Here is a 144,179-nt window from a genome sequence, read left to right on the forward strand (position 1 = left end):
GGTTGTCTGTCCCTGTGTGTTGGCCCTGCGACAGACTGGTGACCTGTCCAGGGTGTACCCCGCCTCTCGCCCTATGACAGCTGGGACAGGCTCCAGCGCCCCCCGTGACCCTGAAAAGGATAAGCGGAAGCGAATGGATGGATGGAACAGGGAAGCAAAACAGAATACATCACCTGAGACACGGACCTTCAAAGTAAAACAGGAAATACAACTGGCTCAAGGACATGGACTTGAAACTACACAGGGGACATGGAGTACGGGGACCAAAACCTAAGAACTAGAAATACAAAATAGAAACCATCACAATAGCAGTCAAACCCCAGATAAAAACAAAGATCAATAATAATACATAAACAAAAACAGTGGGTCACCGACCCAGTACCTCGACAATTAATTCAGACAGTGGTATTATTTCTCTAGTTTTTATTCAGGCTACACCAAACCACCTCTGTATTTAGACCACACTCTGGACTCATGATGAGGACAAATACATTTATTGTACTCCAATAATGTCCAAAATCTTTTGTCTACACAGCTCCAGGCTGAAGAGCTGAAGACAGTACATGTCTGTCCTTATTTAGGGTGTTTAGGACTAATTTGTGTAGCAAGCAGATTTTTACATGGCCCAACACATCATATTAAAATAAAATACAACAGTGTATTTTGTTGTATTGCACTTTTTTTTCTCAATACTGCATTTTGTTTTTCTTTTCTTATGTTTTGGTTGTACTCAGTTATCTTTATGGCTGCTTCTCTTCACGTTTTATAGCTGATGTGACCATAAAATATTAAAAGTACATTTCCCAGCAATCCCTGATCTCACCCACGCTTGATACGTGAAATGAGTCTTATCTAAATACAAGGGAAAAGATAAAGACTTCTGAAGTATGTCAACACACAAACAGCACGTGTTGTGACAGGATGCACACATAAACAGCGACTTCTCATCTCCTTCTTATTAGTTTATGAGATATGACTTTTTTATTGGATGCTGTGTAATAAGTTCCAAACACACGGTTTAGGAGGTTATTTGTTGCTTTTGTATGCATAGTGGCAGCATGCATGCTATATAAAAATATATATTATATAAATGAGCAAAAATGTATTTTATAACTGGAGCCAACTATTTCAAAATAAAATATCTAAAAATGTAATAACATTGGCATCCAGCAGCAAGTCTGAACTAAAATGCTTTGTTATTGTATTTTAAGCATTACAAGTGTATTGAGCTATTTTTGTAACCTCGGCAGTCACATCTTGCAGCCATACCACAAATTAGATTCTTGTTTCACACAGAGAGACTATCCATAGATATCATGTACCATGTACAGACCCGCACACCTTGTGTATGGAGACATCAGTTTTCTCTAAATTATTGTAGGGACTTTACCTTACAGTATTAAGCACTTTGAGGTGATTGTTACTGTGATTTGGTGCTACAATACAATACAATAAAATTGAATTGAATTAAACTAAAATTAACAAAAGTGATTTGAATACATGTGACCTTCTATTTCGGGTGAAAATTATACGTAAGGAAATCTATTGTTTTTACCCTCTATTAGTCTATTAGTCTTATTTATTTACACTCATAGAACAGATGTGTTAAATACAGCACATCTTAAGACATGCTGCATCAGCTCAGGGAAAACGCATTTTGTCTGCATTTTTACAAAATGTGTGTAATTTTTCATCTTTCTTTTTGACATTGTGTCAAAATTCACACAAAATGAGTTTTGTGTAATTTTTTTAAACATCCTTTCTAAGTGTGTACTGGTAAATACAGTAGCTTGTTAGAATTCCAAGACAAGATTTTACTCTGGCACATCCTGTCACCATTGTGGCAGTCAAAGGGTCTGACTGTGTAAATCACATGTGAGCTGATAACAGCACTTTATGACCAAACTGTAACACATAAAGTTTGATGATTTGGACAGAGTCCGTGTTTATTCAGTGGAATTCATTTAGAGTAAAAACCTTGCAAATTAGGGCATGTTATTACAGTTAATGAAAACCCTCATATTCCACAGAGAAATGGGGAGAATGGAGTTGAACAGGAAAAGTGAGTAGGGAGCAGAAAACTTGAGATAAACTCAACTTATATTTTTCAATGACGTGTTATGTTTTTCCTTTTGCTTTGGTGTTTGAATCAATAAATCTTAATGACGGCCATATTTAAGAATTGTGTTTTACAAAAACATCAGAGGCTGCCAGTATCTAACCTTATCTATCTGCGTAAGAGGTAGAGTAATAAAAGTCATGTGTCATGGTAGGATATGAATATAAATAGCGCTCCTTAACAGTGGCTTCTCATCTCATTCTGATTACTTTGCAAGGTATGTGGTTTTCATTGAATGTTGTATAATACAGAGTTAAAGATGTTAGTCATTGTTTTTGTGTCAGCACTTGATTAATGAGTTATTTTGTTTAGATTTCCTTTAGGTTTCTGACTTATGGAACAAAATTTATTTTAAGTTTGGGATGAATTCAACATTCCCTCATGTAATTATGTTACTAATTCTCTTGTCAGCGTGAACAATGAAAAACAGTTCAGGTCTGCTTTTGCTGCTTCTCCTGGGGACGTGCTCAGCACGCACCTATCGTAAGTATGATCTGGATACATAAAACTTTGATATTTTTGTTGTAAAACTTTTTAGTGGAAAATTAGTTAAGCATAAAAGATGGCATATTGACGAGAGCCAACACATTTATCATCAGTTAAAGGTAAAGAAATTAAAGCAGTATAATGGAAACGTAAAGTGTTACCAATATTTCAATAGCTAAAATAATTACATATTACAGTTACATTGGTCTATAATTCCCGGATGAAAAGCTTGCTAACACTAATCTCAAAAGTGGCAAAATGTCATTGTATTCTAAAATTGTTTAAGCTGTTCAAGAAAAAAAGTCCTTTATTTGACATGTGAAATAAGAAATCTGTCTTTATAATGCAAATTTAATTAAATAAAAGCATTTCTCATTATGAATCTTAAATCATATTTCTACTGTCTTATCTGCAGAAAATGTGGCCTTACGTGGAAAAGCTACCCAGTCAAATGAACTGAATCTTGAGCTCGCAGATGCCAGCAATGCCATTGATGGAAACCGTGAGTCTCACTATTGGGCTGGATCATGCATCCACACTGATCGGCAGACCAACCCCTGGTGGAGAGTGGACCTGCTGGATTCCTACATTGTCACCTCTGTGATCATCACTAACAGAGGAGATTGCTGTCCAGAAATGCTTAATGGTGCAGAGATTCATATTGGCAACTCTTTACAAGATAATGGTGCTGGAAATCCAGTGTAAGTAAATGTATTACTCAAAACTCTAAATTAAAATGCTTCAAGACACATAAACAATTCATTGACTTTTTTTGAAGACATAAACTAAACTAAAAGCACTGTTGCCTCACATTAAGAAGTCTGTTGAGCAGGGGCCCTGGTTGTTAACTGGTGGTTCTAAATGTGAATGGTTGTTGTGGTGCTGTTAGTTTGTCGTTAAAGTGATAATTTAGGCTTCAACTAAATTCATGACTATAACTGGATACTTAGGAAAACTGATCAGTGAATGGATGTTAATTTGTTTGTAAGTACTAATATCTAAAATAAATTAAAAAATGAATTCACTTCTTTGTTTTAGGGTTGCAGTAGTTTCTCACATCCCAGCAGGCAGGTCTTTAACAATTACTTTTACCAGACTTGTGGAGGGACGTTATGTAACTGTGGTCTTACCAGGGGCAAACAGGGTCCTCCATCTTTGTGAAGTGGAAGTCTATGGTTATCGAGCCCCAACTGGTGAGTATCATACTGACACTTTCTATGTGCAATCACAGGTCAGAACTGGAATCATAATTGCTGAGACCATTACATCCATTTAACAGAGGAATCTATTTTTGCTCAGTGAATTTGTACAATGAGACTTATTGAAAAACAGTTTCACAATAGAGATTTGTTAGAATTTCAAATTTGTTATAGATACTATCTGTTACTAATATACAAGCGATACAGCCTCCACTGCGCATCACTACAACTGGTTAAAGTTTTGCAGTGGTGAGCCACTGAAACAACAAACATCAGGCACACTTTGTTAAAATGTAACAATGTGAAAATAGTTAGGATTCAAAACATACTCAGACTGGAGTTTCTTTATTCTGCAAAAGCAATAATCATGCATCAGTACTGATCTTTGCAACTGTGTCATTGTACAGGAGAGAACCTAGCAATCCAAGGAAAAGCCACACAGTCTTCACTATATTTACCAGGCATGGCCTACAATGCCATAGATGGCAATCGTGCCAACCTATGGAACCAAGCTTCGTGCACTTGTACAAACAAGGACTTAAATCCCTGGTGGCGACTGGACCTGGGCAAAACCCGTAAAGTGTTTTCTGTTAATGTAACCAACCGCGGAGATGGTTTCCCCGAACGACTCAATGGAGCTGAAATTCGAATCGGAGATTCTCTTGACAACAATGGCAACAACAATCCAAGGTAGTTTACAGTTAATAAATAAATTCTGATGTTTCTGACTCAAGCATTTCTGCTTCAGTATTTGTTCGGTAAAGCACATTTATACTAAGTTTTAAACTCTGCAAATATTACTTTGAGTTAACTTACATCGATTAAGTATTTGGTAATCTAGTATCTTCAATTATCAGTGTTTTTTTATTTTTTATTATTCAACGACAAAACATTTTCTCTTCTGAAAGGTGTGCTGTGATCTCAAGCATCCCTCTGGGCTTCACTGAAAACTTTCAGTGTAACGGGATGGACGGTCGCTATGTCAACATTATCATCCCAGGAAGAAGCGAGCATCTGTCCCTGTGTGAGGTGGAGGTGTATGGCTCCAGGCTGGATTAGATGTGAGAATGTTGAGACTGTTTAGCTGAGGCTGACTTGTGCAGATTGATGTTTAAAATTTTAAATTTAGCAGAGTTTCATTATTCTAAAGACTAGTAACATAGTTTGGGCAACATTAATTCTGCATGATTACATTTTTGACCACTGTGAAGCAGAAGAGTTTTATATCATAGATAGTAATGCTTTAACAAAATTATTTGGAGTCATTTAGTTTGTGACCCCTGATAATGAAGTCGATAAAAGCAATGATGCTGGACAGTACTTTTTTATACAATCACAACAATAAGCAAATCAAAAATAACGACCAAATGAGACTGAAGTTCAGTTATTTTCTTGCTTTAAAACTGGGGTCAACAGAAGTCAAACTGTATTAAAACTGCAATAGATTCTTAAACTTTTTATATACTTTGTATATTTTATTTAACCTATAATGGCTGTAATATTTTAAATACAAGGTTTGTATAACTTGTCTAAACTTTTTTATTTTTAGTACTCTATTTTTTGTTGCTTTTGATTGTTTGTTGCTTTGCTTTGTACAGCTGTTGCTGAGTTGTTGATTTTGACTAAACTGAAACTGTACATTACTAATCCTGAACTTTTTTTTCAACGACTGAATATAAATATTAGCTTTTGAAACTGAATCAAATATAATCTCTCATTACGTGGCTGTTTTTATTTTTATTGTATATTACTGAGTATTAAAGCTTTTAGAGATTGTGCTGTGGTATCACTCTCTTCTTCAGCTTTTGGCTGCTCCCTCAGCCTCCTCTCTCTTTGTCTCCAACTGCCTCTGATATACACGTATTTAATTTTGAACATATAGGAATGCATTTCTAATTTTGATAATAATGAATGACATCAGTCCAGCCTAGAAGTAATAAATGCATAAACTAGTTTTTCAGCATCACTCTGAGACAGGATATTTAATTTTAGAGATATTGCTCAAATAGAAAAAAGCAGTAAAGGTAAGCTGTTTGGCAGGCAGTGGTTGGAGCGAAACACAGGACTCTGAGACGGTGAATTTAACTTAAAGGCGGCAGCTTTTATTTGCTGGCAAAAACAAACTGAGAAATACAATACACACTGCAATAGCACTAAAAATAAAACGGAAACTCAAACTAGGATGAATGACCTAAACTGGGAGTACATGATATGGCATGGCCAAAACATGATGAGAGATAAACAAACAGCTAATGCAGAGGACATGGCAACAAACAGGCGAAGACACAGGGCTTAAATACACAGAGGGAAAACTAGGGAATGAGACACAGGAGGAGAGCACAGCTGGGAGTAATCAAACATGACAAGACCAAGGGGAAGCAAAACTGAAAACATTAACACGGGACACAGACTGTCAAAGTAAAACAGGAAACATGCACAGCAACGCGGACTCGACAAGGGGAAACAGAACAAACCTGGAACACAGAAAAAGAAACCAAGAGACTAAGAACTCTAAATAACACGAAAGCAAACACTATTATTACTGAACAACACAAAACACTGGGTCAGGACTGTGACAAAAGCTGTCCTACGTATTTGATCACACCTCGGCTCATGTGATTGGGTAGAGGATCATCAGAGGATCCTTTGTCCCTCTTTGGGGGGATACTCCCACTGGGTTTAAATCTGGGACTCTCCACCATTTGACCCTTAGAACTGAAGAAGCTTCTTGGATGCGAGGTGAAACGTCTTCAAGCAACTTAAACAAGTCCAGACGCTTTTCTTTCCAAGCTCCTTAGACGAGGTAGAATGAAATATATCTTTCTATAGTGCCTGTCTCTTTCTCTGCCAACAGGACGAGTGCTTCCACGTGAGGTAAAAACAGGTCAAACTACAAAAAAGTCATTTGGTTTCACTTTCTAATGCATATAGAGACCGTTTTGATTCAGGTGAATTCATTCAGTGTGAACTTGGTCATGGCCATGGTAAAGTTAGCATAAAGTTAGTAAAAACCCTCATACTCCACACGAATTGTGTGCACAAAGAACAGGTTGGTTGAAAATTTGAGATAAACTCAATTTTCAGTGATGTTGGTGGCAAGTGTTGTGTTATATTTTTCTTGTTGCTTTTGTTAATCTTATCTCAAATGCGGGTTTTGATTGCTTTTTCTATTTATGTTTCTTTTTGTGTTTGAGGCCATAAATCCAAAAGATAGTAGATATTTACCAATTAATTTTCACAACATCAAAAGCTGAAGTGAGGCTTATCTATCTACAAAGTCCAAATCCTCAGAGATATACTAATAAACAAACATGTGCCATGTTAGGATGTGAATATAAAAAACCCTCCTTAACAGTGGCACTTCATCTCATTCTGATTACTCTTCAAGATACGTCTTTTTCATTCAATGATATATAATGCACAGTTAAGGGGGTTAGTCTTTGTTTTTGTGTCAGTATTTTATTGATTGGTTATTTTGTTTAGATTTGCTATAGATTTCTGACTTATGGAACAAAATTTATCATAAGCTTGGGATGAATGTATTACTTCCGCCATGTAACTCTATCACTAATTTTCTTTTCAGTGTGAACAGTGAAACACAGTTCAGGTCTGCTTTTGCTGCTTCTGTTGGGGACGTGCTCAGCACACACCTATCGTAAGTATGATCTGGGTATATAAAACTTTGTTGCAAAACTTTTTAAAAGAAAATTAGTTATGCGTAAAAGATGATTTACTAATTAGGAAAACATGTTTATCAACAGCTACAGGTAGTGATACTGATGTACTATAACAGAAACTAACAATCTCGACTCGAGTCTCTCTGGAAAATCTTTATGAGAGATTTTGTACTGTAGTGAGTGAAAACCTTTCACTCACTACAGTACAAAAAAAGTGGGTTTATAATGCAGGTTTAATCATGTAAAGACATTTTATATTCAACATCTTAAATTATATTTCAACTGTCTTATCTGCAGAAAATGTGGCCTTACAGGGAAGAGCAACCCAGTCAAAACAATTCAATCATCAGCTGGCAGTTGCCAACAATGCCATTGATGGAAACCGTGAATCTGACTATTATACTGGATCATGTGCCTTCTCTGAAAAACAGACCAACCCCTGGTGGCGAGTGGACCTGCTGGATTCCTACATTGTCACCTCTGTGACCATCACTAACCATCACTAACAGAAGAGATTGCTGTCCAGAAAGGCTCAATGGGGCAGAAATTCACATTGGCAACTCTTTACAAGATAATGGTGCTGGAAATCCGGTGTAAGTAAATGTAATGTATTATTTAAAACTCAAAAATCTAATATAAAACTACTGAAATCACGCCAGACATACACACACACATAAACACACACAAACATATTTTAGTGACTTCTTTGAAGACATCATGAATATAATAATACGTTCATAGGTACAGAAGAGATTTCTGTCTGTCTTTTTATATAACAATATATTTTATTTATCATTGAACTCATTTATACCTTCACCTTGGTTGATCCTGTTAAGTCTGTTGCAACCTTCAAAGATCATCTGGAAGTTCTGATAAAGAAAAGAATGTTTAAATACTTATTTAGATTACTTTCCCATGTTTTCAGAATATGTTGTTAATTTCTGAATTTTGGTAACAAAGCTGTAGAAACTTTAGGCCTGTATATATACCACCTAAAATTATAGGTCCTAAATATAAAGTTTGACATACCTGTGAAATCATTTCTTGCTATTAGCTATATTTAAGTTACATTGACAACATCTTTATGTGGTGGAATAAAAAGCAGAAATACCAAACTAAACAAAAACTATATATTTCATTTATAAATCTGAGTAGAATGTGGAGAGTTTCATGCTGTATAATTAATTTAAATCTTAAATTTGATGTACTGTATGTTAGTTTGTGGTACCATGCAGAAGCAGCGATACGTGCTGTTGCCTCACAGCAGGAAGGATTTAAACCTGTTAATTGATTGGGGATTTTTTAGCATGCTCGTTAACTTGTGATTCTAAATGGGAGATGGGCAAGAATGTGAGTGTGTCATGTTACGACTGTGTGGCAAGCAGAATGTAGGACCCAAACACAAGATACTCGGATTGAGGAAATAAACTTAAAAATGGCTGCTTTATTGCAGTGCAAAAATCCACAAAAGATAAATATGTAAAAAACAAACCTAAACTAGGAACTAATGCTAGACACGAGGAAACATGGAAACTAAAGCCAAGGATCACAGGGAGCACAGAGGGAAACACACACAGCATGAAGAGGGGACGACGCGACACTGACTGAGGGAAACATAGGGCTAAATACATGGAGGGATGGCGAGGGAATGGGACACAGGAGGAGAGCACACCTGGGAGTAATCAAACACAACAAAAACAGGGGAAGCCAAACTAGACACACTGACATGAGACACAGACTTACAAAGTAAAACAGGGAACATAACACATAGACGCGGACTTGACAAGGGGATACAGCTGACAGGGGAGACAGAACAACCATGGAACACAGAGACAAAAACCAGAATACTAAGAATGCTAACAATGAAACCAAAAGACTAGAAATGATAAATACTGACAAAATCAAAGTTCAACATTAATGCAAAACTCGAAACACTGGGTCACTGACCCAGTGCCGTGACAGAGTGTGAGTGGTTTGTGTAGGCTGTTACCTTAGTGTTGGACTGGTAATCTGCCCAAGGTGTGCACTTCTCTTCCAAAAGCCAGCTTAGACTGCCTTCACCTAAATCCATGAATATAACTGGATATGTAATTTAGATAGTTGATCAATGGATAGATCCACACAGTATTAGAGAAAATGAAAAAGTATACATACAGGCTCAAATATCCAAATATCCCTTAGCAGGTTATACCTTAACCAGATGCTTTGGTATCCATTAGCAATGTTCTGGGGCATTATTGGCTGGATATTAGATCACACTTCTTGGCAGTGTTGGTAGAATTAATTTAAATTGACTGGTGGCCATGGACCTAGCTTTCAAGAGTAGTTCTGAAATTTTTGTATTGTTGAGTTTCGGGCTTTTGGATTGCCTTTCCAGAAGCTTAATTTTAGGCTGTTTTGTCCATTCCAAATCAGTTCTGATATGTGTTTGGGATCATATTCCTGCTGGAACACCCAACTGTGTCCAAGTTTCTTGTCATTTTGAGGTGAAGTTGAGAAATTTGGTGGTAGTCTTTCTTTATTATTCCACCCATTTATTTAATGTACCTTTCTCCTCCAAACATAGCTGTTGTCACTGTGGCCAAATAACTCAATCTTTGTTTTGTTTGACCATAAAACTTTTCTCCAGAAGGCTTTTGGCTCGTCTATGTAGGCAACTGCAAATTTCACTTCAGAAAGCCTTCATTAGGTGTCAGTACTGATCTTTGCAACTGTGTCATTCTGTAGGAGAGAACCTAGCAATCTAAGGAAAAGCCACACAGTCTTCACTACATTCAATAGGCGTTGCTTATAATGCCATAGATGGCAGTCGTACCAACAGCTGGAACCAAGCTTCATGTACATATACAAATGCTGACTTCGCCCCCTGGTGGCGACTGGACTTGGGCAAAGCCCATAAGGTGTTTTCTGTTAATATAACCAATCGCAGAGATGGTGTTCCCCAACAAATCAATGTAGCTGAAATTCGAATCGGAGATTCTCTAGACAACAACAGCAACAATAATCCCAGGTAGTTTATACTTAAAAAAATTAACTTAACTTACATCAATGACGTTTTTGGTGAAGTAATATCCTAAAGTGTTGGTTTGCTTGGTTTTTCAATAACAAAATAATTTCTCTTCTGAAAGGTGTACTGTGATCTCAAGCATCCCTGCAGGTTTCACTGAAAACTTTCAGTGTAACGGGTTGGACGGTCGCTATGTCAACATTGTCATCCCTGGAAGAAGTGAACATCTGATTCTGTGTGAGGTGGAGGTGTACAGTTCCAGATTGGATTAGCTATGAAGATGCAGAAACTGTTTAGCTGAGGCTGATGCATTTGTACAGATTCATGTTGCATTCAAAATGTTGGTTCCACATATTAGAGTTTCATTATTATAAAGAATAGTAACATAGTTGGGGTAACATTTATTCTGCATTATTTCATTTTTGACCAATGTGAGGCGGAAGAATTTCAAACCAAGTTGAAAGACATTAATGATTACATTGAATATCAATGTTATAACAGCTAATGTGGTAGTAAAAAGTTGCCTCAAACAACCTGCTGTACCAGTTACAACAGGGGTGGGCAATTCCAGGCCCCGAGGGCCGGTGTCCCTGCAGGTTTTACACGTGTCCTTGAACCAACACAGCTGATTTAAATGGCTAAATTAGCTCCTCAACATGTCCTGATGTTCTCCAGAGGCCTGGTAATGAACTAATCATGTGATTCAGGTGTGTTGACCCAAGGTGAGATCTAAAACCTGCAGGGACACCGGCCCTCGGGGCCTGGAATTGCCCACCCCTGAGTTACAATGATTTGGAGTCATGTTGTTTTAGCCTGCTGATACTGGAGTAATGAGGCAATTTTTTTTAATTTATAAAACATCTAATCAAAATAATGATCAAACATGATCATCATCAACAGAGCATTAGTAGATCTGTGAAAGAGTTTCTTAATGACAGTTACACATTTAATTGTCATTAGAAAGCTAAAAGTACAAGTGAAGTTCAAAATGCACCATTGGAATATCAGCATAATCGTTCCTGAAAGCCTACAAAAATGTGTTTTTTTTTATGACAAATTGATCTATGATGAATGATTCCATTAATCAGTTTTTTGTTTTTTTTTACTTATAGAGCTTTTGATCAATTTGATGTAAAATTATTATTCCACTTATCTTTCAGATACAAGGACATTTCAAAATGGCCCCAAACTTTGGAGCAAAATTATATTTTGTAAATGTCTGACTACATCTTGAGTAATAAGTTGGAGGATATTGCCAAAAAAACAGAAAAAACATCACTGCTGTGGAGAACTGCTTTACTAATTCTTGAAAATGTAATTCACAAGTGAGGAAGTGAAACAATTGTGCATGGGCACAAACAGTAGGAAGTAACTGGACAGTTTTGAGGAGAATATGATTGTGATTTCTGATGATTGGTTAGTTGTTGTTCAGCAGAGGCGGAGCTGCATATACATATAAAACACACGCACACAGAGAAACAACATCAGTAGGAGCACTTCTCTTTCACTGAATCATCAGTTTCCAGGAAGAAGCATCTGCTCAGTCTGGATACTCAAGTAACACATTTCATTTCTTTTCTTGAAACTGATTGTCTTTATTATGTTTCTCTATTTTCAGTTTAAATATAGAATTAGTTTTCTTTTTTGCTTGAAGCTCTTTTTTGTATCTTTAAACTTAGTAGTAGTTTCAGTAATTTATGATTTTTTTTTCAATTCAGGTTCACAACAAAACAACTCTAATGTAAAAAAAAATATACATAAACTAATTCATAACTGAAGATCTGAAGAGTAGTTCCTGTTCCTGTTCAAGGAGCAATCATATTGAAGCTTTAAAGCCACTTTTTTAATTATACAGAATTCCAATGTTTTCAATGTGAGATCAGTGCCTGGCTTGCAGCTTTAAGTGAATGGGTGATGTACAGGCCATTGACATATAGTTTGTAGTGGTTGTGGTCACATTCAAGTGACCAACAAAACACCAGTGCACATTTGTGTTTTTTTCTTTCACAAAGTTTCTTTTCCTACAATAACTTTGATCCTAGCTATTTCACTTTAAAGATGCGGCTTAAATACTTTGACACAGGAACCAGTAATAAATTAAATTTGCAATAAAATATTGTTTACTAATAAAAATACCATCTTTCTCAAATTCAACAGAATGATGAAACTGAATGCTTTCCTTCTGCTACTCCTAGGAATAAGCTCGAGTTCCACTTATCGTAAGTGTGTGAGATGTGAATGTAAACACACCATGTGATTTAGTAAAGAATACAAGGTAGAGTAATTTTTGAGTTTGTGTAATGTCTATACAGTAAAAATAAAACAAAACTTGTTTTACTGAAAGGAGGTGGTTGCAAGTCAGTTGTGTTATCAAGATGATATTTTTTAATTTGCCACAAAATTTACAGATCACAACATGGCAATGCGCATCCGCAGAAATGTCTGCCACAGAAATGATGCAAATATAACAAACAAAACTCTTATATGCCTATAAGGCATTTTTACAAACTGTGCCTGTGTTGTTAGTGGATTATTGGGGACATCAGATACCTGCTCTGAGCCTTCAAGTTTGTAATAGTGATGTACAAGTTGAGAAATGATGTCAGGAGTCTCGGTGGACTATGATATTCGCAGATGAGACTGTGATGTGTATTGAGAGTAGGGAACAGATAGAAGACAACCTGGAAAGGTAGAAGTATGCACTGGAGAGAAGAAAAATGAAAGTCAGCAGAAACAAGACAAAATACATGTGTGTGAATGAGAGGGAGATGTGTAACAGTGAAGCTGTAAACAGTGGAGTTAGTGAAGGTCGATGACTTTAATTACTTGGAACAGCCATCCAAAGCAATAGACAGTTCAGAAGAGAGGTGAAGAGGAGAGTGCAGGCAGGGTAGACAGGGATGAATGTCAGATGTGATTTCTATCTGAAGGATAGCAGCTAGAGTGAAAGGAAAGGTGAAGCAGGAGGTGGCAGACTTGAAGATGTTTATTGGGAGTGTCCAGAATGAACAGAATTAGAAATGAGTAGTAGATATATGAAGTGCAATAAAGTTTAAACAATTTCAAATAGAAACATGAAAAAAAAAAAACACCCAGTACTTTATTTCCTAAAAAAAGCTGCAAAGCCAGCACATCATTACTGTTCATCACTGTAACCATGATGACAAAGAGTTTGCTTCATGAATTTTCTTTTATTTAAATTAAAATAAATTAAAAGAAATATTTTTTTTCGTTTATTTAAGTAACTAGTGATATTTATTTAGACTGCTTGCTTCCTATTGATTTCTCTGAACTAACTTCAGTAACACCTTTATCCACACTATCAATATATCTACTAGTTCACATTCCTACAAAGAACTCTTATCATTAATCAGTGCTTTGATTTTAAATATGATCAGTTAATCTGTATTAAGAGGCTAAAGGCTTTTAAGGTGGAAGTAATTAAATCATTAATTCAGAAGCCTTTACTTGATCCAACTTTCTTGTCCAGCCTAAAAAGAAAAAAAAAGGTTTCATAATTCAGCAAAGCCTAGAAACAGGACTAGCAAAGGTTACTAATGAACTCTTTATTGTCTCTGGGATTGGGTTCATCTCTTTACTTGTGTATTGCTGGACATCACTGCAGCATTTGATAACTGAATAAAACATTTTACAAAAGTAACTTCTCATTTCCTAGAATACAATATGTGTACAATATGTGAATACAGTGTGTTGAAATTTTAAACAGGAAGAAAAGGTGTAGTCTATTGATTACTAGGTAGTGGGAAGGGGGGAGGGATTAAATAAGTTTAGGCTTTTCTACTCCGTTTTGAACATGAAAGTTTATTATAGTTGTGGTTGGTTTGTTTTGCTTTTGTAATGCTTTGTTTGTCTCTTTTTATTTCTCTGTTCTTACACTTTTTTTTTTACATGTTCAAAATAAAGATTCAATTCAATTCAATTCAATAGTTATCTGATAAATCCTAAACTGTTCACATAAACAAGTAAACAGTTTTTCGCTCACAGAAAAGTTCAATTAGGGATTATTATCAGAAGTCAGAGCATTTATTTTCACTGCTGTGTAGTTATATTTATGTTTGGAACCAGATGATACAAATCAGTTTCTTAAACTACAGGTATGTTTTCAAGACTGGATGAAAGGTCATCCATTACAACCATTTGCAGGACTGAGCCTTGTTCTGCCAGTGGTTTCTTCCTGTTAAAAGGGTGTTTTTTTTCCTTCCCATGGTCACCAAGGCTTGCTCAAAGGGGATTGTATGACTGCTGTGATTCTCTCTCTGATACTGTAGGGGGTTTACTCTACAATATAAAGCACACTGAGATATTGTGATTACTATTATTATGAATTGTGGCTATGTAATTAAAGCTGATTTGAATTAAAATCATTCTGGGAAAAGTGTTAGGCAGGTTAGGGGGGAAGCTGTGTGTGCACTCAAGACCCAAACTGGACAAGTGGCATGGCTCTAGCAATAAAGTGAACGCTGCAATCTTCGATTCTAATGAAAACATAGATGAGCTTGAAAGGAAGGCTCTAGATTTACTGGTAAATATATGCCCAAACCCTCAGCCATGGCCACGAGCTTTGGGTAGTGATCAGAACAATCACACTGAAGATATGAAGAGTGGAAGTGAGCTTCCTCTGTGGGGTACCTGGGGTCAGCCTTAGTTATACAGTGTGGAGCTCATTTGAGAGGGGCTAAACGTAAAGTCGCTACTCCTCCACATGAAGAGGAGTCAGTTAAGGTGGTTTGGCATCTGACTTGGATGCCTCCTAGGTGGCTGGTAGGTGTAACCAGTGAAGGCAGATGGAATGACCTCCCTGAGCCTGGTTCTGTGCTCTCTTTGTATGAAGAGAGAGTTCTTCTTTCCCACCATTGACAAGTGCTTTCTTATGTTGGATCACCTGATTGTTGGGGTTTTATCTCGGATATTTTAGAGTTTTTACCTTATAATAAAAAGCATTTTAAAGTAAATGTTTCTCTATAAATAAAACTGAATTGAAAAATTTAATTAAACGCAATGCATTTCTTGATGCCGAAACATGATTATTGACAAGACATCAATGTTTAATTTTTTTTTTCATGAATTTGTTCTTTTGCAGGAGAAAATCTTGCACTTCAAGGAAAAGCCTCACAGTCATCACTCTATACAATTGGTATTGCCTATAATGCCATAGATGGAAATCATAACGGCATATGGGGTGGGGCATCATGCACTCATACAAAACAAGACTTCAGTCCGTGGTGGCGACTCGATCTGCGCAAAACCCATAAAGTTTTTTCTGTTAAGGTATTGAATGTAATAGATTCTCTCCCAGAAAGACTAAATGGAGCCGAGATCCGCATTGGAGATTCTCTTTACAACAATGGCAACTTTAATCCCAGGTACAATGCACACTAAAAACTGCAACTTTAATAGAAATTGAACTGATTACAAACTGGAACTAGAGACATTTGCATCTTCCAAAACTGATGATAGCAAATTTATTGTACAGCAGTGTGTTGATAAAATACAAATCATAAATGTGAACCATGTTCAGGTTAATGTGGGAGTCCAAATAAATGAGGTAAAGAATATTAGTCCTCTTAAAGGAAAATACCAAAATCCAAACAGAAAATGAGCATGAACAAAAATTTCTGTGATTCCACTCATAGAAAGCAAGAACCTTATCTGACTTAATTTGCCCAATATCACCTTCGGGGTTGTCACATCTTGCAGCTCTACACTGCCAAGTGAAGAATCCAATGTGAAACGCCCTCTTAAACGTCTTGGGTTAACCAAATAATCTCTGCTTCTTCTGCCAGGTGTGCTGTGATCTCAAGCATCCCAGGAGGTTCCATTCAAGAGTTCCACTGTAACGCGAGTGACGGGATGGGGATGGATGGCCGCTATGTTAACATAGTCATCCCTGGAAGACATGAATACCTGACTCTGTGTGAGGTGGAAGTGTATGGCTCAGTCCTCGATTAGCTGTAAAGCTTGTGAAGAATAACTGTGCAAGGTTTCTCTTACAGTTTTAGATACACAATAACTCAAAAATGTTTTCCCAAATTCAAAGGGTACGGAAGCATAGAGCTGCCACCCAAAAGAAAAACAGAGCTATATTACGTTATAACATGAAAACTTTATTGTTCTAACAATATACTTTTCACGTTTGAACAACATAATATCACGTTATTACAATATACATAATTATCCCGTTCATACAATATAATATTTATATTGTACGAACGTAAAAGTTTTTTTGTTTGAAGTTTTCTCTTTATCATGGTTTTTACCTTACAATCTGAAGCACCATAAAGTGGCTGCTGCTGTCAATTGCTTTTCTATAAATAAATGGAATTGAAACATTTTACTGAATATAGTAACCTAATTGTGATTACTGACAAACATCCAGGTGTAATTATTTTTATACATTTGTTGTTTTGCAGGAGAAAATCTTGCGCTTAAAAGAAAAGCCACACAGTCTTCGCTCTATGAATTTGGCATCGCTTATAATGCCATAGATGGGAATCGTAACAACATCTGTGAGAGAGTGGGAGATTGATAAATGGATAGCGGACACTGTACCAGTCCATTGTAGTGAAGAGAGAGCTGAGTGTAAAAGCAAAGTGCTCAATTTACCGATCGGTCTACGTCCCTACCCTCACCTATGGTCACGAGCTGTGGGTAGTGACCGAAAGAATGAGATCACAGATACAAGCAGTGGAAATGGGCTTCCTCCGAAGGGTGGCTGGCCTCTCCCTTAGAGACAGGGCGGGGCTCAGAGTAGAGCTGCTGCTCCTTCACATCTAAAGGAGCCAGCTGAGGTGGTTCGGGCATCTGACAAGGATGCCTCCTGGGCACCTCCTAGGTGAGGTGTTCCGGGCATGTCCCACCAGGAGGAGGACCCGGGGCAGACCCAGGACACGCTGGAGAGATTATATCTCTCGGGTGGCCTGGGAATGCCTTGGTGTTCCCCCGGACAAGTTGAAGGAAGTGGCTGGGGAGAAGGAGGTCTGGGCTTCTCTGCTTGAGCTGCTGGCCCCGGATAAGCAGAAGAAGGTGGATGGATGGAAACAAAAAACATGTTAACATCTCAAAAAGAATAACAAACAATAACAATCATCAGAATACATGGTAAGGTTTTAGTGTGATTGTTTATATAAAAAACAACCAGTGTAACTATGGACTGATTCTTATATAGCTCCTTTCTACTCTTCCAGAGTACTCAAAGCGCTTTATACAACATGTTGCATTCACACCCATTCACACAAACACTTTCTTCTAGGCTTTAAGTGCATTTTATCTAACATTCACATGCATTCATACTCTGATGGATGCATTGGAAAGCAACTTTGGATTAGTATCTTGCCCAAGGATATTTGGCATGCACACTGGGGGAACCACAAACTTTCTGCTCAGTAGATGACCAGCTCTTTCTCATGAGCTACAGCTGCCCCTATGTAAGGTGTGAAAGTTTGTCCTGTTCTTTTAAAGATATAAAAAAAGGTAGCCCTAATTTTATAAGTACCCGCAAAACACTCATCAGTTACTTGGACAGATTTCTGTTCTTGTATGAACATAGTTGGTTGGCAGTTGAATGTAAATGGGACTTTCTGAAAGCCAAAGTTAGACTATGAACAGGAAAATACTGTGCATTATTATAGTAGAGCAAAATAACTCAGCTATTATTATGGAATCTGCAGGTGAGCTATATTGTCTAGTCAAAATATATGATGCGTGACAGTGAAGATAGTGCCATCCTGTGGTGACAATGTGCTGCTGTGTTAGGTGTTTAGATCCTCTGTCTTTTTACACATATGGGATTTATAGACAAAAAATTGGATTGAAAAGGCAATTTGAAAATGGGTCTGACAATAAGATTATAAACAATGATACAGCTAGTGCAATTTGTTGACTTATCAACATTCATTTAAATAATATAAATTACACTGTATATTTTTTGTAGGTTGCACTAAAAAATAAACAAATATCTAGGACACTAAAGAATTTAATGACTTTGGGTCAATTATTGGGAAGTCCAGAACCTGAAAGATCACAAATTTTGCAATGTCTCTGATCACAGTATTTTACTACGGAGTCTAGAATAAGCCACTTGTTATTCATGTAATTTATATAGAGAAAAAAAGCAATATATAGACAAAAAAAATTAAATTTAACACATTGGATTAGCTGCTAATTATATGATATTCTGGACTGCATCTTGTACTTTGTTATCTTTGTTGCATTGAATTGTTAAAACTGCCTTCTATATTAGCCTACATAGGATCACACTGTGAGAAAAAGCTTTATTGAAGGAATGGGGTCATTATTTTCTGTTGCAGTAATTTTTTTTTTGTAATTTAGCATATAATGAACAATATAAGTCTATCCATACAATCCATTTTCGTAACCACTTATCAGTTTTAGGGTCTTGGGGAAGCTGGAGGCTATCTAAGCTGTCACAGGGCAAGAGTGCAGGTCCACATTGAATCAAAGGAAAACCCTTCACACTCACACCTACAGACAATTTATAATCACCAATTAACCTACTTTTTCTTGTTTATTTCAACTTGCTATGTTTATGTCATGATAATCAAACTGAATAGCTTATGAGTAACTGCCTTCAGCTATTGTGTTACCACAAAGTCTCGCAGATATGATCAAACTGGTGTGCAAGGAATATGAATATGGAGAACAAATATCTCAGGTGGCAAGCTGCTCATGATGCAGGAGCTACTTTGTTTGGTTTGTTACCCAATATGCAGCATTTTATCTGAGCCTCTACAATGACAGTGCCATTTGATAACTGTAATTGTTTCTGCTCACAACAAGATCTAAAGAGCCACATTAGTACCCAAACCAAAAGCTGTGTCTAAATGTTACTGCTATCTAATTTTACTGCTATATCTTGGTGTTTACTTGCACATTGGCCCACACTGTATGAATATATTTGTTTATTGAGTAAATGTAATTCAAAACCTTTAAAAGTAAAAAACAAATTTGAACATCTGTGAGTGAGAAGTGCCATCCTGTGGTTACATTGTGCTTCTCTGTTTGATGTCTGAACTTTTGTTGAACAGCGGGACAATAGATGCAGATCTTTTTGTGAACCAATACAAAACTCTTTCCAGATAGTTTGTGCCTCAATCCCTGAAAGACCAGGAGGTGGAGCAGCTTTACATCATTGGAAGATTGGGGAAAAAACTGTTCAAGAATAGGTCTAGCAGCAAGCGCATGAGTTTTAAAACTTTAAAAATGTTTAATGTCAAAATTAAAACCTCAATGCAACCAATCTAAAGGTGCTCATGTGCAAGAAACACAACAGTAATAGAAGTTTCCTGCACTGTCAATAAAGGCAATCTTACTTTAAGCCATATGCACTAGCTGGTGAAAAGCATGTGCTTTTTGCAGTGGTTATCTCCAGCATTGTTTGTGATTGGCACTTCTGTTGTTGCTAAACATCCTCTCAGCATGCACTAAACTGACACAAGATAAGTCAACCAGAGCTTGTAAGATAATAAAATAACCTTTTGGCCATCTGACCTACCTTATTTTGATGTTTTATAGCAGAAAAAAAATATACAACCTGCCTTTATGCATTAAAAAATGAAACCAAAAGATTTTATTGTAGGTTGACCTGTTTTTACCTCACGTGGAAGCACTTATCCTGTTGGCAGAGAAAGAGACCGGCACTAGAGAAAGATAAGATATATTTTCCTCTACCTCCTTTTTACCAGTAAGGAAGTTTGTTTTGGACTCTACACTGTAATATACTAACAAACCTAAAAGACCAAACAAACAAAAAACAACCTACAGACAAACAGAGTAGATGTGATTAACATTAGTGAACATAAAAGAGACATTTCCAACTACCAAAAAAAAAAAAGAAATATGAAATTACTAATATAACAACATGAATGTTTTGTGATCTAATAGCATATTTAGATAATGTGGATGTTGGTGAATTCATTTGTTTTGATCCAATTTTTGATCAATCGACTAAAGTCACATTGAAATCCATTAGTGGCATGAGCTCTTTCAAATACTTTGTTCAGCTCAAGATATGTAGTCACTATCTATATACAGTAGTTCCTTAATTTTTACAAAAACATGTACTGGACATGAGATTTTTTATGCCCTCAGCAGCCTATTAATGTCACAGTTTGGTGGACATTGAGAGGTGTGGACCCAGGCGCAGACAATCATGCAGGAGAAAGTGTTTCAAACTGAGATTGAGCCTTTATTGTTGCTGAAACAATTAACACAAACCCCCTAACAAAAACCTAAACTGGGGACAGCTAAACATGAAAGTAGAAACATAAAACTAAACTATCTGAAACATGAAAATGTAGCTGGAGAGACACTGGGGAAGATGAACAGGATGACCAACAGGATGACCAGGTACACAGAATGATACACAGATGCTCCGACGAAAAACAGAGATAACCACACACTAACTATACACACAAGATAACAAGGAAATGGCACACAGGAGGGAGATACAGCTGAGCCTAATTAGATAAGCCAGCACGGTGGCACGATGGTTAGCACTGTTGCCACACAGCAAGAAGGTCCTGAGTTCAATTCCACCATCAGGTTGGGGTCTTTCTGTGTGGAGTTTGCATGTTCTCCCCGTGTTTGCGTGGGTTCAACACACAAACAGCACGTGTTGTGACAGGATGCACACATTAACAAAGACTTCTCATCTCCTTCTTATTAGCTTACGACATGGTGTGTAATAAGTTCCAAACACACGGTTTAGGAGGTTATTTGTTGCTTTTGTATGCATAGTGGCAGCATGCATGCTATATAAAAATATATATTATATAAACGAGCAAAAATTTATTTTATAACTGGAGTCAACTATTTCAAAATAAAATATCTAAAAATGTAATAACATTGGCATCCAGCAGCAAGTCTGAACTAAAATGCTTTGTTATTGTATTTTAAGCATTACAAGTGTATTGAGCTATTTTTGTAACCTCGGCAGTCACATCTTGCAGCCATACCACAAATTAGATTCTTGTTTCACACAGAGAGACTATCCATAGATATCATGTACCATGTACAGACCTGCACACCTTGTGTATGGAGACATCTGTTTTCTCTAAATTATTGTAGGGACTTTGCCTTACAATATTACGTGCCTTGAGGTGATTGTTACTGTGATTTGGTGCTATATAAATAAAATTGAATTGAATTAAACTAAAATTAACAAAAGTGATTTGAATACATGTGACCTTCTATTTCGGGTGAAAATTATACGTAAGGAAATCTATTGTTTTTACTCTCTATTAGTCTATTAGTCTTATTTATTTACACTCATAGAACAGATGTGTTAAATACAGCACATCTTAAGACATGCTGCATCAGCTCAGGGACAACGCATTTTGTCTGCATTTTTACAAAATGTGTGTAATTTTTCATCTTTCTTTTTGACATTGTTCCAAAATTCACACAAAATGAGTTTTGTGTAATTTTTTTAAACATCCTTTCTAAGTGTGTACTGGTAAATACAGCAGCTTGTTAGAATTCCAAGACAAGATTTTACTCTGGCACATCCTGTCACCATTGTGGCACGTGTCCCAGTTAAAAGAGTCTGACTGTGTAAATCACATGTGAGCTGATAACAGCACTTTATGACCAAACTGTAACACATAAAGTTTGATGATTTGGACAGAGTCCGTGTTTATTCATTGGATTTCATTTAGAGTAAAACCTTGCAAATTAGGGCATGTTATTACAGTTAATGAAAACCCTCATATTCCACAGAGAAATGGGGAGAATGGAGTTGAACAGGAAAAGTGAGTAGGGAGCAGAAAACTTGAGATAAATTCAACCTACATATTTCAATGACGTGTTATGTTTTTCCTTTTGCTTTTGTGTTTGAATCCATAAATCTTAATGATGGCCATATTTAGGAATTAAGTTTTACAAAAACATCAGAGGCTGCCAGTACCTAACCTTATCTATCTGCGTAAGAGGTAGAGTAATAAAAGTCATGTGTCATGGTAGGATTTGAATATAAGTAATGCTCCTTAACAGTGGCTCCTCATCTCATTCTGATTACTTTGCAAGGTATGTGGTTTTCATTGAATGTTGTATAATACAGAGTTAAGGGTGTTAGTCTTTGTTTTTGTTATTTTGTTTAGATTTTTTTTAGGTTTCTGACATATGGAACAAAATGTATTTTAAGTTTGGGATGAATGTATTACTACCCCAATGCATTCCATTATTAATTCTCTTTTCAGTGTGAACAATGAAACACAGTTCAGGTCTGCTTTTGCTGCTTCTGTTGGGGACATGCTCAGCACACACCTATCGTAAGTATGATCTGGGTATATAAAACTTTGTTGTAAAACTTTAAAAAAAAATAGTTACGCAGAACATGGTTTATTAAATAGGATTTAACATGTTTATCATCAGCTACAGGTAGAGATATTGATGTACTATAACAGAATCTAACAATCTATAACAGTCACTCGAGTCTCTCTGGAAAATCTTTATAAGAGATGTTGTACTGTAGTGAGTGAAAAAAAAGTGGGTTTATAATGCAGGTTTAATCATGTAAAGACATTTTATATTCAACATCTTAAATTATATTTCAACTGTCTTATCTACAGAAAATGTGGCCTTACGGGGAAGAGCAACCCAGTCAAAACAATTCAATCATCAGCTGGCAGATGCCAACAATGCCATTGATGGAAACCGTGAATCTGACTATAATGCTGGATCATGTGCCTGCTCTGAAAAACAGACCAACCCCTGGTGGAGAGTGGACCTGTTGGATTACTACATTGTCACCTCTGTGATCATCACTAACAGAAGAGATTGCTGTCCAGAAAGGCTCAATGGGGCAGAAATTCACATTGGCAACTCTTTACAAGATAATGGTGCTGGAAATCCGGTGTAAGTAAATGTAATGGATTATTCAAAACTAAAAAATCAAACAAAAAAACTACTGAAATGATGCCAGACACACACACACACACACACACACACACACACAAAACTATATTTTAGTGACTTCGTTGAAGACATCAAGAATATAATAATAAGTTAATAGGTACAGAAGAGATTTCTGTCTGTCTTTTTATATATCAGCATATTTTTCATTTAACATTGAACTAATTTATACCTTCAACTTGGTTGATACTGTTGAGTCTGTTGCACTGTTCAAAGATCATCTGGAAGTTCTAAAACAGAAAAAAATGTTTAAATACTTATTTAGCTTGCTTTCCTATGCGTTCAGAATATGTTGTCAATTTCTGAATTTTGGTAACAAAGCTACAGTCCTTTAATGTAGAAACTTTAGGCCTGTATCTATACACCACCTAAAATGAGAGGTCCTAAATATAAAGTTTGACATACTTATGATATCATTTTTTGCTATTAGCTATATTTTAGTTGCATTGACAACATGTTAATGTGCTGGTATAAACAGTAGAAATACCAAACTAAACAAAAATATATATTTCATTTATAAATGTGAGTAGAAAGTAGAGAGTTTCATGCTGTATAATTAATTGAAATCTTTAAATTTGATGATGTACTGTATGTTAGTTTGTGTTACCACGGTGAAGCAGCGGTAAGTGCCTGACAGCAGGAAGGATTTAAACCTGTTCATTGATTGGGGATTTTTTAGAATGCTAGTAAACTTGTGATGCTAAATGGGAGATGGGCAAGAATGTGAGTGTGACTGGTTTGTGTAGGTTGTTACCTTAGTGTTGGACTGGTAATCTGCTCAAGGTGCACACTGTCTCTTCCAAAAGCCAGCTTGGACTGCCTTCACCTAAATCCATGAATATAACTGGATATGTATGTGGTAGCTGATCAATGGATAGATATTAATTTTTTTGTACAAGTATTACCATTCAAAAGAAAAATATGAGCTCACTCCTTTTTCTCTCTTTTAGGGTTGCAGTAATTTCTCACATCCCAGCAGGCAGGTCTTTAACAATTACTTTTACCAGACTTGTGGAGGGACGTTATGTAACTGTGGTTCTACCTGGTATCAATAAATACCTTACACTCTGTGAAGTAGAAGTCTTTGGCTATCGTGTCCCAACTGGTGAGTATGGTACTGCCACCTTCTCTCAGTTTTGGGTTTTTTTGGGGGGGTGGGGGTGGGGTTATTGGTGGAATGATTGTACATCATACATCTTTAACAACTTAAGTAAAACAAACAAAAATTGACACAAGTTTGAATAATATTTGCATTTTCTCTAATCCACACAGTATTAGAGAAAATACAAAAATATACATACATCAAAAGTATACATACAGGCTCAAATATCCAATAGCGAATTATACCATAACCAGATGCTTTTGATATCCGTCAGAAATTTTTATATTGTTGAGTTTAGGGCTTTTGGTTTTGGGTTTGGGTTTTAGAGTTGTTGATTTTGGAGGAGGAGCTTCTTTCTTGGTCAGCACCCTCTCAGTCCATGTGGTATCAAACTCGCTTCACTGTTGACAATGATTCTGGTGTTTCAGCAGATTCTAGTTCGTGGCAGGTGTAGCCAATTCTTGATTTTTTAAGTCATTAAAGATGTATGCTGTGCCATCATCCCACCCTGGAAAATAGAACAGTTCAGTACAGTGAGTGTTACTATAGTTGATAATGAACATCTTAAAGTTCCAAATGTTAGAAAAGGAAATATGATGAAGAAAACAGAGAAGAATGATTTATATATTTGTTAGGAATTACAATATAACACTACTACTGTTAAAGCATCTTTTAAGCTTTGTGGTAATGATCCACATAAACAACAGAAACAACAGACATTCAAACAACTTTATAGAACATTTCAGTCTTTTAGCACACCTTCTCATTAATACTGTAAAAAGTAACAATGTGCTTATAGTTGTGAATTTCGGGTTCAAGAGATACTCAGGGCAGAGCTCCTTAATTCTGCAGAAAGCATTAATTAGGCGTCAGTACTGATCTTTGCAACTGTGTCATTGTGCAGGAGAGAACCTAGCAATCCAAGGAAAAGCCACACAGTCTTCACTACATTCAATAGGCGTTGCCTATAATGCCATAGATGGCAGTCGTGCCAACAACTGGAACCAAGCTTCATGTAGTCATACAAATGCCGACTTCACCCCCTGGTGGCGACTGGACCTGGGCAAAGCCCATAAAGTGTTTTCTATTAATATAACCAATCAAGGAGATGGTGTTCCCCAACGAATCAATGGAGCTGAAATTCGAATCGGAAATTCTCTAGACAACAACGGCAACAATAATCCCAGGTAGTTTACAGTTTAAAAAATTAACTTAACTTTCATCAATGACGATCTTGGTGAAGTAGTATCCTAAAGTGTTAGTTTGCTTGGTTTTTCAATAACAAAATCATTTCTCTTCTGAAAGGTGTACTGTGATCTCAAGCATCCCTGCAGGTTTCACTGAAAACTTTCAGTGTAACGGGATGGACGGTCGCTATGTCAACATTGTCATCCCTGGAAGAAGTGAGCATCTGATTCTGTGTGAGGTGGAGGTGTACGGTTCCAGATTGGATTAGCTATGAGGATGCTGAAACTGTTTAGCTTAGGGTGATGCATTTGTGCAGATTCATGTTGCATTAAAGATTTTGGTTCCACATATTAGAGTTTCATTATTATAAAGAATAGTAACATAGTTGGGGTAACATTTATTCTGCATTATTCCATTTTTGACCAATGTGAGGCGGAAGAATTTCAAAACAAGTTGAAAGACATTAACGATTACATTGAATATCAATGTTATAACAGCTAGTGGTAGTAAAAAGTTGCCTTAAACAACCTGCTGTACCAGTTACAATTATATGGAGTTATTTTGTTTGTGCCTGCTGATACTGGAGTAAAGAGGCAATTTTTTAATAAAAAAAAAAACTAATCAAAATAATGATCAAATATGATAAACGTCAACTTTACTATTGAATTTGATTACAACAACAGGTTTAAGTCCCTAATAATAATAATATTCATATTCATATTATTATTATTCTTATTATAATATTTATAATTCATAATAGTCATAACAAATGACAATAACATTTTAAATACAAGTTTTATAAAAATTTGTCTCAACTTTCAAATTTTTTGCATTCTATGTTTCTTTTTTGTTGCTTGTTTGTTGTTGTTTCTTGTCAGTTTCTTGCTTTGCTTTTTTTTAGCTGCTGAGTTGTTTATTTTGACTTAAGTGAAAATGTACATTTCTAATAGCAAACTTTTTTATGACTGCAGATCAATATTGACTATTTCTTTCTGAAATAAACTGAATCAATAAAAAATATTGGTTGGTAAATGGCCTGTATTTGTATAGCGCTTTACTAGTCCCTAAGGACCCCAAAGCGCTTTACACGTCCAGTCATCCACCCATTCACACACTGGTGACGGCAAGCTACATTGTAGCCACAGCCACCCTGGGGCGCACTGACAGAAGCGAGGCTGCCGGACACTGGTGCCACCGGGCCCTCTGACCACCACCAGTAGGCAACGGGTGAAGTGTCTTGCCCAAGGACACAACGACCGAGACTGTCCAAGCCGGGGCTCGAACCTGCAACCTTCCGATTACAAGGCGAACTCCCAACTCTTGAGCCACGATCGCCCCCGAACCGGTTGTAATGTTTTTTTGTTTTTTTGTTTCTTTTTAAACAGAACAACCTTAAACTAAAATGATTTAGCTTGTTTAGTTGGCGGGGCCACTGGAGTCTAACCACCACACACCTAAGTCTGTTCATCAATAAATGATGTTCATTCTTTCGAATTATATTTCCTTTTTGAACTATTCGCCTGCTGTGTTTGTCAGTATTACAAAGACTTTGGACGCTGTGATGACTAGAATAGCAGGTTTAAAACTGAAAACAACCACTGTATGACCATGATGGTTATGGTTTCTATCCATTGTTTCTTTATAGGTTGGACTGTTTAAATTCTGTTCAGTGGGCACTAACAGGGTCAAAATGAGCCAAGAAAATTCTGACCCTATCATCCGTATCTCACACCAGGAACTGAGACTCATCAGAGCAGACAACGTATTTCCAGTCTTCTTTTATCCAACTTTCATGAGTTGGTGCAAACTGCTGTAGTCCATCTGTTTTAAGGTTCAATATGTTCTGCATTCAGAGATGCTATTCTGAATACCTTCATTGTAATGAGAGTATTTTTGAGTTACTGCTGCCTTTTTTATCAGCCTAAAGCAGTCTGACCATTTAAATGTCTGATTACATCTTGAGTAATAAGTAGGAGGATATTGCTAAATAACCAGAAAAAACATCAGTGATGTGAGAACTGCTTTACTAATTCTTGAAAATGTAATTCACAAGTGAGGAAGTGAAACAATTGTGCATGGGCACAAACCAGTAGGAAGTAGTTTTGAGGAGAATATGATTGTGATTTCTGATGATTGGTTAGTTGTTGTTCAGCAGAGGCGGAGCTGCATATACATATAAAACACACACACAGAGAAACAACATCAGTAGGAGCACTTCTCTTTTACTGAATCATCAGTTTCCAGGAAGAAGCATCTGCTCAGTCTGGATACTCAAGTAACACATTTCATTTCTTTTCTTGAAACTGATTGTCTTTATTATGTTTCTGTATTTTCAGTTTAAATATAGAATTAGTTTTCTTTTTTGCTTAAAGCTCTTTTTTGTATAACTTGTAGTTCATATTTTCAGTGTGTAATTTATGATTATGTTAAAATCCACATTCACAAAAAAACAACTTTGATGTAAAAAAAAAATACATAAACTAATTCAGAACTGAAGATCTGAAGAGTAGTAATCCTGTTCATGGAAAGACCCTATTGAAGCTTTAAAGCCACTTTTTTATTTATAGAGAATTCCAATGTTTTCAATGGAAAAATCAGTGCTTTGCAGCTTTAAGTGAATGGGTGATGTACAGGCCATTGACATATAGTTTGTAGTGGTTGTGGTCACATTAACATTTTCCCAGTGTCTTTCAAGTGTCTACCACACTGCATTTCACTTCTGACCAACAAAACACCAGTGCACATTTGTGTTTTTGCATAAAAGTTTCTTTCACAAAGTTTCTTTTCCTACAATAACTTTGATCCTAGCTATTTCACTTTAAATGTGGTGCTTAAATACTTTGACACAGGAACCAGTAATAAATTAAATTTGCTATAAAATATTGTTTACTAATAAAAATACTATCTTTCTCAAATTCAACAGAATGATGAAACTGAATGTTTTCCTTCTGCTACTCCTCCTAGGAATAAGCTCGGGTTCCACTTATCGTAAGTGTGTGAGATATCTTAAATATAAAAACACCATATGATTTAGTAAAAAATACTAGGCAGAGTAATTTTTGAGCTTGTGTAATGTGTATACAGTAAAAATAAATTTTACTGAAAGGAGGGGGTTGCAAGTCAGTTGTGTTATAAAAATCATACTTTTTAATTTGCCATAAAATAAACAGATCACAACATGGAAATACACATTCCCAAAAATGTCTGCCACAGAAATGATGCAAATACAACAAACAAAACTCTTATATGCTTATAAGGCATCTTTACAAACTGTGCCTGTGTTGTTAGTGGATTATTGGGGACATCAGATACCTGCTCTGAGCCTTCTAGTTTGTAATAGTGATGTACAAGTTGAGAAATGATGTCAGGAGTCTCGGTGGACTATGATATTCGCAGATGAGACTGTGATGTGTATTGAGAGTAGGGAACAGATAGAAGACAACCTGGAAAGGTAGAAGTATGCACTGGAGAGAAGAAAAATGAAAGTCAGCAGAAACAGGACAAAATACACGTGTGTGAATGAGAGGGTGATTTGTAACAGTGAAGCTGTAAGTTAGTTAGTGAAGGTCGATGACTTTAATTACTTGGCATCAGCCATTCAAAGCAACAGTTCAGAAGAGAGGTGAAGAGGAGATTGCAGGCAGGGTAGAAATGGATGAATGTCAGATGTGAAGGATAAAATCAAAAATCAAATCAAAATTTCTTTATATAGCACATTTTAAAAAGAACAATGTGGATCAAAGTGCTTCACAAATTAAGAGCAAGTAAAATAATTTACCAACAGTGAGACAACAGCAACACAAGACAAACATAGAAGCCTGCCAAATGATAATCAACTAACTTAAGTCAAGGCCAAAGTAAATAGATGAGTCTTTTAGTGAGATTTAAAAGACTGAATAGTATCAGAAGTACAAATGGCAATAGGGAGATTATTCCATAGTCTAGGTGCAGCGATAGCAAAGGCATGATCGCCTCTGGTTTTCAGCCTAGACCTGGGTTGCGTTAAGAGCATCTGATTAGAGTTCTGTTAAATAGCTAGGTGGCATATTATTAAAAATTTTATAAGTGAGTAAAAGAATTTTGAAATCAATACGGATAGCAGCTAGAGTGAAAGGAAAGGTGAAGCAGGTGAACGTATGCAGAAAAGGGATAATAAATATGCTAGACAAAGGATGCCGAATTGAGCTGCCAGGCCAGAGGAACTGAGGAGAACTACAGAGAAGATTCATGGATCCAGTGATGGAGGACATGCAGAGAATTGCATGAGAGGAGGATGTTAGGAATAAGATGAGATCGAGGCAGATAATCCACTTTGGCAACGTCAACGTCTACTCTGGTGTTACCTTGTTATCATTTGGCCGACTGTAACTCATCCGAAAACGCTGCAGCACGGCTCCTAACTGGAACGCATAAGCGAGATCACATATCTCCCATACTTGCATCATTACATCGGCTACCATTTAGTTTTTGAACTATTTTTAAGATTTAAACACTTGTTTTTAAGACGCTGCATGGACTAGCTCTTACATATCTTTCTGATCTTCTAACCTGGTATACTCCTGCAAGATCTTTGAGGTCTGCGGACCAAATGCTACTAGTTGTCCCAAGGTCCAGATTAAAACACAGAGGAAACCGGACATTTCCGGTGACTGCTCCTAAATTGTGGAACACTTTGCCTTTCATATCAGGACCTTCCCAACACTGGATACTTTAAAAACCCATCTAAAGACCCAGTTTTAGTCTCTGGCTTTAAATCAGTATGTCTGTTACTACTGTTTTTATTATCTTATCATTCTATGATTCTATTCCCTTCTAACTTTATCCTATTTTATGTCTTCTGCTTTGACTATTGTACAGTACTTTGGTCAACAGATGTTGTTTTAAAAGTGCTATATAAATAAACTTGGACTTGAACAAAAGGAAGTTGCTAGTTAACTAGTGTAGGGCACCCCTGCAGCTCTGACACTAAATGCCTTTAGATTTTTTTAATATAAATTTGGATTTTTGGATTGTTGGTTTGCAGGGAAAATTGAAAAATTGGTTTTCTGCTTTCCTGGACTGAACTTTTCAAAGTCTTATTGCAGAATAAGTTACAGTCTCCTAGAAGACGTGACTTTATGAAGCATAATCAAAGCAACAACTTGCATTCACAACCTCTTTTATTTAGCTAGTTATGGAAAGCTCTTTTTTAATGTGCAATACTCACCATTTCAAAAACTGTCTTTGTTTGGATATTACTGTACTTTGTGTTTTGTCTGCTTAAATCTATTTAATTTTATTATGCATTGTATATTTTATATTCATTGTACATCTCTCATTTGCAGAAAATGTGGCCCTGCGTGGTAAAGCAACTCAATCAACCCGTTTAAATGATAACGCCCTGTCAGCTGCCCACAACGCGATTGATGGAAATCGTAATTCTGAATTTTCGGTTGGGTCTTGCACACACACTAATGAACAGACGAACCCCTGGTGGAGAGTGGACCTGCTTCAGTCCTACACAATCACGTCTGTCACCATCTTCAACAGAGGAGACTGCTGTCAGCACAGACTCAGTGGGCTGGAGATCCATATAGGCAACTCTTTGAACAATGAAGGTTTAGAAAACCCAAAGTGTGTAAATATAAAGGAGAAACAAATCATCAGCTATACTATGATTCTTTTTTCTTTAATTTTTGCATTTTTATGTTTGTAAGCATAAAAAAGTATTGTGGTGTTTACGTCTGCCTTTCTAAAAAGGGCAGACGTAAACACTGGTAATCACTGGTAGCAGGATTGGTTGCTGCAGGGCTGAATTTGTTAGCTGTCCATAGTCGGACCATTGGCATGCTATATAATACTACAACAATCAATTTGATTATAGCACCTACAATGATTCAATTATTGTAAAAATGCATCACAACTAAATTTATAGAGTAGTACAATATCTTGCTGCATTATTATCACACTGACCATAAAATGTTGTGAAATCTGCTGCTGTGGTAAACTCTATGTTTTTTTTCTCATACTTTCTGTAAGGGTTGGTACAATTTCTGAAGGACGTACAGGTGAATCCAAATTGACTTTTACCAATCAGGTGGAGGGACGTTATGTAACATTGACTCTGCCTGGTTCAAATAGGATCCTCACACTCTGCGAAGTTGAAGTCTATGGATACCCTGCTCCAACCCGTGAGAATTTATGCCACTATATATAATGCAATGGAAAAGTATTTGCCCCCTTCCTGATTTCTTAGGGGTTTTTTGTGTATTGGTCACACTTAAATGTTTCAGATCAGCAAACAAATTTTAATACTGGACAAAGATTACCAAGAACAGCAATCAAGCATTTTGTGATAACTGGATATGAAGAACTTTGGCCTACTCTTCTTTTCAGAATTTTTCAGTCACGTTGGAGGGTTTTCGAGCATGAGGGGCATGTTGAAGGTCATTTTCCAAAGCATCTCAAGCTGATTTAAGTCTAGACTAGGCCACTCAAAAACCTTCCATTGTTTTCTATGGAAGGTTATGGTGGTGGTGGAGGTGGTGGTGTGTTTCAAATCATTGTTCTGAAGCATAACCCAATTGTGCTTGAGCTTCATGGCATTAACTGATGTCCAGGCATTCTTCTTTAGGATTTTCTGGAAGAAAGCAGAATTTATGGCTCCATCAATTACAGCAAGTCTTGGGGATCATCAAGATATTTTTTTGGCAAACGTGAGATGAACTTTTGTGTTTTGTTTAGTCCGGTGTGGTTTTCACCTCCGAAGTCTCCCATGGATGCCATTTTTGCCCAGTTGCTTTCTTATCGTTGAACACTGACCTTAGCTGAAGTAAGTGAGGCCTGCAGTTCTGTAGCTGTTTTGTTTAGATCTTTTGTGACCTCCTGGATGAATCTGCGATGAGCTCCTAGAGTAATTTGATGGTTCACTGTTCCAGGTTTTCTCTGTTTGTGGATGATGAACCAGGGTTTGAAGGAGTCGCGTTGCCTTACAAATTATTTTGTAACCCAGTTAGGGTTACAACCCTTATTGTAACCCTAATTGCCTACCTTGTTAAATCATTTAACAAGGTAGGCAATAAGGGGCAGTTTGGTTTGGTTAGCATTACCACTTTAATAAATTAAATAACTTTTTAAAAATTGCATTTTGTATTGTCTCGGATTATCTTTTGATCTGGAATATTTAAGTAATCTAAGAAATCTGGAAGAGGCCAAATACTTTTTCATGACACTGTGAATAAATGTGGACTGCATGTAGCCTTACCTACAAGCTGTGGTATAAACCACAAAGTGTCAGGCTGATAAGCGGTGCTGCTGCAATAAAGGTTTAATCAAAATCTATTAATGCAAACTACAAAATTAGGGAAAAAAATATTTAATTTTGTTTTGTTGCACATGTACCGCAGCGCTTCGAGCTTATAATTGTGACTTAACAAACATGACAAACATCATACTTTTTTAAATTTGTTCTTTTTGCAGATGAGAATCTTGCACTCCAAGGAAAAGCCACACAGTCATCAAGATATTCATTTGGCATTGCATATAATGCCATAGATGGAAATCGTAACAGCAAATGGGAAGAGGCCTCCTGCACGCTCACACGAAAATCAATGAGCCCCTGGTGGCGACTTGATCTGCTCAAAACACATAAAGTGTTTTCTATTAGTATAGTAAATCAAGATTCTCACCCAGAACGACTCAATGGAGCCGAGATCCGCATTGGAGAATCTCTTGAAAACAATGGCAACAATAATCCCAGGTACTTCACATTTCATCATGGCATGTTTTAACAGCTTCTACTTCTACTCTTCTTCTTTCGACTGCTCCCTTTATTGGTCACCACAGTCAGTGTTGGGAAGGTTACTTTTACTACTTTTGTCTTCCACTATAGATTACAGAATACATGCCACAAAATGTAGTTTGTAACGTATTCCGTTAAGTTACTCAACGTGAGTAACGTATTCTGAATACTTTGGATTACTTAATATGTTGTCATGCTTTTTACAACTACATGAATGTACCTTTGCTGTGTGATTTATTACTATTGCTTAAGGCTACCCGCCACCAAGAGAACATTGTTAGCTAGCGTTAGCTGAGGTTACTTCATAGACTGCTTTCAGAACTGCACATGATTATTTGCAGCTAGCAGGTTGTTAATGCTATCCATCAAGTCTAACTGTCACAGTCAGCCCACTGACTGTGTGTAGAGTGAAGAAAAGGACTCAAATGGAGACCAAAAACAGAACGTGAAACGTGACTTGAATTAACAAAACAAGCCAATTATTATGGTTGGTAACAGACAAAATTAAGGCAAGGTGAACACTAAACTAAAACCTAAACTGGGAAACACTAGACAATGATATTATGACAAGACATGGACATGAAAACGAGCAAAACCTGAGCTGGACCATGGAATAACTGAATCTGATATGGCACGGACAAAGGAATGCAGACGGTCTGACAACGACTGAACGGAAACACACAGACTAAATACACACAGGAGGTGATCAGGGGAAGTGGAAACACACGGGGAAACAGCTGATATGAATGCACATAACAACGTCACAAGGGGAGAGTAAAACTAAACACACTGAACATAGGAACACAAGACCTCTTCAAAATAAAACAGGAAACCTATGAGACGCAGACATGACAACAGGAACTTGAAAACATAAGACTCGCAGATATGAAACACATGAAGGGCAAGGGAGACTTAAACACAGGGGTAGAAGACATAAGAGGCATCCAAAACATGAACTAAAATGGCAACCCATGAGACCACCAATGAGATTTAAGTGAGAAATTAAAGACGGAAAAAAACACACATAATACAGATTAACAAGAAAAAAAATTTTTTTTGTCAAGTTGTATAGTTACAAATTTACAAGAAAAAAATAATATAAACAGTTTTCATTTTAACAGCATATAGGCATGGTGATGGCCAACGTTTCAATTAATGAAATTAACAAATCAAATGTTCTGATCAGAATTAACTAAATCATTTTCCGTTTCTTCTGCCAGGTGTGCTGTGATCACAGGTATTGCAGGAGGTGCTGTTGCTGATTTCAAGTGCAATGGGACAGAGGGCCGCTACATTAATATCGTCATTCCTAAGAGAAATGAGTTCCTAAGTCTGTGTGAGGTCGAAGTGTATGGCTCGAGGCTAGATTAGGCCTAAAACAGCTAAATTTCTCTCTTTAACAAACACATAAAAAATAAATCACATCTTTAATATAACCATGAAAAAAATTGCATCTAATGAAAAAAGAGCCATAATTTGAACTTCTTTGTTATCCATCGTACAGCATAAGTGTTCAGTGACTGTAACATTTTACCAAAGAGTCCTGCAAGCACATCAGCTTTAATATTACTACTTAGCACATATACACAGATAACACTGTATATTAAAAAATGTTCCCATTACTGTTTAGTTAAAACAGCATTTTGTGACATCAGTGAAAAACAAACTTCAAAGTACATGATGCATTTACTGTCACATGTCGCAATAATAATGTCACAATGCATGTATTTGCTGAGAATGTGTTTACCGACCTTGTGGACTGTGTAAACTTCACTGAACTGTGTCATGTTCTTTTCTGTCAGAGAAAGGAGAAGTGATGAAAGAACTTGGCACATCTCAGTTCTGACTGAACTGTACTGTAGAATTTACAGTCATGTGAAAAAAAAAAGTATAAGAAAAATTACTTTCCAGTTTTTTTGACAACTAAATATTTAATCTTTATTGAATTTGAATTTATTGAAAGTGACTTTCAATAAATTTGGCATGATTAAACAACATCACAAGTGATTTTATTTTGTTAATATAATTTTTATTGTATTCTGCAAAAAATATAAATACATTTAATATTCTTGTGTGTAAAAACTAAGTACATATTTAGTCTTAGGAACAACTACACCTCTGTTTAAGAGAATAACTTTGTTCACTACATCACTGCCGTAGGATAGCTGTGTCATTTGAATTGTTTCTGTAGTTATTTTGATTGTTGGTGAAATTACTGAATGCACAATAGATGTAACTCTGTCACTGTCAATTTGATATGATGTGATTAGAGGATGTTCATAATAAATGTGTATCACTTGGTCGAGCTCACACACACACACACACACACACACACATATATATATATAAAACAGTATCAATAAATCACAAACTGAATATTTATCTTTGTTTTTAGACACCAAAATAGAGAAGTCACTGAGTATTTGTAATATGTAATTTGTTAATATTGTATATTAACACCCAGGCAAGTAAAAATGTAGCACTGAGCAGTTTTACTTGTTTTGTTCGCATTTGATAACGCTACATATGTTAAGGCCCAAAGTACATTCAGAGGTTTGCAACCTTTGCTATGACTAGCAGCATCAATGGTGGATGGGTTTAGGATTTCAGAAAAAGTTCCTTTCTACAGCTTGTATCTATGCAAAGTTGGTCCCAGATTAGGTTAGAATTAAACTAGAAACAAAACACTTTCACCTTCTTGCTCAGCTTTTTCTTCATCACGAGAGACACCACAGCTCCGATCTGTCTGTCCATCAAGTAATTTGCTTTGAAACCCAGGAAAGGTAAACTCCACACTGTCAAAAAAGAAATATGAGTGTCATTTTAGGGAGCATACAACAAATACTTTTTGTTAGGGCGTATAATCTTCCTGTTCAGGAGATAATAGGAGTTAATCCAAGTAATTACTTAATGTTTTCATTTCATTCAGTTATTTTAATCTGGTTTATAGATTTTTTTTCAGCATACTAAAAATGGACCTCTTCAAGCCCATTTGAATAAAAAATAGTGGAGTTATGTGACATATGAGAAAAGATTATATTAATCAGTATTGTTCACTTACAACATTTTTTTAATCAATTTAAGGTTAAACAAAAAAAAAAGAACTAAAAGAAAATGTGCTTATCTTCCAAAAGTGAAAACAATTCAAAGTAATCCCACACTTTTGAGCAATAGTGCATGATTAAATCTTGAGTAATAACTGGATATTGCAAAATAACCAGGAAAACATCTGTGGTCTGGCACACTGATTCGCGACAATGGCTAGAAATAGAATTCACAAGTATGGAAGTGAAACTGATGTGCATGGGACACAAACCAGTGCGAAGTAATTGGACAATGTTGAGAAGGAATATGATATATTTTCTGCTGAGGTAAAGGCACGAATGCACATAAAAAACAAAAGATAACAGAAATATCATCAGTAGCAGTTTTTCTGATTCACTGAAAGTCCCGGGGGAAACAGTATCTGCTTTGTTCGGATCTTCAGGTAAGACTTTTTATTTCTTGAAAAAAGATCTTGATACAAACTTCTCTTGAAATAAACCTCAGTGTGCAGCTTTCTCTTTTCTCACAGTCTGAATATAGAATGTAGACTATTACATCACCAATTTACAGCTGTCAACTTTTCTTTTTCTATTTTGAATTTCTGGTTAAATTTTTTTAGTTGTCAATTGCTTTTAGAGGCCAAACTACTTAAAAAAGAATCGAAGCTTACATCGACAGTTTATTCACGGCCGCATATTTTTTGGCAGCTTTCAACCATCCAATGGTGACTGTAGCATGTAGAGATATTTAGTAGTAGCAGAGCTCACAGAAAAATGCTATTTAGGTCATTTTGTTTAAAGATTTTTATATGTGTTTTTGCACAAAAGCTTCTCTTAACTGGTGTTAAATACGTAAAATACCTAAGAATTTATTTTCTGTTTCTTTTGAAACCAGAATGATGAAACGGAGTGTTTTCTTTTTGCTGCTCCTCCTGAGAACGACTTTGGTTTCCACTTATCGTAAGTGTGATGTTAGAGTCAGTGTGAGATGTGTGTCAGTTATGGTTTTGTGTAATAACATCCATCCATCTGTGGCATGCAGTTAGTGGGGTTAAGTTAATTGGTGATTCTAAATTGCCCATAATTGTTGTCTGTCTCTCTTTCTTAGCCCAGTGACAGGCTGGCAACCTGTCAATGGTGTACCCCACCTCTCCCCCTATGGTAGCTGGGATAGTCTGCCCCATGTTCTCATTCATTTTCAATTGACCTCCTAAATGTGATGTTAATTGAACCAAACACTGGCAAGGTTCAACATGCCGCCCACGCCGATTACCAGTCATGACTCACCTGTCAGTGGAGCCAGAATCCAGGAAAAGGTCACCAACATGTAGCCACACATCTGAAAGCATATTGATTTGCTCTCCTGATATTTAGACTGTAGTATTGATACTTTAACCTTCAACCTTTGCCCCCCCCCCCCGTGCGCGGCCTGATACACCCACAAAGCCAAGTCCTCCTCAAAAAAAGTGTAAATCCAGCAAGCAAACAACAAACCAAAAACTGCATGGTGTGCAGCATATTAGTCTTAGAACTAAAATGCCCCCAAAAGCCCAGAAATGCTTTTTATAAACTGTATGTTATTCTTGTTATCTAAAGTAAGTCCAGCTACTGCCCCTTCCCCAACAATCCTACTATCTTTTTGGCATTTAAAATGAGGGTGGCTCTAAATGAAGAGGAGCTCAGACAGGTTGTTTCAGAGAGTGTATGAATGGAGGGGCTGCGACGAGGCCTGGTCACCATGTTGTCATCATGTATCAGATACTGTTAACTGTCACCAGTGTCCAATGTCAACATACAACACCATCAGGTAGACTGTGGAGCACATTCTATTTGGAGCGTTGTCTTATTCACTTTATTTACACTTGTTTGTTTCAATGATGCTTTTTACTTTAACTATTTTCTGCCAGATTACATACAAGAGCCAACTAGCCTGAGGTCAAAATTACAAAAAACTGTAATAGTAGTAGAACCTTTTTTGTTGTTGTTGTTTTCATTTGATCTTTTTTATACATTGTAACGGTCTAATTCACAGAAAATCTGGCTACGCGTGGTAAAGCAACTCAGTCAACCTGTTACCCGCATCCCAGGGCATCTGCCCTCAATGCAATCGATGGAAACCGTAATTCTGACTTTATGGCGGGGTCGTGCACACACACTAATGAACAGACCAATCCCTGGTGGAAAGTGGACCTGCTTCAGTCCTACATCATCACGTCCATCACCGTCACTAACAGAGGAGACTGCTGTCATGAAAGGCTCAACGGGCTGGAGATCCACATTGGCAACTCTTTGGACAATGACGGTTTAGATAACCCAAAGTAAGTAAATATAAACAAATACGGAATTATCAGCAATATTGTGATTCTTTTGTTTTTCTTTTGCTCTTTCCTCTGCATTTTTCTCATCTTATCTCTGCAATATTTGGTTATTTTTTTTAATTTTTTTAAAGATATAAGAAGATAGTCTCCTTATTTATAGCCAACAACACAAACCGACAAGCAAACAAAAAACAGCAATCTTTATATTTATAGGTTTTTTGTATATGAATTTGTATATATATGGAAAATGTTGTCTGTTACAGATAGTTAAAGGCACAAATAATACTATAAAAATACATTCCAACTTGATTTATAGGCTAAAAAAATCGAATATACTGTTGAGTAGGCCTGGATTTGTTGCATTACCATGCTGGAAATTAAATGTCCTGACCTCTGCTGCTGTAAACTATTTATCTCTCACATTTTCTGTTAGGGTTGGTAGAATTTCTCAAATTCGTTCGGGCAAATCCTCCAATCTGACTTTTACCAATCGTGTGGAGGGACAGTATGTAACTTTGACTGTGCTCGGTTCACAAAGGATCCTCACACTCTGCGAAGTGGAAATCTATGGATACCCTACTCCAACTGGTGAGAATATAAGCTATTATATCATTTAATGTGGAAAGTAATCAATCTATGAGCAAGCTGTGGTATAAACTCAAAATCTTAGGTTGATAAGAGTTAATATCACTTTATGACTGCAAATGATGAAACTGAAAAAAAAAATCAACTTTTCGCTTTATCATAATTTGCTACACACAACAAACATCACAGTTACTCTTTTAAATTTGTTCTTTTTGCAGAGGAGAATCTTGCACTCCAAGGAAAAGCCACACAATCCTCACTGTATGCATTTGGCAATGCATTTAATGCCATAGATGGAAATCGTAACAGCAAATGGGAAGATGCCTCCTGCACTCTCACACAAAAATCAATGAGCCCCTGGTGGCGACTTGATCTGCTCAAAACACATAAAGTATTTTCTATTAATATAGTAAATCAAGATTCTCTTCCAGAACGACTCAATGGAGCCGAGATCCGCATTGGCGATTCCCTTCACAACAACGGGAACAACAACTCCAGGTAGTTTCATTTTTAGCTATGCCCGTGCTGCATTTCAACACATCTTACATCTACTGCAGTCTATTGCTGATAAATGCAATGTATATCATGCACTTATTTTCTTAACCCTTAGATGCATAAGTGGGTCAAAAATGACCTGCATTCATTTCCCAATAAATTTCATGGGAACGTTTGATTCTTATATCACTCCTTATGAAGATTACTTTGCACAGCAAGCACTAACAGACAGCATTCATTCAGCGTTCAGACAGAGATTCACCCCCTGTGATGTGATGTGTCACTGACAAACAGCTTGTGCCACTCAGGGGTAGGTTTGAATTTCTACAGTAGATCCCAAACAAGGGATCTACTGTAGAAATCAAGTATGGCCTAAAGATCTTCTGGGTTTGTGATGCATGCATCCCCTATCTGACGTTTGGAATGGTTTACACAGGGAGACAAACAAGGGTAGAGGTTCAGAAGAATCTGGAGGAAAACATTGTCCAGCAGTTGTGCAGTAGACTGAGAAACACAAGACACAACATCACCATAGATACCTTTAACTCCAGGGTGCCTCTTACGTAGTGTCTCGTGGGGACTCCACAATAGAATAAGGCAAACATCTTTCCTCCAATGAAGGCTTATGAGTCCTGTGAAGTTTATAGCACAGTCTGCATTCAATGGCAGCTTTAGCATGTTTAGCAAGAAAGGAATAACTGTTGTACTCCTGAGCAAGATGCATCACAACAAAGTGGTGGATAAAAATACCAGAAAGGGGGGGGGGGAAACACCCACAACTGATTACATTTAATTTCCAATTATTAAAATGGTTTAAAAATGTTAAATTAAAAAAGCGAAAAAAAAATAAAAAATATTTCAAACATTAAATCATTCTTGTGTGGACCAAAATATAAGACAAATGATTATTCTTAACCAAAATGACAGAAGTGGCATTAAAACACCGACCAGCTTATGGAAGAGTGTAGGGTCCAGTCACGCTTTTAAGGGTTAAGGCTTTACTAGTCTAACTCCCTCCCCTCTTGCATAAATGAGAAATCACTCTTAACGTCATCTGGCTCCAGATTTAGTAGTTACGCTTTTTACTGGTTTCATGCCAAGAAATCACACCCACCTCCAGTGAGATGTTTTAGAAATTATTTTAAGGTTTCACTGATCATGTTAAAGCACATCTCAGTATGGTCTGGTCTTGAATACGACAAGAAAAATTTCCAAAAGTCAAATAGCACTGTTGGATCAGAACATAGATAGATAGATTGATAGATCAATAGATAGATAGAACTTATCTGGCATACATGGGAGTAGACTACGATGCGATGTGATTTCATTCAAGTCACCTGACCAGTCATCCATCTGACCAGGATCTTCAAAGGACAGCCCTGGCCCACTGAACTCCACGGACAAATAATTTGTCCTGACTGGGATTAACAAATTTAATTTCTGTTTCCTCTGATAGGTGTGCTGTGATCACAAGCATCGCTGGAGATGTTGTTGCTAAGTTCACATGCAATGGGATGGAAGGCCGCTATGTTAATATTGTCATTCCCAACAGAGAAGAGTTCCTGAGTCTGTGTGAGGTCGAAGTGTACGGCTCTAGGCTGGATTAAAAAACATAAAAACAAACAAGAAGTTTGCACACTGCAGAAGTTTAATATTAGGTATTTATTGCATGCCAACAAATGTTTGGCATGCAAACTTCCCAACCTGCTCTACCACCTGAGCTACAGGCACCCTCTGACTCTGCCCCTCGTTGTGGCAACGATGTGCATGGATATTTCATATGTATGCTACATTAGGACTGTTACAGTAAAATAATTACTTTGATTCTATGTAAAACATGAATCAAACTTTGCCTGAAGCTCTATTTTTGGCATTTCACAGCCAAGGCTTTCCCAAAGTTTTAAGTTAAAGTTTCACGCCCGAAACCGGGTTTCTATAGCCAAAAAAGCGCGATGTACTGTCCCGGACAGTAAAGTGACCCGGTCACTTAGCGTATTCTGGGATGCCCCATACCCCACAGGTTGCCAAACTGAACTAACCCTCTTCGCCGAGAGGTCAAGGCCGAGCGTCCCACGGCCAGGAGGGAGAGTCACCCCCGAGCTCCGCGCTTCTAAAGACTCCCAGAGTCCCGTCCTAAGATAATTTAATTAATTTGAAAACACCCCATAAAATCACACAAGCAATTCTATTGATGTCCAAGCCCGGCTTTATATTCAATCGAGACTTAACAGTCAACTTTCACCAATTACCTATCTTCTACGTGAGACTCGAACTCACTTTCACTGTTTTCCTTTTCCTTATTCACTTTACTCAATACTTGGGACTTGAACCCACTTAAAAACTTCCATTATCCTTATTTCAACTTCTCATGAGATTTTCTCCAAAATCAAAACAGACATTCACCAGTAATTTCAGTGAGCAGACTTTTAATTTTGTCAGTGTCCAATTTGGCACACTTTGGAATAATTCAACAGGTAGTGCCTCACCTTTTACACTGTAAAATCTAATTAGTTCCCAGAACTCAAAAAAATTATGGAAACTCGTTGCCTCAAAAAAATTGAGTAAAGCTTAGCTAAAAATGACTAAGTTAGGACAACTTATTTATTTTGAGTACTCTGTACAAGCTCATTTGTTCCCAGAACTCAAAAAAATTGGATCAAGTTTACGTAAGATGACCAAGTTAGGGCAACTTACTCATTTTGAGTACACTGTACAGCCTTGTTAGTTCCCAGAACTCAAAAAAATTATGGAAACTCGTTGCCTCAAAAAAAACTAAGTAAAGCTTACTTAAGACGACTGTTAGGACAACTTATACATTGCAAGTCTGCAGTATTAAGAATAACCTGATATTTCTGACTGTACAATACTAATTGTTTACCTACTGACAAACATGTTAAGTTCAACTAAATGAAAAAACAATTTGTGGTAACCTGAATATGATTAAAAATAATTAACAACAATTTTTGTAATGATGTTAAAATGAGTCCAACTTTTATTTTCAAACACAACAAAGTATAACAGCCAACATACTGAACACTGTTCTGCTGAACAACAAACAATTATATTGCCATCACTGTTATAATCTTACAATGAAACAAAGTCTCAGATGTAATTATTCTGAAAATAAGTTTAGGTCTACCACAAGTTTGTTTTGTACTTACATTACTTATATAATCAAAATAAAATATTTATTGTTCTGTCACAAGTGCAGTCTCTAATTTAAACAACACATTTGTTTTCCATTCCAACACATGAGCTGGAATGTTGTATTATTTTAAGGATGCTTGTTTCCAGTCCAGGCATTACTGCCTGAATGACTGTCATGGATCGAGGTGATCCAAATGTAGGTGCAGAAGAAAGTCTTTAACTTCCCTTAAGTACAGTGGCAGTGGATGTGGGTTGGAGATGCAATGAGCTTGAACCTGCAGGCGACCATCTTCACTGACCACACCATCTGTGACGGAGGACTCATCTCTCCTGGTGTCCTGCAAACAAACAATCATATTTTTTGGAACATGAACTTAATTGCTTTCTTAAAACATTTTTTTCTGCATTTGGTATAGAACAGACTCCAATTTAGACTATCTCAGGCTCCCTCCCCACCGGAGAGGTGACATTCAATGTCCCAACTGTCAGTCTGGATAACCCTGACCACCACCCAACACACAATAATGTCATGAAAGCATCATTTTAAAAAAGGGCTATGCAAACATGGCCAATAACTTTCATTCTAATGATGTGCAAAATGATTTTGGGCACAAAACAAATTTTGCTGTTAGAAAACTTGCAGACTTCACTATATACAGTGTAGACCCTCTAAACTAAGTTTGGGGGATGTGATCTTTCAAGAAATGCAGACCAAACTGTTGTTGTTTGTTTACTTACACAGCATGTCTTGTAGAATTAACTGTGGTCACCAGCAACAGCATAGTGCAGTCATATCTCAAGTCTAATAACAGAAGACAGGAAAAGATCAGTAAAGAAACAACTTCCCCAAACCAAAGCACAAATAAAACAATAAGTAAAACAGGCTGATCTAAAGTATGATTGAAGTTCAGCCTGATTAATATAAATGTCATTGACAGTTGCTAATATATTGGAAAACCAAAACACCACTGAGTTGATGTCTTTCTGTCCAACAACAGGAGTGCTGGTCCCGAGCCTCAAAGACAGTAAGAAGGAAGCAGAGGGAGAAAAAACAGAACATTTTTCAGAAACTGACTTGATCCTTAATGGTTGTGGAATCATTGTAACATAGAGTTTGCTTATGTTGTTAAATAAAGGCTAGATTTGATATTAATAGATGCCACAGATGTTCAAAAGCTGCCACAAAGCATGAAAAAAATGGACGTCTCCGAAAACGTCGGAGCATTTTTGCAAATATGTGATGTCTTGATAAATCGAGCAGATATTTGAAATTTACACAGCTACATTCTTGCCTGAAAATATCTTAAAAGTTTATTTTGTGACCCAGAAAAAGTAATAAGTTTTTCAGCGGCGCTCCTCCGCCATTGCCGAAGCTCCGACAACCGTGGCCGACAAATGCGATCCTCCTTTACCCCAGACTACCCTTTCTGGGTCACAAAATAACCTTTTAAGATATTTTCAGGCGACAATGCAGCTGTGTAATGCTCAAATATCTACTTAATTTATCAAAATATCACATATTTGCAAAAGTGCTTCCACGTTTTCGGAGAGCTCTGTTATCCACCCCCCACATCCCACACCTACCCCACCCCTAACGGCTGCACTTCCCGAAGAATTTTGTCTGGGCTCTTATCTCACTTATTTATTTCAAACAATCAACAGAAAATTTCACCGACATAGTTTTATGTAAGGTTTTTAAGGCTGTGGAGTTAATTTTTAAGTAACATGAGCCCAGCGGCAGCAGCAACGCTAGGCTAACACTAACTAGCTAGCAAGATTTTAAACCTGGTGCTAAACTAAGAGAAGCCACAAAATCAGTTTGAATAAGAGTAAACATTTACTCACCAAGTCAGTGTATCAGGTAAAGATCCACAGCAATGACAACAATAATATCTTGAGCTGACGCTTCTCCAGGTTTGCTCAACATATTCCATAAAAAATGCACCGTGAACATGCGGACTGATCCGAGAGGGAGGAGGACGGTAGTCACGTGGCATTTTCAAAACACATCTTTCATCCTTCCGCACTGAGAAGCAAAACTTCCAGCTTACTTAGTTTTTCTAAGTTAAGACAACTCAAATAAATGGAGTTTATCAGCGTTTTTGCATAAAAAGTACTGGTAACTTATTTAAATTGAGTTCTAATAACAAATTGATAAAAATTGAGTTCAGCCTATTTAATATTTTTAATTAAACACAATATTACATTTTACAGTGTAGATGTGCCGGCTTGCCCACTCACTTCAGACCACTGGCTCGCGCCTGTCCGTTCGACCACCTCGGACCGTCCAAGCCTCCAGATTCAATTTCCACCCCAGTACCACAGGACGAGCCCCCAAACTGTCACGAGTTCAAAATATTGGGGATGGATACATGGAGGAAAACCAAAATAACAACACTGGTCCGGCCGGGTCAAGTCAAACGATGATTTTAATGAACACACGTGTGGGAGATGAACACTGTACGCAGACAGCATCGATCTCTCACCGAAAACCACACAACAATAGTTTTTATGAAAATCAGGGTATTGGAACGCCCCCTCATGTGTAAGGTAGGTACAATACAATCAATGTTGACAACTTTTAACACATTAAAAGAACATCTTCTTCTTCCCGAGGCCAGATCCTTCCCAGTAATCTTCTAACTCTGCTTATCCCCTGGAACAAACAGTCTCTCCTGCAAGCATAATCAAACAGCTACAAGGCTTTGCAGATTGTTATTTAAATATTTGAACTCTCCCCTACACATGAGTTTAACTACTGCTTGTGTGTGTGCGTGTGTGCCTCGACCTCAGCATTCACTCTGTCTATAAGGACAGAGGCCAACTCTGCATGTGTGCAATAACCTAACTGAAACCATACATGTAATATGTTGAATAAATGTTCTAATCAAATGCCACTATTCAAAGCTTAATAAAAGAATATAAATGAATAAAGGATAATGATGAATAACATGGTATATGTGTTTTGTAAGTGTGTGCGGCCTTCTATGCTCTGAGCCACTTCCCTCAATAGATCAGCCAGACATCCCGCTGACTGTAGCTTTTAATCCTTACTGACTTGAGCACAACTCCATAAAAAGCACCAAGCGGCAATATGTATAAAGATGATCATGGCTACACCTGCAATGAAAGATTATATGATTATACTGACACCTGTAAGTAGAAGATTAACATGAGGTTATAACAATCACTGTAATACAAACGTTAATGTAATGTCAATAGCTTCAATAAATGCTTTAATGCCATGCTTATTATATGATTCTGATGCAATGATAAGATAACAGTAAAATACCTCCTCTCAGTTTCTTCTAACTGTTGATTGAAGTAAAACAATGTGATATTCTAGTATGTGACATTAGTGTGTAATTACAGTACATTTGATTTTTCGACGTCTCAATTCTCACTGGATGTTTTGGTTGTTTTTTTCGAAGTTTTGTCATAAGCATTTCATGTGCTGTCACAATCTCTGCTGCAAGAAAAGTCCGATTTTAATCACTGCTAAAATTAAATTATTTAAAAATTCCTGTTGTCCTTTCTAATTTTATCAGCTTTAGTCTTGATCATGACCCTTTTTTTTAAGCTGAAATTTCAATGCGGATCATCCAGAATGAGATTACCATACTGGGCCCAGGTTAACAACCACCACATCCTGTGCTGTTAAACCAACAGGGTTGCAGTGGAAACTTGGTAGTGTTGACCAAAGACAAAAGTAAGAAGAAATGGGAAAGATGTTTTTTCAGAAAGTGAGTGAGAAGGAAAGGTAGGAGTGTGGGGGTGAGAATAGAAACTTTAAAATATAGGAAGATGGAAAGAGCTGGCTGATATGACGGATAGATGACATCACTGTAGAGGTATGGAGGTATGGAGATGGACAGTGGACTTTTTAAACAACTTTAACACAATCTGGAAATGTGAGAGGACGCCTGAGGAACAGGAAAGAAGTGTGCTGGTGCTGATTTTCCAGAGCAAGGGGTGATGTGCAGCGCTGTACATCACCCTCCTCGCTACATAGGGATAAATTCCATGAGCCATACCATGAAGATATGGGAAAGAGCTGTTGAAGCTCGGTTAAGAAGAGAGGTGATGATCAGCAAGCAGTAGTATGGTTTTGTGCCAAGAAAGAGCACTACAGATGGGATGTTTGTTTTGAGAGAGTTGATGGAGAAGTATAGAGAAGATCAGAAGAAGCTTTACTGTGTCTTTGTGGACGTAGGGTAAGAATATCATAGGGTGCCGAGAGAGGACCTGTGGTACTGCATGAGTAAGAGGAAGGATAGTGGATATATTGGGCAATGGATGTTCAATGAGGACCTACCAGGCAGGAGGAAAAGAGGAAGACCTCAGAGGTGGTTCATAAATTTAGTGAAGGAGGACACCTGTCACATGTGGCAGAGGAGTGTGGTGGGGAAGAAAAACTACTGAAACAATAACATCATTCAGTTGCTGCAGATTTGTTGGCTTATATGTTTCAGACAGGAAAAGGGAGAAGTCACAGTATTTGTCATGTTGAAACACCCGGGAAAGCAAAAATGCGCAGCTAGGCATTTTTACTTTTCACTAGAAGTGTGTGGCTTTTCTGGTACTTCTGCATATATGTGCTTGAGCTGCATTTTCAGCTGCTTAACATACTTAACTACTTTTATCTGATTTAAGTTCAGTCCGAACTTTGATCATTGATGGCTCTCTTCTGTTATTTCTAACTCCCACTCTAGAACCACATCCACACATTTTCATTAAAAACACTGTTGCTATTGCCAAAGCCTGGCACATGTACAGCACCAACTATACTGGGCTCAATGCTGGAATCAATAATGTCAGTATACATGAGAGGGGCAACAAAGTCTACCAGTAACTGGCACATGAAGTCCTAAATTCTGTAGATTTTCCCCATGGAAATGACAAAACATGCTCTGGATCCTGTCATGGAAAATATGTGTTTAGATTGTTTTTGTACAATGACCTCAGGCACCGACCCCTCTATTGAGTGAACATTATTTCATAGTTTCAATAGAAAATGTTTTCATTATGTAGAAAAACAGAAACAGTTATTGGTGCCCTGGAACCTTTATCTGTTTTCTGAAAGCTCAAGGTGATCCCAAACTTTTGAACAACAGTGCGTGACGCAAGTACAAGAACAAGGATGTTGCAAAATAATCAGGAAGAAAAAAAATCTGCATTATGGTGCACTGTTTTGCTCAAAACGTTAGAAATTTAGGACATGACTGTGGAAGTGAAACACAGATGCCTGGGAACAAACCACTGGGTCGTGAATAGACAGAGCTGAAGCGGAACATGAGATAAATTTTAACGTTTGGTGTGGTGTGATTCAGCCGAGAGATGAGATGCAATAATAAAAACAAACAGAAATATCATTAATAACAGCTTTTGTTTCAGGAAAAAGGCAACTGCTTTGTCAGGATCCTCAGGTAACACTTTTCTTTCTTTTATTTATGAAAAGCACAGTTAGAAATTACCATCTGCTACAGACAAAAAGAGGATCTCAATTGTAAGATCACTGTTCAGTATAAATCACCGTCTGATGAACAGATTCAACTTTTGGAGGTCTGTATAGCAACTTTTTTTTTTCTTTGAGAAGAAAACTATTTCATGGAGAGGTCTGTACCTTGAATGGCAACCTGATTTAACAGATAAATGGTGTCTGCTAGAGACTTTACTTCTAGTATTTCTTCAGAGTCTACAGATTGTGCACATCTCTTCTCGCCATTTAAGGAAGGAACCTGGAAAAATATTGTTTTAAAGCCTTTGACTCTCACTGACCAGATTCCAATGGGAAAAACAGAGAGAGACTTAGCTTATTTCTGAAGAAAGAGTCCTAATTGAATATACTTACAGTAATAACTAATAACTAGGAACTAGAAAGGACTAAATATTGCTTGTTCTCAACAGATATCATCTTTCATAACCAGAATAATGAAACCGAGTGTTTTCCTTTTGCTGCTCCTCTTAAGAACAAGTTCGACTTCCAGTTACCGTAAGTGTGATGTGAGAGTAATGTCTTAAATGTTAAAAAATGGCGTATGAACATCATACAAAGATGTCCTTTAGCAACAGTCCTTGGATCAGTAGCTATGAAAATGATTGCTGCCAAGAGATAATACTCCTGATTTAAAAATCCATAAAAGGCTTAAGTGGGGGTTATGACATAAGTCAAAGGTTTACATAATGCTAATTAACATGAGGCCATAATGGCAAAAAAAAAAAATCACCCATGGCACTGGAAAGTTGTGCAGATGATCTACTAATGTGTGAAAAATGCTGGTGCAGACAGTTATTTCTGTAATATAGCAAAGTGAAAAGTACAGGTATTTTCTGTTTGTTTTTAATCTCCAGAAAAAAAGACAAGCAATGGGAAAGGACTTTATGTGTTCTGATACAGGAGTGAAAAATGAAATCAGAAATCCATTGAAACTATGAGAAATCAGACTACATGCAGGATTAATCCAGAGAAGGGTTACGTTATTACAAATGACTCCACTGAAAACTTTGCATATCAGCAAACTAGCCGCATGTGTAGAGGAAAACAGAATATTATTTATTGACACATTCAGAGTGGTCTGTTTGTGGGAGTCTTGTAAAATAATTATGCTGACATGCTGCTTCAAAATACATTATAATATCAGATAATGTGTCTTTATAATTTGACTGTCTGGACTGCTTGAAGTATTGGTGTTATTTTCTTCCAAAGCAGACACACTCGTCTCCAAGACGACTAGTTTTGGATAATTTAACAACTCTGGCAACAAGTGCCTATAAATAATTCATATACAGTATAGTTTGGTTTTTAGAATTGTATTCTGCATAAAAGTTTGCATTTTATACTGTCCTGGTGTAAAAGCTAGACCGACCTTTCTGAAAGTCATACTACAAAACAAATCTGTCTTTCATAAGCTAACTCGTAAAGGAAGTAATCAGAATACTTTATTAATTCCAGTGGAAATTAGGTCACATAAATAAATACCTCATAACTCATGGCAACAACTTAGATGCCTAGGCATTTTTTGCTATCTGCTTGATTGTGTTTCCTATTATTTTATGTTTTATATCCATAACTGACTCCCCAATTCACAGAAAATGTGGCCTTGCGTGGTACAGCAGCCCAGTCGATCTCTGAAAACAACATCCTCTCAGCTGCCCACAATGCAATTGATGGAAACCGTAACTCTGACTTCAGGGCAGGATCGTGCACACTCACTAGTGCACAGATGAGTCCCTGGTGGAGAGTGGACCTGCTTCAGTCCTACATCATCACTTCTGTCACCATCACCAACAGAGGAGACTGCTGTCATGAAAGGCTAAATGGGCTAAAGATCCACATAGGCAACTCTTTGGACAACGAAGGTTTAGGAAACCCAAAGTTAGTAAAAATAAAGAAAAAAATTACCATCAATTGTTAAAGAGAGATTTTTTACCTTTTATTTGGCCTTTTTCTCTTGCTGTTTGCAATCTTTGCTTACCTCTGTCTTTCAAACAGGATCAGTGATCGCAGTAGAGGTTTTTGCTATGTTTGTCAGTTTTGAAAATGTTTATATATCTGTACATGAGGTTATAGTTAAATCAAATATCGATAGTGTGAAAACTGACAGTCAACGGTTTTGAAGGCTCCACATCTGTTACTTAATCTGCCATCATTTTTGCTCTATAACTTCTGGTTGCTTGCTACAGATATACCACTACTTAAAAATACATCTTAGCAGTACACTTTGGAGAAAGTCTGATTTGTTCTACAGTTTGGCCCACAATTGGTTGGACAGACACAATTTTTGTAGTTTTGGCCTGGAATTGTTTTAAAACAGCTAATTGATATGTGAATGAAGTTCAGACTTCCAGATTTAATTTAAGGGATTTTACAAAAATCTTGCAATAACTGTATATGAATTATAACAATTTTTAAACACAGTACCCCCATTTTCAGAGTCTCATAAGTTAAAGCTTGACAGGCGGTTTTATGGCCAGGTTAGGCCTGTTCCCCAAGACTCCCTGAGACTTTTCGTAGTAATTTTAAATATAAGACCGAAAATCATATTATCTGTCAAACATACTGGAGGCAATCTGATGGTATAGGCAATGTATGACTGAGAGTGTTTAATGATGTTAATGCCATTTGAAGTAGCCGGATGAATCTTGAGGCATACAGGGTAGAGAACTGCAGGCTCTCTCCTCAGATTCAGCTAAATACTGCAAAACTGATTGGACACTGTCCAAATGGACAGTGAAAAACTGAAGGTAGATAGACCCAGAAACAAGCAGCAACTGAAGGTAGCTGCAGTAAAGGCCTGGCAGAACATCTCCAGTGAGGAAACAGCACTTGGTGTCAAGTGCTCAAGCAGTTGTTCATTGTAAGGGTTTAAAAACAATCCTTACTTTTAAAATTAGGTTAGTTTGTCCAATTAATTTTTAGCCTGTGATAATATATGTACAAAAACGGATGTAATTCCTGAACAACCAACGTAATTTTTTTCTTAAATCCCTTAAAACAAAGCTGAAAGCTGCATATCATTTGATTTAAAAACCTACAAAATGTCCAACAAATTATGGAACCAACTGTATTACCATACTGACAATCACATGTTCTAATATGTTACCCTGGTAAGCTACACGCAAGGACACTAAAGCTAATATATCCTATATTTCTCTCTCACACACACTTTTTGTTAGAGTTCGTGAAATTTCTGAAGTTGGTGCTGGCATATCCTTCAATGTGACTTTCACTGACCGAGCAGAGGGGCGCTATGTTATATTGACTCTGCCTGGTTCAAGAAAGATTCTCACACTCTGTGAGGTGGAAGTCTATGGATACCTTTCTCCAACTGGTAAGAATATGAGTTATTACATAAATGTGGACAGCATGCAGCCTTACAGCCAAATTCGTAGGAATTCATAGGAATGCTAGTGATGCTAGTCATATTAGTTTAAGAAAAAATTCTCTTAGGTAATATTGTTGGAATAGACAACATACATTTTCACTGCTATGCAGATGACACCCAATTATATTTATCTAGAACCCAGATAACAAAAATGAATTTGTTAGACTTGAGTTATATCCAATAGACAAACTGCGCTGAACGATCTGTAAATTCAGAAACGACTGAGGTTATTGTTCTCGGCTGGAAGTTTATAAACATGTTGCCTAACCAGGTGCTTACTGTGGACTGTATTACTTTTCTCTCCAGTAACACTGAGGTATATTTAAGTCATTTTTGACCAGGATATGTTCATAAATGTGCATATTAAAAAAATCTGTAGGACTGCGTTCTGTCATCTGCACAGTATTGGTAAAACTAGAAACATTTAATCTCAGAAAGATGTTGAAAACCAATTCCAATTACTTATTATCTTATAGTTCTAAAAGAACTGAAGAGTCTTCAGTTGATCTAAAACACTAGTACTCAAAAAGGGACTCAAAGGAGAGATCATATTTTTCTATATTAGCTTCTCATCATTGTTCAATCTTGAATTTAACAACAAACCAATCTTCTCACGAACGAAGCCTGGAGTGATAAGACCCCATCACATCTTAGAGCACTTAAATCTCCAAGTGTGGGCTTATTTCAGTTTTGGAGTATTGTTACGACCCGGCTCAAAAGCCGCAACATAAAAAAGGAGATGAATACCAGAGTGTTAGTGAGAAGAGGTTTTATTTTAAAATGGAATAGCAGTTTGGCTAAAATGGCTGGTGCCACCAAGGCAAAGACAAGTGAGCTCTCTGGAAAGCTTGCCTCAGGTATGCTTTTATCCACACCTGACTAGGTGTGGCCAATTAGCACCAGCTGAAAACATTGAGATTAGGGGCTGCAGAGGGACGTAACACCTCCTCCCTCAAAAGGGTTCCTCTAGGACCCCTAAACAAATTAAAAGCCCCTCTGAAGCCTTGATCCCTCAAAAATAAGCTTGAGCCAAAGGACAAACTTGAGCACTTTATTACCAGCTCTCCTAACACAAAACTAAATACTCACATTTCTTTACTTGGCATTTTAAACAGGGATGCCCCTGCATGAGGATTTGAAGTTGCCACACTGAACACACAAAAAGTAACATGTGACCAACACAAAGCAGTCAAACCCAAAAATGATTATTCAACCTGCTACAACACAAAACCAGTAGCAACGAATAATCACGCACACGTGATCTGTTGTCTCCACCACACAAATGGTCACATACAAGTGGCCTTATACCACAACAAGTTACTTTAAACTCCAAAGTTCAGTAAAGCAAGCATGCTAGTGACCAACCACGCTAGTGACCAACCACAAAATGAAGAGCTATGGCCACACAATGATCACATCAAGGGTGACTCAGCACCCCTCAGTGTTATTGCCATCACCTGACCAACAACACTCAAGTGATCCAACAAAAGTAGCCATATTCCCCACAACACTAAAGGTCACAGCACAAAACACTCACCTCACAAGGATCTCATTAGCATCCATCAACACTGACATATGCACACACAGTACACACTATGCCAACTTAAAAACGACCTACCTGCCTCAGCTACAAGACCATAATTAATGAATGGTCTCAAACCTATCAAGTTTGGTGCCACTGATTCACTTTGAGCAACTCCCAGCCTAAAACGCTAAAAACAATAAAACCCTAACTTTACCTACCTAGTCTTCAGTGGTGTACCAAGCTCGAGGCAACTTTAAACGCAAACTCAAGGGTAGGCAGCAGACCAGGGGTACAGTCTCCTACCAAACTCTGAAGCGTACCCCCACCCAGGATAACTACCAAACATAACAAATTAAAACAACAAAGCAAAACAATAAACAAGTGCTTCGATAGAAGGGCAGCACAGCCACCCAGCTGAAACACACTAAAGGGAGTCTGCCCAATTACAGTGAACACCGTCACTCACCCACTTAAAAGCAACACAAAAAACTGATATTCAGTCTCCACTAAAATGTCCAAACAATCCCGGACGAGCCCCCACTTATGTCACGACCCGGCTCAAAAGCCGCAACATAAAAAAGGAGACAAATACCAGAGTGTAGGTGAGAAGAGGTTTGTTTGTTTGTTTGTTTTTCTTAAAATGGAATAGCAGTTTAGCTAAAATGGCTGGTGCCACCAAGGCAAAGACAAGTGAGCTCTCTGGGAAGCTTGCCTCAGGTATGCTTTTATCCATACCTGACTAGGTGTGGCCAATTAGCACCAGCTGAAAACATTGAGGAGATTAGGGGCTGCAGAGGGACGTAACAGTATTTGTAAATGATATTCTAAGTTGGGTTACATTCTCTGAGTGGTTTATTTTGGATTTTCTTGTACTTTTGAGTTCTTCTCAGATTGTTTAGTTTCTCTTTAGTTTTCTAGCTCTTAGGTTCTTAGTTATTTGTCATGTTTAGAGTGTAGTTCATTTAGCCTTCAGTTCTTAGTGATCATAGTTTCTCTCTCCCTCAGTGTCTAATCTTCTCCTGTGTTTAGTCAGTCCTGTCTCTGTGTTTATTCTTATCTCTCCAGCTTCCGTGTCATTCCCCGTTTACTGTCAGGGAATCCTTCCTTGTGTTTTGATGGTTCCTTGTTAATTCCATGGCTTCAGTTTACTTTTGGGCTTTAGTTTTCCACAGCCTGTTTTTCTTTTTTCTTTTCTATTTTTGTTATCTGCTTCAGTACCTGTTCTTATCATCTGCTTTAATAAACCATTATAGTCATAGTTATAGTTTGTTGTAGTTTAGTTTTGTCTCTCTGTGGTCTGCGTTTGGGTCCTCATGAAATCACATCTTCCCTGACATTACAATGGTAAAATGGGAAGAGCCCTTGGGTATCAAACCCAGGTATCAAGCTGGGGCCCGTTCTTCGTACCTCGCTAAGTAAGTTAGCCGGATTTGAATGTTGACGATTTCGCGTGATCTTGGATCGTTCGGTTCTCCGAAGCTCATCTGGGACTTGCTGTCATAGCAACAGATCCGTAAGCGTAAACCTGCTCGGGAGCAGGTTTACTTTATGTAAACAGGATTAGATCGCGGCCTCTCAGGTATGTCCGCTGCAGTTATATGAAAGCAAGAGCGATATTTCGCCACTGTTTTACCATAAATAAATATTATCAATGTAACTAAAGATAATGCAGCATTTGATTCTTGTATTGATTTCATACAGATACATACAGGTCATTTCCGAAAAAAAGTAGTAGATCATGTCAGATGTAATTCATATTTTAGAGTAGTAATAGTAAATTACTACGTGCAATCAAGATGAGAGACCACGACTATAAAAGCGAAGGTGGATTTGGGAAGTCTGTCGCAGCCATGTCCTGTCCGTTTGTACGCGAGCAACCCATTGCGGAAGGTGCAAGATTGATAAGGAGAGTTTACAGAATTTAGCGTATATTGCGGGATAGACAGGATCCTTTAGCTCAGCGCGACGGTGTGCTCATAGAGAGATATCGATTCTCCCGTGAGGGTATTATTTACTCTCTCTCTCTCTCTCTCTCTCTCTCTCCATATATATATATATATATATATATATATATATATATATATACTTACTGTACTGTATATACTTACTCCCGACTTACTGTGCATGCTTCAGTCACCCCTTGCATGGGAACAGGTAAAAGTGATGGAGTGTTATGTCAAACTACACACAAAAAAACCCACAATGTCAATAAATGTCACAGTACAAAAAGGGGTGTGACGAGGGGGTGCAGGACCACCACCTGTCTTTATTTGCTCTGCCCTTTTCTTGGTTGCTGTTATAAACAAACAAACAGATTATTCCAGGGTCTCTTGTCATAGACTAAAAGCAATATAAGTGATAAATATTACCATTCTGTGGAATATTTTTATATTTCACTTTTACTTTTTCCCATGTTCTAGTGGGTCCTGTTGTGGCTCTAATGTGAAAGAGGATATGATGTAATATAATATAATGTGGTATAATATAATATCACATGATATAATGTAATATCATGGATCACTTACGAGTTTAATTTGTCAGCAACTTTCTGCCAGCCCTCTCTTGCTCCTTGCTTTTGCAGCCTTTGCAGTGTTCCCCTGCGTTTTAATTAAACTCTGAAACTCCTGATATCCCTCAATCAAGAGTTCTTGGTCTGCTGCCGTGAAATACTGTGCGCGCTCCTTCGACATCTTCGCCGACCAATCACAGGGTTGCCGATCAATGTTTCTACTATCGATGCGTAGCCCCTTTTAAGCCACCCAGTGATCTCAGATTACTTCATCCAGCTATACTAATCGTCAACAACAGGTGTGTTCGGAGAACCGGATTAGCGAGCTCAAAGTTAGCGCGATGATTTGATCTTGGATGTGTCATTTGATCTTGGATGTAGTAAGCGAGGTACGAAGAACGGACCCCTGGTCTACACTCAGGCTGCTGGGCTAGGAGATACGAGGAAACATCACTGTATGTTTCCTCAAAAACAAATCTTATTTTCAAAAATGAGATCACCTCAAATTACAGAAACAAAAGTCTAGATAGTGACTATAAAAACGACTGAAAAAAAAAAAAAAAAAAAAAAAAAAAAAACGACTGACCAAGAACAGCCACAGGTATCACAGCTGGTTTATGTTTTCTTTGGTGTGTGGGGAGACGTTGACATGTGGAGTTTAAAACAGCCTTAATTTTGTAGTGGATGACTTTTCAGCTGGTGGAATAAATTCATGGTACTACTACCTTTTGCAGGAAAAGTTTTTACAGCATGTTTTGCAAATTACTGCATTTTGCTCGACATCCTCCTTGTGAAATCCAAACAACAGGGAGTCTCATTCCCTCGCTTGTCTGAAACTCCCACTGTTGCCATATTTTTCCCTATCAGGTAGTATGAAAACATGCATGCTCAGTGTGTGACTTTGATATTCTCTCTAACACAGTTAGTGCTTTGTCCTCTTTATTAATCATAGTCTCTATATGCTGTCCTTTTTTGTGTTTTGGTGCTCACCACACCAAGAAGAGCAAATCACTACACCTGCACTGCAGTCTAGTTCTGCTGGATGTCCTGTTAAAAAGAAGTTCTTCCTTTCACCATTACCAAGTGCTATTATAGGGGATCATCTGATCATTGGGAACTGATCTCAAATACTTAACCTTGGAACAGAAAAGAAATAATACATTGAAAAAGTCAATCAAATGGCATGCATTTCTTCAAGACTAACTGTAACTGTTAACAGCAAACACATGCAGATGTTGACAGTTATTTTTATCAGTTTATTCCTTTTGCAGGAGACAATCTTGCACTTCAAGGAAAAGCCACACAGTCATCATTGTATGGATTTGGATTTGCATACAATGCTATTGATGGAAATCGTAACAGCAAGTGGGCAGAGGGCTCCTGCACTCACACAAACAACAACATCAGCCCCTGGTGGCGACTTAATTTGCGCAAAACCCATAAAGTGTTTTCTGTTCAAATTGTCAACATTGACTCCAACCCCGAACGACTCAAAGGAGCTGAGATTCGCATTGGAGATTCCCTTGACAACAATGGCAACAACAACCCCAGGTAGTTTAAAGACTGTTGACTTTTGAAGTCTGTTAAAATCTGCAAAATCACCTGGCAAGTTGCTCCCCGTACTGATGCCAGTTTCACAGACTTTGTGGAAACAACAGATAAGCCATTCAGTCTCACAAATGCCAGAAATTCCTTTTATAATATAATTTTAATTGCCATGATAAGAATGGTGGTGTAGTCTTGTTTTACTATTTTAGCTCTACCCAAATGTAGCCTCAACACTGAATACTCTTATGCTGTAGCATTTATAATCAGACTACCACATACAACTGGAGCACTGTTTCCAGCTCCAGCAATAAAAGTTTCTTATAATTTAAGGTGCTACCTACCAGGTACTGGAAAGTATAACTTTGGCATTCTAATTGGACTCCAACTGGAAAAACAAAAAACAAAAACATGCATGTGTAGTCCTCCAACAAACCTGAAATGAAAACTCTCAAAATCCCTCTGTTTTTTAATTTAAGAAATCTTTTAAAATACAAAACTTGCTAACCGTTTTGTTTCATCTGCCAGGTGTGCAGTGATCACAAACATCGCAGGAGGTGCTGTTGCTAATTTCACATGCAATGGAATGGACGGCCGCTATGTGAACATTGTCATCCCGGACCGAGAAGAGTTCCTAAGTCTGTGTGAAGTTGAAGTGTATGGATCTAAACTTGATTAGGTCCATAACATTCAACTTTTACACATGATCATATGAACCAAAACTCATCTGTCACTTACTACTCACTTAATCATATCTATCTCTCTATCTATCTCTCTATCTCTCTATCTATTATATAATCCTACCAGTGGCTACACAAAGCTGAACTGAAAGACAGCACAGAGGCACTAATCATGGCAGCACAGGAACAAGCTCTGAGCACAAGATCCATAGAGACTGGGGTTTATTACACCAGGCAAGAGGAGGGTGAAGGTAACAGTGGTCCCAGTGGTAATTGGAGCATTCGGTGCAGTGACTCAAAGCTAGCCAAGTGGCTCCAGCAGATCCCAGGAACAAGATCCGAGATCTCTGTCCATAAGAGAGCGCAGTGCTAGGAACAGCAAGGATACTGGGCAGGACCCTCAAGCCCCCTGGCCTCTGATAGAGGACCTAGGCTTGAATGATAAAGAGCGTCCGGAGGGGAGAGAGAGGAATTTTTAAATAAAACAAACAAACAAAAAAAACACATACTTTTTACACCCATCTCGCCCCTGCAGGCAGTTTTATCTGACATATGAATTTTGAATACATATACATATATATATATATATATAGATATATATATATATATATATATGTATATAAACATGTATACAACCTGCACGTCCTGATAGATGTCTGGAAATGTTTTCATTCCAGCTCCTAATTTTTTTTCCTACCATAAGCAATTGATGGATTGTCATTGTACCTGCTGAAGAAAAGGCTGTATGTAACGATTATTGAAATACAATAAAACCATTTAAAACCTTTTTTTTGATTTTATTATTTATTCGTCATTTAGACTATTTTCTACATTTTTAAAATAATAACTACTGTTTTTATTTCCTAAGTATTACTAATGTGTGCTGTATTTAAAAGGAGGCATGAGGAGAAATTTAACATAATTTCATTTAAATGTTTAATACTAGAATGTCAAAGTGCTTCCATGTTTCCCTGCTGGCTGACCAGTATGAGTTATACAAAATTTTAATGTTTTGTTTAAAAAATAAAAAAGAGGACTGGCGGTTTTATGCTATGTTTATTTTTATTATATTTTATAATTGTTGTTTTTAAAGTTAAAGTTATTGAGAGCATCCTTACAGTCCATTCATGTGGTGACCAATGTTCCCTCTAATTTTTCATGTGTCTGAGCGAACACACAAACTCCCTGAGCGATCCCTTGGACCACTGTGAGCGACATCAGACGTGTGCACTGTGGTCACGCCAGCATTGCATCCATCCAAGTTACATGGTTTATTAAAATAATCAAATTACAACATTTACATTTATGTTAGACTACTTTTAATTAACTGCTTTAGCCCACTTACAATGAAAATTAAAAATAAATCTTGTTCATGACCTGTGTATGTTAACACTATTGGAAGTAAAAATAACTTGAACTAATTTTGAAAACACAACTTTCTTTTTTTCTTTTTTCTTTTTTTCTATAAAGCTCTGACTTGTATTATGAGTATGAGTCTGTGGTCTGGGAGAGAGTCCTGTAACTCTGTCTGCAAAATACAGTATATAATGACCAATGTTGGCAATTAATTATATAGTTACTTCTTTAAAAAGGTAACTGAGTGAAAGTTTTTTGCAGATGTTTACCTAAAAATGCAGCCAAGGTGTTTTTTAAAATAAACATTTCAAACTATTTACAGAACAATCAGCTGTTCTGCATCAGATTTGATGCCACACAAATTATTTGTGCCACTCCAAAAAATAATTTCTGTCCACTATGAGATAAAGGAGAACAACAGCCTGATACCTGCAGGCCTGACAACAGGAGATGTATCACTCCTGTAACACCTGTAACATTCAGCAGCCGCTTCATTGTTCTGACACACACAACAAAACTATTGACTACACTACACACTAACTACACAAGATTTGCGCTAAACCTCGCAAATTTCTCACATCTCAAAACACCGCCGTCACTCCTAAAACTTCCCCTTTCCTAAACAACAAAATGCCATTTGCCATATCATTTTTTGATTGGTCGACATAGTACTTTTTTTGACCAATAGGAAAGGGTGGGTTTTTTGGGGGGGTGGTTTTGCTCACAGGGGGGAGAGTGCTTTCGAGGTTTTCCTTATAAAACGCCGTTTTTACCGTTTCTTCCCGCAGTAAATATAAACAACGATAGTATTCAGGAAGAAAACCAAACATTGCATATATTTTGATCATAACTCCGGTTTTACGTGGCCTATCAACACAATTTAAAAACTGGTATAAAGTCCACACTTTTCCCGTCAATTGTTCCGTCTGTCCTGCTCACATCTCCAATGGTTGAACACATTGTCATTAACGCGGCTTCACTCCACATCAGTCGGTGTCGGCACATAAGGACGCTGTCATAGCCTGTCAACGACGTTGATTAGCTGCGTATATGTGAATCGCGTGATTGGCTGGACTATTGGATAAGGTGGCATCGTTCTAATCCCATACAGGAGCAGCCAGTCACTTACTGACTAACACTGCAAAACAGTATTGTTAAAGTTTTAATTTTAATTTCAATTCAGGTTAGATATTTTTTTTTTGTGCGCAACTCAGATTTTCTGTGCGCAGAGACCGTGCCAGCGGTGCGCAATTGCGCACGCGCGCAGCTTAGAGGGAACATTGGTGGTGACATTGAACTGTGTAATACTTACCCAAGCACAGAGTGATGTAACGACATGTAAATATTTTGATAGGCCTTCATGTTGATTCAACTGTTAGGTACAAAGTTCAGTACTTTCCAAAATGCTTACATTTTGAATTATATGGAAAACCAAAAAAAACATAACCTGTAGATAAAGGTGGTATAACTGAACAATATCACAAGGACAACTGGCAATATTGGTACAGTGTACCACACAGCTAACATCTGTCTTTTGATGATGATGTGTTTAAATTGTGGAAGACAAAAGAGATGTAAAAAGGTAAAAGACTTAACTCAGTAATTTCCCAGTCAGATAGCAATGTGAGACCTGAATGTACATTAATGCTCTGTAACATGTTTGCAAGACTATCATTTGATATGACTGGATGGTGTTGATGACTAATGTGACTTAAAATGACCGACTCCTCCTCCAGAGACTTGACTGCGAGTTGACTCCTTGATCTCGATGAAGAAGTTGTTTGTTCGACAGGTGACCATTTTCTACAGTCACTGGTTCTGACCAAGAATAAATCATTTTCAGTTTCTTCTGCCAGGATCCCACCACATGTGTTCACATCAAAATTCTAATTCTAACTCATTAGAATGGTCACACTGGACACGCACACATTTTCGTGCCCAGCAGTCAACCACTTTTCTTTTTCTTTATTTTTCGGCTCTAGCTCTCACAGACATTACAAACACCTGTTAGAGCTGCCAGTAGAGCAGGGCGATATGACCAAAAATATTTACCACAATATACATTTGAAAATTTGCGATAATGATATAACTGACGATATAATTGACACTAGACAAAATACTTTACAATTCCACAACTTTATTAGTGCAAAAAACCCCATCAATGTATTTTCACTTAAACAAGCAGCTGTTTTTTATGTGCATTAAAGTTATATAAAAATTTAACAGTGCAAATGCAAATTCCTTGCTGACAGTTTAACCAAAAGGAATTTCCAGTGGAAATTGGCCGACATATCCTCAGCATAACCATGTATAATATCCACAAAACTTAAAAAGAGGTTATACACACACAATATGGTAATATTATGTTGAAGCACAGTAGTATCACTCCGCGAGGCGCCTCCATAGCCGTAATGCTCCGACAATCCATCAAGCGGTGCAGCTTCGTAGCTTAGCAAAGTCGTACTAAAACATTTGACAGATTTTCGAGCGCCGTGTACCACATAAAATCGTTTCGAGGTCAGTAAACACAACCAGAATTCATACATAAGGCACACGGGATTATAAGGGGCACTGTCGATTTTCAGAAAAATCAAAGGATTGATTTTAAGTGTGCCGTATTTTCCAAACAACACGGTAATAACGACGGTCCGCTAGCATGTGCTACCAAAAATAGTGCTTTGTTGTGTATCTGACAGACGAAAGCTAAACCAGTTCCACACCACTGAAGTTGCAGCATTTTTACAAACCAGTTGTGGTTCATCCGTTTCATTCAACGATCCACTTTCGCTCTTCTCATTCTGCGTCGCCATCATGTGCATATGTAAACAAAGGCACTGAGCATGTGCGTTTTACCCATATTCTATCGCGATATTTCATTTTCCTATCGTTGCCCAAAATTACACCGGTATTACCGTGAACGGTATGATATATATCATACCAGCCCTAGGCAAGGGCAAGGCAAGGCAAGTTTATTTATATAGCACAATTCAACAACAAGGTAATTCAAAGTGCTTTACAGAGACATTAAAAACAAAAACAAATAAAAAGCATGATTTTCTAGCTGCCAGAAGGAATGTATGGGTTTTCACAATGCAGCATGAAGCAAATTTTTTTCTTAAGTTTAAGTATTTTGAAATACACAAACACTGATTTACGATTATTCAAGTCAAATGTACTCTTGTTTGTCTCACTGTATTTTTAGCATAGACTTATTTTTAGCATATATGATCTGTTAAACAAATCACTGGGAGATTTGTGTTACTTTGATTTTTTTTTTAAATACTTGGATTCTGATGTTTTGGAAATTAACATTGTTTGATATTTATTTTTTCAATTTAATTTAATTCAATTATTTATTGTCCCACAAGGGGAAATCAGTTTAGCAGCAAGGGAAAGAACAAACAAATCACCAATAAAAAGCCACAAAACAGTTATTTGCCATTAAGGAGACGGGTTGCAGTAGGGGTGAAAGAAACCTGGAGTCTTTTGGTCTTCCTCAAAGGTACTCTTAACAACGATGGCCAGAGGGCAACAAGTCAAACTCGCTATGAAGTGGATGGTTGAAACAATTAACAATAAAATGAGCCTTCCTCAGTACATGCTTGTTAGAAATGGCTAAAATCCTATTTTACCAACACCTTGAGTTTTGCTGGCAGCTTTTTACCAAAAGTGCCACCTGATTCTCGTTCTTCAGAGTCATGTTACCAAACCAAGCAGCATTACAGGAAGAAATAACAGATTCAATAAAGCTTCTGTAAAACAAGGGCAACATTTGAGATGAGACATTACCCACATAGCAAAATTGGTATGGCCCGGACCTGGCCCACACAATATGTTTACACATGGCCCACATACCGCAAAGAATGATGGCCCCAGATCTGGGTTGCCAGAGGTGGCCCACACATGGGCCAGCACAAGGCCAGTTGCAGACACACTGCTGGCCCTGTGCTGGCCCAGAACAGTTTCAGCTCTGGCCCCAGATGTCAGCCTAATGTGTACCTTAATCAAGCCATGTAATAACAACATGTGCTGGATCATAATAGTGCAAAAAATTCACTGTCCAAACTCCGTTCAGACAGTGAATGGAAGGATTCTTATATAGGGCTTTTCTACTCTCGCGGATTACTCAAAGTGCTCTATACAACATGCCATATTCACCAAATTTCTGTAAACTGAGTGCTTCTTAACTACATTCATACAAATTCATACTCTTGACTGGAGAAGCCAGGGATCGAACCACTAACCTTCCGATCAGTATTTGACCTGCTCTACCTCCTGAGTTACAGCCAGTGGTAAACGTGAGTAAACCCTCACTAGGTTTTGGATAAAGAAGTGCCAGCTTGATGCCAGATCCGGGCCAGACCTGTTTTCTATGAACCTGGGCCACATAAACCAAATCATAATCGGGCCAGATGTGGCATGCCATCATATAAACCGTGCCATCTACGCCAAGCCTTGCCCATATTTGGATGACATACCCCTTACCGTGCCAGAAGTCAGCCAGCAGTGCTGGCTTGACAGCAGATCCGGGCCAGACCTGTCGGCTATGTGGGTAAGATCTCATTTTCTCCCCATGCCTGCTTCATTTCCTGGGGTCAGGGCTATGGCTCCCCACACCTACCTACCTACTATTAGACAGTTACATGGAGAAACCTTTTGAATACAAGCACGCTCACGCACACAGGGGTGTTCACAGACACACACTATCCTCTTTGGCTGCTGCCTCTAAGCATATCATGCGGTCTTGTGTGCTGCTCAGTAGCATTCAATATTTATGATTTACGGTTACTTATGCTTATCTAGGTTGTTGCTGTGGTTCCCCTTCTGTGTTGATTTCTTTTTGCTTGTTTTTCCTTTTTTTCCCCAGCAGGTGATCTAGCAGATTTTTAGTGTTTTTCCTCACGGTCCCTCTTCCCTTGTGTTTTTCTTTCCCTCTTCTTTTCTTGAACTTCTCTTGTCTACGTCTTTCCCTTTCCTATCCCTCGGTCATGTCTGTTCCGATTGTAATAACTTAAAAGTAAAAAATAAATTAATAAAGTTCAATCAATTCGAGCAGTATGGCAAAACCGTAATGATCCACTTGGGAAAATGCAGTCAAATAGTAATATTAAACCAGAATGTCCAGTATATAAACTTTGTCAAACATTTCAAGATGTCCAAAGGTTATAACTGGTGGGAGTAAACTCCATGATGTAATGTGATTGGATAGTGTCCATGTTGAATATGGTATTTAAAGTGAATAGTAATGATAAGCTTTGCCTTGCCTGAGAGTGACTCTTTGTTGATTACGTGAACAAATTCAGGGTAAGAATTAACATTTTTATTTCAGTCATCTTACTTTTTTCAACAATTCACTGTATTAAGGAACTTTTTGACACATTTGCACTTGACTATGCATGTATTCAGTTTTTGTACTACAGTACCTGCAAATTTGGCAAAACCTAAATTTGCAGGTTTAATTCTTTCAATCTTCTTTTTTATCTTCTTCGTATCAGCCAGAATTATGAGCTTCAGTAGAGCATCTCTTTTGCTCCTCTTTGTGCAGATGTCCTCAGTCTTCACTTACCGTAAGTACGATGTACAAATACCAGCACATTAGGATCAATTATAAAAGATCACTAGATGCAGTAGAATTATTTTTAACTGTAAAACAAATGTGAATGTGCATAAAAATGGCATGCTGATCCAATCGTAGCAGAATTAAAAAATAAAAGTAGACATCCTAACTGTACAAAAAAGATCACCAAAGTTAATGACATTGTGGTGGGCCGTGGTCTCCGGTGCCGTGCAGGGCGGGTGGACGCACCTGCACGGCATCCTTAATCACGCCCGCCGAGTTAAAAACACGGGGACTCAGGGGTTGGGGTGTGATGCAAATCAATAAAGATGGCTCGAAACTATGATCTGTGGTCCCGCCATGCCTTATTCACACCACAGACATTTATTGATTGTGCAAATTTCATGGCAATCCATCCAATACGTGTATCTGTAAAAAAAACAAAAACAAAATATTAACCTCTTGAAGATGATGCACAAAAGCTAAGCAATAACCAAAATGAACTGATCGAGACAGTCATCTGTGTGTTGTTACTACTTGGAACCCTAAAAGCTCAACTTTCATGTCAAGCTAATGATCGTAGATTGAGCACACAGAAGTTTTTGGATGATATCAATTCCTCCAAAGGAAAAGCAAAGCTGATGAAAATATGTTTATCTTTTACAGAAAATGTGGCTTTACGTGGAAAAGCCACTCAGTCAAATCGCTACCAGGGAGGGTGGGATGTCTTTGGGGCAGCGAGTAATGCTATTGATGGAAACCGTGAATCTCGCTTTGATCATGGATCATGCAGTCACACTGCAACAGAGACAAACCCCTGGTGGAGAGTAGACTTGCTGGAGTCCTATATAATCACCTCCATGAGTATCACCAATCGAGGAGACTGTTGCGACGAAAGGATCACTGGAGCAGAGATTCATATTGGCAACACGTTACAAGACAATGGTGCTGCAAACCCACGGTGAGTCAATGTTAATTTCCAGTGTATTCAATATTTATCCCCAACTTTAATAGAAAAACTTGAGACTTCTTGAGGCTTCTTCCTCTCTTTTAGGGTTGGTGTAATTCCTCGGACTCCTGCAGGGAGCTCACACACCATAACTTTCAGTAATCGTGTGGAGGGACGTTATGTCACTGTCCGTGTACCAGGTCCAAACAGAATCCTTACACTTTGTGAAGTGGAGGTCTATGGGTATCGTGCCCCAACTGGTAAGAAATTAAACAACAACCTTTTCTCGCTCACCATATCAATAATTACAGTCAGGTCCATGAGTATTTGGGCAATGACAACTTTTTGTTATTTTGACTTTACCACTAGTCGATCTCAAATAAGATGTGACTGAAGTACAGACTTTCATCTTAAGAGTTTTATCAAAAGTATTACATTTAATGTTTATGAATTACAACCTTTTTTACAGAGTCCTCCATTTTTTCAGAAGGAGAAGCTAACAGCACTAGCCTAGTCAGAAATCCAGCATCAGTCTGCACTACAGGAGTTCTCTGTGAAGTGGCATAAACAAATGTGAATATTTTGAGAAAAAATATGACTTTTACGTCTTTCAGAAATGTAAATTTCCTTCATCACCCAAAAAAACATCTGTGTTACACACTCCATGAGTCCCCTAGAGTGCCAGCAGACCATACCACAAACTGAGCTTTCAAACAAGACAGATGTTTAAATATCAGTAATTAATTTATACCATTAACGTAATGGTACAGGAACAATATGAAAAGAAGCAAACTGACATCAGGGACTAAAACAATAAACAGAAAGCCCCACTATTGCTAGAAAGAAAAGAAAAACTAAACCATAATTTGAAACAAAAATACAAAGCTCCCTGGTTGGCCGGAAAACAGAAGATAACTTGGGCAAATCAAGTTGCATCGAACCGCTACCAAGTTTCCATTAACCTACAAATAACTTTACCAAATACACCAGAATAGATCCAGCCAGGTCCAACAAGCCACTTTCACTTAAAGCAGAAAAACAGCACTGATCAATCAACCACACACAATTATATAATTTATATATGCAGATAGTCACTGCTGAACTGCAATCTGGAAAACAGAGGGAGGGAGAGAGCAGCTCAATTCCAGGAAGATGCCAAAAAGTATAACCATTAACTGTTGAGAAAAAATTCAAAAACAAGTACAGCAGAGTTTTTAAAATTTCAGTTGGCTCCACAAAAAACCCCCGACCAAACAAACAACACCACACACACACACAAAAAAAAAAATTGTTAGAGCTTGTTTAAAGGTCTCTGCGTTGATCATCTCACCTATTCAAGTAAACTGTCGTGATGTGCCTGTGATGAGAACATAAAAATCCCTCAACCATATTTTTGCAGGAGAGAACCTTGCACTCCAAGGAAAAGCCACGCAGTCATCAGTGCAGACCTTAGGATATAATGCATATAATGCCATAGATGGAAATCGTAACAGCAAACTAGAAAAAGGATCCTGCGCTCAGACAAACTATGACGTCAGCCCCTGGTGGAGACTTGACCTGTGCAAAACACACAAAGTGTTTTCTGTTAAGATAGTCAACTCTGATTCTGACCCAGAACGACTCAACGGGGCTGAGATTCGCATCGGAGATTCTCTTGACAACAATGGCAACAGTAATCCCAGGTACTTTACAGAATAAAAACTGAAAGCATTATAATTTCAATCAATTACAAATTGGACCTTAGTTGGAATTATTGTCTTTTACTGTCCTGATGGCAGCAGCAGTACATTAATCAATACACTGTGACTCCAAGCATTAAGCAAAAACATTAATAGATTAAATTTGCCAGCTATCTCCTTCATGGTGATGACTGGATGTGTAAAGCGCTTTGGGGTCCTTAGGGACTAGTAAAGCGCTATACAAATACAGGCCATTTACCATTTTACCATGGTCGTCTCCTTGTGCAGGTCTAAGTGAAATCTAAAGAATCCAGTGTTATTCAAAACCATTACATCAGAGACGTGGTCAAAGTACCCAGGTTAAACAAATGATTTCTGCTTCTTTTACCAGGTGTGCTGTGATCACAAGTATCCCTGCAGGCGGCATTCAAGAGTTCCAATGCAACGGGATGGATGGCCGCTACGTTAACGTTGTCATCCCAAGAAGAGAGGAATATCTGAGTCTGTGCGAAGTGGAGGTTTATGGTTCTGTCCTGGATTAGGTGGAACAAATATTTCACTTACAGAATTTTAACAAATCAAAAGAAATCCATCACCCTATGACAACTGGGATAAGCTATCATAGGCAGGGTACAGCACGCCAATTTATCAGAATAGAATCAGAAGGCTAATAAAGAGAGACTTGTATTCCAATCTGAGCATCACACACTGACTAAAGGCAGTAACTCACGAGACATTCAGCCTCACCATTACAAACAAACAGGTGTGCAATAAAGAAAATGGACTGTGAGCAGGTCAGTAGGTGAGTTTCTCCCAATGCTGTCACCACATATTTGAACTCTTGAATGTCTACAAAGGCAGTGCAGAGTGCAAAGAAAGCATGACGAATACAGCCAACAGAAAATAAATGGAAAATACTCCAGATTCAAATAAATCAATAAACAATCTTTTAAGAATTCAAATAAATGTTTGATTTTTGCTTTTCACATCTACATTTAAGACAAAGCAATGGTGCTCACTCCAAATATTTTATTTTTTAAATACAGGAAATATAGACAAATAGAAAAAACATCAGAAACACAACGAGGCCAGAGAGTGGAATAAAGTGATTTTGTCAAAGTGTTTGAGAAAGTGTGACAATGGCACAGTTGCTTAAAACCGGGCACTTGCAAGCTCGCTTGTACACCATTAAAATCTTCAGACATTAATTCGCCACATTTATTCACATCACAGAAACGACTTTTTCCAACCGTGAAGATAAGATTTTTTTTGTTGAAACTACTTATTCCTGATTCTAAAGTCAAGTAAATTATTGACCCCAAGACATGATCGTTTTAATCTGTCAAGAAAACAAACAAACAAAATCAGCTTTTTTATATAAACTACAGCAATCATTGATACATTTTTACAAATGACTGGAGGAAATATCTGAAGAAGAAAAGTTGCAATAGAAAAAGCACCTGAGTGGTGACGGTTGAGTTACTCCTGTTGGTGTAGGTGGTTCACTCCTCTCACAGGAATGGTTTAACATTTTTAAAAGAGTCATCACATGTCTAATCACCAATCACATGTCTGTATACCAAATATTAAGCTATAGCCAACAAGTTTGTGTCTCAGCTTAGCACAAGGACTGGGAGGAAAAAATAAGCAAACAAACGAAACTTGAACATGGAATTGTGATTTTGTAGGAAAACATTTTCATCACACCATCTAAGAGCCACATCATATCAGCCATCCGGTGCCTGGCGAATGGCACTGTGCGACAAACAGCTGTTTCTGCAGGTCGTGCACCTTGGCGAGTTGTGGTGCTGCAGGTTGTAAAACAAGTGTACGATTGTGCCGGTTTTTACCATCATTTTAATATTAATTACACATCCGTAAAGAAGCTCAGAGATTCATAGATTATACAGAGGGATACAAGTCTGAAAAGATTAAAAAACTCCTTTAGCAGGAGTTATGGCACTTATGAATCTTAACAGGCAGAAAACTGACTCCAAGGGTTTATTGAATCTGATTATTATTAAGACAAATAAACCAACCAAATCTCTAAAATGGGGAAAACTGCAGCATTAGAGGCAAATCCGTGTTTACCCAAATTAAAATATTTCAACTTCGATGAGAAATTTGCTTTGCAATGTAAAAAAAAAACAAAACACAAGAATGGTCTCTGAGGTTCGTTCCTGACACCACAGACAATCAGAAATGCAGGACAAGCTTCACCGTTTGTAGGCGCCTGAAGCTGAACGGTTAAACTCTGCTCTGAGATAAAAAAGAAATAAAAAAAACAAGCATATTTTTGAGGGAATGAGCAAAATCTTAGTTCTTTATTGTAAATTGTGACAATATTAATGTAACTTGAGCCATCAGCTGTTGATCAAACCATTGACTTTTACACGTGAAGACTCTCAGGTTTATTTAACCTCCTAAGACCCAAACTCTTCCACGACATGCATTTTTAATTTCTCTTGGATATTTGGGCATATTGGGGCCCAATGAATGTAAAAACAAAGAATTTCCAGATTTTTTTTTTTTTTTACCTTATTTTTGTTTTTAAGAAAAATGAGAGCCACAAATGAGGATATTCATTTAAAATTTTGATAGGACAGTAGCAGTATAATGTCCTCGTAAGTGGATATCAGGCCCATGTAGAGCAAAATTTAGTATTTTGGTCTAAATAACTCAAAATGTGATGTCCACGTATGTGGACGGCAGGTCCTAGGAGGTTAAACGAGTAATTCACGGCCTAGGTGGTTTTCAGAAAGCTGACCTTGAGGTCGAGGTCACTGGGATTCAAACTCGTCTGAGATTTTTAGCAGACAGACCTACAGTATGAATCCAGTGTCATGTTCCCAAGATTCACCTCTGAGCTCGACTTTGAGACCAAGGTTACCAAACTTCATCCCTAAAAGGGATTCAGACTTTTCGTTTCAGATTTTTAGTAAATGCACCTATGCCATCAATTTGAAAAGCAATTGGACTTCCATCTGGAGTCATCCTGTTACAAGATTTTCAGACAACCTGACCTCTGACCTTGAGGACGAGGCTGCCAGGAGTTGTTAGTAGATGCACTTATGGTATCAATATCAAAATCCTACTTCACCTCGTTTTCAAGTTATCACACTATAAACCTGTTATGTTTTTTTCTATGACCCTCTAAAGAAGCCAATTAAGCTCTTTTCCCCATTTTCCAGTCCTTTTGCCAAAATAAGCCAAGCTGATCCGCTTCTGGCTATAGCTACATATTTATTAAACAGACATGACAGGGGCATTGTTATTCTCAAGTAATGGCATAAATCAAATGAGGCATGTTTTTAATGTGGTCCGACAAAGGAACTGGCGACTGCTACCATTACCATAAAATTTACTGCTACGAATAACTGATTGGCTGTCACATAAAAATGAATTTTTCATATGCTACAGTACCCTGAATATGCAGCTTTGATAATAAAACTTCCTTTGGCAACAAACAATAATTCAAGAAGCACAAAGAACCTTTTAAAGTCCATCAGCAGTTTACAAAACAACGTAGTCAGTATTTACAAAAAAAAAAAAGACTCAAAGAAATCGATGTTTTCGTTACCTTCTCGGACATAAAAATTATACAATAAACTAACTATTACTGAAGCAACAACAAAAGCTCTGCTCCCAATTTAGCTAGAGTGAATTCAGTCCACATAGACATCAATGTTATGTACATTTTAAAACACAAGAACATTATTTTCTTCCTAGACTCCCAAAAGTCTCAAAACACTGTTTGCTTGAAAAGAAAATGTTTCAACACTTTTAAAGTTGCATAAAAACGGTGACGTCAATAAATTATAAAAATAGTGTACTACTGAAAAATCGTTTAATACATCAACACTGTGCATAACAATAGAAGAAGTCAGCTTTTGCCAGGTTTGCAGAGGGTATTGCTTCACAGTATGTGGACATCACTGATTGGTCTTGCCAGACAAAAGTTTACTTCTGAAGTGAAAGTCAAAATCAGTTCTACACAGTAAGAAAAACACTATACAAAGGTAAGGAGAGCATCCCTTAAAATAAGGAATATATGTAACAAGACCAATGCCAGGAAGCTAAATGGAGAGCTACAACCACCACCGCCTGGCTTTCATATAATGAACACCACTGGTGACAACAACGCAGCAATAGCTAGTCTGGAAAGAGACTTTGAGTTAAAAATACTGAGAGCTGTGACGTCACCAAGAGGTTTTACATACTTGTTTGTTATGTCCAACCTGTTTTTGAGCCACTGTTTGGTGAATCAGAGTAACAAAAGAAATGTGGAACCGGTTTTTTTAGGAAGTAAAAAGCAGCAACGGCAGTGAGTGACCAAAAAATGTACGACAAAGAAGTGACGCAAAGAACAGTTTGGTGTTGAGCCAGTGTGTCCAGCGATGTTATCTGAGATCTTTGGTGGCTTTGGGGACTTTGAGAACTTTGTAAATGTCATTGGAAAAGACTGTGGTAAAGTGGGGTCGAGAGTTCCTGGAAATATGGGTGCAGAGGGGGGTTTTGCCAACATTTTGGGGGTCCTCAATATCCCAGATCTCCGGCATGCTGCACCCAGGTCTGATGGAGAGGAAGAATGAGAAAGAAAAACAAGAATTAAATAAGATAAAAGGCAATGTTAAAGGTTTCAGGGATACCATTTTGCTGACCCACATCCACCCATCTACATTAAAGGGACGGCTGTGGTGCGTGTGAGCAGCTTCAAGTTCCTGGGAGTCCACATCTCCGAGGATCTCATCTGGACGACCAACTGCTCCAAGCTGGTCAAGAAGGCTCACCAGCGCCTCTTCTTCCTGAGGACTCTGAGGAAGAACCACCTGTTCTCAGACATCCTGGTGAACTTCTATCGCTGCACCATTGAGAGCATCCTGACCAACTGTATAACAGTCTCGTTTGGGAACTGCTCTGCCTCGGACCGGAAGGCGTTGCAGAGGGTTGTGAAAACTGCCCAGAGCATCACCGGAGCACATCTTCCTGCCATAAGTGACATCTACAGGAAGCGGTGTCTGAAAAGGGCTGGGAAAATCATCAAAGACCCCAGTCACCCATCACACGGACTCTTCACCCTCCTGCCCTCTGGGAGGCGCTACAGGAGCCTCCGGACTAAGACCACCAGGTACCGGAACAGCTTCTTCCCTACAGCTGTCAGACTCCTGAACTCTGCCTCCTGACATCTGACCCAAGTTAAACTCATGGACTGAACATACACACACACCCACAACCACCTACACACACACACACACAATGGACAAAAACAAACAAATGGACAACTGTACCCTCATACACACAATAATAACATGGACTGAACAACCACTCACAACCACTAGCACTTTGTATAGCCTCTGTAGAAATTATCCACATATTTCACTTATCTTAACTGCACTACTGTATAATTCTGTATAAACAATCATTCTGTACAATACGATAATTTTAATTCTACAACTGTTTACAACTTGCATAGTTCATATTTGTGTATAGCTTTTTTTATTTCATATTTGTGTATAGTTTTCATATTTATATCCTGTTCATAGCCTGTACATACTTATAGTTATAGCATATTCATAACACACCTTCATACCGTGTACATTGTAACATACCCATAATAGACCCATATTTTGTACCCTCATACCTATATTACAGAAATGGGTCTGTTATATCTATATATCTATATTATTGCTAATATATATTTGTAATATATCTATATCATGGCTAAAGCACTTCTGGATGGATGCAAACTGCATTTTGTTGCCTTGTTCTTGTGACATGTGCAATGACAATAAAGTTGAATTCTATTCTATATTGTCTGTCTTTTTAATCCCTTTTTGAATATATTCTTCATATTTTTATTGTGCTGTGACAACAAAAAGATTAATGGAAAGAGTGGTCAAAACAGATTTAACAGCAAACTTAATGGTTGCACTGTTTGCCTAAAAGGTATAACAGTTGTCCAGCAGGGCAATGGTCCCCAAACTTTTTTGCGCCACTGACCAGTTTAATGTCAGACAATATTTTCACGGACTGGCCTTAAAGGTGTTGTGGATAAATACAACAAAATAAAATGATACGACCAACACAAAAACTGTGGTATTTTGTAAACATAATAACAAACACGAATTCACTGTGTAATTGTGCAACTTTATTAGCAGCGTCCTCCTGAAATGCGCCAACAACATTGAGAGTAACATCCTCCTCTCTGCCCCTTAATTCTCTCTGGTAGCTATGGTAACGCGTAAATATTTCTTTCAAAATAAGACACATAACTACAACACGGGAAAAGACAGAGTAAACGATAAAAACCATGAAAACCATAACTTTCACACCCGAACCTCAACTCTCATGGACTGGTACGAGTCCACGGCCCGGGGTTTGGGGACTGCTGCAGCAGGGGGTCGACTTAAGCTTGTCTACTGTGCACACGACAATGAAAGGAGCAGCGGTGCTGTTGCAGTACCTGGTTCGCCTGGTGCACCATGAATCCTCAAGGATGAAAAAGTCCACTCCCAGCTTCATGAGGTTCCTTTTCACAGTTTCTCCAGACATGCGGCTGTACATGGAGTAGACCAGCTTGGTTCTCTCTCTGTGAGGATCAATGATGTTATAAAGTGTGATAAATTAGTGGGATGAGAACAAAAAGGTAATAAAGCGCCTGTATTTTTATGGGAATGTGTGGGGAAAAAAACTGACTCAACATTTTTTCTTCCAGAATTAAGTTAATGAAGTGAAAAGCAGCACAATCATCATTTGAATAATGGTCGTTTTAAATGCCTGTTTGGTGCAGTGTTTGATTCCTTTCTTTTAATGTCAAAAATCTTTACCTGTAAAAAGATGAATGAAATTGTGAAATAAATCTTTTACAGCTAATTTAATGCTAGATTGGAGATTGAAGAAGAGCTGTAGATTCCTCTGACCTCAGCCCAGCGTCTTCGTAGTGAGGGTGGTTGACAATAGGCCGACCTGTGGAAAGCTTTACGCTGGCCATGGTGGGCATCGCTCCAGCAAACACAGCATCTGCAATCAAAGCAAAAACCAAATAAAAAAAACACAAACAAAAAGCAGAGCATCAAACAGGAACAGTTTTCATTCATTAGATTATTTACAGTACTTGTTCTTCATAATTTATAACAATAGAATATACTTTAAAATTTTATGCTGCAATCGGGGCGAGCTGCTTATTAATCTTAATACTTCTTACAACAGAGTTGTTTTAGTCACATTAGGGTTAAGCCCAACACCAGAGCTACTGCTTAAAAGTAAGAACAGCCGAAAATCAGCATCTAAGATTAGTTTTTAGGGGCTTTATTAGTTTTAAAATTGATTTAGATTATTACAGATCACACATGGTGTGACATCGTGTTAGAATTCTCTAAAAAACAAACATTACAATAATACCCAACATATTTAAGTGATTTAACTGATGACTGACTTAAATTCCAAATTTCCAATCAAGATTCTGAAAGCATTTAGCTCTTTTTATTTAGAAGGATAATCACCACTATTGTTTGCTTGGCAGCGATGAAAGCAGGCAAGGTCACTCACTAGGACGGGTGTTTTCCTGGATCCAGTCCAGCAGCTCCTCCTGGGGCAGGTTGCTGAACTCTCCGATGATCGCCCACTGGGCCTGCAGATTGGTCATTCCCTGTATGGCCATAATGGCCAATACAGCAAAAACCACAGTGTGCTGCTTAAACTTCTCCCCAATCCAGCCAAAGAGCTGAAGGGACAGAACATACTTATTATATTTAAGTAAAGAGGAGACTTTGTAGGTAAAACAATATTGAAAGCTGTTTTTTTGTTTTGTTTTTGTGCATCACTGAGAGACAGACCTGTCTGGAGCAGATCAGTGACGCCATGATGCACATGTGTGGTGTCAGGAAAAGCTTCAGGCGCATAATGAGGATGGCCAGGACAGCAAAAGCCATCAGCTGCAGACTGTGGTACACCAGCTACAGAGAAACAGGTTCACACACAGATCGAATCAAAACTGACACACGGAGAAAATTAAACAAATCCACAGTCCTCTTACCAGAAACTCTTCTGCAGCAGAGTTTTAACAAAATCTGTTTGACTCATAAAACACAACTTGACTGACACTGCTATATATAAATATATAAAGCCATATTTCATAGTATTTTACATTGCTGCCATAATGACTACTTATCACAAAGTGCTTTTCAAACTGATTAAAGGGCAGAGCGTATATTACAACTTAGACCTGACATTTTCCCTACTGTCAGGTTCTGCTAAAATATTTCATCAAGTTGTCAAATGATTGAAATTTAAATATATTGTAAGTAATTTAAGAAGTAAAAATGGAGCCATTGTGGCTCAAGAGGGACAGCTGGTTGTCTAGCAACCGTAGTTGTGCTGCTGGACAAGATGCTGAACCCCAGATTGCCCAAACTCATTGAATCGCACCACATGAAAGAGTGCAAGTGGCTTTTTAGTAAAAAGCACTTTGACTCCTCAGAGTGGAAAAATTCTATATATAGATACCAGTTCAAAAAAACTCAACGTTTCATCTGTGGATACAAGCCTACAGTGTGTCCACCTTTGAGGTGTAACAAATATATAGATGGTCTGTTATTAAATGTACTGCTCAAACAAAAAATAAATAAATAAATGAATCACAATAATAAAACACAAAGTCAGTTAAGTTTAGAAATATCAATCAGTTCACTTAGGAAGCAGAATCCATTGTGAACCCATTTTACATCCTGTGGTGCAAATCAAAGTAAAAACAGGTGCACTGGAGAGACAACAGCAAAACCACCCCAGAAAAAGAACGGCTTTTCAGGTGGTAACTACAGGCCATTACTCTCTCTCAGTATCTGTTACTATCCTTGTTACAGTTGGGAGGATGAAAGAGAACCTGCAGCCCAATCAGGTTGCAAAGGTAGTATGCTATGTCTGCCAACATAGTCTCCAGAGTGTGGAGGAGATGGCAGGAGACGGGCCGTTACACGAGGAGAGCTGGACAGGGCTTTGGAAGGGCATCAACCAAACAGTGGGACTGTATCTACTTTTTTGTGCTCTACATTATGACCTACAGAAGGTTACGTGTGTTCATGTTTCTGACCAAACTTTTGAAAAACAGACTTCATGAGGGTGGGGTGAGGTCGTGGGGTCTTTTTGTGAGATCTATGCTGATAAACCAGCATTTGCCTGAAAACACCAGAACTGGCAGGTATGCCAATGGCACAATTGACAGGAAAAAAAAAAAAATTAGACACAGAATGGCAAATGTTATGATGCCTGCAAAACCATCTTTGAATACAAAAATGTCACCATTAAAAAAAAGCATTAACAAAACCAAAAATACAGCAATTGTTAAAAAGGCCGCTATGTTTTGTTTGAAATTAAACTCAGTATTTAGTCTTTAATGATGTGTCTTAATGTTTGGCCTCCTGTTGCTCTCTGTTTTAAATGACAATCAGCCAACTGAGTACTCTGGATTCAACGCCACAGATGGAAAAGTTACAGATGACAGCTGTGCCGTTTACGGACATTAAAGTGCAGACACATTTCAGTAATGTTAGTGTCGCTCATTTGATGTAGGATTGGATTATGCAATCAAATGTATTTGATCTAAATTTGTGCTGCAAACTAAAAAACAAACAGTGGAAGTTGTCATTAACTACAATCAGAAACAGTACTGCGCTCTGCTCCTTAGCTATGATCTCTTGAGTACATTTTAACCTGTATTTTCCTGCGCAGTGAGAAAGTGTTCCTCTCTGAGCATTTATAGACCATCAGAGCCATTATATGGGCAAGCTTTAGAAACTGAACATCTGAACATTTTACTGCCCAGGGAGAGATATTACAGAAAATGACATGAAGCAGCTGGGAGAAGCAGACAAAAGGCAGCAGAGTGGGATTTCATAGCAGAAGGGAAAAATGCCTTTGATTTCCTGGTAATGAGAAAAGGGATCAAAATCACTCTGGGGCATAGAAACTGAGCAGACTTCACTGCACGGGAGAATATAATCATATACAACAGGTTTAGGAAAAGGGAACACGTGGAGGTGTGGTCAAGATAAATATATGCAGATATAACAATTAACAAAAACATAAATGATGTACAGAGTATTTTTCTCACCTCTCCTTTTGCAGCTATTTCAGACCTGCAACACAGAACAGAGAAATATGTGAAACCAGCTGCCCACTCAAAACAAAAATCAAGCAATTATTTTACTTTTAAAGGTAAGACACTGCAGTATTTTAAAGCATTTCATTTTCCCTGTTAAACACAGTTTCTGTTTGATCAACAGAATACATCAACTCCTTAAAATCACCCTAGAGAGGAAGCCTCACCCTGCAGCTTCATCAGCATCTTCAGTCTTGGCCAACGTCTTCTCCCCGTGCCTCAGGGACCGGACTACATCCTGGACGGTCTGAAAAAGACAAATACTTAGAAGGATATTTCTTCTTATGTTTAAATGCTCTGCATATCATGCTTTGTCAAACTGATTCATGTGTTCTTAGCTTAGCGTGGGCAGGGCATAATGAGATTAAATCATATAAATAGGACTCCCTCAAATATCTTTCCTCTGATGTTTCCCCCTCTACAGATGTTAGCGTGACCAGAATCAGGGGGAAATCTTTTCATTCTTCCCTTCCTTAAAGGCTTAAATATAAAATATCAGTTCTTGACAAGTCCAAGTAAAACAACTCCAGTTTACTGAAACTGAAACAACAACACCTGAATTTAAAAAAGCAGACAGCAGCTTTGTCTTTCAGCTGCTGTGAAGGAGAAGCTCACGGCTCAATAAGTGATTTGATCTTTATGTCTGACTGTCTGCTGTTCTGAAAGGTGAGATCGTAGCTTTCATACTGCAGACACTTTCTGACAGTCATGCTGCATAATTTCTTCTTCACAGAAGAGTTTGAGATTTTAACAAAACAAAAAATGTCTTATACACGACAGTTTGGGCTTTCTTGCCTTGTCTGCCAACATTTCCTCACCTCAAGACTTTTATAGAAGTTGTATAAGTAATGTAGCATTTCACTGATGAATATTTTCTTGTCATTGTGCATTTTAAATTGCTTCTTAGATTTTTTTTTTTTTTTTTGACAGATCAGATCCTAATGCAAAGCTGCACCACCACAACTCAGACACCAAATCCAGAGTTATCATTTGGCACTAGTGTGTGCATGTTAGTCAAAGAAAGCATAAAGGTATGGAAAGCAAATTTACTTGTATAAATGTGTGTATGATGGGTAAATGGTAAATGGCCTGTATTTGTATAGCGCTTTACTGGGTGACCGAGGCTTGTAGTGAAAAGCACTTTTGAGTGCTCAGAGCAGAAAAATTCTATACAAGTGCCAGTCTATTTACAATATTCATATAATACTTCTCAGAAATACAGCTGCTTCATACATGCTTTTTTGCAGCGTTATTAACATTAGGATGCAGTGAATAAAATGACTCGGGAGCTAGCTTAACTACATTAGTCTGTAGCTTTACAAGTTGCAGAAAAATACCATTATTACTACAGTAGTTTTCCCACTGGGTAGGATTACTTCAGGAGTTTTGTGAGGTAGGCAATTAAATTTTATCATTACAGATTATATGAGATCCTAAAAGAAGATTAACTTGCACTCGCAATGTTTACATGAAATAATCCAAAAGCAACCAATCACGTCTTCAATTTAGATTTTAAAAGTGTTTTTTTTTTTTTTACACTCCAGAAACAGCAGCCAGTGTTACCCACTATCAAGTCATCTTCCCTTTAATTTTATGATGAGCTGCTTAAAAATATTAAGTATCTAAGCTCATCAGCCAGTATGTGTGATCTTCTCTGGAGTTTTTACAGTAAAAGAACGTTTTCTATAATTTGCACCTCTCATATGAACCATGATGTGGTGACGATGTTGGCTTGTACCTTTAGTGTCAGTCTGTCACCATGATATTTATATAGCCAGAAACTGCATATTAATGCTGCTTTCATAAGATTTCAGCAAAATCATCCAGCCTTCCAAACATTCAACAGCTGAATGTGAGAAGGTGGACTTATGAAGTCAAATGTCAACTGTTTGGGCGATTTCGATGGTTCAATATGCAGGAATGTACTGTAAACTGTAGCATAGGCGGTACAAGAACAAAAAGAGCACTGACTAAGACAGATCTTGCTAATTTTTATCCATTTTCCCACAGACCGAGAGAAACCTACGACTGTTCTGAGCAAGACTTCCCCAACCACCTCACCTGATACTGTCTGCTGCTTTGAAAACAAATGTTTATCCTTTTCATAGGGATGGTTTCATGCCTACAAGTGGACTTACCCTGCCAGCAATGAGAGCAACCACCAGCACATTGATGGGCAGCAGCAACGTTTTAAGGTAACGCACAGGAGTCTGAGGCAGAGAAGCAGACAATTCAGTTCAATTCAATTTTATTTATATAGCGCCAAATCACAACAACAGTCGCCTTAAGGCCCTTTATATTGTAAGGTAGACCCTACAATAATACATTCAGTGACAGAGGACAACTATCACATCTGAGCATTGTAGTATATCTAAGCTGAAATAATTTCAAGGAGGAGCCCGGCGAATGAGAGACTAATGCACAGCAAATTACTACTAAATTACAAAAATGGTTATAAAAATAAATAACAGTTTGGGAAATTCTTAATTGAGCACTGCAATAATTAACTGCAAATGGTTAAAGGGCAAAATATTATGAATCCTGATATGTTGCAATTCTATATATAATAAACAGATTACAATAAAAATGCAAAGTGCTAATTAAAGAAAATGAATCTTAAAGCATTAAGAAAGTATATGACTGCACTGATTACAGCTGATTTACTGCATTTTGCTGTTCCATGCACTGTTTTCTCTGCAGTGCTGAGAGACCACACACAAAACCAGGCGACTGTCTAGCCCATAACTCAGCCCAAAATGAGCTGCCAGGTTTTGCTGTCAGAGTTTGTTTCTTGTCAAATTCAGAGCACAGTTCTGGTTTCCTCCACACTCAGCCCTGCTGTAAGACAATCCAGCAACTCTGATACAAAGGAGCAGGCCTTTTACAGCATTTCTGACATCTTCACAGGACTGACATTTTAAAAAGTGAGACCTGGCAAGATTTTCCTCACAAAACTGCCTGAGACTGTCATTTTATCAGGGAAGGCTTCAGCTCAGAATCACAGTGATCACTCGTCATCCTTTAGTGGGAGGGAGACAAATTTTAGCTCTGACAAAGGAACGGAATTTACCTCCAACTCCATGAAGTCAAATTCAGCAGCACACGTATACATCAGAGTGTGAAAGTCCTTGTAGCTCGTGAACTTAGACTTGATCAGTCCACTGATGTGAGCCTAGAAAACATACATTTTTGAATAAAACTTTATTCCACCCTGTGAAAAAAAAAGTTATTCTTTAATTTTACATACTTTAATTCTGTTCTTAATAATTCAATTTGACATTTTCTGATAGTGAATATCAAACATGGCTCAAGTGCTCCATATGGCTAGTCCATTTACATTTATATTAACTGATCTACTATATCAGCCCACTTATGAGGTCATTTCTGGTTCATCTACTTAATATCTACACAATGACCTAAAAATGTTCATTTCCATTATTAATGTTGAGTCAAGAAAAAGGGGTTGATTTTACAGACGGGAAGTTAGAGTTACTTACATCATCAGAGGCACCCAAAACTGTGGATAGCAGGAATTTAAGCAGAACTGTTGAGCAGACCCAAGCCAGACCCTGCATGACCTGTATAGAAAAAAACAAAACAAAAACCAGATCTACATTGGTGGATTGACATGTTCAAATACACACATAAAACTCAGACAGGCGATGTATGGTGGTGAAGAACAAAGCAGTTAAACCATGAGGCTGACTGGACAACTACATAAACAAAAGCATGCTTACTCTTTGAGATGTTAGCTTCAAATATTTTAGCACAGCAGGGATACCCGACTGTCTGATAACACTCTGTTCTGTTAGATAAACATTGTATGATCTCTATCTATCTATATACATATATATATGGACGGCGTCAACGCGTTAATGAGCTAACCGCGCTAACGCCGTGCAGCCCCACGCACGGGGTGATCCGCGGTAACTCAGAGATTTAACGTCACTTTAACGAGATTAACGCTGACAGGACTAATATATAGAATTATTTTTTTGGGATATTCATGCAACCATTTTCTCATTTTATTTTTTCCTCCTAAAAGTGTGTGAATGGTGTAAGAATGACACAATGACTGTAAAGTGGAAACATGTAGTTGTGCAGTAAAGCATAGAAAACAAAACTCTTTAGTACCCAGATGACAATGCCTTGTCTGAAGACTTGAGCAAATCGCTCCCTCATTGCAATGATTACCTAAAAAACAATAAAACAACAAATCATAACAAATGAAAAGCAAGTGACATTACGGGACTATAAAGAAAAAAAATACAACACAGTTACTGTTACACAACTGTGTAATCTTACAAATATGCTGAAATTTAAACCCACCTGCATCACTGATCAGAGTAAACGGGACTGACTCGAATCAATCAATGACTAAACATATGCAATACAGGAGCCTCCAACTCACCCAGATTGACACTAGCGAAGAGGCATAGAAGGATGTAAGGAGCATGGAGTTACCAAACATCAGGACAAAGCAGACGCCGAGTGTGATCTGCAGAAAGAGGACAAAGAGAAAGCATTATTCCTCACATGAACGTGGTATTCAAACGACTAAGGGCCGTTTAGTGTAGCCACGTCCTATTTGGTGCAGCTTGTTGTGCATTACCCGTGTGTGCAATTAAACAATGCTGAACATCCAAGCTTGGCAGGTAGTGCTGAGGTTTAGCCAGCATTTCTATTGCTGCCATAAAAACACTTAGTCCCATGTTCACTGCCAACAGCAAAAAACGTTTCTGTAGCAGGACGATCGTCAGGGATACAGCGTATTAATAGTCTGCCTGCCACTGTTGATGTTGGCGTTTGTATGTTTAAAAAAAACAACAACAACACTTTTATTATGTAAACATGCATTAATGTATTAAAACATAAATATACAGCCACAACTAAAATACAGTCCTATTCAATGACCTCTTTATAATGTTGACAGTTATGACAAACCAGGGGCACTGGCTTCTGCAGCTACTGTAATTATTCTGAAAAACTGTTGTAGATACTTATTAGAAAAATTATACCGATTATGAAACCGCTGCAATGCTTTACAGATTGTAAAAAGACTTTGGCATTTTATATATAAAAAGGTTTATTTTTTCTGCTTCTGTGGCTTCTGTGATGAGTCTAAACTCAGAGTATTGGAAACGTAAATGATACTGCCAGATGAACCTCAGTGGTGACAGTCAAAATGTTACCAGTTATTCAGGCACTGAACAGATATTTTTACTGAAACATCATTATTATCATCATCATATTGATGAATGTTTGCTCTAGAAAATGTCAAAGTGCTTTTCGACTGATCAAAATTGCTTTGATTACTTAGTACCGTACATAGATTCAGGTTCTCATAAAAGTTCCAGAAATTTGGTGCTAATCAACACTGAAAATTTAGAGCTTTTCCTTTTCTCTCTCTCTCTCTCTCTCTCTCTCTCTCTCACAGTACTCAGTCTCTGCCTTTGTGTTAGCTCAATGAAGAATGAGAGAGATTCATTGCTCACTTGCTGAGCTGACTTCTTGCTTAAGAGCAAGACCCCAGATCGCAAAGCGATCCTGTGTATGGGTTTTTCCGCTCAGTGGTTTTTTGAGAGAAAAAAAAGAAAAAGTCATTTAAGTATCTGGGAAGATTTTTACTTTGCAAAGTCACTAAAATGGCAACAAAAAGGTGGAATGAAGGATGATGGATGCTGTAGGAGAGAGAAATGTCTTACATATTTCCACATAAAAAAGCAGCTTAAAAACCTAAGAACCAAATAATATCCAAATAATCAAATACTGAAGTGCTGCCATACAGACAGGAAGCATTTCTGGTATTTTTATAACATTAGCTCACATATTTTGAGGCTTTGTATGTAATTAGAAACATCCTATTGGCATATGATTGGACACATGTGTACGCTCTGTAACTAATGACAGTTTTCAGGCTCATTAACACAAGCTGGAGGTCACAGAGGACATCGACTCCTGGTTGTGTCTATTCTTTTCTTGGACACACACACACACACACACACACACACAGTCATCACTCCCAAGCTCTCTAAATTATGCAGAGCCATATGCCTTCCTCTGACACAAATCTCCAGCATCTTACCACAAAGGCCCTTCTCCTTATCTGTGGCGCACACAGGCCCTGGCTAACAGCTTGGCATGCTGAGAGGATTAAGGGTAAAGAATGTGGAGAAGAGGGACGACCGTCCAAAATACTACACCCACAAAGAAAAATATCTTTACACGTTTCCAAACAAATACAGATATCCTTTTGTCCTTGGTGGTGTGAAATAACTTGGCTACACATCCCTTGTCTTTTAGGCACTCATGTATGCACAGTGGTATCCTTAAAGCTTTTTAAAGGACAAAGTCTCTGCTGACTTTGTCCAACCAGCTCATGTGAATTTCTCCCGGCCGAGGAGCTGAGGGAGATAAGGAGAACTGAGCGAGAGCAGGTTACAGCTCAGAGGACAGGAGCAGTGAAAACTTTCACTTATGCCCAATACCTGATTCAGAGAAAGTCTACCTTCTACATCTTGGTAAATTGCTTTAAACGAATACATTTCAACTTTATGCAAATACACTAGTGTTGAATATGTGAAGCTGGCCATTAGAAACAAAATAACTGCAAAAGGAAAAGTTATCTACTGTACCATATGAGTGACGAGGATGGACTGCATCTTAGCAGCAGCGAGGTAGCCCAGAATGTACGAAGCAAACAGAGAAGCCACCTGGAAAACAAAGCGCAGTTTACCATAACAATTCACTCCACAAAGCTCATTAATGCATCACATACAAAAAAGTCCAAAATAACAATAACATTCCCATGATTATCTTTACATTAAAAGTTGCTGATGTCAAAGCTGGATTTCAGCCTTTAGGGAAAATTTACTTTCCTTCCTTCCAACAGTAATTTGTGGTATTGTATATTAATCACGAAAGAACAGGGAAAAATGGGTGCAATAAAACAAAAACAAACTGTAAAATCTGCACTTTACATGTACCAGCTCATTTTTAAAGCTTTTATGGCATTGCATTACATAATGTATCTTGTGAAGCACTCTAACATAATATTTTTATTGTGCATTTCCAGAAGTTAAACCCAAGGCCTGAATACAGCACGGTATTTGAAAGATTACAGTTAAAATAAAGTGATTCTCTAAATACACATAGCTGTTGTTATAAATGTAACCTGAATACCACTTGGATCCTTTACTGCATTCCTCTTCCCTTTATTTCCTGTTGTCTTGTCACAGCGTATTTATCACATAAAAACCCTACTTTATATTTAGCATCCATCCATCCAGCTTCCATGCGGTCTGCTCCTATTTGGACATGCTCAAACACCTCACCTAGAAGGCATTTCAGTCATTTACTTGAACCGCCTGAAGTGGCTCTTTTCAATGTGGAAGAGTAGCAACTCTACTCTGAGCTCTAGGTAAATGACACCCTTCAGCTCCAGCTCGTTTCGGCAATCTCATTCTTTCATTCAGTCCCCACAGCTAGAGGCCACAGGATGGTCGGAACGTAGGTCAACTGGAAAATCGACATCTTCGCTTTCCGTCTCGGCTCATTCGTCATCATGACAGACTGGAACAGGATCCACATTTCTGCACACACTGCACCACTCCATCTGGCAATCTCCTGCTTCAGTCTTCCCTCATTTATAAATAAGACCGCAAGATACTAGAACTTTGATTTAGACCAGCAACTCATTTCCCACCTGGAGTGGGCAAGCTACTCTTTTCTAGCTGAGAACGCCTTAGATTAGGAGGTGCTCATTCATATCCCAGCTGCAAACCACTCCACCATGAACTAAAGGGTGCTGCTAAATAAAGAACTACATCATCTACTCAAAGCAGAGGTAAGACCACCAGCACCCACTGGGAACAAGTCTGAGTTACTGCTGATAATGTAAAACAACACTAACTACAGTTATAGTGAGCGCTTTAACAAAAAATAAACAAGTGAACAAAAAGAAAAAAAACAAACAAACAAAAAAAACTCGATACTCCAAAGGACCCACCCCACAGGACACCATGAGGGACGCTGTCCAGTACCTGTTCTTGTGATGGGAATTCACACTCAAATGTGATGCGTTGGAAGGTTTTCTAAATTGGCCAATGCAATTACTGATTATAATCAAACTCTGTTTCACTATTGTAATTGCTCAAGGGGGCTAATGTAGGCCTTGTAGAAAATTAACTGTGTGATTGCAAAACAAAACAAAAAAAATAGTAAAACCCAACAACTGACATCAAACTCCCTCTGGACTGATGAGTAAGCAGTGCTTGTGGGTGTATTTGGCCTTGGATTGCATTATGCATGCAGTGGCTGGGGTGAATGGGTTCAATTAGCAGCTTATAAACGTGAAACAAAGAAATAATAGCTGTGAAACAACACATCCCGAGCTAAAATCCCTGCACAAAAGCAGCAGAGCCCTGAGGGGGCAGCAGCAGCAGCGTGGGCTAAACTGTTACTAAGCACATATGCTTGCTGCAGTGACCTGTTTGTTCTGAAGTTATTCGACTCTTCTGTCTGCCAGCCCACACACCTTAACTTACTACTTCTTTATACTAACCTAAATGTGTCAATCAGTTAGAAACATTTCAATTAAGAATGTTCTTTGAATTTTATATGATTTGAATGTCCTGAGTTTATCCCTTTTCTTTCAGTCTTTCTGATTTTTTAATTTCTTTGCTACGCTGCCCAGTGTCTGACCTGCCCTGCCTGTCCTCTGTTCTCTCCAAGTCTCTATTTTCTCTTTAATCTCTGTGCTCCCTTTCCATTTCCCCCCCACATTCTCTCACAATGTTTATCTTGCTCTGTTTACCTGGGTGAGCAGCACAAACTGGGCAAACTGCCAAGGGAGCATAAAGCACAAATTGGAGATGCCCAGAGCGACCATAGCTGTCCGGCTCGGGTTCCGTGTCCTGGGGAGGGAAGAGACACAGATGGGGGGAAAAGGTGACGAGAGCGAGGGTGTAACAGAGATAAGATGAGATGTATTAAGACGCGTGAGAAAACACATGTACAAACATTCACTCTCACACCAATGGTAACACAGAAACCTGATTATGGACAAAGTTACGCTAAAAAGGAAAATAAAACAGAAGTAATTTTAAGTGTTAACTGTGACACTAAGAGAAGTCACAGTATCAAAACAGTTTTCACACAACATGAGGTGTCAACTGCCAGCTGGGTGTTAAAATGAAAAGAAAAAACAGATGCTTCCCCATCTTTCTTCATATTTTTGAAACCGTTCAAGAGCTTAGATATAATTAGGCATGCGGAGTATATACCCAACTAATGCACCATATAATATCTGAGCCGTGTAGGTGTAGGTATTATGAACTGATTACATGAACATGTGTTCAGACATCTACTTGGTGATCATTTTATCATGATATTATGCTTAGCTGCTTATTGTCATATAATCTGATCAGACAATCACGTGACGGCAGTGATGATTTGGGAAGTGGAGGTATTTCAGTGACGTTTGAGTATTGCTGAGACTGTTGATTTTCTGGAATTTGCATAACATCAGTCTTTACAGTTCACCCAGAATAGTGAAAAACAAAAAAACCCAAAAAAAACACACCCAGCCAGCAGCAGCTTAGCAGGCCGAGATTCATAGCTGATAAGAGGCCAGAGCAGACAGAAAAGCAGCTCAGAATTAGTCAACTATCCTTTAGGTAGTTGTGCTTCGACAGCACAAAACCATGCCTGGGTCAGCCGGCAACAGAAATCTGAGGCTGCAGCGAGCACAAGATCAATTGAACTGGAAATTTTAAGGCTAAAAATAAAGAACTGCAGCTAGTCTAATGATTCTCCATTCTGCTGAAGCTTGAGACAGTATCCAAAGGTCCAGGCTGCTGGTGGTGTGATAGCATTAGGAATGTTTTCTGGAACACTCTGGACTTTAATTCCAATCACGCTTTGAACACCAGGAGCCTGAGTATTGTTACAGACCATGTACATCCATTCATAGCTACAATTTATCATCTTTAAACAGAGCAGTGAACTGTGTCAAAAAAGGCTCCAAATATGGATTTCATAAACTTGATATTGAGGTCAGATTTTGTTGACCTCCCTGGTCACCACATCTGACACCAGTAAAGCCCTTTTGGGATGTGGCAGATGGTCATTCAGCAAACAGATATTTTGTGATTCAATCATGTCAACATGGAGCAGAATCACAAAAGATGTTTCCACCATCATTTGGAGTTCATTAAGCAAAGCGAGGTCCCACACCAGTATTAACATGACAGTTATTCATGATGTGCTCGGGTGTGTTTGTGATGCCTGTGCACATTCTGAAACACTTTACCAATTTACAACGATACGAATTTAGCAGAGCAGTGGAGACGCTGAGTGAGTTTACCGTAGGATGTATGTGAGAAGAAGCATCTGCAGGACCAGGAAAGGGTAGGCAAAACTCTCCCTCAGAGGCGGAGTCCACATCACTCGAGTGCTCTGATAAAACACACGCGGACAAGAAAAGAATCAAATTTGCTCAAACTCAAACTCACATAGCTCTGATTTTCTTTGAGAGAGAGAGAAAAAAAAGACAGATACATTTTACTCCTCTGCAGCTTATAAATAAATCTCAGTTAATCCTATATTGACACAGACTGTATAGTAACACACAGCTTGTGTAGAGATTACAGACACTTAATGTAAGACATCTGGTATCAGTCTATTGGCAGGATTTCTTAAATGTAAAAACACTGTGGGTGAGGAGGTTTGCATGTTCTTAATCTATGCTGTACCAGGAGAACACATTTGTTGATGAATTCTAGGTCACCTCACTAGAATAAAATAAAGCAGGTGAAAGTTTAAGCCAGTGACTGCATTTAGCTGTAGTTAATCAACTTTAGGCTGATGTGTGACTGTTTCTTTGTGACTGTACTACATGCTTTTCAGTCCTCAAATAAAGTGATTGCCTACAAACAAGTTTAGACAAATGGATTGCATCTAACTTGCTAAATGTCTACTTTTGACTGATATGGCTCTATATACTCGCTACAGCATTAATCATGAATTGCATTGTGGCAGCTCCATAACATGAGATGCCATACCAAAAAAACAAAGAAAAAACCCCCCAAAACTTCAATGAAGTAAAAATAGTACAAATGAAAAACTCACAATTAAACAGAAAAAACTGAAATAAAATAAAAAATAAAAATAACACCATGTAAAATGCTGAATATAGAATAAGGAGCTCTTGTATTACAACAAATGATTTATTAATTTGATTCCTTACTCCATTTTAGTGTTAAAACAGGAACAGTGGACTAATGAAGTACAAACTGCATGGTTGCAGCTTTTATCTGTTCACAGGCCCAGCGAGGAGTCTGCTTAGGTCCAGCTGTTAAGCTTGATTTAGACTTCTGCAGGAAATCTACGTCCTAACTTACTTCGTAACCAGAAACTCCTTTTATCCCTACGCCGCAACCTTCCACACCACTCAAGTCATTGTGGTATGCGTCCACCCGACGTGTAGCTACATTTCTCGAGAGGTGAACGTCAGGTCATGCAGAAGGTTACAGCGTAGTGTTAAAATTAGTTTCAGATAATAGTGCAAGTGACGATTTAGATTTCCCGCAGAAGCATAATTCACAGATTAGTGAGCCTGTCTGTAAAGGCTAATAAACACCCACACCTCTATTTTAACGCAGTTAACACTGACCTCAGAGTGCCTACCCAGCGAGACGGCCATTTTACTACTTCCTCCAAAAAAGTGGAAGTTACAGATGCTGCTGTCACAAGCCACCATAGCACTCAGGGAAAGGACAGAAATACGTTCGAGTGTGTGCTTGACTGAAATTTGTTCTGGAGGAAACTTGAGAGAAGAAGATAGGCGGAGGGATTCAGCTTTGAGCGCGAGCCAAAAACAACTCTAAGCTCCTTTGAGGGCTGAAATGAGTCCCTATTAACCATCCTTCTCTTTTTCTGAGGGTTTTTTTTTCCATTTTGAGTTTTACAGATTTCAGAAGCTTACACTTCCCAAAGCTCCAACATTTGAATATCCTGATAAAGATATTAAAGGAACTTCACTTACCTCACCGTGATTGAAGAAAAAACACAATGTGGTAATAACGCCACCCAGTCGACTGCCACTAATGAGGAAAAATGAAAATGAGGTGGGATTAAAAGAAGAGCAGAAAGCAGCAGATGGATTCAGAGAGGTTATCTTCTTTCCGGTAGTTCAAATCTTTAAATCTAACAGAGACAGCAGACAAATGGTCCACGCCTGACAGCTTATTGCTGAGATGGACCATTTAAAAATCATCCTCTCCTCACTAGTGCCCATATGAGCAAGTCAGGAGAGAGTGCTGGGCTGGAGAGGTTACCTGAGGTAGGAGCCGTACATGAAGAAGATGCTCATCATCATGCCGTTCAGCAGGAACACACAGGTCACATAGAAATACGCTGGGTCACCCATTCCTGGAGCGCGCAACAGAGACAGGCAGAAATGCAGTTTTTATCCAGGTTAAATGCTACCAATAGAGTTCTCTGACATATAATTCAGTTTTGATAACATGATAATTGATTATTTTTCCATTTACCAGCTAATTTGCTACATTTCACAAAGACTTATTAGAAAGTGGTAACTTGAGGACATCGTTTGGACATTGGAAATTGCTGATATAATTTTTTACAAATGTAAATGACCAAGAGCTGTACGTGAATATTCAACTACTGGTATATTTGCACGTCGCATAGGATGTGAAACAAACCCATCATCTCTGTCTGCAGTTATTATCACTTCAGTTCACCTTACTGTTGCTAATTACCTATTTTGTCATGTAGCACTTCAGGCTCCTTTAGCAAGATTTTCCTTGTTGTAAAAAGAGCAAATGAAAAATGTATGAATAATACTGCTAAGCACTGCCATCCTGCTATTCTCTCTCTGAGCAGCAGCACCACCCACATGGAGGCTGAGCAGCATGTGAGAAACTGTTGCTTTAACATTTTTTCTATCAGTAACGATTTTGTACATTATCCATCCAGCCATCCTCTTTTGCTTTATCCTTATCAGTGTCGCCGGGGGACTGGAGCCTATGCCAATTAAAGCAAATCCATTATTAATATGCACTTTTTTTGCTTGAATGCCTGCTTTCTATCCTTCTCCATCGAACAGGTGATAATTATGCTTTAGTTTACATCACTGATGCAAACATAGAAACTTTGTTGCAAGATTTAACAAATGATTACAGTGAAATATTGGTGGGAGACATATCTCCTTCTGTGAGTTTGTGCACTGTGTGAAACATTATTGAGTTTAAGTTTTTCTGACTGACTAGCACAGCCAATATGTTTAAACTTATGCATGATTTTAACTTCACCTTTGATTTTGTCAGACCACTTTGCAGCCATCTCACACCCTAACACCCATTGAAAATGACTGCAATCAGGAAAAGAATGTAAATCTCTGATTACAGGAGTAATCTGAAAACACACCCCCACACACACCCCTACACGTTTAATGATCTGAAAGTCACGTTTGCAGGCATCTCCATCAAGCTGTACTGCTTGCATTTGTGTGCAAACGGGGGCACTGCACATTGAATAAGTTAGGTCATGCAAAAATAACCCATGAAACAGGTAGGATTTCTGTGCTCTGCTTCTGCTATGAAGACACCACAGACTGATCACCTCCTGCAGACTCTGTGTTGCAAAAATTTTCAGTTCTGCTACTTAAAAAATGATAGTAAAAAAATCCATATGTAAGGGTATGTGTGAGATAAATATATGCTACTCAGGTCTTTTATATGTCCTCTCTGTGTCTGCATGGGTTCCTCCCGCAGTCCAAAATCATGAATGTAAGTTAAATGATGATTCTAACTTGACTGTAGGTATGAATCCGGTTATGAATGGTTGTCTGTCTGTCTCTAATTTAGCCCTGAGATAAACTCTGGACAGGTCCCGGGTCTATGCCACCTCATTCCCAGTGTTGGCTGGAATAGCCTCCAACACCCCCATGACCCCGAACTGGATAAGCAGTTAAGCAAACCGATGGGTGACAAAAATAACAGTTTTTAATACAGCAGCAAGTGTCATATCTGAATGACACCAAAGTTGAAGCATAACAACAGGAAGTTCATTAAAAAACATGTCACGATCAGCCCTATCAAAAATAAATAAATAAATAAAAATGTGGGGTTAAAAAATAAAAAATAAACAAAAACCATCAAACTGGAATAATACATTATTAGAGCACATCCGACTGCAGGTTCCACAATTCATTCTCTAAATTCTGATGGTGAGATTAAAGTTTGAAACTTTTGTGACAGCAAATAGGTTTTGTTCACTTCACTGCTCAGTTAAATGACGTCTCGCTGCTATATTCTTGGCACGATCTCCTCTCAATAATTCCAGCATAATAAGAAGGTACACAGAACAGACCTACACGGCCACAATGACTAAGAGATTGGAGATGTGTTGACAATCGCTAAGAGCTGCATCGCATCATCTCCGTGATGTGACGGTAAATCACTGGACAAACAGAAAACGGATCTTGCTCCAACACTGCTTGTTCCGTGCTACTGTGTAATTTTAAACCACACAAAAATAACATGCTGGCTGACAGTTACAGGAAATGCAATGCAGCTTGCATGAGGTTTATGTAAACACTGTGAAAACAGCCTGTGTACATCAACCGTGGGGTGCCACATTCACTAATGAGACCGACAGAAACACGGAGACTGCAGCTTCACAAAGGAAAGCTGACAGCAGCTTTTGCTTGTTTTCTGTCAGCAGACTTAATTTCCAGGAAATGTTCCCATGAGCCATCTAAAAAAAAAAAAAAATTAAAAAAAATAATGTGGAAAAGGTTAAAAGCATTTTTTCCCCTCAAGGCTAGAAAAAAAAATATCAATGAATATGTTTCTCTTCTTTCGTAATAAATGTTATTCAGTAAATGTTACTTTTGCAGAGGATGCCTGGATGCCTTAAGCTTAACTACTACTTCTTCTTTTCTTTTTTTTTTTAAACCACAGGCCTAAAAATTATCTCTTAGCTAACTGCCGGACTGTTAAATGAGGTCAAGAATTACTTACCAAACTTCTCAAATGTGCAATATTTGCACTTCTCTACATCTTAAGTGACAGCTAAACTGTTTATTCAAGCAAAGGGGCTACAATTGTCACCAAGTAGGATGAAATACGGGAACAGATTAGATTTGACCCGTGTGTGTGTGTCTAAATGCACACAACTGAGCATGTTTTTAGTTAAGACTTGCATGCCATGGCAACAGTGTTTACCTTCACAGCTGTCCACAGGAGTGAGTCCCTCTCCTCTGTTGATGGACCAGCACATTTTTGTGGGAATCCCAAAGTAAGCCATTACACCTGTGTACATCCGGTACCAGCTGGCCAGGACCACCTGGGGAGGACAGACAGGATGTAAAAATCCTGTTTATACATCACATTTTAAGTATATGTATAATTTTTTTTAACAAGTCACCTAACTGCATTAAAATAAATAAATAAATTTAAAAAACACACACACACAAAAGAATCAATGTTAAGCTATGCAACCTATGACAATTTAATTCAACTTTCAATTTGGCTTCTCAGAAAATTACAAAAAGATAATGGAGATAAAACGCTGCTGTGTCACAGTCTGTTCTGCAACAATGCTCTACGTTGGCTTTTCAGCACATCTCTTTCCTTTATTTTGTTCCACCAGAGTAACCTGATTACTCACTCACTCATCTTCAGTGAGCATATTTCTTAACCATCATGTAAAGAAAAAATTAAAGAAATCTGGTTTCTCCATCCAGCAAGATTCATTGTTAGGAAAGCGCATTAATCGGGCATGTATACCACTTCTAACTGCACTTATTGCTATTTGCTACATGGCAAAGTACTGCAGACTGCAGGGAGAAAAAAGTAGAGGGGATGCATGAAAGGAGAAAATGCATGGAGCAAAACTCAACATAAACAATCATCTAAAAGACTAAAAAAAGTTTAATCACAAAACATCTATTTGCTAAATTCATAAACTGTTGTTATGCAAGTTCTCCAATTACCTGCATTACCTGATTTAGCTCATTACATGCATCCAGATTCTTGTACTGCCAACACTTCAAACAATATAATACTAATGAAGTGTTGTAAAAAGGTTATTTTATCCCAAAGCTTAAAAACATCTTCACGATAAAATTACCTCACTCTTCAAACCTTTTATTCCTTCTGTAAAAGAGTTTTGTTTGGACTAAAGGATTCACTGTATGCATCGCTCTAAAAGTCTGTGCAAGAATGAAGATTTGATCTTCTTCTGAAAATATTTCAAAGTTATGGATGATTTTAGTCTGAGAGCAGCAAATAAAATATGTGCATGGTAATTTGCCAGAAATCAATATTACCTCTGGATAGAGGTTGAATCTCTTCAGTGTGTTAATAACCAGCGGATGCTCTGTCAGCCGATCGTTCATGACCATGTGAAGGCCGTCCAGGAAAGAAGGAGCCTCAATAATTGTCTTGTAGTAGGAATAGTACAGACCCTGGTATCAAAGAGAACATTACATACAGAAGACTACAGAAAGAAAAAGGCAGCAGACGGATACTAAATATAACTCCAGCACTACAACTCAGACAGAAGAAACTGGAATGAGTTACACAGGCTCAGCAGATGGCCATGGCTCACAGCCCATTTGGTAGCACGCAGCAGGGGGAAGGCAAGACAAATATTCTGTTTTCATCTGACAAAGTTTTCACCTTGAGCATCGCTTAAACATCAGCAGCTTTTACACAGGTGATGGTGATCTAAAAAGCAGCAGTGCTTATAGAGACAAATGTTGATTTTGCTCGTGTGCAGCTCTTTATCGAGCGATCGACGTGGAAAGTGACAGATGAGTAACAACTGTAAAGTCCAACATTGTTCGTATTACTGATTTGATTTTCTCTGAATGGACAGTCATAGTCAAACTAGGTTAACTACAGTCATCAGTCAACAGTAAGTCTTCTTCTAAATATTTATTCTCTCCCCCTTTCACTTCAGCTGACGTCTGTGCAATGGTTATTGGTGGCCATCTCTGGCTGGTATGCTCAAGGGTCAAAGTTCACTTTAACCAACTTTTCTTTGGAAATCAGTTTGCATGTCAAATAGAAGCGCTGTGTTTGGGAAATCATTACAACATCATCATCTTAACTATGCAGGAATGTTTTGTGATCAGCTTGCCTCGCATTTCTTTATTAACCAGGCTGATCTCATTTTGATGGCCTTTTTTTTTTTTTTTTTTTAATGCAAACTGCTGTCATATTTTGTTTTACAGAAGGCTAACGTGACAGTGCTTGTGTGCTGACTGGGACAGCAGCAAATATTTATTGCCAATAACAATCTACTCATTAAGTTTTAATGACTTCAGCAATGATGTGGTCTATAAAATGTGATGAAAATGTTAAAAAATGCATGTTGTGAAAGCCAAAGAGCTGTCTCTGCCTGATTTGTCTGACTAACTTCAACACATTTAAAGCACAACTACTAAAAAAACCCCCAAAACATTCCCTTACAAATGTCACATGCACTTCTTATGTTGAAAATCTTATTTTAATGCAGTACCATCAAGGCAACATCTAATCTGTCTCAATGTCATTTGGCAGCATGACAATATATCAAAATATATCACGCCATAGTTAGAAGGAATTAGAGGCATAAAGTCTCTGAGAAAGTTGTTGGCCCACATCCTACCACAACAGCTCAAACGTGAATGTGTTTTTTTATGAAGATGGTGGAGAGCACTTTCTAACACGTGGGTATAAAATCCACCACATATGTTCAGATGGGCTGGTATCTGTTATTAACACAAATCTATAATTCACAACCTCTCATAGCTGAACACAAATCATGGAGCCCTCGTGCCTGATGGATGCACTGTCCTCTTGGAAGAGGAGACCACAAAATCATCATCCTGTTTCAGCTACTTCCTTTAGGGTTCACCCTATCCCTATCATCCTCCTCTCTCCAACAACCAACCCTCTACATCCCCTCTTTTGATACATCCATGAATTATCTCTGTGCCATCCTTCCTTTCCTCCTTCCTGGCAGCTCCATATTTAACATCCTTTCTCCAGTATATCCACCATCCCTCCTCAGCACATGGCGAAATCTCGACCAAAACAAAGTTAAATATATAAAAATAATCACTCACAATGGCTCTTTATTGATTTTCAGTGACCATGTCATCAAATCAGACAAGTCAGCTCAAAAAAAAGAAAAAAAAACAAAGAAAAGAAAGCCACCACAATATCTATCTAAGCATAGCAGAACCACCAAGCCCTCTTAGTGTAGGTCTGAAGAGGTCTGTTTTTGCGTGTGGACATCATTCACGTGTATCTTCAGCTACAAGGACAATAAACTGCTCTGCAACAGGTGTAGTGCATGGCTGAAATATAGCCAAATACATTAACATGATGGGACTGAATTTGGGGTTATTGACCCAAGACAGTTTTCCAATCTGCTCAAACAGCCCATTTTGATGGTAAAGGGAATCCATGCTAAATATTAATTTGATATAGACTCTGATCATCTTTTTTTGTAGCAAAGGATTGCACACTTTTTACTGTCTTATGCTAAAATAAAGGTAGACGATGGTAAACAATGGCCATACAAAAACTGTGCCCTTTCTCGCGAACAAATGACTTTGTATGACAATATTTATCAAAGATTTGTGCACCATGCTGTTGCCTGAAACAATTCGCTATTACAAAAAAGAAAATTTTTTTACCATTTCTGTTCGAAAAGCCATTTCCTTCTCCAGATTAGACAGGTGTGAAAAGTGCCTGTCATTCTCAAAGAGCTGTGTGAGATGATACCTAATTGCAGGGGGGAAAAATATGTGTGAAGAGCAAGTAAACGCAACAGTAGTGAGTGAACGATAACTTGGTAAAGCCGATAAAAGCGCAGCTTACCAGTGCAGATATCCAGTCAGAGCAGCTGTGAACAGAAAGAATTAACTTTCACTACTGCAGAAGAAAAAGCTACTTCATCACTGAAAAAGGAGGCTAGATTTGCAAAGCCACAAACCGCTGGTTAGACTACAGGAGAGGAGTTTCAGTGATACGGGGGTTATAACTATTGTGCATTTAGAGGAGAAAGCCAAGCTTGAAGTTTGCCAGAAAACCTGTTAACACGTGTGGAGCTGATGTGGCATATAGGCGGAAGAAATACGGGACACTTTCATTTGATTTTAACGGACAGCAACAGCAGGTAACTACCGCTAGAGAGATAGCGTTAGGGTGAGCTAACGTTAGCCAAGTGATCGGCAGTGGAGATAACTTAATTTAGCGGAGCCGCTAATGCTGCTAGTGTTAGCACTGGTTAGCTTGTGGTTCTGCAAGAAGCTAACGGGCTAGCGGTTCTGAACTTACCGAGGAGAAGAGTGATTCCCAGCTTGGCGGCTGCAGACGGAGTTAGCCCCAGCTTGTGTCTGATGCCTGAAAGCCCGTTTGAATGCGTGCTGTTGAAAGCCTTGCCCTCCCTGCCTGGTCGCCTAACGTTACTTTTGCCAGGTGGCGAAACAAGCGGGCTCCTGTCGCGGTCAGTCTGGGTCGCCGGACTCTTCCCGGTTTGCTTTTTGGTTTTAGCCACCATGATTTCCAAAAAGAGACGAGTTGAGAGCGGACAGCCGCTGAAGAACCCAAGGGGTGTGAGCTGCGCAGCCCCAACAAACGCTCGTATCTGGTCCTCGAATCTGCCCCTTTACTACCTGAGTGATGCTTTGACTGGTTCCTGCCAGAAATCTTATGAAACTGCGCCCCCTGGTGGCTGTTGGGCACCACTGCAATGAGTTTGGGATCGTAACCATGGCAACACCACCCGCGAGTGTATTTTTATTTTTTTTTTAGTCTCAGATAAAATATAGATAAATAAATAAATATTAATACATCTAAAATATGCAACTGCCCGATGCCTACAGGGGCTAATCCAGGGGCCTCTGTTGTTGAAAGGTCAATTAAAAAAACAAAAAAACCTAAAAAGACTGCAAATCTGAAATGACCCCCAAATAGACACAAAAAAGACATAACCACCAAATCTCAATGTAAAACAATCACAAGCTGTAAAAAGATTGCAAAGATGTCAAACATGAAACAGGCATAAACAGAAAACAAATGTAATTATATCTCTGCAAAGTATCATTTATTATATGTAACATATAAGGAATTCTTATTTTGATTGCATTTATTGAGCAAGAAAGATACCTTTTACTTTTTTAAAAATGTATTTATATTGCTTTCCAAAAAGCTCCAGCAGCATATAACTTGCCTCCATCACCTTATCAGGCACTTTCAGACTGTCCAAATTGCTTCCTCTGGTTTAGATCCAGTGCTCTTTAGAAGTATGCCAAGTTTCTTTCAGAAAGGGATGTGTTCTTTACAAGTGCCACTTTAGCTGCCTTGGCAGCGATGTTTCCACTGCAGACAAATAAAGCTGAAGCAGCAGAAAGAAGATTTCTATTAACGTGAGATACTGAGCTGTAAGCTGACATGATTCACTACCAGAGCAGTAAAGGAGCAGAGCAGCATCTAAATGAAATCCTGTCAGATATGCAGCCAAAGGTACAGCATCACACACACATAAAAATAAAAAGATTGATAAATTCAACTCCTCTGATTGATTTTATGAAATCGCCAGCTGTTTTATTCTGAGTGTATGACAGCATTCTTGTATTAGTTAAATAGGACTCTCTGTTTCTTCTGAACAAATGAAGGAGAGAGGCTTTGTAGACTGATAACTGGCACTATAGTGGTTACAAGCGAAATGAAAACCAGCTGATTTACAAGACCTGTTGTGCTGATACTCATTCCATCAAAAACAGGAGTTGATGGAAAGTTGTGTGAACTTTTGTTGTTTCATTTATCAGTCCTGATGATGACACAACAATACAGACTAGCAACTGGGTTACATGGGATTAAAGTTCCACTCTTCCACATAGAGATGGGAATCGAGAACCGGTTCTTGTAGAGAGCCGGTTCCCACTTGTCCAGTTCCTTGGAATTTTTGGTCTGTGCCAGTTGATCCCACTTATTGGTTCTTGCACTCCTACACACAGCTGATTTTGGTTTGTATGTTGGAGGAGGAAAACAGTGACACAGGATATGGACATTACTTTTATTTTTATTGCACAAAGGATGACAGCATGATAGTAAAGTGGAGAGTGTATCCTGGACAGATACAGCTGCATTATGCTGCTACCTGCACAGTCGGCATGGTAACACTAAGCCAGCCAAGAACCCAGAGTGACGTTAAAGCTGAATGAATGCTGATCCCAGCCCAGTGGCCAGACCCTGAACTTCAACAGGTAATAAACTGATGAGTAGTCAGGCTGCAGCCTCTGTTTCTACCTATTCACCTTTCTTAAGTAGAATCACCAGTTTGCTAGTTTTCATCATTGCTTTGTGCTGTTGACTTTGTGTTGTACTAAGAGTAAGATCATATGGGTCCTCATTAGCATAGCGATTTGTGTTGGTGTGTAGGACTATAAATGGCAATTATGAGATAAAACAGGTAATTTTACAGAGTAACATGAAAGCAATGTAACGAGTCGTATAATGAATTACTTTCTTTTAATTTCTCTTAATTAATTAAATAACATAATGCATTATTTTTAAGAGAAGTGTTGTGTGTAATATGTGTAAAAATTACTTTTTTGAGTAATGACCCCAACACTGATCACAATAGAGAAGGGAAATACCCACATGCACAAACATTTGACCATACAGCATGCAATTAATTTGCACAAATGTAATCTTTTTGATATGTTGCTTAGATATAGTGTTGTCTGTCAAAATGGAGCCAATGAGAGTCCAATGAGAATCAATAATGAAATCAGAATTGCTAAATTCTTAAATTCCAATCCCTACTTTCAGTATGCTGATAGATTTGGAACAATATATAATCACATACAAAATGAATGAAAAAGAGAACAAATCTTGTTAAATTATAAATACATAAAAATATGATATAACATTTCTTAATAGAAGCAAATAGATCATCAACACACAATTCAGTAAAGGTGATTCCATAGATTTATTGCTAATGATTTATTGGTGAAACAGTTGAATCCATGGTGATGAAAATCAGTGCGCTTACTTGCCAAATACTAGCCAATACTAGCCAAATATATTTTATTTGATTGTATCAGATCGACTGATTCTCTGGGTTATGTCCAAAAGGTTAGATCTGGAGCACAGAGGCTAGAGCCCTACCAATGGGCTATATTTTTATTATATTTTACAGGTATTTCTTTTCTGTCATTCCAATTGTTTACAATTTTTATATGGTTAGTTTCTAATAATGACACATCATTGTTTTCTACTTCTGCTTTGATTAATACGGCAGGCAGATTTACCATATTGATCTATTTATTAAGTTACTATATGCCATGAGTACTAAATGAAAGTACTATTTTACTGTTTTATTGTTTTAGAGCGCACCCTGGGTCAACACACCTGAATCAAATGATTAGTTCATTACCAGGCCTCTGGAGAACTTCAAGACATTTTGAGGAGGTATTTTAGCCATTTAAATCAGCTGTGTTGGATCAAGGACCCATCTAAAATCTGCAGGACACTGGCCCTTGAGGCCTGGAGTTCCCCCACCCCTGATTTAGAGGTACTAGTTAGAGGTACACTGCCACTAATTTTAAAGAAGAAGGACACCATTATTTTTATGTGGAACTTCCCAGATTTTAAGTGATCAGAATGGTAGAGATCTCTATATGAGACAACATATGAGGTAGCAGTGACCCTTCTGGAAATGAGAGAAACCCAACCCGCTGATGTGACTGTATCATTTTATGACCAGAATTTGTAGAATTTATCTCGAATTTCTGTATGAAAGTATAGCTTCGTATATGGAAATTATGTTATAAAAACAGAGTTAATTTCATTTATTAATGTTCTGAATCTATAAATTCACAAAAAGAGCCATAAAACAGTTGTAATAAATCATGACTATTAAGGAAATCCCATCACACCTGCGAGCATCTCTTAATCATCTACTGGAACGAACATAAAAACCATGGAACACGAAGGCAGTAACACTACATAAGTAAAAATGTATACGATTCAAAGTTACAGCTCGGTTTCCGAGATAAACAGAGAGATAACTAGCTTAGCCATGCAGCGCCTGTGATGCCAGGCTGAAATGTATTTTTTAAAGTTTCCATATCACATGATATTTCTGATTCATGAGTCCCTACAGTTCATTTTCAAATGTTTTTCTTGTGTTTGTCAGCACTGAAGGACAAGGAGTTAATAAATGGACAATGTAGGTTCAAACCTGGAATCCTCCAGACTAATGAAAACTGAATGAAAAAAAAATATGTCAGGATACACAAATAAACACAGCATTCAAAAGAAGTTGAAGCTATTGCAGGAAATGAACTAAAACTGTACATAAAACCTTAAAAATATGCAAAATACATTCAAAACCTGTATAAATATGAGGGTTGGTCCCAATCGATTTATTTACATTCATTTATTTTATCTTAGAAAAAAAAATCAATACTGGTAATGAATGTGAGCTTTGAACGTAATCCTGAACTCATGAACATGATTGAGTCAGAGAAAACTTTCCAGAACAGCTGATTTGTTAGTTCAAACAACTGAGTATGTCTGTTTTGAGTTAAACCTGTGCATGGGTAATGAAAAAAGTGTAAAATATAAATAAATAACAAGAATTAGCATATAAAGTAAACTGGACAGAAAGTATTATTGACCACAAAAAGGTAATGTCAGAAAATTGCTAGCACCATCAGAAATAACCAGCAGATGTCACTAAATGACAACAATACATGTGTACCATTAACCCACATTTCATCTTCACATCGTTATCATCATCATCACAATCATCATTTTCATCAGAGTATTAATAAAAAAAATGAAAGAAAAGAAAGAAAGATAAAAAGTAAGGCAGGTAATTACTCCAAGAAGAAAAGCAGACACTTTGATGCTGATGTGTTTGAGTTGAGATGTATTTCACTGATGAAGGCAGAGACAATAACATCAGCAGAGATGATTTCATCTCATCTGTTTTTCTTCGGGAAGGACTGACAAGGAGAAAGAAGGAGAAATGGGAGTGACATCATTACATTTCTCTCAAACTCCACCAACAATCGATTCCCGTTCAGGGTGGCTTATGGTGTGGCGGGCTTGTATGTGGGTGCAGGGAGATATAATCGTAAGACATGATGATTATATATTAGGCAGTGTGTTTGTTTCCAGTGTCTGGGCACAGCTCTTTGAAATGTGATGAGTTTCAGAGGCATACTACATTTTTTAATAATGGGAAAACAGGAAGTTTAAACCCAAGCAAGTCCTCAAGTTGTGTATCCTTCATCAGCAAGGAGTGAGATGGATTTCAAATTATTCTGCAGCAATTTTAGAAAGGCAGGATCTGTTTAGTAGGTTATTTAAGTGCAAATTAACGATTACAGATAGGCTGGGGTGGCTGGCATATTGGCAGGTGTGCAGGCAGGATTACCAGTTGGTTGAAATGCAGAGAGGGAGGCAGAAAACAGGATCAAACACGAGTCACACAACTGGAGCGTAAGAACAACAGAGCAGAAGTAGAATAAAATGACACTATGAGAATGAACAAAGCAAAGATTTCAGGTATAAATACATTGAGGCTGGTGTTTGATGTGGAAATAGGTGAGAGGGGTGCAAGTTACAGGTATATTACATGTGAGCTTGAATAAATGGACTCATTTCACTACTTTAAATCCTCCCATACTGGACTGTTTGTTCACTTTCCTTACAACAGTTGGTTCTCACAAACTGTAATTCTCCCGACTAGTTTAATGTCACAACTTTGTTCAAACAGGCTTTCTCACTGCCTACACACATCTGACATGGTGCTTATTGTTACACCACCCTCTGCAGTTATTTTTGGAGTGCCATCCGTATGTGCCTTCCCTGTTTTGCTTGTCCAAAGCCTCGCCTGAAAACCACCAGCACATGTGGACATCGCATGGGATAAAAATCCTTCCCTGCATGCCACATCTCTCATCATCAACCCCAATTTCCAACCCACCAGAAGCCCTCTGCCCCTACTCGCTACCATAGCCGTATTTTCTTAAACTCCCTTCTGATTAGAGGTGGACAGGCCAAGACAAAATACAATAACTGATGCTGAGCGGTAGCCAGGGCTGTCAGAAACACAGAGGTTTTGCTGTACCGGACAACAGTGAAGGAGAAACTATTGAAAACTGTTAGCTCAGCTTGTGATTACACTGAGGGAATTTGTTTTCACACCATATACAGCATGGCAGAAGCACTGAAGGGGTGAGAGTATGGGTGGGTATACTGTCAGGACTTTTAGGCTGAGTAAGTGTTGTGGCTTGAGGTTTGACCTCCTGCTAATTAAAGACAGCTAACCTACACAAAAGACAGTTTTTTACTAAGACAGTTAGTAATTAAATGTAATCATTTCTAATTACATTTTGCAGGCTATGGGCTAATTTAGGGTTTCCAGTTGAATTTTGCTAAAGAAAAGTTAGATTCATTTGTAGATTGCTGAGCATTCACTATACCCGTGACCCAATATTTACAGTTTTCTTTACAAGACTGAAAACATACGAGAATGTGTAGAACAAAGACAAGCCCCCCCCAAACATTTACATGACTACTATGGCCACTTCTTGTCCACTGTGTTTCATCCTAAAATTCTTTCTCTTGCAACCAAATCATTTCAACATGTGCAAACAGTCCTTGTATTTTTAATGAGGTTTTGCAGACATGTGACTCGTAACCACATGGCAGTAGCTTGTTGGCTATTTTTGGCCATGTGCCTTTTGAAACATGCCACTGTAAGGACAAACTTTTACTTTCAAGGCGAATCTTCTCCATCACCAGCATGTGTCATACTTTCTCTCTCAAGTTATAGTATTAGTAGTTATCAAGTGTCTAAGCGTGACAAAACTACAGGCAACTGTAGCAATCTGCTACCAAAGCAATCACCTAGCAGGTTTTTGATGGAGCATCTTGTTTTGCAACCAATTTCGTCCATTGATACCTGGTAACCCTTTAACTGGCATTGTAGTGGTATCATATACAATGTCATGGCCAAATTCTGTGTGAAAATGATGTAAAATAAGAAACATCACTAATAAAACGATTTCACAAAACTGTAGTAACCATGAGCTCTTATTAATCCTGACAAAGAGCATCTTACTAGCTTTTGAATTTAAACAAACAATATGTTACAATTTTTAGAAGTTGCAAAGTTTAAAGTTTCCTTAAAGAAGCATTTTGATTATGTCTATTTTTTTTCTTTTTTTTCTTTTTAATTTGGTGATACAAATCAAAGAAAAAACAATAAGGCCTACCACAAGAATTTTATCCATTTTCCACACTGAAAATAGAGGCAGTGGAGCCCCTTTACTGCCCAAAGTAAGTCACTGAGATGAATTAACCTTTATATATAAAACATTTATAAAACATTTAATTAAAACTGAGGCTCTTTTCCCATTTATTTTGACAAAGACTTTAAAAAACTGCCTGAGGCTTTAGAAAAAATGACTGCTGAATGAAAAGACACTGAATGGTTTTGACTTAGACTCTGGTGTTGCCAGTGTTCTTCCTAGCTGTTTTGCTGGTATATGGATGACAAGTACAAGACGGGCAAGGAAAGGGGTGGAACCAGAAGCAGCTAATTTACATTTAAAGCTTCAGACAGACAGTGATCTGTGCTGTACTTTGAGTTGAAACCTGTTCAGGGGACATGTGGGTCATTTAGATGACTCAATGAAAACACGGTCTGCTGATAAAAAGTCAGAAATGAGCATCTTCTTTAACAACAACAGCTGGACAGAGTGTTTTTATCTCGCTTTAAGCCTGAAAACTTGTGTGATTAGAGTACTAAATACACAAGTAACTTGAATGGATGAATCAAATCAAATTTCTTTAAAAAAAAAATTCTTTTACTCTTTTACTTGCAAAAAAAGCGAAAGTGATCAAATAAGACAGATTATATTACTGCATATAATTGTTGAGGGTGATAGAAAATAAGATGACAATAAAGGAGAGAAGAAAAAAGTAGAGGAAAGACTAAAGCAAGGCTAATGACAAGACTATTTTGTGTTAACAATGTTGACTGTATAGATTTACTTACTTACATCTGCTCTATTTATGAAAACTAATTTGAATTTCAGGTCCTGAAAATGGGGACATTTTCTAGTCTTGCTGGCAGCATTGCTTTAGGCTTGGCAACGGCAGTGTGTTGGTCTGTCTGTCTGTCTGAGAGGCAGACGACCTGCTTGATTGAACAGGTGTTATACTTGTCTTCATAAGTGTAATTTAAGCAAATCACATGTGTGCATGAGGCGGGGAGGGACTGAACAGGAGGGCGGAATTCATTTACGGGCCAAATGGCCCCCCGTGCTGTTGTGACATGTTTATAACAGAGCAGAAACACATGGTGTCAATGATCACTCGCTGTGTGAGTATCAGTTATCTGGACATTAAGGCCCCATTAGTATTCTCTGGAAACCAATTCAATTAGTGCTCTCCAGGGGCCACAGGGCCACAACACCACATCAGTCAGACAGGCTGTGTGTGTGTGTGTGTGTGTGTGTGTGTGTGTGTGTGTGTGTGTGTGTGAGAGAGAGAGATATAATTTAAATTAAACAAAAACAAAACTTAACAGTGAGAATATTCTCCTAAATTCTCGCTTTAATATCCACCGACTGGTTTGGACTAAATATATAAGAAGTATAATATAACATTTGGAGACACTGTTTGTGTTCACACTTACTATGGAGTAACCCTAAGAGAAGAATTCACAATAGGAGTATCTGCTTGAAAACTCATAATTGAAAATTCATAATTAATGAAATAAATAAGGATAACTGGCAGTAAATTTGATGGTATTCAGTCAAAAATACCTTTTATTATCATTTATTTTAATAGCTAATTTGTTGGATTACAGACTGGAATCATAGTATAACATTTTGTATTCGGGATCATTTGAGTTACCACTTACCCCTTCACAATAATAACCCTGCTCGTTGACACTTGACAGGTTTGAATTGGTCCCTCTCATTAATGCTAAAACGCAGCCCAGCAGGGCAAAGATGTTGAAGGACGTTCATAAATGTGCTAGTCAAAAACATCAAAGTAAGCGTGCTAGCTGTTAATACTGCATTTTGGTTAAAAGTCAAGTCAGTTACTTTAAAATACCTGGTGAATTTATGGGCTATGGGCCTCTTGTCATTCATTTAGGGTTTATTACAGTGAGTATTATGACACTTTATTACTCACAATTTCTCAAAGCAAGTTTGTAGGAACAGGTTTATTTGTGCTGGGTATTTACATTTACTGTTAATGTTTGAATTACAAAAACACTTTCTAGCATCAAGTAACCACAGGAAAGGCTTTTGGACTGAAACACACTACAAATTGGAAAAAGGTAAAATATGAATGAACAAGGCACCTGTCTAATTCTGTAGCTGATGGCAACCATGTGATAATATCTTAATTTTATTCTCATGTTCTAATGTTTTCCCTTTAACCCCAGCAGGTGCAGATGTAGGACTTTTTCTCTACCCCTCAGGTTGTTGTCATGGCAACACCTATTTTAGCAGGACACAACGATGGCCTTGGCCTCATCTTAATCCTGGTAACACAGCTGCCTGGATTACCAGGGCACCTTGACCTCAAGCGTTTGAATCCCTCGCTTCCCAGGACAAAGCTGTCAGCCAGTTCACCTGCTGCTCCCTGATGGAGAGATAAACTGACGGTGAGATGTCAGACTTAACATCAGAGCTGCTGCTTCTATTCTCCTTCTATGCTGTCTTGACTGAAAAACTGAATAAAGTGTATGGAGGCTTTAGTTACATTTATATATTCACATTATATGTCTTTTCTATTAAATATCTGCAAATTTACATTTTCCATAATGAAGATAAGGAGGAGACGGGGATTTTACATCAAGTTAAGCTGTAAAATTATGAAGTATTAATGTGAATTACTCCATTTAAAGAACTCTAAGCAGGTTGGAGGTAAATACCACATCTCCCCCATTAGTGTTGTTGAGACTTGAAACTGAAACTGAAGTCACCAAAGCAAGATAGCTGCAAAGACTGGAACCGTTTGCATCCATTTCATGCCTTATGGACATACTTTATATACAGATGGTTGGTGATATGACGTTGAGTTGTGAAGCCTCAAACTGAAAGTTTTCATGGTTACCAGCTCCATGTTTTAAAACAAGGGGCTCAGCTGACCAAAAAACATAGGATGTTACTTCTGGCTCACAGAAAGGAACTTGCCAGTCATATTCTGAGGCAACCCTTTCTAATTATAAACCCATAATTTAAAAAGTAAATAGTATGTAATGGACAAGACCTGACACATGAAGCTGAGAACTCTTAGTATTTACTGAGGTTGAAAACCAAGGGAGCAGACAGTTTTTTTCTCCCCATTGACTTCCATGTAACCGGACATTTTTAAGGCCACCAGTGTGGCCCCCTCCTGGCCAATAGAGAGAATACAGGTCTAAGATGCTTCAAGTCTGAATTCACTTTTCAGACTGAGAAATGACCTCCATCCTTTCTGCACAGTCTGTATTTTCAGAGGATTGTTTTCTTGTTTGCTTCTTTATTTCTTACTTAACACTGACCTATGACTTATTCAAGCATCAAAAAATGACACCTAACTCTAGGGACGAAGCAGTATTGTGTCTACACACAAGAGACAACTTAAAAAAGAACCAATTTTTCAGTCGTATATTCAGACACTTATTCAGCAAAGGCCTGGCAACAGACCTGAGAGATGCTTCTAGCCCTTCCATTTAGCTACTGTGGAAGTGCGGCTGACACGAAGCCATTCTTAAGAAGGGAAATCGCCTGAAAAGGCAGGGGTATACCAAATTGTTCTGCATCAGTTACAATAATTGGACTGAAAATCAGTGGCAACAAGTCTTAAGAAGTGATGAATCCAAATTGTCCTCAATATGTAATGAAGAAATGCAATGGTGAGTGTGTGTCACCTACAAACGTATGGTCACAATTGTAATCTGGTTTAAGAATTTATTGATGTAAAAGGCCTTATTTTATTTTATTAGTTGGAGTTATGGAGATATATACAACAGGTTAATAGTCTGAGTTAACTAATTGTAATGCACATATAGGGACATTAAACCATTTTCTGTCCTAGTTTGAAAAATGCTAATGTTGTAAGAAAGTCTATTTTCACAGACTGAGAAAAAAAGGGAACCTCCCCACCAGTTGTAATGGGAGCTGCTATTCCACCTGTAGTGCAATTAGATGGCAGGCCTTAGTGCATGTGCTTCATTATGTGGCAAATGTAGCTCTGGGGCACACCTCTTTTATCCTAAAGTTACTGGAAATTTTACAGTTGAGTAACATGATTTTGACATAGTTCTTACTATGTTTCTATATGCAAATAGTCTAGTCTATACCGATTTCTGGGCAGAATATGTTTGTTTATTGTTTGCATATGTGATGTATTGGTGAACATGTTAACACATACAGGGAGTTTACATCGTTAATAATAAGCGGGTTAATAGCATCATTGACGCTACTGCACAAAAAATATTTTTGAAGCTGGACAGCAGTTAGTTACAGATTTATTGTAAATAAGGAGACTGATAAAAAAAAAAAAAGCTAAGTGGGTTTAAAATGAGAACTTGATAAGATGTGATGCTTTTTATTACAATAGAAACAAAACTTTTGGGGGAAAGAGGAATGTATGTGTAAATGAACAGTAAAGAATGATAAGGAAGAGCCCGCAGACTGTCTTAACTTTTTCTGTATAAAACAGACCCTGTTGAAGGCCTGTAACATCTACAGCTATCCGTAAAACAAACGGGAGGCTTTTCATGATTCATGTCTGCATTTCAGACAGTTGTGTTGGAGATTTTGTCGAAACTGAAACAGGAAATATAAATACAGAAAAATACTACCCGATTTTGACCCACCATGTGATAATACTTTATTTCCACAACTCAAAAAAGCATCGGATTGATAACAGTTTCATTTGTCAGCATGCCAGAACACTCTCTATGTCATGGACTGGCCTCCCCAGAACCTGGAACTTTATAGAACAATACTGAAGCAGTGTGGGGGTCAGTTAACAGAGAATGAAGAAAACTACAGCTCACATCCAGAGAAAAGCCTTGAAATCTGAGTTCAGGTTGTGATGAAGATTTAATATTATCTACCAAATACTGACTTTTAAGCAGGTTAGAATTGTACAAACTCTGCTTCTGTCTTATCTTCTGTGGTCCCATATGTGTTTGCATGTTTCAGGTTTTGCATGTTGCTGCACCTCTTAGTAAAATATACCGTGCGAAAGTTTTTTTGACTTAAGACTTTTGCACAGTACTTTTTCCTGCCAACTATTTACACATTCAATATAATGAATATAGGAATGTGAACAACAATACTTGTGTGGTGTTCATACAAACATACCAAAGCAGACATAAATCAGCAAAGAAATTTCAGAAATTATGTTAAAATCTCTACAGATTAACAAATCAAATTTCCAAATCTGGAAACGGCAATCAATACAAAGCAAAGTTAAAGAGGCTGAGAGAGAGAGAGAGGCCAAGCAAGAGGCCAAGCAGCGGGTTGAGAGAGAGGACATGATTGGCTTAAGTCAGCGCAGAAAGATTGTTTCCTTTGGCCCTGTGCTGTGATTTCCTGCTCTGTGATCATCTCTTCCATATGATTAGGCCAATGTGCAGAGCATGCAGTCATATGACGGGCTTTGCTGCACGCTGGCTGTGCAGACAAATGAAGCAAAGCAGCGACACAGTCAGCAGGCCAACACACAGAGGATTATCTGTAGCAATGAGGAATACACATGGGTGAATTGCTTTAGCTACCAAGGCTAGCCACAAGTTGGAACTGTTAATAAGTTGGAACTGTTAATATTGGCTCAGAAATATGTGTTAGCACCTTGTTTGATGGTCAGAGTTATGAATAGTGCCTCTACATGATATTTTGAAAGTTTGACCAGTTGTGTATCAAACCAGGTACTTTAAATTTGTATTTTAAATAAAGTCTGTACATGGATGCCTAGAACCAATTCTCACAAACATGGATGTTGAAGATCACATACACAAATATATGCACACACATATGAAAGTAGACCTAAGGAGCCCTGAGTAGGGTCGACGTAATGTAATTAGCCCAAATCAGTGACCTCTTTTCAGACCCTACACAATGCCAGAGGGGCCCTGCTCTCCCTCCACGTCAGCCTCCCAACACACAGACACAAATTCATCTTGCCACAATCAACACAAGCCTCCAGAGTCACCCAGCTGGGACCTTCGGGATAATGGACCAGTTAGCAGTGAGGGACAGTGTGCCAAACACAGAAGGGGGGAAAAGAAAGCCACACCAAAATGTAACACTAAGAAAACATCGTGTCCAGAGATCCAGAAGAAATAAAGTCTATTTATATTACTGTAAAACTAGCCCCATCACAGCCACAAACACTTTCAAATAAAGCAGCAATATCATATATATGTATGTATATGTAAACATATATGTAGTATACGGTATATTGTATGTAGTATATTTAATGTAAAATCTTTAAATGGAGCAAAACAATTATGTGCAATATTGTTCTGTTATGTTTACATTTCAAAACAATAATAAAAAGTGAAGAAAGCCACAATAAAAATAGGATTTAAGAATAAAATCAAACTCTGCCCAATAAGAGAAGCAGTAGCACAATGTGTTTTGCAGCAGCTGGACAAGTCTGTACTGTAAGATACATAACTTGGTTTTCAGAGTATTCATGTGATTACAGAAGATAAAACACAAATGCAACAGAGGGTGAAAGAAATGAAACATCCAAATTCCTGAAGCTCTTTCACCAGATGTGGTTAGTGTCTATGTTTATTTCTCTTTCACTGTCCTCCCTCCTTGTTCAGTCCTCCCTCCTTCCCATTACCGCAGCGATTTTTGACTAAGCCTCTTACTGCTACACATGTACCTGATCAAGTATTGAGGAAGCAATCTGGAAAGCCAATTGCTTTAATTGAGGTGAAGAGTTGCTGACCATTTGGAAAAAGGGGGAGTAGACCCAGCACATAGTGTGTAAAAGCATGTGTGTGAGTCCTCCGCTGCGACTTACACACTCGACAAATTTCTTCTGTCACTTGTCAACACTCTGACGGTTTAATCTTTCCTGCCTGTGCGAGTATTAAAAGATTATGAGTGTTCTGCATGGCTTCATGCACACTGCATAAGGGCTGGTTCTCCAGGGGCCCCTTATTGAGATCTAAGAGGGGGTGAGATGGAGGCCGATGGGGACAGAGTGCTAGAGAAGATGCGGACGTGATGGTTTCTTAGTTTTATGATGTGAACAAGATACTAAAAGCCAAAGGAATGATTTTTTTCTATTAGTTTGTTAGCAGGATTTGCTAGTGAGACCTTAAGGGAACATTATTTTAATAATCACTGGCCTGTATTGACCTTTTGTTAAGCCGCAATCAATCTTTCAGTTTACTTGCTACTAACTTTTGAAGTAACTGGTTCTTCATCAGTTCTTTGATGGGCTGACAAAGGACCAATAATCTGTATTAAAAATCAGTGTTGAAAAAATATTTATATTGTACAGGAATGGAAGTTGTGTATAGTTAGGTTTACACACAAAAATCATTTGATTTGGTTCAGGGGGGAAATACCACACACACTAATGTAGGAATGCCACTTCTACCATGTTAAAGTCCAATGCTTTGCTGACCCATCCACCGGAGTCTCCTCCTACTGTAGACGTGATGGCAGTAATAACATCTTAACTACAAAGGCTGCAAAAGGGCCTCTTAATATAAATACCTGAGCTACACATTGTCCTTCCCAATAGCAACCCAAGGCAAAAAAGAGCAACTCATGATTGTTTATGTAATAACTTCACAGATAAATATTATCTGTATCTTTGGACCAACTTTACTTAAAAAAGCCCCCCAATTTGCTAAATCACCTCACTGGCGGCATAAGAAACTGGTAAAATATTTTCAAAAGTAAGTAAGCCAAAGCAAACTTGGCCCATATTTTCAGTTAGTGTGAGATCTGCAGGACATAAATAGAAAGATCTTTACTGGGTTGTATAGACAAACACTCCCACAGTGCCTCCCTACCAGTCTGCAGTCTATATTCTTGCACAGCAAGTTAGAGCAGGTAAACATAGTGCATGTTTCTTACAGGCAGAGCCAATGTGACTGTAAGTTTTCATTAACACAAGGTCCAGGTAGAGAGACGAGGTGTAATAGGCTCTTTCAGCACCTCAGCTGGCTGGCGTGCTGCGGTGATCTTTCAGCGGTGGGGCTCCCCGCTAACACCTCTCTGCTCACTGCGGTCCTTCAATTAGCAGTTTATTATTGCGGGGGCCCTCGATTTCAGCCTCCCAGGCGCTGATAGCTACATGCCAATACTGCTACTGACAGTGTGTGGCTTATAGGTGTGAGAGAAACTGGGTGCCAAAGTGCAGAGTGACACCTATCAACGGTGATCTTTGGAGTTTTTAAAAAATCTATGATGTGAGATGATCAAAATGTCCTGTTCTACAATGCAAAAGCATAGATGGGTTTTAACAAACTCAGTATGGTTGGCCAAAATGACTGCATAACTTTTAAAGAATTTTAAAATATTTAAATTTTTCTTTTTGTTTAAATGTTTTGTTTAACTTTGTATTTAATTTTACGCAAGAGTAAGACGACCAATAGTAGTCTAATATTTGTTATGAAGGGTACTTTAAGAAGCTTAGCTTAGCGTATATATAATAAAAAATAAAAATCAGGTGAACCACATTACCTAGTACTTTGTCCAGTTAACATATATTCAGAAGAAGTCCTCTGAAGGTCACCAATTGGTCAGACCATTATTATATCCACTTATATGCTTATATATATATATATATATATCTCCATAGTAGGTCATTCTTTTTCAGTGTTAACTTTCTGACCTCATAGAGGAAGTAGCATGTCTTTTAAATGTATAGCAACTCTGGAAAATCACTGCAAGAACTCATCAAACATCTAGTCTTGAAAAGTTGAAAATTAAAGTTATGCCAATTACAGAAACATAACATTGCTGATGCCTGGATGCCCTTGTTGGACTTTTTAGTAGGGAGATTCTAACATTTTATTAAATATTAGATCTAAACCAATAAATGTAAGTAAACATTCTCCATAGAAAATGACTAACGAGTAAGAAAAATGTGCCCAAGATCAAACTCGTTGTTGGATGTTGTGTGGCTGTCTGTTAGCAACCATTTGGTACCCAAATTAGTTTTCCTCTAAGTCTGACAGTCTTAAAAAAGTGCTTTTGCATTCTGAGTTTTTCATTGTCATTTCAACTGTCATTCAACTGTGCTTGTTAGATATTTATGACTTCTACATTGGTTGTTAGGTTGTGCTTTGGACAGCACAGCCTTCAGGTTTGCTAAGATGATGCTCTTGGCTTTAGCTGCAAACAAAAACATGTCTTTGGACTCATGGCATTTGACACAATCCATCAAAATATATATGACATGAAATCCTTCCTTGAGATGAATTAGATGCAGTATTGGGGTAATAGGTTGCAAAGTAAGTTATTATGGTACTCGCATTTTGTTGTAAGGCGTAAACAAAGACATTAGTTTTACAATTCAGTTGGTTATTTATGTATTTTTAAAAATAGGCAATCCTTTTTTCTGTTAAAACGTTAACCTTATCTTACTGTTCCTTTTGTTGCCACCAAACAAAACAAAATGAAAAATCATTAGCACATCCATTCCAGTGATTAGCTACAGCCATTGTTGTTTGGCTGTATTTGGATTGTTTGGAATTCGTGAAAGGATATTGCAAGGTCAAGGACAGCTGCAAACTTAGCAGCTGTTGGTGGCTCGCTAAATGATGTCAGTGATACAGCTCTGAAAAAGAGCTTTGTGTTCAGCTGATGTCACTCTGAAGGACATTAACAAGCTTGCTGCTGGTTAGGTGAAGGATGCTATCAAAATCAAACCGTTCTGAAATGAGCTCAAGTAAGTTCATTCAGAGGTAAATGTAAAAAGGCTCTCTGGAGAATCTAACCAATATTTGCAAAGGGGTGTTAATGTCAAAGTCAAAATTTACTTTCACAGTAGGTATCAGTGTACATAAAGTAATGGATTACTTTTTCATGGCAGCAAAGAAAAAAACTTTCACACGTTAACAAGTTAGTTCTACCCCACAAAGTGACTTGTCCTAAGGTGGAACATAGGAGGAAGACACCCTTCAATGAGATGAACATTAAGTTGTAATTCATCCTGCTTAAAACAAATTATTATGGATTTCAAGATCTTATTTGGTTTTCATATGTAACTAATTTCAGTGATATCAAATTTAATAGCAGGAAATTAATTAGACATATAATTCTTTTCGTTCTCTCTCTTTCACCACATTTTAACCTGTATTTGACAACAGCATAATAAAACTGAAAATTCTGTTTTTGGTATGCCACCCCAATATTTTTAGCGGGCCCCATGTGGCCACTCCTATGAAAAAATTCTGGAGGCACTCCTGTCTGCACAGAGGACAAACTTACTGTTACAGTTTGTCCTCTGTGTAAGATCCAGACTCTCTTTTTAATAGATTTTTTTATAGACTTCTTGATACATTTTCAAAATATGCTAATTGTAACCTGATGCCAGGTATTTGTTTTCCATAGGTTCGCTGTTCTGGTCAAATATCTACGAATTTTCACAAATGCTCCAGTGACTGCATTCACACAATTCATACATGTGGAAAGATTAGACATTTATTTACAGCACCTTTGCAAAATTGCCCATCATTATCTGTACATGGAAAAATTTACCACCTGTCATTATAATCACTGAGTCATCTCCTGTATGAAGACAAAGACAAATATATTCTTTAACCCTTTGAAGCATTTGTTTTTCTCCAAAACATATGGTTAAGTTTAGGATTTGAGTTACCTTCTATCATTAAGGATGACTCAGACATCACCGGGATAACCTTTAAGAAATAAGAAAAGTAATGGCTTTAGTCTGATCTCTAAATAGTTTTCACGGTCACAGTTGGATAGACATCCAGCTGAAGTCCTGTTCACTGCAGGCATCTCGCATCTCTCTGCTGCTCTGAGTGTTTTGCTGGGTGGGAGTGGGTTAACACACACTACTGGCAAATTGTGAGCTTCTCTCTCTTGTTTTCTGCATGCTCAGAGACTATGCGTGCACACGTACGCACACACAGAGCTGCAGGCCCCTCGCTCTCCTCTCCTGCCAATGCGCTGCTGGTTAGATATTGTTAGCATTCCATTTGCCATTTACATTTTCTCTGCTTGACATAATTGAGGAATGGATGCTCTTATGAAAATTAAACTCGCAGTCCTCCTGGGTTACTGTAACCCTGTTAAAATGTAATGAGATTCTTTATGCGTCGTCTTGTGATTTTTTTATTAAATAGAATATCAGTATGACTAATTCCCTGGGCCCAAATGTGGACTGGGACACCGCATTATTGATAGGCCAGTGCATAAGTGGTCTCTCTTGGCCTGCCTCTAATGGCCTAATAATGCATTATACCAGTATCAGTGGGCCTGCGGCTTGCAGTGCTTATTGTCGTTATTGAAAACACCTGGGCGGACCATTCATCAAGGTTAAATCACCAGGGCCCATCCGTTCATTAGGCTGTCAGTAAACATCTTTATTTAGTTTCAGCTGCCGATACTGACAGAAAAAGAGGCTCGAGGAGCCCTGACGAGCAGCTGCGGCCCCAGAGCGTCCAGGAAGACACAAGAACATGAAGCCGGTTGTGTCAAGGCTTCCAGCCCGCGGTTTGTCCACAAGCACCGGACCGAGGCTCCCCTGTCAATTGTTGGGATGATAGAGTGGAACGGATCAGGATGGCCGTTCCTGGAATAGAGGCAATTTTACGATAGCTGTGCATTGACTGTGCATATTTATCTTCTCTGATGATTGTTTTGAGTGTAAGCAGAGGGAGAGGCTGAGAAACTGTCGGGCAATCTGAGAGAATTTGGAGGCTTTTTTCCCCTCGTGACAGATAGATGAAGGGCCTAATGAAGAAAGATTGGCCTGTTGGAGGAGCCAGTGGAGAAATGATTAACCTCATTGACTCCCAGCTGTAGTTAAAGAGCAACTTGACAAATCATCACTGCACTGGCTGTAGTAATATACTAATATGGATATTAAATAGCATCAATTCAAAACGCAGACACCTGACAAAGGACATTAAAATACTCTAAGACTGAAAAAGTTTGTTTCATGTATACTCTTTTAAATTTTTATAATTGATTGATCAGTATTAGTTTATTTTACGTATTTAAAATATATATATATCTTGAAAAAATTAATTTTCCATCTGGATTCTAATCACATCCATTTAAAGTTTGTGCACTGAAAAAATTACATTGTTTTAAATCTTTTGAGATCAACTTCTTCTACCTTTGGTAACATTAACAATCATACAACCAGGAAGGAAAAAACAAATTACAAAACCCAAACTTTTGGCCTCCCACTGAGCAATAAAACATCATTAGGCTGTACTGAGACATTTGTTTAGCCCTGGTTCCAACATGGATAAATAATTTATCGTCTTTTCATTATTAATCTCTTTACAGCCACTGCACCCTTGTAGCAGAATTGGACAATTTAATGAATAAATTAGGACGGTTTGAGAGAATTAGTGACGTCTGCTGCTGTGAGCTGTAACACAAATGGGACCTAAAATGGTTGACCATGACATTAACCATTAATTCAGAGAAAATTGCAGCAAATTAAGCAGATGGGATAAGGTTTAAGGCCTTAATTTTAATAAATAATTTCGGAAAAAACAGAGCATATAGGCTCTGCTTTATTGGTTTGGATTCTAATCTGGAAAATGGGCTAAAAATCAAACCCTGCCATCACTGGCTTTTAGTTGCTTTGAAACAAATGATGTGGGGGGCTTTTGAAGATTACAAAAGCACGGTGGTAAAGAATTTGCTGACTTGTGGCCCAGTGAAACAAATGATGTGTTGCTTCATCAGTTTATCACTGACACTGACTGTCTGGAAAATGCACATATTTACCAGAATCATCAGCGGGGCTCTTAATAAATGTCATTTCTTTTCCTTTTCTTTAAATAATCACTCTTCTCTTTAGCAGATGACAGTAAACTGTCCTGCCCTACAAGAAACTCGGGCTTTTAAGATATTTACCGAACATATTACTGCTATACAATAAATATCTGTCAGGAAAATTTTTAAATATTTTCAATATGTATTGCCATTCTGCCAAGATTGAATCTGTTCCGTAATTAGCTGTGCAGTTTCCCACTTCAGGGCTTTTAGTTTCCTGTCTCACTGAAAGCTGAGTCTAAAAAATGTAATATGTAAATATGTGATTGCCACCACAACCTCAGTCTAAATAAAAATACGCATATTTCTTACCCCAGTTTATGCAATTCTCTGCACAAAGCATCCACCTATGTAGTTTCCAGCTCTTCTTTATCATGCATGGACACAGTAACAGATGTACAGAGTTTGACCCTGTAGTGTGCAGTTTAAACAGAGTATTGTCACAGTATTTTTGACTGTGACACAGTATCACAGTATAGAAAATCTATATTCTTCCTGAAGATTCCCTCATTTTCTAAAAATATACCCTTTAATTAAAGAAATCAGCTCATCATTTTTATATATATATATATATATATATATACAGTATATGTATATATATATTAGAATATTCATAACCCATATTGACACAGTTAGTGCAATTTTGCTGTGTAAGTTTGCATTGCATTAAAAGTACAAATTATTATTTTAATAAATTGTGAAGCTTTGGAAATTTCATGCTAGGTGTCCAGAAGTAAAGCATAATTTTGCATCTGGAATTTGCACGTTGTGACACGTGCATCAGTCTGATTTGAACAAAGTCGTCATTTAGCTGTAATGTGTTGTGTAATCTCTGCTTGATGCAAAATCAGGGGTGACGTGGCTTACACACTGCACAGAGGTCAAGAAGTGAGTGTGTATGCAGATGGTGTAGCCATCGGCCCCAGTTGCAGACGGTAAGGCTCTACACAGACATACAAAGAGACATACACACTGCTCCAGCACACTTGTGAGAAACTGCTTGTATGAAATGGTCAGTTGCTGGTGTTGATGAATTGATGGGGCAGGCAGCTCAGGACACACAGCTGGAATTTACGGGACACCAAACCTAACAGAGATCCATATATCTCTCAGAGGCGGAGGGGCGTTAAAGAGCTGCGTATCTGTCACTGAGCTCGCTGGGCCCCGAGACCTCAGACCAAACACAAACAAACTGCAACAGCTGGATCCTGCGCACTTTGATGCAACAATGTTGTGTACATAAGAGACTCTCACACACTGCTCATACTCATAACCTGGATTCAAGTTATCGTGCATAACAAGTGCTTATTTGAAGGAGATCACACAGCTGGCTATGGGAGAATGATTTTTATTGTGGCTATTGAATTTAACAAGGTCAGTAATATTCAGGAAGAGAACTGGCTGTCAGTTATTACAGAGAAATGATAGTTGTTGTTTTTTTACTTAAACCTGCAGTAATTTATTTGTGTTTCTTTTAAATTGGAAATACATCTAACATAACTTGGGTTTGTAACAATGGCCAACTGTTACTTACTGTTGGTGGTTTACATTTTTTTTGTTCAGAAGGATTTTGGCTTGATAACAGTGCAATGGAAAATGAACAGAAGTTGCCCATAAATTTGGCAACATCAGGCTCAACAAAAAGAGTTAACCTGAAACGTCCTTTGAAGTTGATACATACAGAATGTGTGAGCATATTTCATCATATTTAAAGTCACGTTTCTTGAATATTCATATTCTGCTTAGCCTGACTGTGTTTTTGCCTCAGGACAATGATGGTCTCTTTTGCAATTAAATGCTCTATTATACTAACTGGTGAACTGCAATGTGTGTTAGTGGTGAGCATGTTGCGCGTGTTGTATGTAACATTTATTTTATTTTATTATGTTTATTTATTTTTAAAATCGACCTCATGAGAGCGGTGAAAGAATTGGGTCCATTGCAATAACATACATGTGATTAAATGTTACTAACAATACCAATTACAGCAGAAACAAAGGGGAGAAAACCAGATAACAAAAGTCTGAATTCCCAAACTTCCTTACATATTACTTACATATTATATTATATTTGGTCATTCACAGGTGATCAGACAGTGTAGCACACAAAGAAAACAAGAGGCAAAAAAACCGAAAGCCAAAGGTAATGTGTGAGAAAACTAGTGAGGAAACACGAGAACAAAGCTGCACAAAAGAACACTAGGAATGCCAGACAACAGCTTAACTGCTGCAAGCACTGAGAAGACGGAGAAGCTGAACACAAATGATGCTAATCAGGGCGAGGCAGGTAATCACAAAAGACGGGAAATGAACCAAAGACTGGAAGCAAAACAGCAATGAATTTCACAATGAAGCTGGACTTCACAGGAACTGAAGCTCAAAACCCGGACACAGAGCTCACTATTAAGTATTTATTTTGATTTTCTAGGATGAAACAGGACTTGTTTTGTCAAAGAATACCTGAAAAAATATTTGAATTGTTAAAGTCTTTTTCTTATAAGCTCACGAAACCAATGTATAAAATCTATTTCATGACTGAATTTCTATACATTTAATCTAGTAATGAAAATGGATGTTCGAGCAGACTGGAATGAATTTGATATTAATTTTTTTAAAAACAGCAAACAAAAAAATACAGTTGCGCACTCACTCCTCGTTGTTCTCTGAGCGGTGCTGGAAGGTGCAGCGTGTGCTTGTGATTCCCTGATGGGCCTCTAGGGGGCGATAACAGCTTGAAAAGCGCTCAGCCCTTCAGGAAAAACAACTGCAGAGGGGGAAATTTTTAAACTTTCAAAAAACAGAAAAAAAGTCAGAGATGGAAAAGTATTTTCACCTTCATCTGATTTTAAAAACACAATTTTTTCATCAAGGTACTTTTATTCATAGACTTTTACTTTTACTATATATATATATATATATATATATATATATATATATTACTATTTATCCACATTAAAGCAACAGATGGTGTTTAGAAATATATATAGGACAAAGTGACCATCAGTCAATTTGTAAGGCCTACAAGAAAAAAATATAAATAAAAAAGAAAAGAAATAAAGCTGCACTTTCTTTACCATTCAGGTTCCATTGAGTCTTTTATCTCTTTTTTCCTGAGATTATAATAATTGCATATCTCTATCGTGTCTTTACAACAGCAAAATTAATAAATGCATTCTGCCTTTTCTCCTCTTTCAGAACAGTGCCAACACATTTTTCCAAGGATCTGCAGGCAGACAGGAACAATTAAAAGCTGTTAAGTGACCTTGTTTGGCAGCGGCAGCGACAGCACGCAGCTCTCCTGGCAGAGCAGAGTGAGGGGAGAGTGAAGCCTTCTCGACAGCGTTCGTCATCCCAGCCGGCCCTCGAGAACTTCTGAATGAGTAAAATGATTTGATTATGTTGAGGCTAATGACGAAGGGCATACTTAAATCCATCTCCACGGTTTTCTTTGCTTCTGTCCCTGATTCAGTGCCCTGTCAGCAGCTTGTTAGACAGGTTTTTCACTACACTACAGCTGCTCGCTGGCCTCTTCTGACGAATACTGGGAAAGAACTGGGAAAGAGGGAGTGAATGAGACGCATGAAGGTAACGTGAGAAAGGGGAAAAGAGGACTAAAAATTATACAGAAGCTAAACGAATGTTTAACTCGTGTTTGATCCACTGAAATTGGCACTCAAGCAAATACTTCACTGACACCACGCCTCTGATCTGGACTTTTAAGTCACTGACAAACTGAATTCATAAAAATAAGAAAAATAGAACAATTTGATTCTAATCTGCACGAGAAATATACATTTTAAACAAAAACACCCCCTCCCCAAAAATGTGCAAATATTAAAAAGGGGAAAAGACAAAGAAAATGCACAAAGACAATATAATTTAAAATGTACACACAACAAAAATAAGGGTAAAAAAAATCAACAATGCTTTCCAACATTAATTTGGAGAGGGTGTCTGGTTTTAAGTTTAAGCAGTGCCATAGTTGTTGGTGGAAAGCAACATTTGTACTAAATTTAATAACGCAGACCTTGATTGTCAAGTTATCAGAGGAGACAAATAATACCACACACACACACACACACACACACCTACAGCCAATTTAGAATTAAACAAGTCTTTTGGTCTGTGGAAGGAGGAAATATCATTAAAAATGGTGATAAAACACAAACTTGCATCTTCATCCAAGCTGCAGCAGCAATTGTAAAAATTTGAGAGGTGCATGATCGGCAGAAACGGCGGCTAGCAACCGCAGATGTGACCTTAGCTGGTATAATGGAGCCCCAATGTTTACGTAAAGGCTGCAATAACTGCTCAGAAACAGCTTGAGGAACAGACGAAAGAGATCAAGGCTTTGCTCCAACCCAGATCACAATCCAATCTAGACTCTGCAGAATGTCCCTTAAAAAGTCAAATCCACAGCCACCCCACACTGCAGCCCACACAACCCACTGGTGCCAGACATCACTGCCAAAAGGTCCCGCATGTCTCCACGCCCCAGCAGGTCAGCAACGTTCAGTAACTCAAGACTAGACAATATTTGGGATGTGTCTTTAACTTTGTGAATATTGAAAAAAAGTAGTGTTGTTAACATGTCTCCATAACACAAAGTCATTTTGGAAATACCCTTAATCATTAAAAGATGCTAAAGATTAAAAGACGTCATCTATCTTTCAGCATGGCCATACACAAACTATGATGCTACTGTCAGCAGCTGGCTAAGCTAGCTTAACACAAAGACTGAAAACAAGAAGGGGCAGCTCACCAGTATCGAGCCCAAGGTAAGAAAATCCACCTAGCAGCACCTCAAACACTCAACGATTGATATTTTATAGCTTTTTTATTAAGCAATACAAAACAAAGTATAAGAAAATGTATCAAAATGACCATTCCCTGCTTAACGGACCCTTTGTTCACCACAATCACTGACTCTGTATTATTGAGAAACTGGTCCCAGTTTGAATATCAATAAGATCAGTCAATAGTGATTTGGTATGTGCTACTAAACCCACGTATGTATGTGTTTAACACAGACAAAAACATGAAAGAGATGTTAACATATGGATGTTAATTAGCGTCCCTGCTGCACGTTATCAATTGAGACCATATGGAGACATGGGATCCTTTCTGCTGTAATTGACAAAAGTTTAATAACAGGACCAAAACTCTACAATCAGCAGTGTGTAGAGCTGCACATTGATTGACATGTCGAAGCAGTTGAACAAAGCTGGTGACTGCCAGACAGTGACCCTTGCTTCCTGCCCGTCAGCACAACAAAGATACGCATTTACAGACAGCTGCCGCTCATGACACAACGTTAGGCTGACCTGAAACAAATTACTGTAAAGAAAAGGAAATCACATTAGGGACAAGAGTGGACATGAGGAGAATTATAGCCTTCTGTTCTGATATTAGCTGTTCTATTGTTGCAGGTAAAGCTGGGCCTGCTGGGAGCCTTTGTATTTACTACTTAGGGCAATGTTTGGTACAATTTGTGTGTGTTTTGTGCGTGTCTGTTTCCCCAGAGTCATTAGAGCTAATCATTATCCTGTTACTGTCCTGTCTACTATTGTTTATGTAACTGGACCAGACAGATCTACTGAGCTTTTATTAAATATCAGGTATTGGTCAGTCAGTAAATTGACAAGATGACAAAGAAAAAGGAAAACAACCCGCAAAAGCTAAATTTCTTTTACTTTTTTCTAAGACAAAAGTCAGTATAACCCCAAAATAACTAATATTACTATTGCGTTTATTCTATTTTTGTTCAGTTTTCATTTTGTTATTTCATTTTTGTTAACACAATAATCTGCCATGAAGTCCATTATTATGGCACCTGTAGAAGTCTGAGTAGCATTATATTTATGTAGGCTTTGGTTATATGGATATAAGGAGTGTATTTGATGACTATTGTTTGATGACAGTTTTGTTTGTTTTTGTTTTTTCCAGATTTCACACACAACACATATTGATGCATATCGACTCATTTTCATTTCTAGGAAATCATTTCCAACACAAATTAGTTACACACAAGGTGTCTTTTGGCACAGCAGCCAAGAAAATGTTGATCAAGGGGTAAAAGTACCTATAAATAAAACATAAAACCATTAAAGGTTTCTAAAACACAGTCCAGTGGTTAGCACTGTTGGCTCACAGGAAGAGGGTCCTGGGCACAAATCCACCGGCTGACAGGGGCCCTCCAGTGTGGGGTTTGCATGTTCTCCATGCATATTGTCTCAAGTTGCCCCAAATTCCTCGCACAGTCCAAAGGCATGGAGCCTAATGGGCACCCAAGACCAAGGCTTCTCTTCCTTGGTCTTGGGTGTGAATGAGCATCTAACAGTCCAAAGGTGAGGTAGAGAGTAGTGGGTAACAGGCTGAAGGGGACTGCAGAAACCTTAGCTGTCAGGTTCTTTAACTCTCAGCGTCTGTTTCTTTCTGGTGACCTGCCCAGGGTGCAGCCTGCTCCTTGCCTCATGCCAGCCGGAATAGGCTCCAGCCCCTGTTAAACCCTGAATTCAGTACAGTGAAACGGATGGATAAATGGCATCTCAATATGGTGAAGATAAATAATAAAAGCATCAAAAGTGGACAAAAGTAATAAAACAGACTCTCGGGTGTTTCTTTAAAATGGTCTCATTGGTCTATCCAACTAGTGAGACAGACTTCTTATAAGGTGGGGTCACCAACCACCGTATACGTGCATGGCTCTCCTAGCCAATGTCTTCTCCTCTTCTGAGATTTTTCCTTATTTTTATGATAAAACCACAAAATATGAAATTATACAGGCTACCAAAATTACATTAAACAACGCAAACATAACTGAGAGTTTTTTTTCACATTTAGAATTATTGATGTGAAGGGCTGCATTTTTATCCCAGATCAGGACCTTTTTCTGAAATTTTCCAAGTAGTTTATAGTGCTTAAAACTGCAAAACACAAAGGTTGAACAGAATAAAAAATGAAAGAAAAAAACAGATCCTGGCTCACAAAACTGCCCATTAAATCGCCGCACCTTGCTAGTGTGTTTGATTAGCTAACTATTCTAAGGCTATTTTTCATGCAGACACGAGGAAAACTGTAGTTTTGAGGACATGAAAATGTCAGTTCTCAAAAATCCGAATCAATCAACCTCCGTATCTCCCTGCTAATGTGCCTGCTTCCCTGCATCACAACCTGTTAGTCTCTCAGTGCTATCGTCACTTCCTCGACTGCCACCGCCCCATGACCTGCCATGGTGAAAAAGACAAAGAGGGACTGCATGGACTGAGATGGAGAAGAGGAGGAAGAGGATGAGGGAAAAAAAGAAACGTTTCACCGCTTTCAGAGAGACTCCACTGGTGAGGACCCTCCTCTCCTAATCAAATTACCCGAGAAAACTTTTACTTATGGCTAATGGAATTCGCTTAAAATTGAACCGCTGGGCTGAAAGTAGATTTGCATTGATCCAGATATGTATAGAGCCAAAGTCAGTCTATCTATTCTTTGAAGGAATTAAAGGCCGCTAAGCCTATAGAGCCAGACTGTATAATCCTATGTTAAAAGATCAATACTGGCTGGAACCCACATGAGCTTTTTTCATCGTGTGTGTTTTTGTGTGTCCGCCTGAATATACATCCATGTGTTTTTTATCCACAGTGTATATTTTAACTGTAAATCATTCAGCTTGTGGTCTGTTTGCTCCTTTGCTTTGTGCGGTTCATCATGAACGAAGGCTTTTTTTGGACAGATTAAAGGGGCGTTGTGATGGGGTTTGCAGTCTGACTGTTAACACCATACAAATAAACCTGACTGCCCACCGTTTATTTAGTCTGACGCCCTCATCTAGTATGACCCCTGCCACTTTTAACCAGCAGAAAGAGCAAACTGTCTTGGCGGCTGGGGTACAGAAAAGCCCTGGCTGGACTCTAAATATACTGTTGCATCAGCCACCCCTGCTGCTTATTTCTGAGCAAACAAGACCCTGATCTGGAGCCTTCTGCGCTCAAGTCTTAGACGCCACGGTAGCTAAAATTTACACTTGGGTATACAACACATGTGTAAAATCACTATTTGGTGTGTCTTTTGGTAAAGAAGACAAACAAAACAAATGCCTAAAGATGTTTTTTTTTACTTACGTTGAAAAATGTAGGTATTGTAACAACCCTTATTATGAGATAGCGTAAGAGGATGGTTGCCAGTTTATTGATCTTTATATTATCATCATAAAATCAATGTTCTTGACACACAGGTGCATGTTTAATAACCTTTAAAGGCTAACAAAAGGCTAGATGCTAAAATGTTGTGGAAGTGTATGTCAACACAAATGTACTTCTGACAGTAACTATTTTTTCACTGTGCAACCAAAGAAGGCTCATCCCAAATGTGGACAGTCGCCCGACAGGTTCAGGAGGAACGCATTCCTGTTGTATCTGTGAAAAACATCACTCTAAATACCAGGTTTAACATTTAGAGCAGATATGTTTAAAGGAAACATTTCTGACCACTGAGCGCATTGCTTCTTTGTGCATTGCATTCCAACAATTTCTAAACATGTCAGTCAGACTAACCTTAATATAGTGAATTCAGGTAACAGAATGACAAAGTATGTTAGACAAACAACTTTGTGACACGGTGATATGATGATGTTTCCATTTTCCTTCCAAGGAGTCAGACATTCTTGTTATTCTCAATAGTTCTGCAAGCTTTGAAAAATGAAGATCTTTCAAAGTTTTTATTTTTTGGACATCGGCTACTTTTCACAAATTTTCAGTCCAGTCTTTGTACCTGACCATTTTTAGAGGATTTTTTTTTGTTAAGTCACTTAACTTGACCTATGAATCGTCAACCATAAACAATGCCCCTGCTTCTGGGTCTACATATAACAGAATATCTAGAAAAGAACCAATTTTAAATTGCAACTTTCAGCACTTTGTAAGTAATGGCTTGTCACAAAAACATGTAATTTGTTTCCATTCTTTTTAGCTGAATCTATCAAAAAGGTCAAAGATAACACAATTTAACAGGCATACAATAGAATTTCTTTGCCATCAATGCAAAGTGATCACAAAGAGCTATTAGCTATTAATCCGAAGAACCTGAACAAATGGAGAGAAAGTTTCAGGCATTAAAAAAACAAACAAAAAAACCCCACCTAAAAAAGAACAACAGATTTGGAAAATTATTTATGTCTGTTAATAAGAAATAGGAACGGTAATTCAGTTCATTGGTTTGCCAAAGCATCATCTGAAATGGTCTCAGTGGAAGGGTAGCCAAGTAGCCAGGAACGAAGGCGTACAACAGCAAGTGTCTACAACCATCTGTAAAACATTGCTGAGGCCTATTCATGGTGTGGAGCTGCATTTAAGACAGTGGTGTTGGGGATCTTGTCAAAATTAAAGGAATTATCAGCACAGAAAAGTACTATCAGATTTTGATCCACCATGCAATCCAGAAAGTGTCTAATTGGCAATGGCAGGCATAGGTTGGCCTCCCCAGAGCCTGGACTCGACGTCAGGCAGTAAGTAGTAGTGTGAGATCTTTTTTTTTTTTTTTAAACCCTTATAGTCCCTAATTTGTAGTCCTCTGCATTTAACCCATTCACTCAGTGAAGCGGTGGGCAGCTACCAATCCAGCGCCTGAGGAGCAATGTGTAGAGACTGTACCTTCTCAAGGGTACTTCAGGGTAGCAGTGGATTGGAACCCCCGACCTTCCGATCATGGGGTAAACACTACATACTGAGCTATACCTGCCCATTTTGAAAAACAACAAAGTAGAGGAAGATCTACTTTCTAAGATCCAAAGATCCAAAGAAGAGCTTTGAGTTTTCTTTCTTGAAGCCTGGAGAACTACTCCTGCAGATTACTTAAAGAAATCACAAGAAAACTGATCAGTGTATTTTTTTTTCCATTTTCTTAGGAAAATAAAAGGAAATTTGGGGTCACTCAAGACCTTTGCTGCACTGTAATTTATTTAAACTAAAGGCGAGGAGCACGTTTCCATTTTCAGATTGGCTTTTATCTCTGAAAAAGTCACAGTAATATTGTGTAAATTATTCACACTATTATCATTATTGTAAAATTTCAGTTTTACGGTTTTCTACCTCTGCGTGTGCTTAACATGACATCAAACAGGGAGATTAGCTAAGTGGTCAAACCTAATGAAATCACAAGGTTTTAACTGGGTGACATTGATTAACTGGGGAAAATAATTCCTCCTGGCAGTCCATCAATCTCATCCATATTCACTCCCCCCCTCCAACATCTCGACGGTTTCCCCCTGCAAACCCTGAGAATGTGCTAAATGACCTCAAACACTGACAGCATCGCTGCACACACAGTTGATAGTGACCTCATTGATGAGCCAGCTGCTGCCAATACTGTAGCACACACTCGCACACATCAGTCAGAGGGTCACTGTGACCCCCATCATCATCACGCTGGCAGGAATGGGCAACAGCAGCAGCGCAGCAATGGCATTGGCTATCCATGGTGAATCTGATGACTAAGAAATCCAAATATGGGATTAGCCCTCCTGACTATCCTGCTCCTAAGTGCCACTCCACACAAATGGGGCCCTAAGAAGATAATAACTGTACAATTGCTTTTATAGGGAGGGAGTTATTCAATTACAAGCCCCTGGAGTGAAATGTTGCTATAACTGTACCTTGGCCGGACATGGTTTGGAGAGCAGCTATTTTAATAATTTTTAATAAGACGTTTCTAAAAGAATGAATGAAAAAAATACAATATTTTCATTTTTTTTAACAAAGGTACTTCATGGTAATAACTACAGTTAAAGTTGTGCATACAGATTTAAAGTTTTAAACTGTGCTCCTTCTTTAATAGAAACAGTGCAAATGTTTAAGGTTGTGTTACTTAACAGTTAGTTAACTATTTGAATGGGAATGGAAGTGGCACATTTAGAGGCACACAGTGTAGACTACACTGTGATATTCGTGTCTTCTGCTCTGCTGGATGTGGTTATTTTTGGCTACTTGAGGTATGAACAGGTCACCTAGACATGGAAATGTCCTGTTTATTAGTTCTGTTTTGGTTTTTTGGGGCGCGCAGGGTAGACCAAAAACAAAGCAGAGGAGATGCACAGCTAATAAGAATGTACTACATTCAGTTTAGAAAACCTGTCTTAATACAGATATATTACATGAAAAGTTGAACTGCGCAAGAGGGTGAAATTAATATTGCATTGAAGCCATTATACTGACTCAGATGTATCCATTTTAATTTATTGATACCGCACTGAAATATTGCGTAAATTATTTTAAGGATTGCCTAAGTTTACCTCTTTCTAGTAACTTGAGAAATCCAAACAAAAGCAGCAAGCAGCTGTAACTGTTACAAGTAATCGTTTCCCTTGTCCTTGGAAGTATTCAAGCTAACTAATCTGTAAATGAGTGATTCAGAATACAAAGAGAACACATTTCAGAACCAGGTGTGTGCAGATCCAAAGATCCATAGATCAGATGTCAGTATCCAGACACAGGTAAAGCATCAGTACGGCCCTGTGGATGAGCAATTTGCTCAAGACCAAATTAATGATGTATTGGAAGAGTAAGTTACCTCTTTTTGTTTTGCTTTTCTACAAAAATCATCAGAAGTTATAGCATACCCATATATATTATGGGTTTGAGATCAGACTATAATTACCATAATAAATAATTTTTAACATGGGATTTATATTCTAAATAACTGATGTGTTGCACATTAATGATTTACTCCATATCTCACTGGGTTTAGTTCTTTTTTCTACAGGTGATCTAAACTGTATCTGTTTACTCTTCCTGTGATTTCATTAGTGCATTGCATGTTTGTGTAACTATGTTCAAGTCTGTAAAACATGTTTATGTTTCCCTTAATTTTTTTTGCTTCCAGCTTCCAGCACATTTACGTCATACTTTTTGCATCCTTGAGATTAATCAGATGGATCCATGGCTAAACCTGATAAGCAAATTCAAAATGCTCATGAAGGCTATATAATCAAGCTGTAATAAAGAGTTGAAGCCATAGTCAAGCCATATACCTAAAATATATACGATGATGTTTTGAGTTTAGAGACTTAGTAAAAGTGAGGGCTTGAAAAACACCACTGGATACATCAGCCTGTGTAATTTTTTTCATTAAAAAAATTAATGAAAAATGTTCACCTCCAGTACAGTTATGCAGTCCCAGGTTTTAAATATGTTTATTTCTGCTGGATGGAGCTGATTGGCTTTTAGACCCAGCCTCAAGTGGCCATTTAAGGAACTGCGGGTTTTCCTGTCTTAGTGTTAGCTTTATTTTTAACCCTGGTGGTTTACACTCTAATTAATCACATTATGGTTTCAATTTGCATAGCAAAATCCTTGTTAATGTCACCAGATTTAATTTTTCCTTCCACATTCAGATGCATATGCAGGTAATAGACAATAGACAGAGCTGTAATACCGTCTCCCTTTCCACCAATGAGAATTAAGTGCTGCTGCATGGCTGACCACCCAGATAAAGAATGAGCATGTTTGACCATTCTTCATTGGCTCTTTGGCAGCATCCCCTCAGAGCTGTTGAAAGTCCAGAGCAAAGCTGGCCCTCTCCCCAACCTGCTACCTTCAGATTAATCCTGTTTCCCTCCGTTTACCAGGATTGAAGTGGATAGGTTGCTCTGGATGCCCCGGCTACCTCCCCCTCTTAAAAACATTTGCTGCACCACATCTACGTGCCCTGCTCCAGGACAACTTCTATTACTTACAAATTACGGTCTCAGTAACCCAGTTACCCACAGGGGCTTCAGTTCTTCTATAAATTGACAGGGTTTCTAGGGGACGGCGGCTCATCCAAGGGCAATCCACAACTGGGCATGTCGTCTTCATAAAGGAAGATGTTGAGAGCTGAGATACAAAATTGTAATCCAGGATTTCTCAAATGTGGTTCTTTTTCACCATCTTTCAAAGTTGGTTGATGGTGTAGCAGATCCACAAAGTATCCCACATCTAAAAAGTCGAGCCTTACAAGGTACAGTGACTACATAATAAGGTTAATCGGATCAGAATATTTCATGTGCTTCTTAGTATCACATGATAATCAATTGTCTTTCACTCTGTCCTCCCTAGAGCGTTTCAGAAGCCATTAAAACTATTGATTAGTCATCCAAAGACACCTCTTGACTGTGTAGAGTGAAAGGAGGAATCGTGCCAGAGGATAATCACTCATAAACCGCTTGGGTATCAGTGATTAAGTGTTGATGCGAGGGATTTAAGGGAAAATCCTATCAAACTATGACTGAAAGGACATTCCAGGTCTTGGGTATTTTATTTTAACTGCATGTGTAAAGAATCCTCCAAGAAGAGTTGTGACCAATTTCTTTAATCAAAGTTTGGAAGAATTGCAAATAAATAGCAAATGTGCCACCTGTCATCAAACTAAGGCCTTCAGTTATTAAGACACAGACTTTCTTTCAAAAGTGTCCAAGTTCCAAGTTTTCTTTTTTCTTTTTCCTACATGATGATATCCAAGCTGTTTTCACCAGACTATGCGACCACACACTGGGTCAGCCTGGGTGCTGATCCTATGACACAATACCTGGATGTTGCACTGTTTTCTTGATAAACAAGGCTGTGAATCAATGGTGAGGAATGAGACAGCTTAGTGACCTGGGCAGTCTCCTCTTCCTATAGCTGCTATTTTTATACCCATCTCTCGAGTTGCATCAGTGTCATAATCAAAATGTGGGTTGACCTAAAAGTTCCGAGCTGCTTTTTCGGCGACAGCCCTTCGACTTGCCGTATTTAATTGTATGGTTTCCCATTTACCAACGTAACACCCACCAAAAAAGAAGAAAAAACACTAACAAAACAGTAGAAAATCTACCAAATGTTACCAAATGTTTGACTTGTAAAGATCAATTATACTATTCAGTATTCAACTGATAGGTTTGTTAGTCTTGATTGGTTGACTTGCTTAAATATGATATGAAGTAGACAGCCAGAATCATACACATTCCTTTTCTTGGAAATCTCAAACGCGCAGTCTGTCACATATCTCAGCCACAAATAAGCAAGATTTTATGCTTCTATAGGAAGAAGTTGCTCAGAAGCCTGGTAGCAGGTAAGTTGTTGTCCTTGCAGATAGACAAAGTCTCAACCATTTCCTGACTGCTTTCAAACAATTTTCAACCTCATCTGCGGCAGCAAATACAAAGAGTTTTCCACGTCTCTTGCATATTTTTTATTTCAGTGTAACACTCGGTCTTTGTCCCGGTTGCTCCAGGTATAGACTATACTTATAGCATGTATAGGAGAAGTTTGCTAAATTTCCCATTTCCATACATGCATGATTGCGATCTTCACAAGAAACTTTAAAATCTTTATTCTCAGAAATCCTATAGTGGACCTTTTGCACATTTAATTCCAGTTAAGTATCAAGAAACCACAGCGAATATTTGTTTTACACCTCAACTGTAATCTTAACACCATCTGAATGGGCTCAAGATGCATTTTTTATCTAAACCCTGAACATTGTCACACTTTTGAGGTTGTGCTCTTCTTGTAAGCATTCATTTGCAGAGCCAGGACAGTGCAGCAGAGATGTTGAGCTACTGTGTGATATATGAGTCTTTCATAAGTGCAGAGGTGTGAAGATCTCAAGACATGCAGATCTGTGAGGTTGCCCGAGCAGTCCGCTGGCCTCCTGCGAGAGGGGATTAGGTTAAACTAACTCTCGGTCATTTACAGTTTATCACAGACGGCGCTGTGTCTGCCAGCTACTTTAGAGCACTTTCAACAGACAGGTTAAGTCTGGGAAATTTCACACAGACTCAGGCTTTACTGGTGCCTTTCTTATCAACACAAACAGTCACACAGATGTATGTGGGCAGACGCAATTATTAAGTATCAAGACAAATTATTCAGGACTCAACGGTGAGTCAAAAACTACTGATCTCAGCATGTTTGTACATCTTTGTGCTATTTATGTAGCTTAAAGAGCACGTTTAGCAAACTGCTTTCTGTGTAGACATGTTCTAACTTGTAACATGTGAGCAAAACTTCCTCACTTTGAAGGCCTTATCTCAACATGCACCTGCCCATTACGGAGCGCATGCATGTTCACGTTTGCATGTTTGTGGAGTTTGTGGAATTGGTGATATATTTAGACATACTTCTATTTAAATGGGTGTAAATTGCATGAGTGTTAATGGTATGTTTAAACACATCTTTATAGTGTATCTTTATAGTTAAGTATTTAATTCATCATTTCCAACAACAGATGAAAAAATCCCGAACACAGAAGGTGGTGAGTTGTGGGGCAGAGAAGGACAACACAGCGACATATTTTCAAAGTGAGCTGCAGAGTTGGATTTGTTTTATTTCCAGATGTATCCCCAAGTTGTAAGTTGTAAGGCTACACAATTTTTTTTTCAAATTTTAAAATATATAGTTTTGATATTGTTTCAGTCAGAATATTTGTTGTTATAACCTTTGAGCTTAAGACATGAAAGATTCTATACACCCACACACACACATACATACATTGATACACTCTTACAGTTTCTGTCCTGTTTTTTGTGTTGCTTACTCATTGCAACTGATTGGAAATCTAAATTATAGGAACAAAAATCAAACAAGAAATACCTGCCTGAGTTGGTATTTCAAAACTAGGTTATGTGTTACAGATGGAATAAAATCTGATTTTTGTTGCATTTTGATGTTCTTGCATCTGACTTTATTCTCCCCAATGGACAAAAATAAAGAAAGAAAAGTTACTTACACAATTTCAGTTCAAATCTAAAATTTGTTAGATTTGCATGCGCACTCACACCCAGAACACACACCGTTTAATTAATTACACACTCACCTTGTGTCTCCTCAAGTTTACCTTCCCACCAGCAAGCTTGGAGGGCAACAAGCACATTAAGTAGCTGCGGGCTAATTAGCTAATAACCTGCTAATCAAATCGGCGGCAGCCGCCCCTTTAAAGGCTCAGGGTCAGTCCATTAGCATCAGTGACTGTCGTCAGAGCTCTGATGCATCCAATATTCAACCAAAGAGCTCAACATTTCTCATCCAGCATTGCACCTTTATCCATTCACAAGTCCTGCTGATAACAGCCCTGAGGACTAAAATAAAAAGTCCCTTTGAATGTTTACAGTAAATGACCCAACACACACACACACACACACACACACACACACAGTGACACACACGTTGCATTTAAGAGCAGAGAGCTCTCCTCGCCTTCCCAATTAGGCCTCTAATTTGGCTAATGGAGCATTAATGGAGAAAGAGGCTGCTGAAGACCCGAGCTCAGCACAATGTCCTCCAAACCAATGTACACACACACACACACACACACACACAGCCCAGTACAACACACAAAGATTAGATTTCAGCAACAATAGTATCAGAATGGCGCTCTCCGGAGAATACACACATAAATGATTTTAAGAAACACACAAGAACGTTTTAGTTGACCTGCAACAATCATGAAATTGTGCACATGATTTACTTACTCCATGATCTGCTGGGCAAAAATTAATCACCAGTATGTTACAAATAATAAGATAAATAAATCTTAATATCAATTTTAGGAATTTTTATAAAAATTAAATGACAAAAAAGCAACATGAAAAATCTGCTAACAAGGAATCTTTAGAGTGCAGTGCACAAATCATGTACTTATACTATTACCAGCATTTTAATTCTGAGAAAAGATAATAAAATGAAATATATTCATAACAGTACCATTAAATGTTAATAACATAACATCAAACAGTTTTCAGGTTATAGAATTAGAATTTCTCAAATTCAACTTCTGAACTTTGTTCTTGGGAGTAGCATTCCTTTTACTATGCTGTTTACTATTTCCCTTTCATTTAATAGGAGCAATGTAATAAATCCAATATAGAGGAGTAAACTCATGTGATGAAAAACCAAAAAATACACACAGTACAATGCACATATAGCACATCAATTTACCTTAGTAAGGTTTCAAATTTGTTCTCTTTCCTGTTCGAGTTAACCTTTCATCATCATCAGTTACTGCTATGGTCAACCACTAAGTTCAGTGACATATTATTAAGTAAGGCAAGTGATACAAATTTAAACTTAATTACATAACAAACCACCAAAGTAGTTTTGCAATTCTATAAGTCACTGGTGTTTTATTCAATTCCTATTTATTTACTGTAAAGTCCTGAATTACTCAGGAAAAGCTCACTTATACACATTTGTTTTATTTATATTCCATATTTTATTTTAAAGTACTACCTGCTACTTGCCAGCCAATGCATGACAGGAACACCTTCTAGTGAAATGTTGACACCCACTAAGACAGAGTTTGTGAGGGTACTTACAATAATCAGTGTCCTGCAGAATTCATCAGATTAAAATTGTTACATCTTAAGACTATACAAAAGACAACTTACAGTATTTATACAACGATGAATGCATTTGGCCATTAATGTTGCTGATTTGTTAAAAAAAGAGAAAAGAGTCATTTTAAGTTTTAGAAATTGTAATTTTTTTTTTAAAAAGTGTTACTTTTAAAAACATATTATGAAGCAGCTGAAAGCTGGAGAGCTGCAAATATCCTTTAGAATATTTAGACACAGCATATTATTATATAAAAGTATTTATCATCATCATTGGTTTATATATTCTTTGGTGCTTTTTTGTCTTTGTAGTTATTGACTTATCTCACTTTAAAAAATATATACTTATAAACTGTCAAATGAGTCTGAATTTCCCATTTAAAGTAATGCTACTTAATGTGAATAAAAAAACAATGTAAGTACACACATCCTCTTGTGCTCATTAAATGATGTGGACAGCATGGGAACTGCTGCAGCACTGCAGAGAGGAGGATCAACATGGCGCCATCAGAGCATTCCTTATCAACCACATACACACATATACTGGTGGTCATCTACTGTACAGTATATATACATAATCCCATATGATATGTGAACAGATATAATCTGACTGTTGAGGCTTTGCTTTATCTTTCGTATCTCGTGTGAAACAATTGCAACTCTAGTTTTGTCAAATTTCTCACTCAAATTGATTCCATCTTCAAAGCTGACAATATGAGGTCATTGCCCAAAACACGCTTGTTGAATATTGACCAAGTGCTGTGATGAAGCCCTCCCTTGTTGCTGGGTTGCGTTGGAGTTTCTGAGGTATGACGGTGCTGGCGACAGCCATATCTGACACTCTGACCCTTTTCAAGTCTGCCGCTAGCACTTCATTCTCTCTTTTTTTGCTGCTCACACACACACACACACACACACACACACACACACACACACACACACACATCCTCAAAGCATCTGTAGATAGTGTCACTGCTCTGGTCTCCAGGCCCATGATAAGAGGAGGGGAGCGTGGAGTGCTCAGTCTGCCAGTGGAAACCCAGGGAGAGTGTGTGCAGGCGTCCTAATCTTTAACCCGGCTCCATAAACACTGCTGTGGCCTCACAGAGCCAGATCCTGAGCAGCCCAGCAGCTCTGTGGCTCCAAGACTGATGTAACATCACGTCACACTACTACCACTACTGCTGGTCACCAACAAGCCCAGAATAGCCCTATCTGATGATGTCATCAAATGCTGTTTTTGGTGACCGAAGGACAAAAGGGTACAGAGCTGGCTCTAGAACGTAACTTTCTGGGGGATTAAAGACTATTAAAATAGACGCAGAAACACAGAACTGCAGGCACATGATGATACGAATGTCATGGTCCAGGTGAGTGGCTGTATTTTTCCACTCTGTCTCAGCGCTCCCACCTCTGGGCAGAGCCCTCGTCTGTCATACTCACCTTTCTGTGATCCGGGACAATCAACCAGCAGTATGTGAGATCAGCGTGTACAACTATTCTTCACCAGTTTATCTGCTAACCTACTAGTTCCTTGCATTCACTATTCTTACCTGCCTGGACGCTGGTCATCACTTTGGAATACTGCTCACTGGTTCAAGCTCTCGAGCTCAGACCCCTCACCTGCCTGCCCTCCTGTCACTACGGTTCCAGATCCCTGGATCAATCAGGTCAGACTTGTGACTCACACCCATCTGACTGGATGCTCACCCAGCCAACAGCACTCCCCCCAAGGCACTACCCACCAAACCCAGTTCATTCACATCTCCAAACCCAGTTCATTCACATCCCCTCTCACCTTGTTTCCCAGTGTCCCGACTAACCTCTCTCTCACTCTTTTTCAGAGCCTTCACCCTCGAGATCTCAGTGCCACATTTCTCATGTGTTACTGCTGAGACCTGTATTAGTCAATAGAAGTTTAAGTTAAATCTGATTGCTGCTGAATCTTACTGAATTAGCTTTTGGGTTCGCATTTACGTAATGTCCTCTGGGCCACCTTGACAACAAATGAGAATGTTTTGCAGGAGGTCATTGGCTGAATGACCAATGAAAGGGGCAGAGTTTAGGCTTCTGTAGCATCTTGTGTGAGATTGCAAATTGAAACCAATCATATCACTGTTTTGCACATGCATGTTGGTTTTCCAACTCTGGGCTACTGTAGGAACATGGTGAGTCTCTGGGACACTGCTATAATCTGTACAAACAGATATTTGCATATGAATATGCAGACTCTGTTGAGTTTTGGCAGTGGAACCTTTCTGGTTTTGGCTGGTTCTGGTGACCAGTCACAAGTAGTCTTTGGTTCCTTATAGGTATACAGTTCACGTGGAGAAGAAGAAAGGGACTGAAATGATGAAATATTCATCTGAAAATGACTTAGCTAAGCCAAAAACTGGCTGTTTCCCCTGGTGGCCAAGTTAGCAGACTAGCTGATAGATTCCCTGTTTCCTCTGCTGTGACTGATTATAATGTCATTCTGCATATCTGAGTAAATACTTACACAGAGGCAGACTATATAAAGGCTTTCAAAGGTACTGTCAAAGCTATTAAAAAAACACTCACTCTGTGCAGTAAAACTGAAATAAAAAGTAAAAACTTGAAGTTGACAGAAATTATAATCATCAAATTCAAATGTATGAATTTGTACAGTTTCTTTTCAGTACTTTTGATGGTTTTCAGCTTTGAGGTGTTGATTTTATGGTGCCACTCTGAGATTTTATTCTTTATTACTATTACATTTAAGTGAGTACAGAGAACTAACCTAATTCAAGGGTTTCTGAAATATATTAAGGCTATCCACAAGCAGCAAAACATTATTTGTCCATTTGTTTTATTGTAAATTAACAAAATTAAAAATAATTTGAGGCTATTTTTCTCAAAAATATGGCATGGCTTTTATCAGAAGGTCATTCTTGAACTTTTGCCATGTTCCCGCAATAAACTTTCTGTTGCATAAACCACATTCCTTACTTTGGTTAAGTGATCATAACTAAGCAACAAATCACAATTTGCTGATTTCATCACGAGCTGAAACAGTTACCCACTCATAGTAACGTAGCATCCTTTATTTTTATTTTCAACATTTTACCCACTATAGATCTTAAAATCAAATTGAGCTGTTATATGATATATCATCTCTAGTGTTTACTCTGGAGGCTGGGTGGTCTGGACCTCGAAGAACAGGAAGCTGATCATCTCCTCATTCACCCATAAAACACGACACAAGAAAAACAACAACTTAACACAAACAGCGCCCCACTTCCCATGGCATGACTGAGCGAAAGTGTGAGAAGGCGTGTGCGTCTTGGCCTGATGGTTTATTACTGCTGCCAGTTGTTGTGTTTGCTGTACAATGTTTTGTTAAGGAAGAAAAAGTGTTGCGCTGATGTTGGTTCCCACTCGAGTGCTTTTGTCCTGAAAATGCAAACTTCTCATTCATCTTTGTTGAAAAGTCAAAGCAGTTTAAAATCCACATGACTGAGTCAACACTGCCTCAAACAGGAAGAGCTGATGATCTACTTCCTGTCAAATGAGTCAATGACAGAATAAAGCCTGCCCAAACATGCCAGGTAAAGTAAACGTTGAAACTTTAATAAATTTCTAATTTTGAACATGCATGCACTGGTGTAAACCTAAAACATGGAAGTGTAAAGTGTAGAAGTAAATTTATATGACATTTGATACACAAAGAGGTGTTTACAAGGGTTATAGAGTTAGTTATGTACCCATTTGTTGGTGACATGTTTGGATATTTACATGTTTACACATGTTATCCTATCTCATCTTGCTGTTTCTAATCATTCAGAGAGATTCCAAACCACATCGCGAACCCTCACATTACACAAGTTTAAGGTTTTACACCAATTTAGAAAACATTGCTGTTTACATAGTATGGTTTAATCACACTTATTTTTATCTATACTCTCCAATTTGGTCAAAACCATAATTTCTAATGTATTAGATGAATTTCATATAAGATGAATTCCAGTGATGGATGTGTTTCATGCAAGGTTCTGTTTCATGCAAGCAGTGAAATGTCACAATATCACTTGTAAAACATCAGGTAAACACAAAGTAAACTTCAGAAATCCAAGGTAATCTAGAAGTCAAAGTAATAAAAGATCAGGCAATGGAGAAAAATTAAAGGATTGTCAAAAACAAACTATACATCATATCTGCAGGGAAGAGGCAACAATTAATGGTTGCAAAACAGGCAGTGATCAGTAAAAAACATGCATGCTTGACTGGAAAGGACAAAATAAACTGGCAAATGGAAAGAGCTACACAAGTGGTATGCATACAGAAGAGAGTAACTGGCTAATTAACATAACCTAACAAAGTTTGTTAGTTACCTAACAAACCTAAATAACTCAATATTTAGTAAAACTCACACCCAGTCTGTTCAAAACATAACATTTAGTGATCACAAAGAATCTGTACAACTGGAGTGCCACAAAGACTGATCTTAGGACCTCTAGAAAAAATGTAAATCTCACACTGAGTGTTGATAACACACTGACAATATATTTTATGAGAAAAACAGTTTTTGTTAATGATCATTAATAGAGGAAGTTCAATATTTAGACATTATTTTCTTCATCCTTCACTTAGCTTTAAATAGCAAATTTGAAATGCATGAGAGAAACATTGAGGGTGTGCTTAAAACAATAATATTTCATCACATTAACTAATTTTGTAACCAATCAAATCTCTTCATAACCAGGCTTTAAATATCAATAGTTTAGATCTGAAACTGTGGAAATTTCTATAAAGTAAATATAACATTTTCAGTTTTGAGAATTTAATTCTCTAATCAGATGTGCAACATGATTTTAAAATTATTTATAGTATTGCACCCCAACCTCAGCACAGACAACCAAAACTTGGAGATCAGAGGCTCGAATGTATTCTAAATTTCCTACAAGAAGCATTGTTTCTCTGTCTCTCTGAATCGACTCTTTTATTTAACACCATTAACCTTTTACATTTATAGTGTCTCAAGTAATTTCAAGTTCAAGAAATCAGATCTGTCAGCATTAACCATTTAATAGCTGTAGTGTTTCTATGTAGTAATTTTTCTGATATATAATTTAGATGTATTTATTATTTATGTGTTATTGTTATTCATATATGGGGCTGTGGCATCAGAATGTGTGTTATTTTATTTGAAGAAATTTTAGCTGAGGTATTTATGTTGTTAGATGGGATTTCTCTGTTCAGTTTGTATTACTATCATTTGTTTCTTGATGTTGTGATTTTATGTATTTATTATTATTGTTTGACCTTCCACCTAGACTGCAAGTGAAAATTAGTTAGCTGTTAAATCTGGTACAATATATTTTTCATAGTGGGAGTTGAATGTTTTTTTTACACACGGTCACTGACAATAAATAAATACAAATACAGATGCTAGCTGCTACATTTGACAGCATATTAAGACTCTCACTACAGAACTCTCCTCCACTTATAATTTTAACACCAAACAAGCAGCTGTCCGCTAGATAGTTAGCATTAGCATCATCAATCCTCCTCCCATTGGCGGAATATCTATTGGTGATACCGCTCACTTGCAGATTATAGACAAAATAGCTGAGGGAGAAAGATGGTTAAGTTTGAATTTTTCACTGAAAATAGAAAATCATGTTAGAAAGCACAGGTGTTATCAATTTGCTGGTGTGTGTTAGTGTCCATAGAAACTGAAAAAAAAGCCACATCTGTTGTTCATGGCTGCACAGTTAGAAAAAATTTAACAAGTATGGCTTGTTTGGGAGGATTGTAAGGAGAAACATTTCTGAAAGAATAGCAGTCCATCCATCTTAGGTTTCAAAGTGACAAACCAAAAGACTTCTAGAGCAATCTCCTTTGGACAGACGAAAGAAGTTTAGATGCAATAATGTACAGCACGTCAGCAATAACATCTCCTACCAACTGTCAAATACGGTGGTGGATGGGTGATGATTTGGGCTTTTTTTGCAGCCACAGGACCTGGACACTTTGAAGTCACAGAGTTGATGATAAGGTCCTATATATACCAAAGTATTCTCTTTTTGTCTAGCCTAAGTAGTCATGCAACAGGACAGTGATTCTAAGCACATCAGCAAATCTGAAAAACACTGTTCCAGTAGAACAGTCAATGCCCAGACCTCATGCCACTGGCAGTACCTTAGGAGAACTGGTATAAATGAATGTCTGCAAACCTCAATGAACTGAAAAAACATTGTAAAGAAGAGTGAACCAAAATCCCTCCACAATAATGCGAGACACTGATAGCGTCATACAGAAAACAGTTACTCTGATTTCTTGCTGCTAAAGGTGGTTCTGCATACAGGCCTGTGAAATATAAGCATATTTTTTATTTATGTTGAACATTTCTATCATTTCTACTATGCTGCTCCTCAGGTTCATGTTATTTTGTCCATTATCTCTGTTAGCATACCCTCGAGTATTTTGTATGCATATTTGTGATACCACTGTGTTCCTTTGAGCTCTGCGTAACATCACCTCGGCTGGGGGCCTGTTTTCTCATGTGCTGTGTAATGACTCAGGTGGTCAGAAACTCACCTAAATAACACATATAAATGCATAAACTTAATTTCATGGTAGAAAATAAAAATAATAACATTGTGTTTGTGGTTTGTCTAAGACCTCAGAGGAATGTCTGTGTGTGGTAGGGGTGTATCAAGAAACGCAAGGAATGCTAACAGACTGTTGGTCTTTATTTGGTCTGGCCCTGAGTGTTATCTAGTTCTGCCAACATTGTGCTTGGTTGTAACCAATCACAGTCAAGTTTAAGTTTCACTTCAATGGGAGCAGACTAAGAAAGGCAGATCTTGTTTTCTTTTGAATGAAAAATCAAGTGTATACAATAATAAGTTCAAAAGAATGTAGTTTGAGATAGCAGGAGAAAGGGATACAAACATACCGTCTACATGATATCACAGCAATGAACAGACAGCAGTTTGAAGCATTTTTCTCTAAACCTGTATTTAGAGCTGCAGTGTTATAGAAGAGAAGGATCGCTGTAGATAGAAAATTATGCGTCTTTATTGTTCTATTAAAGGGTTTATTACAATTGCATGGGGTTAGTCTTGAACAGGCAAGGACAGGAAGTGCCTTTGGACAGACGTGTGAAAGAGCGGATGTTTCAAAGAACAGCAAGTACTAACTCAGCTTAGAGTTAGTACACGAAAGTGCCTCACTCGAAAACAAAACACGTGGGCACAGGATTAAGTTGCTGCTGCACTGCTGTTAAGTGGTGGAGTGGTCCACTGTGGCTTATACACAGCAGCTGTCTCAGACATGGTGAAGGATAACTATATACCTAAAATGCAGGAAAGAGGAGGATTGTCGGATGAGTGACAGTCAAGGATCCACAGATTGACTATTCAAAACAGAAACAGGAGGCTTTAACAAAGACTTGTTATTTCAGTTCTTTAAGATGATCATGTGTGTTAAAACTTTCTGTCCTTAAACTTTCTAATCTTGTCCATCCAGGTCACTCTCAATGAAAATCTCCACATTTTTATTTCTGCCACTTCAAAGTCAGCCTCCTGTCTATTTGTTAGTGCCACCATACATCGTACTGTAAGAGGCCTCACTGCCATCTTGTCACCCCTGACATTTATCTCCACCCTGCCTGCACTCTCTGCTTTACCTTTCTTGCACACTGTCTGTTGTTTTGGTTGATTTGTGCTCATAAGCTTAAACGTTGCTCAAATGAAAGCTTTAAGAATAGATAAAATATATATAAAAAATATATAAAATATTGTAGTAGACTTTAATATACAGGTATGATATTTAGTAGCTGCGCTACTAAATTTAACAAATATTGCTATAAATTGGTGGCTCTGAAGCATTTCAAAATATCCCATTTCTGCCTCTTCCTCAGCTTGCCCACTCACATTGCTGGTAAAAGGAATTAAAATGGAAGGAGTCGAATAAAGGGTGTACAAACTGAGAAATAAGAGGAAGTAAGGAGTCAGGGTGGGGGTCATATTGCTTAAATTTGAAAGCCTTAAAGAAAATAATGACTAACTAAATTAAACTGGAAAAGAAACAAAAAACAAGGAAAGTTGAATATTTGGGTTTAGTCTGACTATTACTCCCAAAAGAAACAATCCACTGAGTCACGAGTTTTTATAGAAAGTTTTTATAGAAAAATAAAACATGCAGTTTCAGCCTGTCTCAATTTCTCTGTTTTCTGTCAGACTGCTGTCATTCCAAAAAAAAATCTTTGTGAAAGAACTGTGTTGGCAGACTCCTCAGCTTATACAACTAAACAAATAAAAATAACTTTGTGATTTTTACACTTTGCCAATCCAGCCAGGAGGCTGGACTGGACTCTTTGGCCAACCGCTGTAGTGTTGAAAAGGCAGATGAATTAAATCCTCTCTGAAGACCTGCTACAATGGGCTTGAATACGTGGCTACATGCTTAACAATACTGATGTTCACTGACATCACTGACAAGCCATGACTTAACCAACTATTTTACCTTTGATCACTCAGGTTATACCTTCGTGTTCGCACCTCTTCTGTGAGCACGTCGGTGTGGTGTTAACAGACAGTTTTAAAGAAAACACTCTGAGTGAGAGCTGCTGGCATCCTCTGATCCTCACACTTCAAAGAGCATAAACATGTCTCTTGTATTGCAGCACAAATTGCCATATGTACCATTCTGGTATTCATCTCTATGGATTTAAACAGTGTCTGTGTTGTTGAGGGTGTAACTGCAGCCACGGCCCCGGGGAATCCACTGGCTGAGAGTCTCAAAGCCACACAAGAGGAGCTAAGCTCTGCTAAAGAGAGGCTGTCATCCTCTCCAGGCTGCACCTGTGGAGACTGGCCTGCTTCTCCAAAGTCCTGGCCGGGAAAGAGAAGGCAGCTTTGGGAGGATTTGGGTGAGAATGGGAGCCCACTTTGCACCTTGAAATGTAAATGCCTTGAATGGATCAAGGATCTTCAGGATCAGGCCCTGCGGGGAAGAGATGAAGATGACACTGGAACCACAGAGCTTGTACAGCTGTGCAGACAGGAACAGGATGATTTAACTCAAACTCGCTTATTATTTCATCAGATTGTCACACACATTTTTTCAAGATGCATGTCCTCAGTGGATTCTGAGGGGGACTATTTGTGAGTGAATAAATATAAGATGAATAAATTAATCCACCAAATTTTCACCATTGTATAAAAGACCACTGAACAGTATTTTTCTTTTTTTTCCCCTGCTATTCTTTTTTCTCTTTTACGTCCATGTGAACAATTCACTTCTCTACAACTCTACATTGTGTCAGGGGTCTGCGGTGGCAGACCTTGTATTTCTGTTAGCGGACCCAAATGCAGACACTCCAGGCAGGGACAGGGTTCAACAAAAGGCGAGCCGTTTATTAGGCTGGGTGAAGGTAACAACAAAGGCAGGTGGATACTAAAGCAAAACTTAACTGGGACTAAACTGGGAGTAACTAAATGATAAACTCACAGGACAAAGAACATCAAATGAACATGATAAGAACCTGAACACGGGATTACGAGGAGACATGGAAGCTTGGAAATACGACGTAACACAGCAGACGAACCAACAACAAATGATAGAAAACTCACATTAAATACACAGAAAGGAGACAAGGGCAATGGAAACACCTGGGAAACACAGCTGACACAAATAAACATGACACCAACAGGGGAAGCAAAACTAGACACACCGAACTTGAAACATAAGACTATCAAAATAAAACAGGAACTATAGTGACGTAGACTGACACACGAGCTTGACACAGGAGGAAAGGGAGATGAGGGAGGAAGTGAGGGAACACA

At 38.1% G+C, this 144,179-nt stretch overlaps 7 protein-coding genes, 1 long non-coding RNA gene and 1 pseudogene across 13 annotated transcripts; 7 read left to right on the forward strand and 2 right to left on the reverse strand.

The window, feature by feature from the left end:
• Window positions 1–2,256: 2,256 nt before the first annotated feature.
• Window positions 2,257–5,172, forward strand: LOC109194559 (uncharacterized). The gene is made up of 6 exons (XM_019364518.2): window positions 2,257–2,336; window positions 2,531–2,602; window positions 3,021–3,306; window positions 3,644–3,798; window positions 4,212–4,494; window positions 4,713–5,172. The coding sequence occupies exons 2-6, from the start codon at window positions 2,539–2,541 to the stop codon at window positions 4,861–4,863; spliced, it is 939 nt and encodes a 312-aa protein (XP_019220063.1). The 5' UTR covers window positions 2,257–2,336; window positions 2,531–2,538; the 3' UTR covers window positions 4,864–5,172.
• On the forward strand, window positions 5,112–16,548 carry LOC100693627 (uncharacterized; annotated as a pseudogene).
• LOC100693091 (uncharacterized) lies at window positions 11,981–35,506 on the forward strand. 2 transcript variants are annotated; one of them, XM_025911598.1, is made up of 6 exons: window positions 11,981–12,045; window positions 28,653–28,717; window positions 31,054–31,342; window positions 31,748–31,899; window positions 33,188–33,467; window positions 34,730–35,506. In XM_025911598.1, exons 2-6 carry the CDS (start codon window positions 28,654–28,656, stop codon window positions 34,878–34,880), a joined length of 936 nt encoding a protein of 311 aa, XP_025767383.1. In that variant the 5' UTR covers window positions 11,981–12,045; window position 28,653; the 3' UTR covers window positions 34,881–35,506. The 2 variants fall into 2 exon arrangements, with proteins under 2 accessions (XP_025767383.1, XP_003450309.1); XM_003450261.5 differs by lacking the exon at window positions 11,981–12,045 and adding an exon at window positions 27,918–28,004.
• Window positions 22,534–26,413, forward strand: LOC100693362 (pentraxin fusion protein-like). Its single transcript, XM_013274434.2, has 6 exons — window positions 22,534–22,551; window positions 22,725–22,796; window positions 23,097–23,382; window positions 24,390–24,544; window positions 25,446–25,728; window positions 25,847–26,413. Exons 2-6 carry the CDS (start codon window positions 22,733–22,735, stop codon window positions 25,995–25,997), a joined length of 939 nt encoding a protein of 312 aa, XP_013129888.1. The 5' UTR covers window positions 22,534–22,551; window positions 22,725–22,732; the 3' UTR covers window positions 25,998–26,413.
• On the reverse strand, window positions 31,906–34,722 carry LOC112848224 (uncharacterized). The gene is made up of 3 exons (XR_003222235.1): window positions 34,106–34,722; window positions 33,163–33,342; window positions 31,906–32,348 (listed from the first exon to the last, which is right to left on the reverse strand). It is a non-coding gene; the product is annotated as an uncharacterized LOC112848224 (long non-coding RNA).
• A 1,194-nt stretch (window positions 35,507–36,700) lies between the features above and the next one.
• LOC100692815 (fucolectin-6) lies at window positions 36,701–42,125 on the forward strand. 2 transcript variants are annotated; one of them, XM_005455136.4, is made up of 6 exons: window positions 36,701–36,996; window positions 37,449–37,513; window positions 38,586–38,871; window positions 39,410–39,459; window positions 39,675–39,954; window positions 41,408–42,125. In XM_005455136.4, the coding sequence occupies exons 2-6, from the start codon at window positions 37,450–37,452 to the stop codon at window positions 41,556–41,558; spliced, it is 831 nt and encodes a 276-aa protein (XP_005455193.1). In that variant the 5' UTR covers window positions 36,701–36,996; window position 37,449; the 3' UTR covers window positions 41,559–42,125. The 2 variants fall into 2 exon arrangements, with proteins under 2 accessions (XP_005455193.1, XP_003450308.1); XM_003450260.5 differs by having other exon boundaries at window positions 36,712–36,996; window positions 39,305–39,459.
• Window positions 42,126–48,297: 6,172 nt separating this feature from the next.
• Window positions 48,298–59,030, forward strand: LOC100692546 (fucolectin-1). The gene is made up of 6 exons (XM_005455135.4): window positions 48,298–48,524; window positions 49,006–49,090; window positions 50,188–50,473; window positions 51,775–51,929; window positions 57,289–57,568; window positions 58,091–59,030. Exons 2-6 carry the CDS (start codon window positions 49,030–49,032, stop codon window positions 58,239–58,241), a joined length of 933 nt encoding a protein of 310 aa, XP_005455192.1. The 5' UTR covers window positions 48,298–48,524; window positions 49,006–49,029; the 3' UTR covers window positions 58,242–59,030.
• Window positions 59,031–64,785: 5,755 nt separating this feature from the next.
• LOC100692275 (fucolectin-4) lies at window positions 64,786–68,739 on the forward strand. Of its 3 annotated transcripts, none has more exons than XM_003450258.5 (6): window positions 64,786–64,902; window positions 65,094–65,165; window positions 65,822–66,116; window positions 66,210–66,364; window positions 67,504–67,786; window positions 68,175–68,739. In XM_003450258.5, the coding sequence occupies exons 2-6, from the start codon at window positions 65,102–65,104 to the stop codon at window positions 68,323–68,325; spliced, it is 948 nt and encodes a 315-aa protein (XP_003450306.1). In that variant the 5' UTR covers window positions 64,786–64,902; window positions 65,094–65,101; the 3' UTR covers window positions 68,326–68,739. The 3 variants fall into 3 exon arrangements, with proteins under 3 accessions (XP_003450306.1, XP_025767382.1, XP_013129887.1); XM_025911597.1 differs by having other exon boundaries at window positions 64,821–64,902; window positions 65,098–65,165; XM_013274433.3 differs by having other exon boundaries at window positions 64,848–64,902; window positions 65,052–65,165.
• Window positions 65,219–97,709, reverse strand: dpy19l1l (dpy-19-like 1, like (H. sapiens)). Of its 2 annotated transcripts, none has more exons than XM_025911596.1 (22): window positions 97,301–97,709; window positions 96,842–96,866; window positions 96,658–96,745; window positions 94,297–94,434; window positions 93,191–93,311; window positions 90,278–90,371; window positions 89,986–90,043; window positions 88,306–88,397; window positions 86,755–86,854; window positions 84,575–84,652; window positions 82,351–82,437; window positions 82,074–82,133; window positions 81,437–81,517; window positions 81,010–81,111; window positions 80,078–80,149; window positions 78,107–78,186; window positions 77,892–77,916; window positions 75,619–75,738; window positions 75,332–75,506; window positions 74,704–74,803; window positions 74,247–74,372; window positions 65,219–65,584 (listed from the first exon to the last, which is right to left on the reverse strand). In XM_025911596.1, the coding sequence occupies exons 1-22, from the start codon at window positions 97,521–97,523 to the stop codon at window positions 65,521–65,523; spliced, it is 2,109 nt and encodes a 702-aa protein (XP_025767381.1). In that variant the 5' UTR covers window positions 97,524–97,709; the 3' UTR covers window positions 65,219–65,520. The 2 variants fall into 2 exon arrangements, with proteins under 2 accessions (XP_025767381.1, XP_003450343.1); XM_003450295.5 differs by lacking the exon at window positions 65,219–65,584 and adding an exon at window positions 70,540–72,355 and having other exon boundaries at window positions 97,301–97,523.
• Between the last annotated feature and the right edge of the window lie 46,470 nt (window positions 97,710–144,179).

This window comes from Oreochromis niloticus, linkage group LG11 (genome assembly GCF_001858045.2).
Source record: "Oreochromis niloticus isolate F11D_XX linkage group LG11, O_niloticus_UMD_NMBU, whole genome shotgun sequence".
NCBI lineage: Eukaryota > Metazoa > Chordata > Actinopteri > Cichliformes > Cichlidae > Oreochromis > Oreochromis niloticus.

What these genes read in the sequence shown, in the direction of transcription:
- LOC109194559 (XM_019364518.2), top strand. Translation starts at nt 2,539, where the DNA reads ATGAAAAACAGTTCAGGTCTGCTTTTGCTGCTTCTCCTGGGGACGTGC. An exon ending in AATGGTGCTGGAAATCCAGT is followed by an intron (nt 3,307 to 3,643) that starts GTAAGTAAATGT and finishes TCTTTGTTTTAG; the next exon opens with GGTTGCAGTAGTTTCTCACA. An exon ending in TGGTTATCGAGCCCCAACTG is followed by an intron (nt 3,799 to 4,211) that starts GTGAGTATCATA and finishes GTCATTGTACAG; the next exon opens with GAGAGAACCTAGCAATCCAA.
- LOC100692815 (XM_003450260.5), top strand. Translation starts at nt 37,450, where the DNA reads ATGATGAAACGGAGTGTTTTCTTTTTGCTGCTCCTCCTGAGAACGACT. An exon ending in GACGGTTTAGATAACCCAAA is followed by an intron (nt 38,872 to 39,304) that starts GTAAGTAAATAT and finishes ATTTTCTGTTAG; the next exon opens with GGTTGGTAGAATTTCTCAAA. An exon ending in TGGATACCCTACTCCAACTG is followed by an intron (nt 39,460 to 39,674) that starts GTGAGAATATAA and finishes TTCTTTTTGCAG; the next exon opens with AGGAGAATCTTGCACTCCAA.
- dpy19l1l (XM_003450295.5), bottom strand. Translation starts at nt 97,523, where the DNA reads ATGGTGGCTAAAACCAAAAAGCAAACCGGGAAGAGTCCGGCGACCCAG. An exon ending in CTTCTCACATACATCCTACG is followed by an intron (nt 86,855 to 88,305) that starts GTAAACTCACTC and finishes TTCCCTCCCCAG; the next exon opens with GACACGGAACCCGAGCCGGA. An exon ending in CTTCGCTAGTGTCAATCTGG is followed by an intron (nt 82,134 to 82,350) that starts GTGAGTTGGAGG and finishes ATTGTTTTTTAG; the next exon opens with GTAATCATTGCAATGAGGGA.
- LOC100692275 (XM_003450258.5), top strand. Translation starts at nt 65,102, where the DNA reads ATGAGCTTCAGTAGAGCATCTCTTTTGCTCCTCTTTGTGCAGATGTCC. An exon ending in TGGGTATCGTGCCCCAACTG is followed by an intron (nt 66,365 to 67,503) that starts GTAAGAAATTAA and finishes ATATTTTTGCAG; the next exon opens with GAGAGAACCTTGCACTCCAA. An exon ending in AATGGCAACAGTAATCCCAG is followed by an intron (nt 67,787 to 68,174) that starts GTACTTTACAGA and finishes TTCTTTTACCAG; the next exon opens with GTGTGCTGTGATCACAAGTA.
- LOC100692546 (XM_005455135.4), top strand. Translation starts at nt 49,030, where the DNA reads ATGAAACCGAGTGTTTTCCTTTTGCTGCTCCTCTTAAGAACAAGTTCG. An exon ending in AAGTTCGACTTCCAGTTACC is followed by an intron (nt 49,091 to 50,187) that starts GTAAGTGTGATG and finishes CCCAATTCACAG; the next exon opens with AAAATGTGGCCTTGCGTGGT. An exon ending in GAAGGTTTAGGAAACCCAAA is followed by an intron (nt 50,474 to 51,774) that starts GTTAGTAAAAAT and finishes ACTTTTTGTTAG; the next exon opens with AGTTCGTGAAATTTCTGAAG.
- LOC100693091 (XM_025911598.1), top strand. Translation starts at nt 28,654, where the DNA reads ATGATGAAACTGAATGTTTTCCTTCTGCTACTCCTCCTAGGAATAAGC. An exon ending in GAAGGTTTAGAAAACCCAAA is followed by an intron (nt 31,343 to 31,747) that starts GTGTGTAAATAT and finishes ACTTTCTGTAAG; the next exon opens with GGTTGGTACAATTTCTGAAG. An exon ending in AATGGCAACAATAATCCCAG is followed by an intron (nt 33,468 to 34,729) that starts GTACTTCACATT and finishes TTCTTCTGCCAG; the next exon opens with GTGTGCTGTGATCACAGGTA.
- LOC100693362 (XM_013274434.2), top strand. Translation starts at nt 22,733, where the DNA reads ATGAAACACAGTTCAGGTCTGCTTTTGCTGCTTCTGTTGGGGACATGC. An exon ending in ATGCTCAGCACACACCTATC is followed by an intron (nt 22,797 to 23,096) that starts GTAAGTATGATC and finishes TCTTATCTACAG; the next exon opens with AAAATGTGGCCTTACGGGGA. An exon ending in AACGGCAACAATAATCCCAG is followed by an intron (nt 25,729 to 25,846) that starts GTAGTTTACAGT and finishes CTCTTCTGAAAG; the next exon opens with GTGTACTGTGATCTCAAGCA.